This window comes from Oncorhynchus clarkii, chromosome 12 (genome assembly GCF_045791955.1).
Source record: "Oncorhynchus clarkii lewisi isolate Uvic-CL-2024 chromosome 12, UVic_Ocla_1.0, whole genome shotgun sequence".
In the NCBI taxonomy this organism is placed as follows: Eukaryota; Metazoa; Chordata; class Actinopteri; order Salmoniformes; family Salmonidae; genus Oncorhynchus; species Oncorhynchus clarkii.
The window spans coordinates 55,260,438-55,378,360 of NC_092158.1; the positions used below are offsets into that span (position 1 = coordinate 55,260,438).

The window sequence follows — 117,923 nt, forward strand, 5'->3', positions numbered from 1 at the left end:
AAATATAGTCTAAATAGACAGACTGCAATTTTAGCCAAACCTGTCTTATCTTTGGTTTCCTCAGCGCTTAAGACCATTGCGGTTAATTCTGCTCAGTGTCAGCTTTTTTTTTCTCCATAGAGAGCTAATATGAGAATGTACAAATTAACAAAGAAATAGTAAGTGTAAAACTAATTTTCATATTATCAATGTTTTTTTTTTATTGTTGTACAGCTGAAGAGGAAAGGACAACTCATTGCGCAACTTCCTCACCATACTTTTATGAAACATGTAAAAGTATCCGTTAATTAACCACTACTCACCCAGCACAAAGAAACAAACGTCATAACTGCTGCCCCAACTATCGACTGCATGCACTGTAAAGCAGAGCATGGTCCACATGGGCAGCCACAATGTATCTCCCTTCTAGTTTGGCTTCTAAGCTGACACCCTGTAGATTACTTAACCAAAGAATGCAAGTCATTTATTACACACACACACACATATTTTAAGAGATTCCCCATTTTTTATTATGTTGACAGAGGCAGAGAGCGGGAGCGGATGTTAATGATGATAATGATATACAGTAGCAGTCAAACGCTTTAGAACACCTACTCATTCCAGGGTTTTTCTTTATTTGTACTATTTTCTACATTGTAGAATAATAGTGAAGACATCAAAACTATGAAATAACACATACGGAATCATGTAGTAAGCAAAAAAGTGTTAAACAAATCAAAATATATTTTAAATAAGTAGCCACCCTTTGCCTTGATGACTGCTTTGCACACGCTTGGCATTCTCTCAACCAGCTTCATGAGGTAGTCACCTGGAATAGTATTTCAATTAACAGGTGTGCCTTGTTAAAAGTTAAGTTGTGGAATTTCTTTCCTTCTTAATGCATTTGAGCCAATCAGTTGTGTTGTGACATGGTAGGGGTGGTATACAGAAGATATTTGGTAAAAGACCAATTCCATATTATGGCAAGAACAGCTCAAATAAGCAAAGAGAAATGACAGACCATCATTACTTTAAGACATGACGGTCAGTCAATACAGAACATTTCAAGAATTTCAAAAGTTTCTTCAAGTGCAGTCGCAAAAACCATCAAGTGCTTTGATGAAACTGGCTCTCATGAAGACCCAGAGTTGCCTCTGCTGAAGAGGATAAGTTCATTAAAGTTACCAGCCTCAGAAATTGCAGCCCAAATAAATGCTTCACAGAGTTCAAGTTACAGACACATTTCAACATCAGCTGTTCAGAGGAGACTGCGTGAATCATGCCTTCATGGTCAAATTGCTGCAAAGAAAATACTACTAAAGGATACCAAAATGAAGAAGGCCAAGAAACATGAGCAATGGTCATTAGACCGGTGGAAATCTGTCATTTCGTCTGATGAGTCCAAATTAGATTTTTTTTGTTCCAACCTCTGTGTCTTCGTGAGACGCAGAGTAGGTGAACGGTTGATCTCCGCATGTGTAGTTCCCACCGTGAAGCATGGAGGTGGAGGTGTTATGGTGTGGGGGTGCTTTGCTGGTGACACTGTAAGTTATTTATTTAGAATTCAAGGCACACTTAACCAGCATGGCTACCACACCATTCTGCAGCGATACATCATCCCATCTGATTTGCACTTAGTGGGGCTATCATTTGTTTTTCAACAGAGCAATGACCCAACACACCTCCAGGCTGTGTAAGGGCTATATGACCAAGAAGGAGAGTGATAGAGTGCTGCATCAGATGTCCTGACCTCCACAATCACCCGAACTCAACCCAATTGAGATGGTTTGGGATGAGTTGGACCACAGAGTGAAGGAAAAGCAGCCAAGAAGTGCTCAGCATTTGTAGGAACTCCTTCAAAACTGTTGGAAAAGCATTCCAGGTGAAGCTGGTTGAGAGAATGCCAAGAGTGTGCAAAGCTGTCAAGGCAAAGGGTGGCTACTTTGAAGAATCTAAAATATATAATATATTTAGATTTGTTTAACACTTTTTTGGTTACTACATGATTCCATATGTGTTATTTCATAGTTTGTTTTTAATAAAGAAAAACCCTTGAATGAGTAGGTGTGTCAAAACTTTTGACTGGTACTGTACATGAGCAACAGACAGATTCTTTCTGAATAGAAAAACAAACAGTTATATTAGTAATGATGGGAACGGGATCTTCCTGCTAATCAGTAGGGGAAACCCAGTCATGAGAGCCTAGTAGATGGATCCCCACCAGGGTGTTTGTGGTGGTGTCAAGCTGCTAATGATGGTGATGACTATTCCTCTCTGAGGAGAGAGTTAATCACCTTATCATATGCTTCGTTGGATTCGATCATTCTCTGTGACAGACAAGATTCTTTGTGTTATGTACACTGGGTGTACCACAGTTATAAGTGGATGCAGTTCCCTATGGCGTAATGTTTCAAACAATGATATAGGAGCCTTTCGGAGAATAAATCGTTGCTCGTTGCATGGTCATTGTTTGTAGAATGTCATTATTCAATACTGCACTCCAATAAATGACACATCTGCCACACACTACACACCTTTAATGACTCAGGAGAGATGCACCCCTGCCACTCTAATGCCTCCAGCAGACAGCCTGCTTGTATAACATCATCAGTAGCTGGCCATATGCTGTGTTTTCAGAGGAGTCCCACGAGGGAGCCGGTCCATCTCCCTTATTGTTAAATTCTCCTGAGAGTGCAGTCTTTTGAGCTTAAAAACAGGTTTGTTGGAACAAAATAAACTAAATTGCGTCCACAACAGGACCACAACAACATTTAGTCATTTAAAAAAAAGGGTTCTTCAAAGAATGCCTTTTTTAATGGATCCTCGAAGAACCTTTTGGGGTACATTTTTTAACTACACCCCCTCCCCTATTATTATTATTGTTAATAATAATACACTTAACAATAAAAACAATAACAACAATAGCACAATGTTTTAGTTGTCAGTGTTTCTTATGATTTTAGTGGTAAAGCAGAATTATAAAATCCAAATATGAGGTAAACTCCCAGCAGAGACCCAAGTCCAATGGGTATATCCTCTGGTATGTTGATGTTAAATGTGTTGATGTTCTCTGTATCCATAGCCAGAATGATTTTGCAGTGCATGGTGATCAAACAGGTTTCCTGTTATATTCATCAGAGGTGTAGGGAGGGTGAAGTCTGTGAATCCCCCAAAATAGTAATTATACAGATGATTAACAAAACATTCCTACGACAGTATTCATACCTTGGTTTCTGTGGTAAAATGTGACTGAAAAAAATGGTATACCTTGTCCATAATGTAGAGGCCTATGGGATATTTATTGAAGAGGTAAGGGAGGAGGATGGTAAATGTGATCTGCATATTAATACCAATACCAATAGACATATCTTTGTATGCCTCCTCGTCTGTATACCTGCAGACACAAAAGTGAGCAGTTCAGTCGCTACACGCTATACAGCTAGACTTCAACATATTCTTATAGCCTACAGTACATATTCTTACATCTGTGTTGATTGATATCCATTGAATTGTGTCCATTTTCTGTTTAGAAAGATTTGCACAAATATGAAAAGATAGTTTTCTGATGACACCATCTATAAATTTAGATCTTAAATTTAGGAGATCTTTACATATTTCAGTTAAGTGCCTGCACCTGCTGTCCTTTCAAATTCATATCCAAATGTTTCAGTTTGGCAGTTAGATTCCTGCAAGAACCCCCACCAACTAAGGTGGTTCCTCGATGAACCCCACCTCCTATGGGGTTCATGGAAGTCCCTTTTGGGGTCAATTTTCAGTGCCAAGATCCTTAAGGTTCTTTGAAGAACTTTGAGAGTGTACCTTAACCTTATCTGGCAAAGACTACATCAAAACTCAACAGGACAGACAACGTCTTCTCTGTTTCCCCACTCTCTCCACCGGATCTGCGTCGCACCAAACGGCGAGCGTCACAGACACCGGGAATCTTCACTTAACTGATCTTCCTAAACATTTAAGGCCACCTCCGTTATCACTCCTTTCAACGGTGCCCTGCTCCGGAGAGGAAAGCAAGTCCCATTTATTGTCCCTAATCGAGTGATTCGGAGTGCCCGCTCCCTTTGGGCTGAAGAAACACAATAAATCATCACTCCTAGTTACTTTCACCAACTCAGTAGTCCCCAACCTCTCCTCTACCCAACCTACCACCACATATGGATCAGCAAAAATGCAAGGATCCACTCTCTCCACAAATCTTACTCCCACTGGACCAGAATCATCCTTTACATCCACGAACCGAGGCCGACCTCAGCGGTCCTTACTGCAGGAACTTCATCGACACTCTCGTCAGATTACATCTGAGAGCTACTGGAACACGTATCCCTGTTTTTGCACTTGACGCCAAACTTCCTCGCCACCCTGCTTCCCTCTACACTCAACTTTTTCTCAACAGTTATCACTGCACCTGCCACCACTAATTTATCCTCACTTTCGTCACTCTCAATGTCCTCAAGTTCCTCCAAAGGTTCTGTGAAATCATTCCACATTCCCTTATATCCATTTCCACTGTTCTCTCTTCCTTTTTAACTTGTCCATCATCTTCTCCTTCACCAGACCTTTCAGAAGGCCTGTGTAATCTCCTTCACCAGATCTTTCAGAAGGCCTGTGTAATCTCCTTCACCAGACCTTTCAGAAGGCCTGTGTAATCTCCTTCACCAGACCTTTCAGAAGGCCTGTGTAATCTCCTTCACCAGGCCTTTCAGAAGGCCTGTGTAATCTCCTTCACCAGACCTTTCAGAAGGCCTGTGTAATCTCCTTCACCAGACCTTTCAGAAGGCCTGTGTAATCTCCTTCACCAGACCTTTCAGAAGGCCTGTGTAATCTCCTTCACCAGGCCTTTCAGAAGGCCTGTGTAATCTCCTTCACCAGACCTTTCAGAAGGCCTGTGTAATCTCCTTCACCAGGCCTTTCAGAAGACCTGTGTAATCTCCTTCACCAGACCTTTCAGAAGGCCTGTGTAATCTCCTTCACCAGACCTTTCAGAAGGCCTGTGTAATCTCCTTCACCAGGCCTTTCAGAAGGCCTGTGTAATCTCCTTCACCAGACCTTTCAGAAGGCCTGTGTAATCTCCTTCACCAGACCTTTCAGAAGGCCTGTGTAATCCCCTTCACCAGACCTTTCAGAAGGCCTGTGTAATCTCCTTCATCAGACCTTTCAGAAGGCCTGTGTAATCTCCTTCACCAGACCTTTCAGAAGGCCTGTGTAATCCCCTTCACCAGACCTTTCAGAAGGCCTGTGTAATCTCCTTCACCAGACCTTTCAGAAGGCCTGTGTAATCTCCTTCACCAGACCTTTCAGAAGGCCTGTGTAATCCCCCACTCCATGTTTCTTCATAATATGCTCCACTGTCTTCCTTATTTCTTTTTCTGCCATCTTCTCCAATCGCTCCCATTCTCCAAAAACTTCTCCCTGTGCAACCCACTATCACCCTTTGTGCACTACCGACATCTTAATCTAGGTCGGTGGTTCCCAATCGCTTTGGGTTATTGTACCACCAACTGATTTTTTTCTCTGTCCTGAGTACCCCTGAAGTACCACCTTGTGGATTTTATCAGTAGGCCTATGGTCTCATGAGTCTTCTCAAGTACCCCATGTGGATAGGCCAAGTACCCCCAGGGCTCCTAGTACCCCTGGTTGGGAACCACTAGTCCAGGTCTTAATTGTAAGGGAAAAAAACTACAACCCGCAGACACTCGGCCCTTCTTGGAATGAGTTTGACACCCCTGAGTTAAGTGAACTGAATGACTGTTATATGGCCTTGGCAGTCCTGATGCTCTGTGACCCAGTTCATTAGCCTACAGACTGGAGATGTCACCAGAGTTATCCAGGGATTCCCAAGAGCACAGACCCAGACACTTCAAGTGCCCTAATGACCCACATAGCGTGGCTTTTACATGGAGAATATGCTTGAAGTAAAAGCAACACAGGCAAATTATTCTATAAACCCATCATCAACAGTATCATTAAATGTCGGCTCGTCTCAATAAGGAGTGATAACTGATATGGTTATGATAAATAGTCTAAATTTATTTATCAGACGCACGTAGGCTATATTCTCTCTTCAAAATGGGCTTTGAAACTTTCCTGCGGATACCAATAGAGACACTCACAGGCATAACAGTCAATTCTCGAGCGACCAACAGAGGCAGCATGCGGCTATCGACAGACAGAGCAGGTGCTCCCCAGCCTCCCCTGAAATAACCCTGATGCTTCGGTCCTCCTCCCTCCGACAACACCCTCCCTCCCTCGCATCCGACTCCAGCAAAAAAATAACATATTCTCGTGTCCTGCTGGCGACTAGGGGAAGAACAATGTTTTACGAGAGTAGCATCGCGCGTGGAGACCTCTCTTCTCTTCCTGCTACTATAGCCCCGAAGGAAGGATTCCCGTTGATCTAAACCGAGTAAAAGTGATGCCGAAGACTATGGGCTCTGTCTCCAGCGCTCGGTTTCTTTCCGCTCTGTCAGTGCAGTGTGTGTAGACGATGTGGACTTGATAGTGATGCGCAGCCAACAACAACAAAAAATATGAAATGCTTCTCCCGGTACCTTCCTTACCTCTTCAGACCCTCAAGCACCATCCTCTCCTCCAGCTGTCACACGGAAGGTAGGCTACGGACTTGTGATGTTATTGCGCGCGCGCCTATGTGTGTGTGTGTGTGTGCGTGCGCGCGTGTCTGTGTGTGGGCACTGGGCAGCCAGCAGCAGGCTAGGTCCGGTCGGGAGACATCTCTTTATAGAGAGAGAGAGAGGAGTCTGGAGATTGAATGGGACGGAGCAGAACAGCGGACTGGCTTGTCTCACTCATATCACCCTGCTCTCCTTCCGTTTCTCAGGCGAAACAGACAGTCAGGTTTGAACATTTCAGACCATGTCGGGAGGACCACTCTGGAGTTGGCTCAACTTGGCTGGGTTTCCTTTGTAGGCCCTGTTTGCATAATTCATGACTGCACCTGTCGATGTAAATTGTAGGAACTTTCAAGACAGGACGTACAACCGTGTCCCTCAGCCGAAGCTGAATAGAGTAGACTACTCTGGTGGCAACACCAGATGCTGTTCAAAAAGAAACGAGAGAAATGTGTCAGCCTTTCTGTCAGTCCAACCACGGTGGTCAATTGTTTATATTTATTTTACCAGGTAAATTGACTGAGAACACGTTCTCATTTACAGCAACGACCTGGGGAATAGTTAAGGAGGACAAATGAGCAAATTGGAAGCTGGGGATGATTAGGTGGACATGATGGTATGAGGGGTATATTGGGAATTTAGCCAGGACACCGGGGTTAACACCCCTACTCTTACGATAAGTGCCATGGGATCTTTTAGTGACCACAAAGACTCAAGACCCGTTTAACATCCCATCTTAAAGATAGCACTCTACACAGGGCAATGTGCCCAATCACTGTCCTGTGACATTGGGATCTTTTTTTAGACCAGAGGAAAGAGTGCCTCTTACTGGCCCTCCAACACCACTTCCAGCAGCATATGGTCTCCCATCCAGGGACTGACCCTGCTTAGCTTCAGTGATAAGCCAGCAGTGGGATGCAGGGTGGTATGCTGCTGGCCAAGGACATGTCATCTGACCATGACAACCAAAACAACGTTATGTAAGGCGTCATAAGAGCCCATTAGGTTAAGTTTATGATGAACTTAATCTATTATTATTAAGTTGTTATTATTAAGTTATTACATTTATTGACATATAACATATAAACAATAACATCCCACTGGGCACAAAATGGCTGAACTCATCAACTCAAACTGTTGTTTTGAGTGCAATTTCACAGGATTATGTCATCATTGTAACCAACTTTCATCATAGACAAACCTTGTATAAGATACAGTATGTTGAATTTGTACCTTTTGAAACGGCATTGGATCTTCAGGTTTAACAAACAATAGGCTGGGCAGCACTTCCTACTGGAGAGTTGATCTACACCTATTTATTTATTAGGTCTCTTGTCCAGGGTTTTGACCAAGCCCTGCTTCACTTTTACATTTGTCACTGAATACCACACATGTGCTATCGTGAGAATTATTATTAAGAGATGTCTTAATAACTAAATATATTCACTGTTGTAGCGAAGTCATTCCAAAGGGGAGGTTTAACGATGCAAATGAAATGTAACCATACTTTATAAGTCATCAATTATATCATCAATTGTGTTGTTTAGGCCTACATAGCGTTTGCAAAGTCATCCCAGGGTTCAGCAAAACATAGAGAGTACATAAAGGCCTAGGACTTCAAGCTTTGGTTGATTTCAAATGTAATCTTCAAGTTAATCATTAACACTGTATGTTGGATTCACGTCTCCATCTCAACCAAAAATCTCAGTTAAAGAATAGGACTAAATCAAAGTAAACATTATTTAAAATTTGATGAGATTAGATTTAGTCCTATTCTTGAACCTTTTGGTTGAGATGGAGACGTGAATCCAACATATCAACTATGAATTTGTAGACAAACTGGATATTGAATTGTGTTTGGTTGTCAATGCAACATTTTAAGGAGATCTTCTGCTTGGATAGTTCCATCTGTGCCACTGACTTAGGCAGGCTTTAATTCCAGCGCCAATATTGCAAATAGCTTATTGAAGGGGTGCCTCAGAATGGCAGATGTGCTGTGGTTGGTAACCATGGCTGGGGGCTGGAGGTAGACTAGTAGTCTTGCTGTTGTTGTTGATCAATTGAGGGGATCTTTTCATGTGACAAAGAAATGTGCTCAGACTCATTATAAACCAGCTCACCACATGTATATCAGGCACCCTACAGGACTATGGGCCATTTGCATTTAATCATTCACCAAATCCTTCAGAATAAGCCTTGTTCAAAGGCTATCAACAAAGGCTGTCCTGGAAGTATTCTCAATTTTAATTTCAGAAAGGAGTTTGTTGTGATTTCCATGGGCATATTGTGTAATGGTGTGGGTCTGGCCTGCCTCTCCCAGGGGGCTGACGTGATCACATCTAGCTTTTGTGGAACCAGGTGGTGATATCAGTTGTGTAACCCCCCCCCCCCCCCTTAGAGAGGAGTGCAGCTGGGTCATTTTGCCCATTTCAGCCTGGCTGGGAGGGAGGGAGAAGTGCAGCCCTTGAGAATTACAAGCAACACACACGCACGCACACACACACACACACACACACACACACACACACACACACACACACACACACACACACACACACACACACACACACACACACACACACACACACACACACACACACACATAGATACACACACACAGAGACACAAATACACACAGACACAATGTACCCCCAGGTCTCCATCAGCAGGCAATGAGAAAAGGAGATCACTCTTGCTAAGCTCCAGTTTGCCACATCACACTGTAACTGGACCCTATAGCTTTGAGGGAGGGAAGATTTCTCTTGTGGCCATCACAGCGCATCTGGGGGACGGGGGTAATGGACACATATACCCCTCTAGGGTCGGTCATCAATAGGGCCTGAATTACTGCCAAGGTGGGAGGAATGATCTCTCTCGCTCTCTCTCTCTCTCTCTCTGTCTCTCTCTGTTGCTAGGATTGATGTGGTCTGATAAAGGGGGATGGGGTGAATATTTCAGGACCTTTGTCAATTCAGATTGCCTCAGCAGGGTGCCATCTCTCATCCTTGTTTCTAAACCCCATCTGTAGGCCTCCTCTCCCTCTCTGCCTCTCTCTCCCTCACCACCTCTCTTTCCCCCTCTGCCTTTCTGTCTCTCTTTGCCTCATCTCCCTCTATTGACCTCTACCAGTCCCTCTGTTGTCAGCCTGTGTGTTGCGGCCTTCTCCTATGAGCCACGATGAGCCACTCTTCAACCTCTGGCTGTTGGGTGACGGTGATATTGGCAGCCCCTCTGCCCCCTGGGTCCAACGGCCCAGTCCCCTCAGTTGGACATACTGTAATAGAGTGGTGAACGCCACGTAGGAGAGCTCTGCGTCACAGATTGATCTTTCGATTGGGATTTGGCCGAAGGAGACAGGGACAGGGAGGGCTGGTGCCTGGTGTTGACTGTCCCACCGAGATGAGCTGTGTGGGGCAGCATGAGGAGAGACTGCGTGTACATCCCGTATTCCCTAAATAATGCACTATTTTTGAGCAGGGCCCATATGGACTCACCCAGTAGAGGACAAACTGAGCTGTCAGGAGGGATTTGATACACAGTATACGGATGTATGATCGTAAATATGGTTGATACACAGTATAGTGTATGTATGATCGTATATATGGTTGATACACAGTATACTGTGTGTATGATCGTAAATATGGTTGATACACAGGATGTATAGTGTGCTCTACTGTGTACTGTACTGAATTCTACTCCACTCTATTCTAGTCTACAGTACTTTACATGACTGTACTGAATTCTACTCCACTCTATTCTAGTCTGCAGTACATTACATGACTGTACTGAACTATACTTTTCTTTACTGAACTACAGTGCCTTGCGAAAGTATTCGGCCCCCTTGAACTTTGCGACCTTTTGCCACATTTCAGGCTTCAAACATAAAGATATAAAACTGTATTTTTTTGTGAAGAATCAACAACAAGTGGGACACAATCATGAAGTGGAATGACATTTATTGGATATTTCAAACTTTTTTAACAAATCAAAAACTGAAAAATTGGGAGTGCAAAATTATTCAGCCCCTTTACTTTCAGTGCAGCAAACTCTCTCCAGAAGTTCAGTGAGGATCTCTGAATGATCCAATGTTGACCTAAATGACTAATGATGATAAATACAATCCACCTGTGTGTAATCAAGTCTCCGTATAAATGCACCTGCACTGTGATAGTCTCAGAGGTCCGTTAAAAGCGCAGAGAGCATCATGAAGAACAAGGAACACACCAGGCAGGTCCGAGATACTGTTGTGAAGAAGTTTAAAGCCGGATTTGGATACAAAAAGATTTCCCAAGCTTTAAACATCCCAAGGAGCACTGTGCAATCGATAATATTGAAATGGAAGGAGTATCAGACCACTGCAAATCTACCAAGACCTGGCCGTCCCTCTAAACTTTCAGCTCATACAAGGAGAAGACTGATCAGAGATGCAGCCAAGAGGCCCATGATCACTCTGGATGAACTGCAGAGATCTACAGCTGAGGTGGGAGACTCTGTCCATAGGACAACAATCAGTCGTATATTGCACAAATCTGGCCTTTGTGGAAGAGTGGCAAGAAGAAAGCCATTTCTTAAAGATATCCATAAAAAGTGTCGTTTAAAGTTTGCCACAAGCCACCTGGGAGACACACCAAACATGTGGAAGAAGGTGCTCTGGTCAGATGAAACCAAAATTGAACTTTTTGGCAACAATGCAAAACGTTATGTTTGGCGTAAAAGCAACACAGCTGAACACACCATCCCCACTGTCAAACATGGTGGTGGCAGCATCATGGTTTGGGCCTGCTTTTCTTCAGCAGGGACAGGGAAGATGGTTAAAATTGATGGGAAGATGGATGGAGCCAAATACAGGAAGAAAACCTGATGGAGTCTGGAAGAAAACCTGATGGAGTCTGCAAAAGACCTGAGACTGGGACGGAGATTTGTCTTCCAACAAGACAATGATCCAAAACATAAAGCAAAATCTACAATGGAATGGTTCAAAAATAAACATATCCAGGTGTTAGAATGGCCAAGTCAAAGTCCAGACATTAATCCAATCGAGAATCTGTGGAAAGAACTGAAAACTGCTGTTCACAAATGCTCTCCATCCAACCTCACTGAGCACGAGCTGTTTTGCAAGGAGGAATGGGAAAACATTTCAGTCTCTCGATGTGCAAAACTGATAGAGACATACCCCAAGCGACTTACAGCTGTAATCGCAGCAAAAGGTGGCGCTACAAAGTATTAACTTAAGGGGGCTGAATAATTTTGCACGCCCAATTTTTCAGTTTTTGATTTGTTAAAAAAGTTTGAAATATCCAATAAATGTTGTTCCACTTCATGATTGTGTCCCACTTGTTGTTGATTCTTCACAAAAAAATACAGTTTTATATCTTTATGTTTGAAGCCTGAAATGTGGCAAAAGGTCGCAAAGTTCTAGGGGGCCGAATACTTTCGCAAGGCACTGTATACTTCACTTTTCTTTAATATTCTGTACTGTACTTTACTGTGCTCTAAATGACTGTAATGTACTATACTGTACTGAACTATACTCTACTTTATTTACTGTACTATGCTGGACGTCCTGTGTCGGTCTGTGCTCAGTTGGTGAGGATGTTGGTTACAGTAAATGAAAAGAGAGGGGCTTATGGGTAGGTGTCACTAAGAGCTGTGAGAGGTGGCATTAATGAGAGAGACAGAGAGTTACAACATTTGAAATGTCTTTATTCTTGTGGAACTTGTGTGAGTGTAATATTTACTGTTAACTTTTTATTGTTTTATTTATTTGTTTATCCATTTCACTTGATTTGGCATTGTTGCCATTTTAATGCAAGTTTGCTCTAATTATCCACATTTTGGCATGGGGTGGAGAGAAGGTTTTGCAAAACTAATTTCATGCAATTCTACTCATTTTGGCATGGTGCAGAGAGGAAAATAAACTTTTTTACAGCTAATTTTCTGCAATTAAAAAAAAAACATCATAGGGGGAGGGACATTTTTGCATTAATATGATATCTGAACGAGACTAAGTAACAAAATCAATGGGGGCCCCCCGGCTGGTAATTTGACCATGATAACAAGTTTAGATAGCTGACCGCTAAACTAACTTAGTAATCAATGTTAGCTGACATGGGCTGATTGACTGACTATTACTGTAGCGGTATTCGTCGTCGGAAGAAAAGGAATCATCGGACCAAAGAGCAGTGTGGTAAGTGTTCATACTTTTATTTCAACTGAACACTAAATAACAAATATCACAAAGAGATTGAACGGAAACCGAAACAGTCCTGTACGGTGCAGAAACACAAAACAGAAAATAACTACCCACAAAAACCCTGTGGGAGAAAGCTACCTATGTATGGTTCCCAAGCAGAGACAACGATAGACAGCTGTCCCTGATTGAGAACCATACCCGGCCAAAACAAAGAAATACAAAAACATAGAAAAAGGAACATAGAATGCCCACCCAAATCACACCCTGACCAAACCAAAATAGAGACATAAAAAGCTCTAAGGTCAGGGCGTGACAATTACTGACTGACATAACAAGACAAAAACTGCTGATGCACAACCACATTTTTAAATGTCACCTTCTGCTATCCTACTGTCCTAACAGTAAAATGATAACCCAACTGCTAATATAGGCAGTAGCATTCATTTTAGTAGTAATAATAGTAGCATGTTTAGTCTAAATCAAATCAAATTTATTTACAGTGGGACAAAAAAGTATTTAGTCAGCCACCAATTGTGCAAGTTCCCACTTAAAAATATGTACTTTTCATCATTGGTACACTTCAACTATGACAGACAAAATGAGATTTTTTTTTCTCCAGAAAATCACATTGTAGGATTTTTAATGAATTTATTTGCAAATTATGGTGGAAAATAAGTATTTGGTCAATAACAAAAGTTTATCTCAATACTTTGTTATATACCCTTTGTTGGCAATGACAGAGGTCAAATGTTTTCCGTAAGTATTCACAAGGTTTTCACACACTGTTGCTGGTATTTTGGCCCATTCCTCCATGCAGATCTCCTCTAGAGCAGTGATGTTTTGGGGCTGTTGCTGGGCAACACAGACTTTCAACTCCCTCCAAAGATTTTCTATGGGGTTGAGATCTGGAGACTGGCTGGGCCACTCCAGGACTTTGAAATGCTTCTTACGAAGCCACTCCTTCGTTGCCCGGGCGGTGTGTTTGGGATCATTGTCATGCTGAAAGACTCAGCCACGATTCATCTTCAATGCCCTTGCTGATGGAAGGAGGTTTTCACTCAAAATCTCACGATAGATGGCCCCATTCATTCTTTCCTTTACACAGATCAGTCGTCCTGGTCCCGTTGCAGAAAAACAGCCCCAAAGCATGATGTTTCCACCCCCAAGCTTCACAGTAGGTATGGTGTTCTTTGGATGCAACTCAGCATTCTTTGTCCTCCAAACACGACGAGTTGAGTTTTTACCAAAAAGTTATATTTTGGTTTCATCTGACCATATGACATTCTCCCAATCTTCTTCTGGATCATCCAAATGCTCTCCAGCACTTCAGACGGGCCTGGACATGTAATGGCTTAAGCAGGGGGACACGTCTGGCACTGCAGGATTTGAGTCCCTGGCGGCGTAGTGTGTTACTGATGGTAGGCTTTGTTACTTTGGTCCAGGCTCTCTGCAGGTCATTCACTAGGTCTCCCCGTGTGGTTCTGGGATTTTTGCTCACCGTTCTTGTGATCATTTTGACCACACGTGGTGAGATCTTGCATCAGTGGTCTTGTATGTCTTCCATTTCCTAATAATTGCTCCCACAGTTGATTTCTTCAAACCAAGCTGCTTACCTATTGCAGATTCAGTCTTCCCAGCCTGGTGCAGGTCTACAATTTTGTTTCTGGTGTCCTTTGACAGCTCTTTGGTCTTGGCTATAGTGGAGTTTGGAGTGTGACTGTTTGAGGTTGTGGACAGGTGTCTTTTATACTGATAACAAGTTCAAACAGGTGCCATTAATACAGGTAATGGGTGGAGGACAGAGGAGCCTCTTAAAGAAGAAGTTACAGGTCTGTGAGAGCCAGAAATCTTGCTTGTTTGTAGGTGACCAAATACTTATTTTCCACCATAATTTGCAAATAAATTCATTAAAAATCCTACAATGTGATTTTCTGGTTTTTGTCCCCCTCATTTTGTCTGTCATAGTTGAAGTGTACCTATGATGAAAATTACAGGCCTCTCTCATCTTTTTTAAGTGGGAGAATTTGCACAATTGGTGGCTGACTAAATACTTTTTTGCCTCACTGTATATAGCCCTTCTTACATCAGCTGATATCTCAAAGTGCTGTACAGAAACCCAGCCTAAAACCCCAAACAGCAAGCAATGCAGATGTAGAAGCACGGTGGCTAGGGAAAACTCCCTAGAGAGGCCAAAACCTAGGAAGAAACCTAGAGAGGAACCAGGCTATGAAGGGTGGCCAGTCCTCTTCTGACTGTGCTGGTTGGAGATTATAACAGAACATGGCCAACATGTTCAAATGTTCATAAATGACCAGCATGGTCAAATAATAATAATCACAGTAGTTGTCGAGGGTGCAACAAGTCAGCACCTCAGGAGTAAATGTCAGTTGGCTTTTCATATCCGATCATTAAGAGTATCTCTACCGCTCCTGCTGTCTCTAGAGAGTTGAAAACAGCAGGTAGGACAGGTAGCACGTCCGGTGAACAGGTCAGGGTTCCATAAACGCAGGCAGAACAACTGAAACTGGAGCAGCAGTACGGCCAGGTGGACAGGGGACAGCAAGTAGTCATCATGCCAGGTAGTCCTGAGATATGGTCCTAAGGCTCAGGTCCTCCGAGAGAGAGAAAGAAAGAGAGAATTAGAGAGATCATACTTAAATTCACACAGGACACCGGATAAGACAGGAGAAGTACTCCAGATATAACAGACTGACCCTAGCCCCCCGACACATAAACTACTGCAGCATAAATATTGGAGGCTGAGACAGGAGGGGTCGGAGACACTGTGGCCCCATCCGATGATACCCCCGGACAGGGCCAAACAGGCAGGATATAACTCCACCCACTTTGCCAAAGCAAAGCCCCCACACCACTAGAGGGATATCTTCAACCACCAACTTACCATCCTGAGACAAGGCTGAGTATAGCACACAAAGATCTCCGCCATGGCACAACCCAAGGGTGGGGCGCCAACCCAGACAGGAAGATCACGTCAGTGACTCAACTCACTCAAGTGATGCACCCCTCCTAGGGACGGCATGGAAGAGCATCAGTAAGCCAGTGACTCAGCCCCTGTAATAGAGTTAGAGGCAGAGAATCCCAGTGGAGAGAGGGGAACCGGCCAGGCAGAGACAGCAAGGGCGGTTCGTTGCTCCAGAGCCTTTCCGTTCACCTTCACACTCCTGGGCCAGATAGGTAGGTGCAAGCCCTTGTAATGCTTTGTAGGTTAGCAGTAAAACCTTGAAATCAGCCCTTGCCTTAACAGGAAGCCAGTGTAGGGAGGCTAGCACTGGAGTAATATGATAAAATGTTTTGGTTCTAGTCAGGATTCTAGCAGCCGTATTTAGCACTAACTGAAGTTTATTTAGTGCTTTATCCGGGTAGCCAGAAAGTAGAGCATTACAGTAGTCTAACCTAGAAGTAACAAAAGCATGGATACATTTTTCTGCATCATTTTTGAACAGAAAGTTTCTGATTTTTACAATGTTACGTAGATGGAAAAAAGCTGTCCTTGAAACAGTCTAGATATGTTCGTCAAAAGAGAGATCAGGGTCCAGAGCAACGCCGAGGTCCTTCACAGTTTTATTTGAGACGACTGTACAACCATCAAGATTAATTGTCAGATTCAACAGAAGATCTCTTTGTTTCTTGGGACCTAGAACAAGCATTTCTGTTTAGTCCGAGTTTAAAAGTAGAAAGTTTGCAGCCATCCACTTCCTTATGTCTGAAACACAGGCTCCAGCGAGGGCAATTTTGGGGCTTCACCATGTTTCATTGAAATGTACAGCTGTGTGTCATCCGCATAGCAGTGAAAGTTAACATTATGTTTTCGAATGACATCCCCAAGAGGTAAAATATATAGTAAAAACAATAGTCCTAAAACGGAACCTTGAGAAACACTGAAATTTACAGTTGATTTGTCAGAGGACAAACCATTCACAGAGACAAACTGATATATTTCCGACAGATTAGATCTAAACCAGGCCAGAATTTGTCCGTGTAGACCAATTTGGGTTTCCAATCTCTCCAAAAGAATGTGGTGATCGATGGTATCAAAAGCAGCACTAAGGTCTAGGAGCACGAGGACAGATGCAGAGCCTCGGTCTGACGCCTTTAATTGGTAATTTACCATCTTCACAAGTGAAGTCTCAGTGCTATGATGGGGTCTAAAACCAGACTGAAGCATTTCGTATACATTGTTTGTCTTCAGGAAGGCAGTGAGTTGCTGCGCGACAGCTTATTCTAACCTTTTTGAGAGGAATGGAAGATTTTATATAGGCCGATATTTTTTAATATTTTCTGGGTCAAGGTTTGGCTTTTTCAAGAGAGGCTTTATTACTGCCACTTTTAGTGAGTTTGGTACACATCCGGTGGATATAGAGCCGTTTATTATGTTCAACATAGGAGGGCCAAGCACAGGAAGCAGCTCTTTCAGTAGTTTAGTTGGAATATATTCCAGTATGCAGCTTGAAGGTTTAGAGGCCATGATTAATTTAATCATTGTGTCAAGAGATATAGTACTAAAACACTTGAGTGTCTCTCTTGATCCTAGGTCCTGGCAGAGTTGTGCAGACTCAGGACAACTGCGCTTTGGAGGAATACGCAGATTTGAAGAGGAGTCCGTAATTTGCTTTCTAATGATCATGATCTTTTCCTCAAAGAAGTTAATGAATTTATTACTGCTGAAGTGAAAGTCATCCTCTCTTGGGGAATGCTGCTTTTTAGTTAGCTTTGCGACAGTATCAAAAATAAATTTCGGATTGTTCTTATTTTCCTCAATTAAGTTGGAAAAATAGGATGATCGAGCAGCAGTAAGGGCTCTTCGATACTTCACGGTACTGTCTTTCCAAGCTAGTCGGAAGACTTCCAGTTTGGTGTGGCGCCATTTCCGAACCAATTTTATGGAAGCTTGCTTCAGAGCTCGGGTATTTTCCATTTACCAGGGAGCTAGTTTCTTATGACAAATGTTTTTAGTTTTTAGGAGTGCAACTGCGTGGTTAACTGATTTTTGTCCTCTGACTTCTTTGAGTAGACAAAGGGAGTCTGGAAGGGCATCAAGGAATCTGGGTTGTCTGAGAATTTATTGCATGACTTTTGATGCTCCTTGGTTGGGGTCTGAGCAGATTATTTGTTGCGATTGCAAACGTAATAAAATGGTGGTCCGATAGTCCAGGATTATGAGGAAAAACATTAAGATCCACAACATTTATTCCATGGGACAAAACTAGGTCTAGAGTACGACTGGGACAGTGAGTAGGTCCAGAGACATGCTGGACAAAACCCACTGAGTCGAGGATGGCTCCGAAAGCCTTTTGGAGTGAGTCTGTGGACTTTTCCATGTGAATATTAAAATCACCAAAAATTAGAATATTATCTGCTATGACTACAATGTCCGAGAAGAATTCAGGGAACACAGTGAGGAGCGCTGTATATGGCCCAGGAGGCCTGTAAACAGTAGCTATAAAAAGTGATTGAGTAGGCTGCATAGATTTCATGACTAGAAGCTCAAAAGATGTAAATTGAAATTTGCTATCGTAAATGTTAGCAACACCTCCCACTTTACGGGAATATGGTCACTAGTGAGGCCTCATTTAACACAGTAAATTCATCAGGCTTAAGCCATATTTCAGTCAGGCCAATCACATCAAGATTATGATCAGTGATTAGTTCATTGACTATAACTGCCTTTGAAGTGAGGGATCTAATATTTTGAGATGTGAGGTATCACGATCTCTTTCAATAATGGCAGGAATGGAGGAGGTCTTTATTCTAGTGAGATTGCTAAGGCGAACACCGCCATGTTTAGCTTTGCCCAACCTAGGTCGAGGCACAGACACAGTCTCAATGGGGATAGCTGAGCTGACTACACTGACTGTGCTAGTGGCAGACTCCACTAAGCTGGCAGGCTGGCTAACAGCCTGCTGCCTGGCCTGCACCCTATTTCATTGTGGAGCTAGAGGAGTTAGAGCCCTGTCTATGTTGGTAGATAAGATGAGAGCACCCCTCCAGCTAGGATGGAGTCTGTCACTCCTCAGCAGGCCAGGCTTGGTCTTGTTTGTGGGTGAGTCCCAGAAAGAGGGCCAATTATCTACAAATTCTATCTGTTGGGAGGGGCCGAAAACAGTTTTCAACCAGCGATTGAGTTGTGAGACTCAGTTGTGAGACCCTAACTGGGAGGAGGCCAGAGACAATTACTCGATACCGACACATGTTTCTAGCTGATTTACATGCTGAAGCTATGTTGCGCTTGGTGACCTCTGACTGTTTCATCCTAACATCGTTGGTGCCGACGTGGATAACAATATCTCAATACTCTCTACACTCGCCAGTCTAATATTGTCCATATTATTTATTATATTTTTCTATTCACTGTTTTACTATCCACTGTTGCCATTCTATTGCTGTTATTTATATTATATATTTATTTTTATGATTGACTTTTTATCACTTTTATTTATTATTTTATTACAATGTATATTGTAAACATTGTACTTTGGCAATCTTTAAGCAATGTTTTTCAGGCCAATGAAACAATTTGATTTTGAATTTGAAGAGGTAGAAGTAGAGACAGCACCCTACAATCACACTACACTGTGGAAGAAGAAGAGACAGACACATTACGCTGTGGAAGAAGAAGAGACAGACACACTACGGAGTGGAAGAAGAGGAGACAGACACACTACACTGTGGAAGGAGAAGAGACAGACACATTACGCTGTGGAAGAAGAAGACACAGACACACTACACTGTTGAGGAAGCAGAAGAGACAGACACACTACGGAGTGGAAGAAGAAGAAAAGACAGACACACTACACTGTGGAAGAAGAAGAGACAGACACTACACTGTGGAGGAAGAAGAAGAGACAGACACTACGGAGTGGAAGAAGAAGAAGAGACAGACACACTACGGAGTGGAAGAAGAAGAAGAGACAGACACACTACACTGTGGAAGGAGAAGAAGAGACAGACACACTACACTGTGGAAGAAGAAGAGACAGACACACTACACGGTGGAAGAAGAAGAGACAGACACACTACACTGTGGAGGAAGAAGAAGAGACAGACACACTACACTGTGGAAGAAGAAGAGACAGACACACTACACTGTGGAGGAAGAAGAAGAGACAGACACACTACACTGTGGAAGAAGAAGAGACAGACACACTACACTGTGGAGGAAGAAGAAGAGACAGACACACTACACTGTGGAAGAAGAAGAGACAGACGCACTATACTGTGGAAGAAGAAGAGACATACACACTATACTGTGGGAGAAGAAGAGACAGACACACTGCGCTGTGGAAGAAGAAGAGACAGACAGGGGGAAACTGCTGTGGAAGCAAACTGTGTAACCACACCATGGTCGATAGCTTTACAAGAAGTGAGCGTTGGCTTAATGCAGGCTTGTTTACCCTTGCTTTTTTTGTCTCAGCTCCATCCATCTCTCTCGTTGGCAGCCTGTCTGTTCCAGGTTCAAGCTCTTGTCATTTTTTGGTTGAATTTAATTTATTTTTCTACTTCCCATAATGTATTTAGCCTTGAGTGTTTCAGTTATTCTGGTGGAGTGAGTGATAGTCCATATCAGAGTTTTCGAAAATCATTACAATACGTTCTGTTCCACAGATGATGAGCATGAGAAATGTTAGTCGGCATAGCTAGATATGATCAGAGAAAAGTTTAATTGGTTCTCTGTTTTCTATGATAATGTCACGCCCTGACCAAAGAGAGCCTTTTTATTCTCTATTTTGGTTAGGTGTGACTAGGGTGGGTAATCTAGGTTGTTTTATTTCTATGTTGGCCTGGTATGGTTCCCAATCAGAGGCAGCTGTTTAGCGTTGTCTCTGATTGGGGATCATATTTAGATCATATTTAGGCAGCCATTTTTGTGGGATCTTGTTTTTGTGTTGTTGCCTGTGAGCACTCCAGAACGTCCTGTTTTGTTTATTCTTTTATGGTTTTTTTCTGCGTTTCATTAAATAAACATGTGGAACCCATATCACGCTGCGCTTTGGTCCGAAGGTTCTTACGACGATCGTGACAGAAGATCCCACCACAACAGCAGCGTGCAGCGTGCTCAGGATGCCACCTGAGTCAGCTCTCCGTACTCGCCTTGAAGTGTGTGTCACCAGTCCGGTACCACCTGTGCCAACTCCACACACCAGGTCTCCAGTGCGCCTCCACAGCCCAGTACGTCCTGTACCAGCTCCACACACTAGGCTTCCAGTGCGTCTCCCCAGTCCGGTACGTCCTGTGTCTCCTCCTCGCACTTGAACTGAAGTGTGTGTTCCCAGTCCGGTACATCCTGTGCCTGCTTCTCGCACTCGCTCTGAAGTGCGTGTCACCAGTCCGGTGCCACCTGTGCCGGCTCCACGCACCAGGCTTCCGGCAACGGTTCACAGGCCAGAGCTTCCGGCGACGGTCCCCAGTCCAGAGCTTCCGGCGACGGTCCCCAGTCCAGAGCTTCCGGCAACGGTCCCCCGTCCAGAGCGTCCAGCGACGGTTCCAAGTCCGGAGCATCCGGCGACAGTTCATAGTCCGGAACCTCCTGCGATGGTCCACAGTCCGGAACCTCCTGAGAATGTCCACAGTTCGGAACCTCCAGTGAGGGCCAACGGTCCGGAGCTTCCAGGCAAGGCGTCCAGTCCAGCTCCAAGGCCGGAGCCTTCCTCTGCGTCGGGGTCCAGTCCGGGCACGGCGTCCAGTCCTGCTCCAAGGCCGGAGACTTCCTCTGCACCGATGTCCAGTCCAGGCACGGCGTCCAGTCCTGCTCTATGGCCGGAGCCTTCTTCTGCGCCGGTGCCCAGTCCAGGCACAGCGTCCAGTCCAACTCCAAGGCCAGAGCCTTCCTCTGCGCCGATGTCCAGTCCAGGCACGGCGTCCAGTCCTGCTCCAAGACCGGAGCCTTCCTCTGTGCCGATGTCCAGTCCAGGCACGGTGTCCAGTCCTGCTCCAAGGCCGGAGCCTTCCTCTGCTTCGGGGCCCAGTCCAGGCACGGCGTCCAGTCCAGCTCCAAGGCCGGAGCCGTCCTCTGCACCGAAGTCCAGGTCAGGTCCGGTGTCCAGTCACGCTCCATGGCAGGAGCCTTCCTCTGCGCCGGTGCCCAGTCCAGGTACAGCGTTCAACCCAGCTTCATGGCCGGGGCCCTCCTCTGAGCCGAGGCCCAGTTCGGGCACGGCGTTCTACCCGGCTCCATGGCCGGACCCGTGGTCTGGGCGGGGGCAAAGTCCTGCACCAGAGCCGCCACCGATGCTGGCGGATCCGTGAGCGGAGTGGGTACTTCGCCCCGCACCAGAGCCGCCACCGACGCTAGATGCCCACCCGGACCCTCCCCTATAGAGTCAGGTTTTGCGGCCAGAGTCCGGGGGGGGGGGGGGGGGGGGGGGGGGGGGGGTAAATCTGACCATAGAGAGCCTTTTTATTCGCTATTTTGGTTAAGTCGGGGTGTGACTAGGGTGGGTAATCTAGGTTGTTTTATTTCTATTATTTCTATGTTGGCCTGGTATGGTTCGTGACAGATAAGTCATAATCAGACTGTTTTGCCAGTGTAGTCCCACACGGTAGTCATACATTCTGAACCCTTGTTAGTCTATGAAAATGTCTATGTGTATGAAAATGGAGTATGAGTATTTCATCTGTTTTCTTTTAAGTCTGAGAAATAAAAGTAGTTAGTTTCACGGATACAGAAGCACCCCGATCCAATGATTACACTGCCCAAGTTTCTGAAATAACAACAGACATTTGACAAGGTCAGATATATAGATTTTAGGAAACATAATTGCGGAAGGTTATTAGCATATGTGATGTAACCAGACTTGTTTTGTGTCTGTGAAAAACATTAATATCAATCAGTTGTGTATGTGGTTTGAATATTTACACCAAAGCTTCAGCCAACTTAATCATGTGAGCCTCTCTCAACTTCTCATGTCACCTGAGCCCCAGCCCACCACTGATCTAGTTCAGCAGGCCATGCGGGCAAGTATGGATAGCTGCAGCCCAAAATGGCAATCAGAGTATGGGTGAGTGGGTGTGTATAAAGAAGTGGGTGTATGGAAAGAGAATCAGCTAATTGGGCAGATTTGTTGCCACTCAAAACCATTTTGCGTGGCTGATTGGGCTTCACGACGAGTTGATAAGCCGGTGGTAATGACTAGTTCAGTTGAGCTGTATGGAGATGCTTACCGACCTGAGGTGCTTCCCACTGGGCAGCTGTATCATGGTGTCGTAATATAGCAGCCTACACAGGAAATGACTAATATTGATTGTCACCTTGATACAGTACATACATACAGTCAATGGGGGAGATCATGAACGGCAGCAACAACAACACAGTGTCCTTGGCTCCCGTTTTCCAAGCACTACTGTCCCTCAACGGCATGGGAAGTAGCTGCCTAGTCGCCAATATCAGGGTCACAGTAAGCACATGCATACAACACATACAAGCAACAGTACAGCCGTCATTAGTACTTTTAATAAAAAAATAAAGTTTTATAACTGAAAATGTACAATTGCTTGTGTAAAAATAACAGTGAAATACGACTTAGACTCATCCTCTTACAGAAGTCCAAAGTCTTGCGGTATGGTATAGTTGCGTGGGAAGAATTGCAGCTCAATCAAAACCGTCTAGCCTATAGCAGAGCGCTTTCAACACACCCACTCCTTTCCACACGCCGACTACTTTCCCTTCGACAAATCCACTCCTTTCCACACGCCCTCTACTTTCCTTTCTCCACACCCACTACTTTCCCTTCGACACATCCACTCCTTTCCACACGCCCACTACCTTCCCTTCGACACATCCACTCCTTTCCACACGCCCACTACTTTCCCTTCGACACATCCACTCCTTTCCACACGCCCACTACCTTCCCTTCGACACATCCACTCCTTTCCACACGCCCACTACTTTCCCTTCGACACATCCACTCCTTTCCACACGCCCACTACTTTCCCTTCGACACATCCACTCCTTTCCACACGCCCGCTACTTTCCCTTCGACACATCCACTCCTTTCCACACGCCCGCTACTTTCCTTTCTCCACACCCACTACTTTCCCTTCGACACATCCACTCCTTTCCACACGCCCACTACTTTCCCTTCGACACATCCACTCCTTTCCACACGCCCGCTACTTTCCCTTCGACACATCCACTCCTTTCCACACGCCCGCTACTTTCCTTTCTCCACACCCACTACTTTCCTTTCAACACACCCACTCCTTTCCACACACCCACTACTTTCCTTTTTTCCCACACGCCCACTACTTTCCTTTCGACACACCCACTCAACACGCCCATAGTCCGGTCGCCATATTGGGCTGAAGCTAATCACTTCTCCATGCGTGCAGGAACACTATTCACTGACACCAATACTCTATGGTAGTAGCCTTATATGTAATCTACAGTGCCTTCAGAAAGTATTCACACCACTTGATTTTTTCCTAATTTTGTTGTGTTACAAAGTGGGATTAAAATGGATTTAATTGTAATTTTTTGGCAATGATCTACACAAAATGCTCTGTAATGTCAAAGTGGAAGAAAAATTCTGAGTCTAAGAGCTTTGCACACCTGGATTGTACAATATTTGCCCATTATTCTTGGAAAGATTATTCAGGCTCTGTCAAGTTAGTTGTTGATCATTGCTAAACAGACATTTTTAAATCTTGCCATAGTTTGTCAAGCCGATTTAAGTCAAAACTGTAATTAGGCCAATCAGGAACATTCAATGTCGTCTTGGTAAGCAACTCCATTGTATATTTGTATTTTTAGGTAATTGTCCTGCTGAAAGGTGAATTTGTCTCCTGGCGTCTGTTGGAAAGCAGACTGAACAAAGTTTTTCTCTAGAATATTGTCTATACCATATATTTTTATCCTAAAAACTCCCTAGTCCTTGCTGATGACAAGCATACCCATACTATGATGCAGCCACCACCATGCTTGAAAATTTGAAGAATGGTACTCAGTGATGTGTTGTGTTGGATTTGCCCCAATTATAACACTTTGTATTCAGGAAAATATATTTTTTCCCATATTTAATGCAGTTTTCCTTTAGTGCATTATTGCAAACAGGATGCATGTTTTGGAATATTTGTATTCTGAACAGGCTACCTTCTTTCCACTCTGTCAATTAGGTTAGTATTGTGGAGTAACTACAATGTTATTGATCCATCCTCAGTTATCTCCCATCACAGCGATTAAACTCTGTAACTGTATTAAAATCATCATTGGCCTGGCTCATTGGTGAAATCCCTGAACGGCTTCCTTCCTCTCCAGCAACTGAGTTAGGAAGGGCTCCTGTATCTTTATAGTGACCGGGTGTACAGATACACCATCCAAAGTCTAATTCATAACTTCGCCAAGCTCAAAGGGATATTCAATGTCTGCTTTTTTCTTTACCCATCTACCAATAGGTGCCCTTCTTTGTGAACCATTGGAAAACCTCCCTGGTCTTTTTAGTTGAATCTGTGCTTGAAATTCACTACTCGACTGAGGACAGTACAATTATCTGTATGTGTGGGGTACAGAGATAGGGTAGTAATTAAAAATGTACATTAAACATTGTAATTGCACACAGAGTGAGTCCATGCAACTTATTATTTAAATTGCTAAGCACATTTTTACTCCTGAACTTATTTAGGCTTGCCATAACAAAAGGGTTGAATACTTATTGAGTCAAGACATTTCAGCGTTAAAAACATAATTCCGTTTTTACATTATGTGGTATTGTGTGTAGATCAGTGACAATTTAATTAATTTTAAATTCAGGCTGTAACACAACAACATTTGGAAATAGTCAAGGGGTATGAATACTTTCTGAAGGCACTGTATGTGCAGAAGCAGCTGTGTGTGGACTTGGTAAATAAGAACACAGTCACAGCAGAAGGGCGCTGGAGTTCAGATCCCTGAGGAGATGCTAAACATCAGGAGAAAAGTATTTCATTATATTTGTTTCAATATATATACAGTGCATTCGGAAAGTATTCATACCCCTGGACATTTTCCACATTTTGTTACGTTACCTTCGCCCAAGTCTGAGGTCCTGAGCAGTCTGGAGCAGCTTTTCATCAAGGAGCTCTCTGGACTTTGCTCCATTCATCTTTACCTCGATCCAGACTAGTCTCACTGTCCCTGCTGCTGAAGAACATCCCCCCAGCATGATGCTGGCACTGCCATGCTTCACCGTAGGGATGGTGCCAGGTTTCCTCCAGACGTGACACTTGGCATTCAGGCCAAAGAGTTTCATCAGACCAGAAAAACTTGTTTCTCATGGTCTGAGAGTCCTTTAGGTGCCTTTTGGCCAACTCCAAGCCGGGTGTCATGTGCCTTTTACTGAGGAGTGGCTTCCGTCTGGCCACTGCCATAAAGGCCTGATTGTTGGAGTGCTGCAGAGATGATTGTCCCAAGGTTCTCTAATCTCCACAGAGGAACTCTGAAGCTCTGTCAGAGTGTCCATTTGGGTTCTTGGTCACCTCCATGACCAAGGTCCTTCTCCCCCGATTGAAGTTTGGAACCACCAAGACTCTTCCTAGAGCTGGCAGCTTAGCCAAACTTCTTCCATGTAAGAATGATGGTGGCCACTGTGTTCTTGGGGACATTCAATGCTGCAGACATTTTTTGGTACCCCTCCCCAGTTCTGTGCCTCGACACAATTCTGTCTCTGAGCTTTACGGACAATTCCTTCGACCTCATGGCTTGGTTTTTGCTCTGACATTCTCTGTCAATTGTGTGACCTTATATTGACAGGTGTATGCCTTTCCAAATCATGTCCAATCAATTGAATTTACCACAGGTGGACTCGAATCAAGTTGTAGAAACATCTCAAGTGTTGGGTTCTAAATATCAGAGTAAGAAAGGATGATCAATGGAAACAGGACACACCTGAGCTCAATTTCGAGTCCCATAAGCAAAGGGTCTGAATACTTATGTAAATAATAACGTTTTTAAAATTGTATTACATTTGCAAAATGCTATGCTAGGTATTGTGTGTAGATAGATAAGAAAAATCAATAATTTAATCAATTTTAGAGTAAGGCTGTAACGTAACAAAATGTGGAAAATGGGAATGGGTCTGAATACACTGAATGCACTGTATATTTCAAATCAAATCAAATTGTATTTGTCACATGCGTCGAATACAGCAGTGAAATGCTTACAAGCCCTTCACCAACAATGCAGTTTTCAGAAAAATACAGAAAAAAATAAATAAAAGTAACAAATAATTAAACAGCAGCAGTAAAATAACAATAGCGAGGCTATATGCAGGGAGTACCGGTACAGAGTCAATGTGCAGGGGCACCGGTTAGTCAAGGTAATTGAGGTTATATGTACAGGTAGGTAGAGGTATTAAAGTGACTATGCATAGATAATAACAGAGAGTATGAGCAGCTAAAAGAGGGCGGGCGGGGGGGGGGGGGGGGGGGGGCAATGCAAATAGTCTGGTTAGCCATTTGATTAGATGTTCAGGAGTCTTATGACTTGGTGGTAGAAGCTGTTTAGAAGCCTCTTGGACTTGGTGCTCCCGTAACGCTTGCCGTGTGGAAGCAGAGAGAACAGTCTATGACTAGGGTGGCTGGAGTCTTTGACAATTTTTAGTGCCTTCCTCTGACACCGCTTGGTATAGAGGTCCTGGATGGCAGGAAGCTTGGCCCCAGTGATGTACTGGGCCGTACGCACTACCCCTGTAGTGCTTTGCGGTCGGAGGCCAAGCAGTTGCCATACCAGGCAGTGATGCCTCTCGTTGGTGCAGCTGTAGAACCTTTTGAGGATCTGAGGACCCATGCCAAATATTTTCAGTCTCCTGAGGGCGAATAGGTTTTGTCGTGACCTCTTCAGTACTGTCTTGGTGTGCTTGGATGATAGTTTGTTGGTGATGTGGACACCAAGGAACTTGAAATTCTCAACCTGCTCCACTACAGCCCCGTCGATGAGAATGTGGGCATGCTCTGTCCTCCTGAGGGAGAGGTTGTTGTCCTGGCACCAGACGGCCAGGTCCTGACCTCCTCCCTATAGGCTGTCTCATTGCTGTCGGTGATCAGGCCTACCACTGATGTGTCATCGGCAAACTTAATGATGGTGTTGGATTCGTGGCTGGCCGTGCAGTCATGAGTGAACAGGGAGTACAGGAGGGGACTGAGCACGCACCCCTGAGAGGTCCCCGTGTTGAGGATCAGCGTGTTGTTACCTATCCTTACCACCTGGTGGCAGCCCTACAGGAAGTCCAGGATTCAGTTGCAGAGGGAGGTGTTTAGTCCCTCTGCAACTTAGCTTAGTGATGAGCTTTGAGGGCACTATGGTGTTGAACGCTGAGCTGTAGTCAATGAATAGCATTCTCACATAGGTGTTCCTTTTGTCCAGGTGGGAAAGGGCAGTGTGGAGTGCAATAGAGATTGCATCATCTGTGGATCTGTTGGGGCGGTATGCAAATTGGAGTGGGTCTAGGGTTTCTGGGGATAATGGTGTTGATGTGAGCCATGACCAGCTTTTCAAAGCACTTCATGGCTACAGACGTGAGTGCTACGGGTCGATAGTCATTTAGGCAGGTTACCTTAGTGTTCTTGAGCACAGGGTCTATGGTGGTCTGCTTGAAACATGTTGGTATTACAGACTCAGACAGGGAGAAGTTGAAAATGTCAGTGTATACACTTGCCAGTTGGTCAGCGATTGCTGCGATTGTACACGTCCTCAGAATCTGTCTGGGCCTTGTGAATGTTGACCTGTTTAAAGTTCTTACTCATATCGGCTGCGGAGAGCGTGATCACCCAGTCGCCGGGAACAGCTGATGCTCTCATGCATGTTTCAGTGTTACTTGCCTCGTAATGAGCATAGAAGTAATTTAGCTCATCTGGTAGGCTCGTGTTACTGGGCAGCTCTCGGCCGTGCTTCCTTTTATAGTCTGTAATAGATTGCAAGCCCTGCAACATCCGACGAGCATCGGAGTCGGTGTAGTATGATTTGATCTTAGTCCTGTATTGATGCTTTGCCTGTTTGATGGTTCGTCGGAGGGCATAACGGGATTTCTTATAAGCTTCCGGTTTAGAGTCCCGCTCCTTGAAAGCCGCAGCTCTACCCTTTAGCTCAGTGTGGATGTTGCCTGTAATCCATGGTTTCTGGTTGGGGTATGTACATACAGTCATTGTGGGGCTACGTCATCAATGCACTTACTGAAGGCAGTGACTGATGTGGTGTACTCCTCAATGCCATTGGAAGAATCCCAGAACATGTTCTAGTCTGTGATAGCAAAACAGTCCTGTAGTTTAGCATCTGCTTCATCTGACCACTTTTTTATTGATCGAGTCACTGGTGCTTCCTGCTTTAATTTGTGCTTGTAAGCAGGAATCAGGAGTCAGATTTGCCAAATGGAGGGCGAGGGAGAGCTTTGTACGTGTCTCTGTATGTAGAGTAAAGGTGGTCTTGAGTTTTTTCCCCTCTGGTTGCACATTTAACATGCTGGTAGAAATTAGGTAATGGATGGGTAATGTAAAACATGGAGGCAATTTAAGCTGCTCTCGATAATGGAGAGAGTGCCAAGCAATCAGGCATTGATATGAGCTGCTGTAAGAAGAGCAGGGTTTCAAATGAACACACAGTTCACAGTTCAACCTATGGGCCTTGTTTTTATAGTGGTGTGTTAATATAACTAAGTGGTTTTGTATTGTGGCCAATTTTAGCTGAGTAACCCTGCGAACATACACTTTATGCATTGTCCCTTACGAGGGGGAGGAGGGGGAGAGAGAGGGGAAACAGATAAGTGCAGTGATAAAATACAACAAAATGATTTTGATTGTGATTCCTCTCTACGAACTAATAGTCCATGGCCTCACAGTTAAGTTGATTGAAAACATTACCCCGCTGTTGATTGCAATGGCTTGCACTCTAGGCTTAGAAAGAAAGGGGGGGTTTTCTAGACTGGTGCTTGAAGCATATCCGTCTCTAACAAATGAGCCTTCCATAGGGCCTCTGGGAAATGTCTACACATTTGACAGAAAACAGCGTCCCTTGTCGATCTGCATTCCTTGTAATACAACTGTCCATACCTTGAGAAACATAGCGATTGTCTATTGATCTCTTTAGTGGGGAACAATTGCATTTGTGGTTGTGTGGGTGGTTCGTCAACTGCAGACAATTCCGCAGGTAGACTCGTGATGGCATGCTCACCGTGACTAGGCGGCCGGCCGATGGTGAGCTAGTTGGGCTGTGGAAGTGAAATCGGTAGCCATGCTAATCCCCTCATGGGCTGACAACAACTCTGACAGATTGAGCTCGGGTCGATGGAGGTAGTGGAGCTGGTGTTGTCTTTATCCTCCATCCGTGGCTGTTTAAAAAGTGAACTTTTCCATAACTTGTGACTAGTTCGCATGAGCAAAGAATTGCAGAGGGTCAAAACGAATTGTGCACTGTTAGCTACCTAGTAGGTACGTGTGTGTGTGTGTGTGGGGAGGGGGGGGGGGGGGTACCATACAATTGTGATATAACCAATTAGATCTAACCATTTAAAAAAACAATTATCCTATTTAAAAATATATATATTTTAAGCCAGCCTGATTAGGTGGGCCAGTGTTCAATCTGGCAGGACCTCTGCCCAGCCTGGCCCTGCCAAAGCTTCGCCTCTGGCATAGCCACATTTAGATTAGCTCCCACCACCATGCTTGCCTGGCAGCGTTTGATCCTGTTTGGGCCTTCATGTGTGTTTCTGCTCTGATGAAAGGGAAACACAGCCCAGTCTTTCCCAGGCTTTCTGCGGCACCTCCTGGTGCTCAGCATCACACAGATAGCTGACGGAAGGAAGCTTGCACTCTGATCATCTGACAGAGAAAGGGAGAGGAGGACTCGGCGAAAAGATGATTCACAGAAAAACGGGTTTCCTTCCCCTCTCTGCATCGCTTCCCACCCACAGAGTTTTTTTGTTGTGGTTGCTGAGCGACTTATCAAAAAGCTGTTGGAATTGAGGAAGAAGATGTTTTGAATCCTGCTTGAAAGTAACAAATGTCATTCGTCAGCATTTGTCAACAGATGATAAGAGTGTAATTGGAAGTAAGTGTGCCCTCGTGTACAGCACAGCCAAGTTTTTAGTTTCAGGAAGGCTTTTAAAAAAGTGCTTTGTGTCTCTGACACCAAATGCTGTAATGATTATACGCAGTGTTTCTGCTTGTGTCATGAAGAAGATATCATTTGGCTCCCGCCCAATTATGCAGCCTTCAATTAAATTCATATTCAGCCAGTGAGCAGAACCAGCTTGACTTTCCCCTGCGTAGATCATGTGCTGCTCCTAGCTGTGTGCTGTGCTGCAGACCGGGTTCACTTCTGCAGTAGCTACACTATATGGTGGACAGTGGTGGAGCCTCCCATACACTCCGAAGGGAGGGGCCCTTTGCTCACAGACCTATTTTAGCCTTCTTTCCTCTGCAAAGGCTTTCTAAAGTGATGACAATAGACCAGGGCAAGGCTCAGAAAAGCAGAACTATTGTGAGATATCCGTATTATTAATAAGTATATAGATTGACATACGTTTATTGCATAGCAGATGCAGACGCTTTATGTAATTTAGGTTGACTTTTGGAACCATTCATTCAGTGATTGGTTGTTTTGGCAAATGGCACACTTTCACCAAAAATAAGCGCCTGTTTTACATGTTCTAATCAAGGAGACTGCATGTAGACCTATTTTCTGTAAATCTCTCCTGTCCCCTCACTGTACCTTGCACACTGAAGAAAGCCCATTTCACTACTAAAGCTATCCTTGCAAGAGGTAGTTAAGTGGGTAGGCTATTCAGCACAGAGGACATTTATCTCCAGTGTAGGAGCGGGGATAAGAGAGCTTCTCTAACCTTTCTTGCTTGGGTGAAGACCCCAGTGGGTGAAAGCAGCCATGTAATTTGCAGGGTGAATGGGCTGAGTGACAGAACAAACAAATGGGTCTGGGAGAGGAGGAGGAGACCCAGTGCTGTAACTTTAGTTTCAGTCTCTCTCTCCCTCTCTCTCTTTCTCTCTCTCGCTCTAATTCCTCTTTTTCTGTCTGATTTATTGTGTAATCACCAGGGTGCTTCAGCTCCACAGTCACCGTGGCATGCACCAGGGAGGTCACAGCAACCTCCTCCCTCGGGTTCATGGCAGCTCCATTTATCCTGGGGGAGGAGAGGAGCTGGGCTGAAAGAGGAGAGGAGGAGAGCTGTGGCAGGAGAGAGGAGAGAAATCGGGCTGAGGATGAGTACAGGAACATGGAGAGGAGAGAGGAGAGATGTCCCATGGGGCTGAACTGGAGGAAGTTGTTAGGGATATGTGTTGAATCACCAACTTTGTCCCAGTATCCTATCTAGCCTGCTATTTAGTATGTGTGGCCAATACATAATTTAGTAGTGTGCAAATTTAGCCTAGATATTGGGTTACATTGTTCAGCTATATAACCCTTGACCTTCTGGCCAGTGGCCATCAGTAAAAAATTGGTCAGTGGCACTAACTCCTTGTACCTGTCCCTCTCAAAGTGGGAGAGCATCAGTGTTTTCTCTGATATTCCATATTTAGAGCCTCTTCATAGGCTCCTCGTAAAGAGAAGTTGCCCATGTGACGCAATCAGTCCCAATGGACTCAGCTAGAGGCTGGGTGACGGGCCCCTGACTCCCTTCCCTCACTTTTGTGTCGACTGCTCATTAGTCTTATCAGATAGGCACAATCCCAGTATTTTTCCTGCTCCATGTTAGAAAGCAAAACAGAGGCTGGGATTTCCTCGCTGGTTCCCATGAGATCCTAATTTCTTAATCGCCTCAGTCAGTTTTTATTTGTCATTGTGGACGTTCAAAAGCAGATTTTGTCGCTGGTCTTGTAATTGAGTCGTGGCTCTGCTGAACCCTTAAACCCCTGATCAGACTGAGATACTAAACATTTGGAGTGTTTTTCAATGTTTTTCTATTCTATTTAGCATATTCTTGACTTCCCTGCTGTGGAGGGATGGGCTGGGATTATCCCTGCATGGCTGGGCAGGAGGCAGGATGGAGGGATGTGGGGGTGTAGCCTGTGGGCTGTGGAAGGTCAGGCTGCTGTGGGCATCTAGGACAGGAGGACCAGACTGAGCAGCAGAGGCTTCTCTTCTCCACACGTCATCAATTTGGGATGAACTCTGAGCTTTCTAGAAAACCACAACACTCTCCATTCACAAACAAGCAATACTAGGATTTCGGTATTCTCACATGTCTCACAGCTCAGCTGATCAGGTTAACCTGGTCGGTAAATGTAAGCCTTGAGGGATGTTGGATGGTTTGATTTGTTGCATGTAGGAGATGCTACCAAGACTCAATGGAAAATAACCGTAACAGTGACCTCACTTATTAAGATTACATGTATTGTACTTCTCCTAGCCTGAAATGTTCAAATAAATTCCACCCGTTGTCTCACAATGTCAGTCTAGATATTGGTAGAACATGCTTAGTCAGGTGTGCATTGAGGAATGTTTGAAGCAGGCGAGGAGTGAAGAGGAGACTTTGGGGCCGGTACGCTCTGTTACATATAATGCCTGCCTGTAGAGAGAGAGAGAGAGACACAACTGCATGTGAGCTCTCGCATCTTTCAACATGTTTTTTTACAAAAAGATAGATTTGGAGTTAGATCAACTTGGATTTTTCAGGCAGGGACATATATAGGATGCTACCCTCCACAGCATAACCTTCACTCCAGATCAAAACTCCAAATATACAACCTGATTTTGGACAAAATTACCTGGAAGGATTACTACTACCAAGGATTCAGAGACCATCCACTGGCATTTTCTACAAGAAACCTGCCTCCTGAAATAAAAGCTTCTCCCAAGTGGGTGTGACACCTACTCCCGTTGCCTGCTGCACTGTTGCTTGGGTTCTACGTGGCGATCTGTTTACTGTCTGCCCTGGCTTGTCTCCCCTTGTCTGGTACAGGTACCCCCACCACACTCCCACCTCTCTCCCGAGCTTTTGCTCGCCTGCAGCACACAGGCATTTTTGGGGCGAGTGACTGAATTTACAATGGCAGCTCCAATCCAGATGTGTTGGTCATTACTGAGACGTGGTTAAGGAACAGTGTTTTGAATACTGATGTTAACGTTTCTGGTTATAACAGTTTTCGGCAAGACAGATCTTCCAAAGATGGGGGAGCGGCAATCTTTACCAAGGATCACCTTCAGTGCTCGGTTGTCTCGTCCAAGTCTGTCTCCAAACAATTTGATTTGTCGGTTTTAGCTCTTCGTTGACTGTTGCTGGGTGTTATCATCCTCAATCAGCATCGGCTTGTACCCTAGCTCCCCTAAGCTCTCGCCTGGCCCCTTACACTAAGTCTGAATTTTTCCTGCTAGGTGGCCTAAACTGGGACATGCTTAATCCGCCTGACCAAGTCCCAAAACAATGGGATTCCCAAAATGAGAATTAAGTGCATCCAGGCTATCCGGAAGGCCAAACTTAGTTACTTTAAGGAGCAGTTCGCTCTCTGTGGGTCTAAACCCAAGAAGTTCTGGAAAACGGTTAAAGACCTGGAGAATAAAACCTCCTCCTCACAGTTGCCCATGTCCCTTATAGTTGATGATGTGGTTGTTACTGACAATAAACACATGGCTGAGCTCTTTAATCATCACTTCATTAAGTCAGGATTCCTATTTGACTCAGCCATGCCTCCTTGCCCGTCCAACATTTCCTCATCTTATAATGCAACTAGCCCCGATGCTCCACCCTCTTTTTCCCCTGCCCCGCTACAAAGTTTCTCCCTACAGGCGGTCACTGAGTCTAAAGTGCTAAAGGAGCTCCTTAAACTTGACCCCCAAAAAACATCTAGGTCAGATGGTTTAGAACCTTCCTTCTTTAAGGTTGCTGCCCCTATCATCGCCAAGCATATCTCTGACATTTCTAACTTGTCTCTCCTCTCTGGGGAGCTTCCCATTGCTATGAAGGCAGCCACGGTTCATCCTTTATTTAAAGGTGGTGATCAAGCTGATCCTAACTGTTATAGGCCTATTTCTATGTTGCCCTGTTTATCAAAAGTGTGAAATCAACTGACTGGCTTTCTTGATGTCTATAGTATCCTCTCTGGTATGCAATCTGGTTTCCGCTCAGGTTATGGATGTGTCACTGCAACATTAAAGGACCTAAATTAGGTCAACATTACCCTTGATTCTAAGCAATGTTGTGCTGCTATTTTTATTGACTTGGCCAAAGCATTTGATACGGTATACCATTCAATTCTTGTGGGCCGGCTAAGGAGTATTGTTGTCTCTGAGGAGTCCTTGGGCTGGTTTGATAACTACCTCTCTCAAAGAGTCCAGTGTATAAGGTCAGAACATCTGCTATCTCAGTCACTGCCTGTCACCAAGGGTGTACCCCAAGGCTCAATCCTAGGCCCCATGCTCTTCTCAATTTACATCAACAACATAGCTCAGGCAGTAGGAAGCTCTCTCATCATCCATTTATATGCAGATGATACAGATTTATACTCAGCTGAACTCTCCCCGGATTTTGTGTTAAACGCTCTACAACAAAGCTTTCTTAGTGTCCAACAAGCTTTTTCTGCCCTTAACCTTGTTCTGAACACCTCCAAAACAAAGGTCCTATGGTTTGGTAAGAAGAATGCGCCTCTCCCCGCAGGTGTGATCTTACAAGTACTTGGGAGTATGGCTGTCCTTCTCTCAGCACATATCAAAGATACAGGCTAAAGTTTAATCTAGACTTGGTTTCCTCTATCCCAATCGCTCCTCTTTCACCCCAGCTGCCAAACTAACCCTGAATCAGATGACCATCCTACCCATGCTAGATTACGGAGATGTAATTTATAGATTGGCAGGTGAGAGTGCTCTCCAGCGGCTAGATGTTCTTTACCATTCGGCCATCAGATTTGCCACCAATGCTCCTTATAGGACACATCACTGCACTCTATACTCTTCTGTAAACTGGTCATCTCTGTATACCTGTCGTAAGACCCACTGGTTGATGCTTATTTATAAAACTCTCTTAGGCCTCACACCCCCTCTCACATATCTGAGATATATACTGCAGCCGTCATCCTCCACATACAACACTCGTTTTGCCAGTCACATTCTGTTAAAGGTCCCCAACACACATCTCTGGGTTGCTCGTCTTTTCAGTTCGCTGCAGCTTGCGACTGGAACGAGCTGCAATAAACAAACAAACTGGACAGTTTTATCTCAATCTCTTCATTCAAAGACTCAATCATGGACACTCTTACTGACAGTTGTGGCTGCTTTGCATGATGTATTGTTGTCACTACCTTCTTGCCCTTTGTGCTGTTGTCTGTGCCAAATAATGTTTGTACCCTGTTTTGTGCTGCTGCCATGTTGTGTTGCTACCATGTTGTTGTCATGTTGTGTTGCTGCCATACTATGTTGTTGTCTTAGGTCTCTCTTTATGTAGTGTTGTGTTGTCTCTCTTGTCGTGATGTGTGTTTTGTCCTATATTTTTATTTAATTTATTTGTATTTTTAATCCCAAACCCCGTCCCTGCAGGAGGCCTTTTTCCTTTTGATCGGCCATCATTGTAAATAAGAATTTGTTCTTAACTGACTTGCCTAGTTAAATAAAGGTTAAATAAAAAAGAAATAACAAATAAATACCCCACGGGGCCCACAGCTAAAGATCTGTCTGTCTGTCTAGAAGGCCCCATGAGCCCTTGCTTCTCTCCATAGAACCAGCCGCGTGTCGCTGTGTTGTCGTGGTGATGCCAAATGACTGCAGTCATTTCCTCTCACCCCAGCACTTTTTGGGAAACTTTTCTGCTCGTCTGCAGTTGCCTAAACAGCCAGGCTCTCTGTCTTTTTTATTGTAAAGTTGTGAGACTCGGGACTCATGAGACAGGGGTGAAGATGGCAATGCAGCTATTGAGCAATGAATAATAGCCTATGTGTCACGTGTGCTCCCTCTCCGGCCTCTAGGTCACCAGGATGCTTGTTATGGCACACACTTGTCCCCATCTTTTAAGCGCACCTGCTCATCATCAGTCTCACCTGGACTCCATCACTTCCCTGATTACCTTTCCTATATATGTCACTCCCTTCTGTGCGTTGTTTGTGTTTCTTGTTTTGCTTTATGTTGCATTTATTTATTAAAACACTCACTGTCACTGGAATTTCATAATTCCTATAATTATACATTTAATTAAATCACTCAGTCTATTTTATATTAATTTGTAAGATTCCTATTTGCATAGAATAGACAGAGACCAGTCTTATCAAAATTAGATAATAGTATTTATTCTTGGAGCGCGCTGCCATGAAACCACGAACAACAGTTTATATACAAAATATGGGTCATAGGTTATAAAACATAGTTTCTCCCAACAGTTCCCTTCTCTCTCTCACTCCAGTCACACAGTTAAATCGAGATTAAACTTCTGAAGTCTTCATCCATCACCATTCAGCAGACAGTTCCAGCTAATGGAAAACGTAAGAAAACACACACTGACTTATCTAAACATCCCAGAGCTAAGCTGAGTCGGTTCAACCATAGGTTAACGACCCTTTTTGCTTACTTAAAAACCCACAATTCCAGTCCCCTCCAACCTGGCTGGAATGGTATTTATTTAATTTAATTACCCCCTGTTTCATGCTCCACAATCCCATTCTTATGAATTAATATTGTTTAATCAGATATAATAAAACAGAGTATAAGTTTCATTAGTTATAGTTCTATTTAAAATGTAGATATTGTTTAGTCATTATTCATAATATTCCTAACACTCACTCCCTGAACTTGCTTCCTGACTCTCAGCGCACATCATTACAGAATAACGCCTCAACTAAGGGAAGCATCAGGGAGTTTTTATTTATTAAAAAAAAATTGTCAGGTGGAATGACGTCAGCCAGATTGCCAGGCTCTCCTGCCTACGCCGGCTCGTCAGGCTCTCATGCCTCAGCCGGATCGTCAGGCTCCCCTGCCTCAGCCACCGGCTCGTCAGGCTCTCATGCCTCAGCTGGATCGCCAGGCTCCCCTGCCTCAGCCAGTTTGTCAGGTTCCCATGCCCCTGCCGGCGACAGATTCCCGCGCATCAGCAGGGGTGACCGGTCCGCTCCTGATCCCCGGGAACGTCCCTTTGGTTGGCGTCCTGCGGCTGAAGCCAAACGTGCCGTGGAGGGGGTACCGTCACATAAGCTCTCTCTTCGGTGCTCTAGGTCGCCATGCTCCCGCGTCTCAGCCAAACTGACAGGTTTCCTGCGCCTCAGCAGAAGTGACCGGTCCGCTCCTGATCCCCGGGATCGTCATTTGTTAGCGTCTGCGGCTGAAGCCGCGAGTCGGGGAGGGGGTACTGTCACGTGTGCTCCCTCTCCAGCCTCTAGGTCACCAGGCTGCTCGTTATGGCACACCTCAAATTAAATCAAATACAATTTGATTGGTCACATACACATGGTTAGCAGATGTTAATGCGAGTGTAGCGAAATGCTTGTGCTTCCAGTTCCGACTGTGCAGTAAAATCTAACAAGTAATCTAACAAATTCACAACAACTACCTTACACACACAAATACACACAAATGTAAAGAGATGAATAAGAATATGTACATATAAATATATGGATGAGTGATGGCGTGTGGCATAGGCAAGATGCAGTAGATGGTGTAGAATACAGTATATACATATGAGATGAGTAATGTAGGATATGTAAACATTACTAAAGTGGCGTTATTTAAAGTGACTAGTGATACCTCTATGTAAACATTATTAAAGTGACGTTATTTAAAGTGACTAGTGATACCTTTATTAACTTCTTATGGTATTGGGGACGCTTGCGTCCCACTTGGCCAAAAGCCAGGGAAATGCAGCGCGGCAAATTCAAATAAAATGATATAAAAATCTAACTTTCATTAAATCACACATGTAAGATACTAAATTAAAGCTACACTCGTTGTGAATCCAGCCAACATGTCAGATTTTTAAAAGGCTTTTCGGCGAAAGCATACAAAGCTATTATTTGATGATAGCACAACAGTAAACAAAGAGGGTAGCATATTTCAACCCTGCAGGCGCTACACAAAACGCAGAAATAAAATATAAAACATGGTTTACCTTTGACGAGCTTCTTTTGTTGGCACTCCAATATGTCCCATAAACATCACAATTGATCCTTTTGTTCGATTAATTCCGTCCATATATATCCAAAAATATATATCCAGAAAAAAACAGCTTCCAAATTGTGCAACGTCACTACAAAATATTTCAAAAGTTGCCTGTAAACTTTGCCAAAACATTTCAAACTACTTTTGTAATACAACTTTAGGTATTTTTAAAATAATCGATCAAATTGAAGACGGGTCTATCTGTGTTCAATACAGGAAGACAACAAACCAAGCTACTTTTCAAGTCTTGCACAACTCTCAACAGTGTTATGCAGTTTCTAGACAGAATTACTTCTTCATTGCACAAAGGAATAACCTCAACCAAATTCCAAAGACTGGTGACATCCAGTGGAAGCAGTAGGAACTGAAAACAAGTTCCTAAGAAATATCGTTTCCAATGAGAACCCACTGAATAGACAGAGACCCCCAAAAAAATATTCTGAACGGTTAGTCCTCGGGGTTTGCCTGCTACATAAGTTCTGTTATTCTCACAGACATGATTCAAACAGTTTTAGAAACTTCTGAGTGTTTTCTATCCAAATCTACTAATAATATGCATATCTTATATTCTTGGCATGAGTAGCAGGAAGTTGAAATTGGGCACGCTATTTATCCAAAAGTGAAAATGCTGCCCCCTATACCTTAAGAAGTTAAGTCTGTTTATTTAAGTGGCCAGAGATTTGAGTCTGTATGTTGGCAGCAGCCTCTCTATGTTAGTGATGGTTGTTTAACAGTCTGATGGCCTTGAGATAGAAGCTGTTTTTCAGCCCAGCTTTGATGCTCCCTCTGCTGTTTCCTGAAGTCCACGATCATCTCCTTTGTTTTGTTGATGTTGAGTGAGAGGTTATTTTCCTGACACCACACTCCGAGGGCCCATCGTTGTTGGTAACCAGGCCTACCACTGTAGTGTTGTCTGCAAACTTGATGATTGAGACGGAAGCGTGCATGGCCACGCAGTCATGGGTGAACAGGTAGTACAGGAGAGGGCTGAGAATGCACCCTTGTCCCCCAGTATTGAGCATCAGCTGGGTAGAGATGTTGTTTCCTACTACCTGGGGGCGGCCAGTCAGAAAGTCCAGGACCCAATTCCATAGGGCGGGGTCGAGACCCAGGGTCTCGAGCTTAATGACGCTTTTGGAGGGTACTATGGTGTTAAATGCTGAGCTGTAGTCAATGAACAGCATTCTTACATAGGTATTCCTCTTGTCCAGATGGGACAGGGCAGTGTGCAGTGTGGTGGAGATTGCATCATCAGTGGACCTATTGGGGCGGTAAGCAAATTGGAGTGGGTCTATGGTATCAGCTAGGGTGGAGGTGATATGGTCCTTGATTAGTCTCTCAAAGCACTTCATGATTGACAGAAGTGAGTGCAATGGGGCGATAGTCATTTAGTTCAGTTACCTTAGCCTTCTTGGGAACAGGAACAATGCTGGCCATCTTGAAGCATATGGGGACAACAGACTGGAATAGAGATTGGTTGAATATGTCCGTAAACACACCAGCCAACTGGTCTGCGCATTCTCTGAGGACTCGGCTAGGGATGCCGTCTGGGCCAGCAGCCTTGTGAGGGTTAACACGTTTAAATGTTTTACTCACGTTGGCCACGGAGAAGGAGAGCCCACAGGCTTTGGTAAGCAGGCCGTGTCAGTGGCACTGTATTGTCCTCAAAGCAAGCAAAGAAGTTGTTTAATTTGTCTTGGAGCAAGACGTCGGTGTCCGCGACTGGGCTGGTTTTCTTTTTGTAATCCGTGATTGACTGTAGACCCTGCCACATACGTCTCGTGTTTGAGCCGTTGAATTGTGACTCTAGTTTGTCTCTATACTGACGCTTTGCTTGTTTGATTGCCTTGCGGAGGGAATAGCTGCCCTGTTTGTTTTCGTTCGTGTTTCCGGTCACCTTGCCATGATTAAAAGCGGTGGTTCACGCTTTCAGTTTCGCGAATGCTGCCATCAATCCACGGTTTCTGGTTAGGGAAGATTTGAATGGTCACAGAGGGTACGATATCTCCGATGCACTGCTAATTAACTCGCTCACTGAGTCAGCGTATGCATCAATGTTATTGTCTGAGGCTATCCGTAACATATCCCAGGCCACGTGATCGAACCAATCTTGAAGCATGGAATCCAATTGGTTAGACCAGCATTGTATTGACCTGAGCACGGGTGTTTCCTGTTTTAGTTTCTGTCAATAGGCTGGGAGCAACAAAATGGAGTCATGGTCAGATTTGCTGAAGACAGGGCAGGGGAGAACTTTTTATGCATCGTGGAAGTTCAAGTAGCAATGATCCAGGAAGCTACCAGCTCTTGTCACGCATTCGATATGCTGATAGAATTGAGGAAGTATGGTTCTTAGGTTAGCTTTGTTAAAATGTTTTGTTTTATGTATGTTTCAACTTTCTTTTGTTTTATCCAGAATGGACTCAAGATAGCATATTTGGTTCCTTGGAAGTTGTGGGAACGTACGTTTTTGGTTTTCCATTGGTTCTGGGAATGAAGCCATATGTTTCCTGACCGGTAAAATGTAAAGTTTTTTAAACGTTCTGAGAACGGAAGAGAACATTTCACCTGTTCTGGAAACGTACATTTTTATACTCAACAAAAATATAAATGCAAAATGTAAAGTGTTGGTCCCATGTCTCATTAGCTGAAATAAAAGATCCCAGAAATGTTCCATACGCACAAAAAGCTTATTTCTCTAATATGTTGTGCAGAAATGTGTTTACATACCTGTTAGTGAGCATTTCTCATTTGCCAAGATATGCCACACCTGTCAGGTGGGTGGATTATCAAGAAACTGATTAAACAGCATGGTAATTACACAGGTGCACCTTTGCTGGGGACAATAAAAGGCCACTCTAAAATGTGCAGTTTTGTCACACAACACAATGCCATAGATGTCTCAAGTTTTGAGGGAGCGTGCAATTGCCATGTTGGCTGTAGGGATGTCCACCAGAGCTGTTGCCAGAGAATAGAATGTTATTTTCTCTACCATAAGCCGCCTCCAACATCGTTTTAGAGATTTTGGCAGTATATACAACCGGCCTCACAACCTCAGATCACGTGTAACCACGCCAGCCCAAGACCTCCACATCCGGCTTCTTCACCTGCGGGATCGTCTGAGACCATCCACCCAGACAGCTGAGGAGTATTTCTGTCTGTAATAAAGCACTTTTGTGGAGAAAAAGCTTTTCTGATTGGCTAGGCCTGGCTCCCAAGTGGGTGGGCCTATGCCCTCCAGGCCAACCCATGGCTGCGCCCCTGCCTAGTCATGTGAAATCCATAGATTAGGGTCTAATGAATTTATTTCAGTTGACTGATTTTCTTATATGAGTTGTAACTCAGTAAAATTGTTGTAATTGTTGCATGTTGCTTTTTTATTTTTGTTCAGTATAGGTTGCAGGGAGGTTCTGAGAACATTTTACTATGGTTCCCTGAAAGTTTTCCTGGGAGGTTTTATTAACGGTCTGAAAACGGAAATGATAGGTTATTTGACAGTAATTAAATATCATTCTGAGAACGTCTTTCAATAAAACGTTTAATAACACTGCTAGCTTAGTTTTGGTTAACTGTTTTGAACTCCTGGCACAGGTAGGACACATGGAATTTCCTTTCCTTAGGCATTAATCGTGCAAACACATACATTTTTTTTATGTGGCACAGCATCAGTGAGATTCAAACCTGTAATATTTTCTTATCTATCCATGGAATTAGTCCTCTGCGCCACCAGGATGGAGCTAGCATGCCATGTTTTTTTAACTCATCAAAGTTGTACATTTTAGTCTATTCAAACATACCCCATTTCAAAGAAAACAAGCACTCATTAAGATCAGGTCTGGCCAGTTAGTGGGCGCGGCCAACACACCTGAACACACTTAACAAGATAGGGGATATAGAGAGTTTTGTTGATGCTGACGACGGAACGTATACAGTATGTTTTTAAATAACATTCTTAGAACGTTCTCTGAACATTGCCAAAGTTTTCTTGTCGTTTTTATGGAACCTTTCTTTAAACAATTTGAGAACGTTACTTTAAATAGAACCATGAGGAAACCTTTAGGAAATGTTATGCTGAAGTACTGAAATTCCCACAGAAGAATGTTGTTTCTTAACATTCTCAGAACAATGTGAGAACATGACTTTAAATAGAACCATGGTGAAACCTATAAAAAACGAAGTACTGAAATTCTCACAGAAGATTGTTGTTTCTTAACGTTCTCTGAACTATTTGACAACATTTCCAATGTCAAACCAGTTGGAGAACGTTCCTAGAACATTACCAACATTTACATTAAATGTAACCATGTTTGAACTATTAGGAAATGTTCTTTTAAAGCAATGACATACCAACAAAATAATGTATTTTTCTCAAGTTCTGTAAATGTGCTGAGAATGTTCCAAAGCCAAGCATCTAATCTGCACCATTGCCAGAAAGTTGTGGGTAAGGTTGTATGCAAAATAACCATAGAACAACCACACTCTAACCTAGCTCTAAGAAACATATGGTTCTAAGAACGTTGTGTGCTAGCTGGGGGTCTTTTGATGCTGCTGTTACTTGCTTAAAAATATGTTCTTCACTTTGATTAATTGTGTTGTTGTGGCGTCTGTTTTACAGATTTCTTTGATATCACACTTGAAAGTTCCTTTCTTACACTAAGGCAACTACCCATGTGCCGTACCTCTGGAAGTGCCTTCTTCTCGGTTGCATAGGGCTCGGATACAGCAATCTGTATCTGTCATCATCCATAAAGCAGAGTAATTCAAAATAAGAGAGAGAAAAATACAGTGCTGGTCTGTGTGTTTCTGCCTTCCTGGCTGTACTCAATGGCTCTTCACTTGAGAGTTATTTCATTGGTAGTGTATTTACTTGTTGTTGTGTTCTCTCTCTCCTGCTGAGTAGGTGGTCATATTATCGGCAAACAGGAACGTTGGCCGAGCCTGTGCAGCCTGGTCCCTCCATGGGGGGTTGACTTTGTTTTGTGAACCACACCAGCATTGTGTGTTACTGCTCTAACCCCCTCTCATTTGCTCCCCCCCCCCCCCCCCCCCCCCTGCCTGCTATCGATGGTCTGACTCATGCCTCTGTCTGAACACGAGGCGAGCAACCTGACTGACCTGCTTTATCCAGCAGCACGTGGCTGGCCACACTCACTGACACCTCATCTATTCCGGCCCATTTCCACATGAAGCTCCCCAGTCCCCTCTCCCATGCTGCTCCATCCACACCCACCCACAGCCCACTGCCTGTACTGAGCTCATAACCTGGGCCACTCATCCATGCTAAAGAGGGATTTATACCCAGGGAAGGCCAGACATGGCGGGCAGGCAACATCATGTCAGACCTGGCCTGTTGTGGCCTGTGGTGGATCTGGACCATAAACCTCCAAGATTCCAGGAGGGTTAGAATGTGAGTCATTGTTGTTGATGTTAAATTGTGAAAGTGCATTTGGAAAGTGGTTGAAACACACTGTGTCGGGATGTTATGATGTGAATCGCTGAGTTTTCGATCATTGAGCGGCCCTAATCCTCTCCAGGATAAGAGCTGAGAGATTCAGCTGACAAGTGGCGGGTAATGGCCATGTTAGAGAGACGACCGGTTGGGAATGCGCATCATGTGATTCTCTCATACAGTTGTTCAACAAGGAAGTTGTTCTACACATTTGATCTCAATGTTCCTCCTCCTTGTTTTTCCTCATAGTTCTCTTTTTCTCATCCTCTTGTATCTCTCCTCCACATAGACGGCGGAGAGAAACGTTACATTTTTTAAAGTTCATTTCCTGCTGTTCTACACATTTTGCTATGGAGCGGAGAGAAGATGGTGCAATTTTAGAACTTATTTCCTGCAATTCTACCAATTTTGCTATGGGGTGGAGAGATTTTTTTCCCTTTGTTTTGATACTAATTTCCTTCAATTCTACACTTTGCCATGACTTATGTCATCTTAATAATGTCTGGGTGAAAATGACGAACAAAATCAGGCCCCTGGGCACAGTATTTGGCCATGATTACTACAAGTTTAGATAACTGGCTAGACTAACTAACCAATCTAAATATTGTTAGCTGACATGGCTAATTGAGTGACTATCAGTTACAAAACAAGAGTAAAACTGCTGATAAACAACCACATTTCCTAACGTGCACCTTGTGTATTCTACTATTCTATACTGAACAGAAATTTAAATGCAATTGCAAATGTAAAGTGTTGGCCCATTTTTCATGATCTAAAATACAGTGGGGCAAAAAAAGTATTTAGTCAGCCACCAATTGTGCAAGTTCTCCCACTTAAAAAGATGAGAGGCCTGTAATTTTCATCATAGGTACACTTCAACTATGACAGACAAAAGGAGAAAAAAATCCAGAAAATCACATTGTAGGATTTTTTATGAATTTATTTGCAAATGATGATGGAAAATAAGGTATTGGTCACCTACAAACAAGCAAGATTTCTGGCTCTCACAGACCTGTAACTTCTTCTTTAAGAGGCTCCTCTGTCCTCCACTCGTTACCTGTATTAATGGCACCTGTTTGAACTTGTTATCAGTATGAAATACACCTGTCCACAACCTCAAACAGTCACACTCCAAACTCCACTATGGCCAAGACCAAAGAGCTGTCAAAGGACACCAGAAACAAAATTGTAGACCTGCACCAGGCTGGGAAGACTGAATCTACAATAGGTAAGCAACTTGGTTTGAAGAAATCAACTGTGGGAGCAATTATCAGGAAATGGAAGACATACAAGACCACTGATAATCTCCCTCAATCTGGGGCTCCACGCAAGATCTCACCCCGTGGGGTCAAAATGATCACAAGAACAGTGAGCAAAAATCCCAGAACCACACGGGGGGGACCTAGTGAATGACCTGCAGAGAGCTGGGACCAAAGTAACAAAGCCTACCATCAGTTTTTCTGCAAAGGGACCAGGACGACTGATCCGTGTATAGGAAAGAATGAATGGGGCCATGTATCGTGAGATTTTGAGTGAAAACCTCCTTCCATCAGCAAGGGCATTGAAGATGAAACGTGGCTGGGTCTTTCAGCATGACAATGATCCCAAACACACCGCCCGCCGGGCAACGAAGGAGTGGCTTCGTAAGAAGCATTTCAAGGTCCTGGAGTGGCCTAGCCATTCTCCAGATCTCAACCCCATAGAAAGTCTTTGGAGGGAGTTGAAAGTCTGTGTTGCCCAGCAACAGCCCCAAAACATCACTGCTCTAGAGGAGATCTGCATGGAGGAATGGGCCAAAATACCAGCAACAGTGTGTGAAAACCTTGTGAAGACTTACAGAAAACATTTGACCTCTGTCATTGCCAACAAAGGGTATATAACAAAATATTGAGATAAACTTTTGTTCTTGACCAAATATTTATTTTCCACCATAATTTGCAAATAAATTCATAAAAAATCCTACAATGTGATTTTCTGGATTTTTTTCTTCTCATTTTTTCTGTCATAGTTGAAGTGTACCTATGATGAAAATTACAGGCCTCTCTCATCTTTTTAAGTGGGAGAACATGCACAATTGGTGGCTGACTAAATACTTTTTTGCACCACTGTAAAATAAATGTTTCATATGCACAAACAGCTTATTTCTTTCAAATATTGTGCACTGCAGGAATGTCCACCAGAGCTGTTGCCAGATAATAGAATGTTAATTTCTCTACCATAAGCCGCCTCCAATGTCGTTTTAGAGAATTTGGCAGTATATCCAACCTGCCTCACAACCGCAGACCACGTGTAACCACGCCAACCCAGGACCTCCATATCCGGCTTCTTCACCTGCGGGATCGTCTGAGACCACCCACCTGGATAGTGCTGTCTGTAATAAAGCCCTTTTATGGGGAGAAAGTTATTCTGATTGGCTGGGCCTGGCTCGCAAGTGGGTGGGCCTATTCCCTCCCAGGCCCACCCATGGCTGCACCCCTGCCCAGTCATGTGAAATCCATAGATTAGGACTTTCAGTTGACTGATTTCCTTATATGAACTATAAGTCAGTAACATTGTTTAAATTGTTCCATGTTGCGTTTATATTTTTTTTCAGTATAATGCTCAACAGTAAGTTTATACCTTGATTGAGTTCTCCAAAATATATATATTATAACTTTTTTGGGATGGGGGGCCACCAACCGCTTATGTTGCTTATGCCTGGAGCCAACCCCGAGTGTCCGACCCAGTCCATTTTCTGCTGATTTCCCTTGACACAGCACTTTTTCCTGATTTATCTGTGTCTTTGAGCCCTGTGGAAGTCTCTCTCTCTCTCTCTCTCTCTCTCTCTCTCTCTCTCTCTCTCTCTCTCTCTCTCTCTCTCTCTCTCTCTCTCGCACTCTCTCTCTCTCTCTCTCTCTCTCTCTCTCTCTCTCTCTCTCTCTCTCTCTCTCTCTCTCTCTCTCTCGCTCTCTCTCTCTCTCTCTCTCGCTCTCTCTCTCTCTCTCTCTCTCTCTCTCTCTCTCTCTCTCTCTCTCTCTCTCTCTCTCTCTCTCTCTCTCTCTCTCTCTCTCTGAGACCACAGCCCTGCCTGCCTGCTTGGCTACCACTCTCTCTCTGTTGTCAAATCAGCCTGTCAGGCCAGCCCTCTTGATGTGAACATCCTCAGTCCCAGTCATTTCCCCTCATTCTCTTTCCCTTTATGGAGGCTACTATTTCTGCTGTGAGATTTGCAATTGTGGTAAAAGTCTGTCTGTGACACATTAAACACCAATGTCTGCTGGACTGTGGGTATGCATGACACTTTGATTTAAAAGCACCCTCCTTAGGGATATGTCCTTGTTATTATTATGCAACCTTTTGTAAAATAACATACTATTGCTTTCACCTGTGCACACGTATTTGACACATTCGCTTTTTTTGTAGTTAATACCCTGTTACCCAAGTATATATCTTGTAGACAATCTATGGAATTAATTTAAACAAAGCAAATGTTACTTTTGGTTATTGAATCATTAATATGATGTCTGAGTGCTCATTTCCTTACTGGTTAGCGCTGAGCTTCGTTCCTATGTTACTAGTGTAATAGCGCAGACTGTCCACTTGATGGTGCTGTAGGGTAAGACTTGGCTCCACTATGTTACTGCAGCCTCAGACACAGGTCCTTTCGAACATATGTGTTTGACAACAAAAGACGGTGTTAAAGGATAAGCCATGATTTCTTGCTTGACGTCCTCCCACCTGCCCATATCCTGGAAGAGATGATTCTGACTTATGTGTGTGTATATATGTATGTGTGCGGTGCTTGCTTGCATTTTTGCGTGTGTATTTCGCAGGAGCGCGTGCTATGTGTGTGTGTGTGTGTGTGTGTGTGTGTGTGTGTGTGTGTGTGTGTGCGTGCGTGCGTGCTTTCCAGCCTGCATGCGTGTGTATTTGGTAGGGCGTTTGCGTTAATAAATATGGCTCTGTTTGGAACCTCAGTAATGATCATTCACTGTGTATACAATGAGTCTAGCCCACAGAATGGCATCCAATCGGCTGTATTGAACGAGAATGAAAGGCTGTTCATGCTGTAAAATTAGCCGAGGGACGGACCAACCAGTTAAGCTCAAGGCTTTGGATGCAATTTAAACCTGACACTGAAGGGCACTACGGTCATTGGTGTGGCGTTGAGCTGTGAAAAGGTCCTAGAGAGCTAATCAAGAAATATCCTTGTTTGCTCGATCCATGAGCCTGTTGTTGCATATCATACGTGGCTGTACCTTATTGAAAATGCGTAGACGCTCATACAGTATAAAGCATCTCCCAATGACAGTAGAGTAGAGCACCTTTGTTTGTTTGATGAGGGGCCGTGCGTGGCCTCTCGTGTTGCACTGACACAGTTGTCATGGTGACTGGGTGATCACAGTGGCGCAGGCAGAGTCAGCTGGGGGCGGGACACCCCCAGCCACGGTCCCGTCTGCCTGATCCCCAGAATGCCCTTAGCCCCCGCCAGAGGAACATCCGTCTGTTTCTCCTGTGGGCGGTGGTGGGGAGGAAACAACAGGTCTCCATTTAGAGTGTGTGGCTACTGCCGTGAGCTGGCCATATGGTGCCGCTATTAAGCTCCCTCTGCAGAGAGCTGAACCAGGCCTGCAGGCAGACAGGCCGACACCAACTCATTCACAACACTTACTGGAGAGAGTAGGAGCAGCTAGGAGGGGACTGTCTATTGTTCCTTTTTTTTACTGTTGCTATAGCTACTCGCTCTCCTCTCTCCTCTCTGTCTTTCTCTGTCTCTGCTCTCTGTCTGTCTCTGTGTCTGTCTGTCTCTGCTCTCTGTCTGTCTCTGTGTCTGTCTGTCTCTGTGTCTCTCTCTGTCTCTCCTCTGTGTCTCTCTCTGTCTCTGCTCTCTCTGTCTCTGTGTCTGTCTGTCTCTCCTCTCTGTCTGTCTCTGTGTCTCTCTCTGTCTCTCCTCTCTGTCTGTCTCTGTGTCTCTCTCTGTCTCTTCTCTGTCTGTCTCTGTGTCTCTCTCTGTCTCTTCTCTGTCTGTCTCTGTGTCTCTCTCTGTCTCTCCTCTCTAACTGTATATGTGTCTCTCTCTGTCTCTCCTCTATGTCTGTCTCTCTCTCTCTCTGTCTCTGTGTCTGTCTGTCTCTGTGTCTCTGTGTCTCTCCTCTCTGTCTGTCTCTGTGTCTCTCTCTGTCTCTCCTCTCTGTCTGTCTCTGTGTCTCTCTCTGTCTCTCTCTGTCTCTCTCTCTCTGTCTCTCCTCTCTAACTGTCTGTCTCTGTGTCTCTCTCTGTCTCTTCTCTGTCTGTCTCTGTGTCTGTCTGTCTCTGTCTCTTGTCTCTCCTCTCTGTCTGTCTCTGTGTCTCTCTCTGTCTCTCCTCTCTGTCTGTCTCTGTGTCTCTCTCTGTCTGTATCTGTGTCTCTCTCTGTCTCTCCTCTATGTATGTCTCTCTCTCTCTCTGTCTCTGTGTCTGTCTGTCTCTGTGTCTCTGTGTCTCTCCTCTGTCTGTCTCTGTGTCTCTCTCGGTCTCTCCTCTCTGTCTGTGTCGGTCTCTGTGTCTCTCTCTGTTTCTCTTTCTCTCTATCTCTCTCTTTGTCTCTCCTCTTTGTTTGTCTCTGTGTCTCTCTCTGTCTGTCTCTGTGTCTCTCTCTGTCTGTCTCTGTGTCTCTGTCTGTCTCTGTGTGTGTCACCCTCCCTCTCAACAGTGGGGATATAACCACTATATTGTAGATGTAGATCCTAATTTGATCCAACACTCTCCATGATTTAACTCACTTCAAAGCTTTAAAACATCTCAAGTAAGTTCCTGTCCTTATGCTTGAGTTCCCAGGGACTCCGCGATGAGAACATTTCCCAGCGTGCTCTACCAGTCAGCACAGTACCACCACCGTTCCCCTCTGGAAGCTTTAGTCAGGATCCTGATTGAATATTTGGACAGCTTAGCCTAGCCTAGTGCTCTGTAGAATCGTCGAGTCAAAGGGAATTACAGAATAGGAAAGATGAAATCCTGTTCTGTTTAGGCTCAGACATGATGTGCACATGTTCTATTTGTGGAGGTTCAGTGTTCTGTGCTGCAGTTGGAGAGGGGCCGAAGTGTCTGCTGGGTGTCTAGGGAGCTGCCTGTGTCTGTCTGGCACGAAGCATTTACTAACTCGTCCTCCTGGATTCCCCCCCCCCCCGAGTCCTGTTCACAGGTGATGGACATCACTGCCACAGGTTCACTACCACTGTCATAGATGTGGTGTGATTTTGAGACACCGCCCTGGACAGTAAAAGAACCGGGGGAGTTTTTTTCCGTTGGCTATGGCACACAGCTGATGGAGGGAGGTTTTCATTCGAGATCAAATGCCGTGCATCAAGTCCTCCTGGGCCTTTTGATAGACGAGCGTCTGACGCTATCTGGTCTACTGCCAGTCCTTGCAACACGCGTGTGTTCTTTCACAGAGAGGGTGTAATTTAGTCAGAGATTGATCAACAACAACAACAAAAAACGGTTGAAACAAAAGGTTAAGTCATGCAGTTCAATTGTCTCGGTTCATCTGCTGGTGTCCTCACTTGCCTTCATTTCCTGTCCTGGTCGTCTATAAATAGACCAAATAGGGGAAGCATGAACCTGCTTATTTTGTGTTGGAGTCAATCTGTCACAAGCCTTAATGTAATTTGGATCGATTACCTAGTATTTTGCCTACTAGGTACCGCAAGTCATTGCGAATGTAACCGGGGAGGAAGCGGTGGAGGGGTTTAATGAGGCGTTGAGGCGACATGACCAGAACGGCCGCTGTTTATGAGCTGAAGCGCATTTCAGCTTCATTGACGAAATAGAGCCGGAGATCTTTACCTGAAATGTATTGCTGCCTTTAAGTAATCTTTCCCCGGGTTTTTTTTTAAACTGCCTTGCTTTTCTCATTTTTTTTTGCGCAACAGGAAGTGTGTGTCACTTTCCTATAAATTCATTAAGGTGACACAGAGACCTTTGAGTTCGGGGGAGGGTTTTCTAAAGGATTAGGCTTTGGCTATTGATTTCTGGGCTCACATTGAATAAGAAATGAAGAGAACAAAGGGTAGGACTGGACTGGTCACGCTGGGCCGAAGTGACAGCTGTCAATAAGTCAGATGTATTGACGATGAATGTCGCGTCTGGCGTGTCACGCCACCCAGTGAGCGATTTCCGAGATTAGAGAGCGCATGAGGACCGTGGGACAGGTCACTCTGTCATCATCTGATCTGGATGGATCACAGATACAGTACATGTCCTCTGTCACATGAACAGTATACAGGACTAGGCTATAGGGAAAAGACCAATCAGATGTACTTCCTCTGTCACATGAACAGTACACAGAACTAGGCTGTAGGGAAAAGACCAATCAGATGTACTTCCTCTGTCACATGAACAGTACACAGGACTAGGCTGTAGGGAAAAGCCATGTCCTTTTAGCCGTGCATCAGAAATGTGTGCTGGTATTATGACTTGGTATGGTCATAAATAATGTCTGAATTATTTGACATTTTATCTTCTTGATTTAGTGTCCAACATGTAGGCCTACACAGTGTCACGGTCGTCTCAGGTGGAAACAGTAGACCAAAGCGCAGCGTGGTGAGCGTACATACGTCTTTATTATAAGATGTCGCCAACAAAACAATAAACATCAAAAGGAAACCGTGAAGCCAACGTAGTGCTCACAGGCAAATATACATGGACAACAACCCACAAATACAGATGGGAAAAAGGCTACCTAAGTATGGTTCTCAATCAGAGACAACGATAGACAGCTGCCTCTGATTGAGAACCACACCCGGGACATAGAATGCCCACCCAAATCACACCCTGATGAAACCAAAATAGAGACATATAAAGCTCTCTACGGTCAGGGCGTGACACACAGAACTGTGTTTCACAGCGATATCAAACCAATGCCATGTTATTTTATGGATTTTATGGTTTTATTGATCCCAGCCCAGGACTAAAATAAGTGAGAGGACTAGGTTTAAAATAAGAGAGAGAGACAGAGAGAGATAGAGAGAGAGAGAGAGAGAGAGAGAGAGAGAGTGAGAGAGAGAGAGAGGAGAGAGAGTGAGCGAGAGAGAGAGAGAGAGAAAGAGAGAGATATAGAGATAGAGCTAGAGAGCGAGAGAGAGATAGAGAGAGGAGAGATAGAGAGAGAGAGAGAGAGAGAGAGAGAGAGAGAGAGAGAGAGAGAGAGAGAGAGAGAGAGAGAGAGAGAGAGAGAGTGAGTGAAGAGGTAGAGAGGAGAGAGAGAGAGAGAGAGAGAGAGAGTGAGTGAGAGAGAGAGAAGAGATAGAGAGGAGAGAGAGAGAGAGAGTGTGAGAGAGAGAGAGAGAGAGAGAGAGAGAGAGAGAGAGTGAGTGAGAGAGTGAGTGAGAGAGAGAGAAGAGATAGAGAGGAGAGAGAGAGAGAGAGAGAGAGAGAGAGAGAGAGAGTGAGTGAGAGAGAGAGAAGAGATAGAGAGGAGAGAGAGAGAGAGAGTGTGAGAGAGAGAGAGAGAGAGAGAGAGAAGATAAAGGTCAGGCTGGGGGAGAGCGGATTAAAAGCAGCCTGTAGGAGGATAATCTAATAGTCCTTCTTAAAACATGATGACTACTGCATCTCTTTCTCTATCTCTCTCTCTCTCTCTCTCTCAGTCCATCTCATTCTGGCTGTTTCTCACTAAATCCATTTTCCATCCTGTGAGTGTGTGACCTATATTTTTGTTCACCGTGCATCTCCTCCACCCTCTCTCACCCTCTCCTTCCTGTCTTCTATTTTACTCTACCTTGCAGCTCCAAACCCCGTGCCTAAAATAGACGAGTTGGCTCTCTTCCAAACAGCAGTTTGTGGAGCATATCGAGGTGTCTGAGTCGACAGGGGCTTGACAGAACTTATTTTCAAAATAATTCCCCTCTCGTAGCTAATTCATTCTCCATAAGGCAACCTCTAAAACCTCACTACCTGAGGAGAAAACATCACCAATCAAACCCACAAAATCATGGCCTCAGGAATTCAGGAGGGCAGTTTTGACAGTTCTGCAGTCGGTGAGGTCTTGTTGCAACACATTTTTCTATACAGTACAGTGACTCTGTAAACTGATTTCAGGTCAGTAAGTTCAGATCCAGAGCTGGCCTATCAGGAGTGGTTATTTCATTTGGAGTTGGCAGGGTGCTTTCCATCACAGGACTTGCAGGTTCTCCAGCTGCAGGCGAACGTGTCCCTCTGCACCTCTTCACCGTGGCAGCTGGCCAGATCGGCGTATGGCTCAATCCTATTTGCTATGAATTCAATTAGGCCACCCAGAGTCTACCACTTTGTGCTCTGCATTTGTAATCACGGATGTGTGTTGTTTAAGAAGAGGAGCTCTCCTTTCTTTTCTCGTCTGCTCCATTAGTGCTTGTATATGGCTAGTCTGGATCGCGAGTCTCGCTGTGTTTTATGTAGTGATCGCTCTACTCGCCGTGCTTTGTGTCCCTCTATAGGGACTGTGAGGTCATTAAGACATGCGCAACGTTTTCTGTTCCCATAGATGCACAGGGCTCCAGTGCGTAAGGGCAGGATGGATGGCTAGTAACCATAGCACTGCACAACTAGGCCCGTGGAGCTGTGGCGCTAGCTACCTCTCCTGGGTGAACAGAGCACACTGACCGAGGTGGCGGCGCTGGGCTTGATGTGGTTGGAGGAGGGTTATGGGGTGACGGAGTGAGAGAGGGGGGATGGGAGAGAGGGAACACAGCACATCAGGGGAGTATTCCCCCATAAGCCACTGCAGCAGCAGCCAGGAGCCAGGTGGGCACAGGGGGCAGGTTGAACGTCAGAGACAATTTGGAGGCAGACCCTGGCCATGCTCTCCGTGGAGGACAGCCCTGCGTGTTCCAATCAGGCTCCTTCCCCAGGTCATGCAATTACCACGGCATCCACAAGAGCGATTGTGTGTTATAATTAGGTAATTATTGTCTGTGTGTTTTCGATGAGTGGCGCTGTGGTTCTCACAGCTTAGAAGCAGGTGTCCTATTATGAGAGGAGGGATGCTAATACAAGTGTTGTGCTGGAATACTCTGCAATATGCACTCCCAATGACCGATGTAATGATTATTCGGAGATCACACTTCTGTGTGTGTGCACAGTGCGCGCAAACACGAACACGCTCACAACAGCTCAGCCGCGAAGTGGTAGGCCAGAGAAGCCCTCAGAACGGGACCACCGATTGCTGAAGCGCGTAGCATGTAAAAATTGCCTGTATCGGTTGCAACACTCACTGCCGAGTTCCAAACTGCATCTGGAAGCAAGGTCAGCACAATAACTGCTTGTCAGGAGCTTCATGAAATGGGTTTCCATGGCCGAGCAGCCGCACACAAGCCTAAGATCACCATACGCAATGCTAAGCGTCGGCTGGAGTGGTGTAGAAGCTCGCCGCCATTGGACTCTGGAGCAGTGGAAACGCGTTCTCTGGAGAGATGAATCAGGCTTCACCGACTGGCAGTCCGACGGATGAATAAGGAGAACACTACCTGCCCCAATGCATAGTGTCAACTGTAAAGTTTGGTGGAGGAGGAATAATGGTGTGGGGCTGTTTTAGATCCAGGGAAGAGAAATCTTAACGCTACAGCATACAATGACATTCTAGACGATTCTGTGCTTCCAACTTTGTGGCAACAGTTTGGGGAAGGCCCTGTCCTGTTCCAGCATGACATTGCCCCCGTGCACAAGCGAGGTCCATACAGAAATAGTTTGTCGAGATCGGTGTGGAAGAACTTGACTGGCCTGCACAGAGCCGTAACCTCAATCGAACACCTTTGGGATGAATTGGAATGCCGACTGCGAGCCAAGCCTAATCTTCCAACATCAGTGCCCGACCTCACTAATGCTCTTGTCGCTGAGTGGAAGCAAGTCCCCGCAGCTATGTTCCAACAACTAGTGGAAAGCCTTCACAGAAGAGCGGAGGCTCTTATAGCAGCAAAGTAGGGACCAACTCCATATTAATGCCCATGATTTTGGAATGTGATGTTCGATGAGCAGGTGTCCACATACTTTTGGTCGTGTAATGTATGTTTCTCTCAACCATCACCACCATAATACAGAGGCTTTGGATTGGAAATGGGTTTGGTCGGTGGTATATTTTACAGTGAACAGGCCAGTAGAGAGAGGTTTCAGTCAACAGACTGCTGCTGTGGTTGTGTGTCCTGGACGCAGAAGCTTTAATTAAAGCAGTCAGATTATTGATCTCAGTCTTGGCTTCCTCAAGGCTATTTCCACCCCCTACAGTATCATTGCAGAATAAAATGGTATTTCTGCAAGCCCCTTAGAACCCCTTGTGTGTGTGTGTGTGTGTGTGTGTGTGTGTGTGTGTGTGTGTGTGTGTGTGTGTGTGTGTGTGTGTGTGTGTGTGTGTGTGTGTGTGTGTGTGTGTGTGTGTGTGTGCCTGTCTGCATACAGAATAATAATACATCTAAGCCCTCCTCCTTCCCAAGGACAGCAATGAGCTCTGCCTGTTAATGTCATCCATCAGAAGGCCTCTCTAATGCAGTCTCCCAGTCTCCCAGTAATAGAGCACATCCCAGTGTGGTGATTCTGGAGAAAATCAATGCCTTTTTAATTCCCTCTTCCTGTTGCTTATACCCCTCAGGCCCAAATAGAATTATCATAACAGTTTGTTCAAACCCCATGACGGCAAAGACAGATTCTATACCATTTAGAGTGAATGTGAACCCAGATTATTCAGGGGTTGGTGAGGACTATCTCCTTATTAAAAGGATTAGGGGTTGAGGGGAATGGTTTGTCATGGTACGGAGAACCATGACAATGGAGACAATTGGATTGGGGTATAGTCAACTGGTCATAAATGGGGTGGATGGAACTTATTTTCATGGCATGCATCAGTAACCTTCATCATTTGGGGATGTAGATAATGGCTGTGATTTTATCCAGACCTAGCTGAAGGGCAGTGGGCTGTTAAAACATGATCCTACAGCACAGATTATTTAACATGTAGGGGCAGGATGGGTAGGGGGAGGTCTCTGACAGCCACAGCCACCAACACCACCATGCCCAAACCCAACTAGGGGAAATTACAGTGTCGGCCCGTCCTTGGACACTGTGCTATCTAACCTCCAAACGAGCTTCAATGCCATACAACACTCCTTCCGTGGCCTCCAACTGCTCTTAAACGCTAGTAAAACCAAATGCATGCTTTTCAACCGTTCGCTGCCTGCACCCGCATGCCTGACTAACATCACCACCCTGGATGGTTCCGACCTTGAATATGTGGACATCTATAAGTACCTAGGTGTCTGGCTAGACTGTAAACTCTCCTTCCAGACTCATATCAAACATCTCCAATCGAAAATCAAATCTAGAGTCGGCTTTCTATTCCGCAACAAAGCCTCCTTCACTCACGCCGCCAAATTTACCCTAGTAAAACTGACTATCCTACCGATCCTCGACTTCGGCGATGTCATCTACAAAATTGCTTCCAACACTCTACTCAGCAAACTGGATGCAGTTTATCACAGTGCCATCCGTTTTGTCACTAAAGCACCTTATACCACCCACCACTGCGACCTGTATGCTCTAGTCGGCTGGCCCTCGCTACATATTCGTCGCCAGACCCACTGGCTCCAGGTCATCTACAAGTCCATGCTAGGTAAAGCTCCGCCTTATCTCAGTTCACTGGTCACGATGGCAACACCCACCCGTAACACGCGCTCCAGCAGGTGTATCTCACTGATCATCCCTAAAGCCAACACCTCATTTGGCCACCTTTCGTTCCAGTTCTCTGCTGCCTGTGACTGGAACGAATTGCAAAAATCGCTGAAGTTGGAGACTTTTATCTCCCACACCAACTTCAAACATCTGCTATCTGAGCAGCTAACCGTCGCTGCAGCTGTACATAGTCTATCGGTAAATAGCCCACCCATTTTTACCTACCTCATCCCCATACTGTTTTTATTTATTTTATTTTCTGCTCTTTTGCACACCACCTGTACATGACCATCTGATCATTTATCACTCCAGTGTTAATCTGCAAAATTGTAATTATTCGCCTACCTCCTCATGCCTTTTGCACACAATGTATATAGACTCTCCTTTTTTCTACTGTATTATTGACTTGTTAATTGTTTACTCCATGTGTAACTCTGTGCAGTCTGTTCACACTGCTATGCTTTATCTTGGCCAGGGCGCAGTTGCAAATGAGAACTTGTTCTCAACTAGCCTACCTGGTTAAATAAAGGTGAAATAAAAAAATAAAAAAAACAAGCAGACAGGCAGGCACACACACACACACACACTTTTTGGGGTAACAATTATCAGAAAGGATTTGAAGGGCATCGATATATTGTATGTTTGTTGATCAACAAAAATCTAATATGTGATGCTGACGCAGGTCGACAGAGGCAAGCTGTCGGGGCGGAGCCAGTAACGCAATGCGCGAATGGGCAGTGGCAACAGCAGGCTGGCAGTGAAGCACCCGGTGAGGTTTGGCGGCAGAGCGACACGTCGAGGCGAAACGGGGTGATCCAAGAGGAAACCGACGCTGCGATGCAAGCAGACTGGAGCAAAATAAGAACCAGCTCACACACCCTGCTCTGATTTCTGGACTGTTGTATTGCGCTTCTGACAGTGGAGACGTAATGCGCAGCTATTTTCTTGCTGTCAGTTTTATAGTTCGTTTTCTGCCACTTTAATCTGAGCCTATTATTGGCAGACAACCGACGACTCAACGGTCGTCTCGAAAGGGACAGGCTTTTTCCTCCTATGATATTGTATCGAACGGTTATTTATTCGTTCAGGAGCAAACGTTGAGGTTTCTGCCTCTTTTCCACATTCTTATTTCTGGAAAGGGTCTAATCATGACGAAAAGCGCGCAGCTTGCGCCGACCCTGTGCTGAAGCGATGTTTCAGGACCATGGATACTTGTTTCTCTGTTTCTGGTTTACAAAATAAGTGTCACAAATGGATGAAGAAATCGACACCCGCAAAATAAACAACAGCTTCCTCCGGGACCACAACTATGCAACTGAAGGTATTGTAATGAAAGGATGCAAGGAGTGTAGCTCGAATCTCCCACCTTCTACCTTCTGACCAGTAGCTCACTGTGCCATCAACTGTTCTACAAAAGCATGCTCTATGGTACCTCATGGACCTAAGTACGTAACTTTAGCGCCTATTGACGATAGTATATTATCAATGGGGGAGTTTTTTTAAGAGCCAAGACACGGTACGGTTTTGGAAACATAGGCCTTTTGGAAACGTAGCCCTAAATCGTTCATATAAGCGATACATCATTTAATAAAAAACAAAGGTTAAATTACTACATGTTTATAGGGTTGGGGTTCCCATAAGACCATATTTCCATGTTACAGAGCTTATTTATGGCAAACACATAGGAAGGAGGTGTACCTGTGGTAATTATTTATCTGCGTCCCGGAACACCTGTCTTCAAACTGAAAACGGACGGCACTAACATGTTGTCACATAAAACAAATACTGCCAGCTGCTACTGTGTTAACATCGGTTAAAACAGTACACATTTAGCGTTTGTGAAATCATTTTGATGTGATTTGAAAGTCGGGGGATTTATGTTTCTCGAACCGTACTGCAATTGAGATTCAATTCACGTTTAGATGGAGTATTTGGCTGTGTTGGCTGCCAGAGCCAATTCGCCTCGAAACAGAACATGTAAGGTCCTTGGGGGGGTTCTCCCGCTCTGCTGACGATTATTTTCATGCAGGAGTAATAAAGGCCTAGTGCACTAATTTGGTAAACTATTTTTTTTTAATGTATATAAATAATTGTATTTATTTATTGTGATTAGTGCATCAGCACGACTACTTCCCGCGGCAATGCTGAGTTGTCATAGCTATGAGTCTGTACAGTCTCTTTCTCAGAAAAAAAGTGTTAAGCTATGTAGAATGAATTGTTGTTTGGCATTAGCCTATAGCGTTGCATTATATATTGAGAAGGTCAGATATTGGAGAATACACAATGCAGTCACGGATGTCTGTGTATTCCGAATGAATCACTGAAGCTACGCACATCCCGATGCATGAGAAACGGGTCAGAGGAGACTCGGTGGGAGAATCTAAATCCCATTCTCCTCGTGTCCTCTATCTTCTCTCTCCTCGCCTCCTTCTCAAAACCCATTGGATGAGAAAGCCAGAGGACCCTCCCCTTTGACCTTCTCCAATGTGTTTAGGGAAGGGAGCGAGGAGAGAGAATGCGAGGAGGACGCAATTGAGATTATCCCGGGGAGTTCACACAGGGAAATAGGTTTATCCCTCTGGCCAAGTACACTGAACAAAAATATAAACGCAACATGTAAAGTGTTGGTCCCATGTTTCATGAGCTGAAATAAAAAATCCCAGAAATGTTCAATATGCACAGAAAACATTTTTCTTTCAAATTTAGTGTACAAATTTGTTTACATCCCTGTTAGTGAGAATTTCTCCTTAGCCAAGATAATCCATCCACCTGGCAGGTGTGACATATCAAGAAGCTACTTAAACAGCATGATCATTACACACAGGGGGAGTATATCTGTCTGTAATAAAGTCATTTTGTGGGGGAAAACCCATTCTGATTGGCTGTGCCTGGCTCCCCAGTGGGTGGGCCTATGCCCTCCAAGGCCCACCCATGGCTGCACCCCTGCCCAGTCGTGTGAATTCTTTAGATTAGAGCCTAATGAATTTATTTAAATTTACTGATTTCCTGATATGAACTGTAACTCAGTAAAATCTTTGAAATTGTTGCATGTTGCGTTAATAATTTTGTTCAGTATACAACAAGAGATCACAAACAGCATTATGTTGACCATTTCATATCAACCACACGAGTAGCCTAAATATTTATTGATAACGACACAGTAATTCATTTAGAGAGACATTATGGCTACTTATTTTCATTTTTAATTGGCTATCGTAATTGTTTCAAATAAAAAAAGGTCATTCAAAATCCTATAAGTTGGTTGTAAATGTAAAGGACACGCACTCTTATAGACAATTCATCCTGCTTTCCCTATGGCTGGTTATGCTGTATTGTTTAGGGTCTGTGCTGTAGCCTATAGCAGTGGAATAAAGCATTGGGGTTGCTGGTGTCAGAGTAGTGCAGGTACAGTGCCTTGCGAAAGTATTCGGCCCCCTTGAACTTTGCGACCTTTTGCCACATTTCAGGCTTCAAACATAAAGATATAAAACTGTATTTTTTTGTGAAGAATCAACAACAAGTGGGACACAATCATGAAGTGAAACAACATTTATTGGATATTTCAAATTTTTTAACAAATCAAAAACTGAAAAATTGGGCGTGCAAAATTATTCAGCCCCCTTAAGTTAATACTTTGTAGCGCCACCTTTTGCTGCGATTACAGCTGTAAGTCGCTTGGGGTATGTCTCTATCAGTTTTGCACATCGAGAGACTGAAATGTTTTCCCATTCCTCCTTGCAAAACAGCTTGAGCTCAGGGAGGTTGGATGGAGAGCATTTGTGAACAGCAGTTTTCAGTTCTTTCCACAGATTCTCGATTGGATTCATGTCTGGACTTTGACTTGGCCATTCTAACACCTGGATATGTTTCTTTTTGAACCATTCCATTGTAGATTTTGCTTTATGTTTTGGATCATTGTCTTGTTGGAAGACAAATCTCCGTCCCAGTCTCAGGTCTTTTGCAGACTCCATCAGGTTTTCTTCCAGAATGGTCCTGTATTTGGCTCCATCCATCTTCCCATCAATTTGAACCATCTTCCCTGTCCCTGCTGAAGAAAAGCAGGCCCAAACCATGATGCTGCCACCACCATGTTTGACAGTGGGGATGGTGTGTTCAATGTGATGAGCTGTGTTGCTTTTACGCCAAACATATCGTTTTGCATTGTTGCCAAAAAGTTCAATTTTGGTTTCATCTGACCAGAGCACCTTCTTCCACATGTTTGGTGTGTCTCCCAGGTAGCTTGTGGCAAACTTTAAACGACACTTTTTATGGATATCTTTAAGAAATGGCTTTCTTCTTGCCACTCTTCCATAAAGGCCAGATTTGTGCAATATACGACAGATTGTTGTCTAATGGACAGAGTCTCCCACCTCAGCTGTAGATCTCTGCAGTTCATCCAGAGTGATCATGGGCGTCTTGGCTGCATCTCTGATCAGTCTTCTCCTTGTATGAGCTGAAAGTTTAGAGGGACGGCCAGGTCTTGGTAGATTTGCAGTGGTCTGATACTCCTTCCATTTCAATATTATCGCTTGCACAGTGCTCCTTGGGATGTTTAAAGCTTGGGAAATCGTTTTGTATCCAAATCCGGCTTTAAACTTCTTCACAACAGTATCTCGGACCTGCCTGGTGTGTTCCTTGTTCTTCATGATGCTCTCTGCGCTTTTGATGGACCTCTGAGACTATCACAGTGCAGGTGCATTTATACAGAGACTTGATTACACACAGGTGGATTGTATTTATCATCATTAGTCATTTAGGTCAACATTGGATCATTCAGAGATCCTCACTGAACTTCTGGAGAGAGTTTGCTGCACTGAAAGTAAAGGGGCTGAATAATTTTGCACGCACAATTTTTCAGTTTTTGATTTGTTAAAAAAGTTTGAAATATCCAATAAATGTCGTTCCACTTCATGATTGTGTCCCACTTGTTGTTGATTCTTCACAAAAAAATACAGTTTTATATCTTTATGTTTGAAGCCTGAAATGTGGCAAAAGGTCGCAAAGTTCAAGGGGGCCGAATACTTTCGCAAGGCACTGTAATCAGATTGTTTGCTGTTCAGAATTCAAGTTTAGTTCTCTATGCATTTTGCCTGTTTAAATGGCAATACTGAAATGTGCAATATAGCAACACTAAGCAAAGGCACAAACAGGATTCTATGCTTTTCAATGTTGATTTCCATATGACTTTGATTCATTGATTCAGGGCTATATCAAGAGTTAGGCAACAGTAAGCAGAGCAATCATGATGAGCCCAGCCCAGCCCCCTCTGTTATCTAAAGCTAAATAAACTCAGCAAAAAAAGAAACGTCCTCTCACTGTCAACTGCATTTATTTTCAGCAAACTTAACATGTGTAAAAATGTGTATGAACATAAGATTCAACAACTGAGACATAAACTGAACAAGTTCCACAGACATGTGACTAACATAAATTGAATAATGTGTCCCTGAACAGGGGGGGGGGGGGTAAAAATCAAAAGTAACAGTCAGTATCTGGTGTGGCCATCAGCTGCATTAAGTACTGCAGTGCATCTCCTCCTCATGGACTGCACCAGATGTGCCAGTTATTGCTGTGAGATGTTACCCCACTCTTCCACCAAGGCACCTGCAAGTTCCCAAACATTTCTGGGGGGAATGGCCCTAGCCCTCACCCTCCGATCCAACAGGTCCCAGACGTGCTCAATGGGATTGAGATCCGGGCTCTTCGCTGGCCATGGCAGAACATTGACATTCCTGTCTTGCTGGAAATCACGCACAGAACGAGCAGTATGGCTGGTGGCATTGTCATACTGGAGGGTCATGTCAGGATGAGCCTGCAGGAAGGGTACCACATGAGGGAGGAGGATGTCTTCCCTGTAATGCACAGCGTTGAGATTGCCTGCAATGACAACAAGCTCAGTCTGATGATGCTGTGACACACCGCCCCAGACCAAGATGGACCCTCCAAATCGATCCCGGTCCAGAGTACAGGACTCGGTGTAACGCTCATTCCCTTGACGATAACTACGAATCTGACCATCATCCCTGGTGAGACAAAACCCTGACTCGTCAGTGAAGAGCACTTTTTGCCAGTCCTGTCTGGTCCAGCGACGGTGGGTTTGTGCCCATAGGCAACGTTGTTGCCGGTGATGTCTGGTGAGGACCTACCTTTACAACAGACCTACAAGCCCTCAGTCCAGCCTCTCTCAGCCTATTGTGGACAGTCTGAGCACTGATGGAGGGATTGTGCGTTCCTGGTGTAACTCGGGCAGTTGTTGTTGCCATCCTGTACCTGTCCCGCAGGTGTGTTGTTCGGATGTACCGATCCTGTGCAGGTGTTGTTACACGTGGTCTGCCACTGCAAGGACGATCAGCTGTCCGTCCTGTCTCTGTGTAGCGCTGTCTTAGGCGTCTCACAGTACGGACATTGCAATTTATTGCCCTGGCCACATCTGCAGTCCTCATGCTTCCTTGCAGCATGCCTAAGGAAAATTCATGCAGATGAGCAGGGACCCTGGGCATCTTTCTTTTGGTGTTTTTCAAAGTCCGTAGAAAGGCCTCTTTAGTGTCCTAAGTTTTCATAACTGTGACCTTAATTGCCTACCGTCTGTAAGCTGTTAGTGTATTAACGACCGTTCCACAGGTGCATGTTCATTAATAGTTTATGGTTCATGGGAAACAGTGTTTAAACCCTTTATAATGAAGATCTGCTAAGGGATTTGGATTTTTACGAATGATCTTTTAAAGACAGGGTCCTGAAAAAGGGGGCGTTTATGTTTTTGCTGAGTTTATGCGCGGATGGATCAGGGGCTGGGCAGTGAGAGGAGAGAGAGAGCTGAAATAACCATATAGGATTAAGCTGAACCACCAGATAGGCAGATGACATTGGCGTCAGACAAATGCAACACATAAGACAAGCTTAACTCAACATTTTCTCTCCCATTCTCTCATGTGAAAGCCAGGCAGGACCAAAACATTTTCTCTCTCTTTAATCTGCTTCACCTCTAAGCGGCCAGACTACTGCTCTTTCCAGGAGGGCTTAACCAGTGCCATTCTTTATACTGAAAGTGTTGTTGCATTGTCTCAGAGGGAAGCGTACCCTGCTCGTTTCACTATATGGGTAACTGTAAGATCTATACTGTAGGGTTCTGCAGTCTTCCTAGTGCTGCATGTCCTGGAGGGAACGGAAGGCTTTCACAGAAACGTACGTGTTACAGGCTCTGAGGTGTACAGCTCACTCGTTTCTCCTCGATGTATGAAGGTACTGAGGTGAAGACAGGAGCCTCGGGTGAAAGTGAGCAGCAGGAGTAAAATAATATATATTTTTATTCAGGTTCATCTGAATTCTTAAAAAAAAAATATCAGTCAAGAAATGCTAGATATTCGTTTTCAATAATGGGTTTCACCCAATATGTTGTTCATATTCATATTAGCTTACCCTGCTTCACATGAATCTATTTTCAATTTATTTGCGATTCCTAAAAAAATATGTAAAGTCAATTGACAAATGGTGAAGTGATTTTCCTCATATTATTGTCTCTTATTACTCCTCACAATCTAATTGGGAATAATGAGTAAATCATACAATTTCTGAGGCAAAACAATGTAGACAAATTACGTTCTCCCCTCCCCCACATCTCCTCCATAAAAGCATATTACTACTATCGCCGTTTCTATCACCTTCTCAAGGGCATGAGGGCTGGAGGGGGGCTGATGGCTGCCAATAACCCCCCTCCTCCATCACTAAGAGCCCAGGTTAAGCCTGTTTCCGAGTGAATGACCCTGCCTCACCCACTGACCTACAAACTACCAAACCCTTGCCCCCCAACCCCCTCCACCTACTCACCAGGAGCTTATCTCCCCCCCCCCAAATCCACACCCCTGTGTGCTTTCTCCCCAAGGACCACAGAGTGTAAATAATTCAGGTACCGTCCTCTCTCATCCATCAGAAGAATATTTACAACCCCCCCCCCTCCATCCTCCCAGTCTGCTGTCTGTGGCTGTGTCTATTATAAGGTCGGCCTGCATTTGTATGGGAGGGAAAGGAGAGGATCTCAAGGCCACCAGACTGCTGTCTCCATCTTACCATTACTACTAAAACACATGGCATACATAGCCTCTTTACCTCTATAAAGACTGCTCATGTCATCTCAGTCTATGATGAAGTAGATGACATGAAATAGGTGTATGGGGTAAATTTCACACCTTAAGTATTGTTTTCAAAAATCAAAAAATTCGTAAACATGACAAATAAAGTTCAAAATGTAAAAGTTATATTTTTGAGGAAAAGTTCAATAATGGATGTTGAGATATAAAAATAAACAAATTGCAAGCAAATAATTTTAAAGCGAGAGCAAATGATTTGAAAACTAATGCAAAATTAGTTTTCAGTTCAAATTTTCCAACAACCAACTGTTAAATCTATTTCGCCTATGCTCTTGCCCGGCAGTTCACAGGCAGCTGATGAGGGGAGGACAACTCATAATAATGGCTGGAATGGAGTGAATGGAATGATATAAAAAATATGGAAACTATGTGTTTGATACCATTCCATTCATTCCATTCCAGGTGGTGTACATTCAATTCCAGGTCTCTTTTCCATCAGTAAGTGGTGTACACACGAGTCCCTGGCCTAAATACAATGATGTAGCTAGCTAGCTAACTGGAGACATTCGTCATGGGTCTAAAATCACAATGGCCTATTCGGACGTGACATCACTTGGTTTAGTAAAAACATACGGGCAAACCTTTCACTACGGCTGGCAGTGGTTAGCTACAGGCATGCGGAGTCTGGCGATTCATTCTATTTGGCTAGCTAGTCAAACAACTAAGCAAGCCAACTAATCTAACATACTTAAAAACTGTACGTGTCAATAATTATTGGATAGCCACTGATGTGTTTACATTAGCTATTGTAATTTGTACCACCATTACGTTGCGAGACGTATTTGTCACATGCGTGTTCCATTAGAAGCATATCTATATAATACTTTTCATGACAAACCATGTAACTAGATAGGTAAACATATTAATTAATAGATAGGGATTTAAATAGAAAATTGGACTATTTTGGCATTAGTTTTCAAATAATTTGTTACTGCTTTAAAATTCAAGTTTGCGCTCGATTTAAAATTATTTGCTTGCAAGATTTTTGGTTTGCTATTGATATCGATTTTTACATTCATAGTTTCACTTTTTTTTTTTAAACATTCTTCACTATTTTTCACGTTTTAAGATTTATTTTATTTTGAATTCAATACTTAAGGTGTGAAATTTACCCCATGTAGATGACTGTCATCTACACTGTCTGTTCTGTCTGGGAGGTTGTCCAGAGTTATGGGAGATGTGGATAGCTGCAGACAACTGTGCATTTTTAAGTGAAAAGCTTTGAATCACAACAGCAATGCTATTTATCCCCAGATGTTTCAGATGTACTGTTTCCTTAGAAATGTAATGTTTTCCTTAGAAACAGTACTGTTTCCTTAGATGTACTGTTTCCTTAGAAATGTAATGTTTTCCTTAGAAACAGTACTGTTTCCTAAGATGTACTGTTTCCTTAGCATATAATTGACTTAGACTTTATTTTTTTAACTTTTTGGAGTACACTATCCACTGTCCAAGTTAGAGCAGGGAATATGTCGATAGGAATCAGGAAGAACTCATAGAAATGTCCAGGGGTAAGCTGTTCTGCTCATGATGGTCCGATGCTACTTGTTTGACATTCAGATTAATATTTGATGACTCATACATTTTTAACATGTATTTTAATGCACGTTGTGTTTACCTCTGCCTGTTACTACTGTTAACATCCTCCACTAGAAGAAAAGACTAAACGTAAACTGTGCACTTTAACCTATTTTATGATACCGTGAGAGGCGCATCGTGTATCTTCCTTTCACCATTTTAGTCCCCAATCCCCTCACTTCTGCTTTGCTCTTTGGGGTCTAGGCTGGGTTACTGTAAAGCACTTTGTGACAACTGCTGATGTAAAAAAAAGGCATTATAAAATCTAGAAAAGAGGAAAACCCTCTCATTGTGTTATTTTGATTGATGACATGAGAGTGAGACCAGAGCAGTAATTAGAACAGGGCGTTAGAGCAGAGCTAACGTAACGTCCATGGACCTCTATCTATGTTGTCTCTCGGAGAGGGAACACTACAGTACCACTGGGATCTCTTTTCCGTCAGCAAACCTTTGGGAGAGAGGATCTTCCTTCTGTGAGATGGGGCTTGAATTTGATGCCGTGGATTAGTCCTAAATGAATGCACACACTGGGTGATGTGTGAGTGAGGCGGTGTCACGCGGTGATTGTGCCCTCTCTAATCAGATCTCAGCCTCTTAGAGGGCTCATCCTCTCCCCTCCCAATCGGCTCCCTCCCTGCACACTGACAGGGACAGAGATTTATGGACCTCCCAATTCTCACAAAATGGATACGGACGGGAGGTGGAAGAGGGAGGAAGACGGGCTACTGTTACAGGGACAAGCATGTACAGTGCATTCAGAAAGGATTCAAAAACCTTTTTTCTCATTGATCTACACCCAATACCCCTTAATGACAAAGTGAAAACAGGCTTTTAGACATTTTTGCAAATGTATTAAAAATAAAACACAGAAATACGTTATTTACATAAGTATTCAGACCTTTGCTATGAGACTCGAAATTAAGCTCAGGTGCCTCCTGCTTCCATTGATCATCATTGAGATGTTTCTACAACTTGATTGGAGGCCACCTGTGGTAAATTCAATTGATTGGACATGATTTAGACACACTATATAAGGTCCCACAGTTGACCGTGCATGTCAGAGCAAAAACCAAGCTAAGAGGTCGAAGGAATTGTACGTAAAGCTCAAAGACACGATTCTGTTGAGGCAAATATCTGGGGAAGTGTTCCAAAAAATGTCTGCAGCATTTAAGGCCTCCAAGAACACAGTGGCCTCCATCATTCATAAATGGAAGAAGTTTGGAACCACCAAGACTCTTCCTAGAGCTGGCCGCCCGGGCTAAACTGAGAAATCGGGGGAGAAGGGCCCTGGTCAGGGAGGTGGCAAAAAACCTGATGGTCACTCTGACAGAGCTCCAGAGTTCCTCTGTTGAGATGGGGGAACCTTCCAGAAGGACATCTCTGCAGCACTCCACCAATTAGGCCTTTATGGTAGAGTGGCCAGACAGAAGCCACTCCTCAGTAAAAGGCACACGACAGCCTGCTTGGAGTTTGCCAAAAGGCACCTAAAGGACTCTCAGACCATGAGAAACAAGATTCTCTAGTCTGATGAAACGAAGATTGAACTCTTTGGCCTGAATGCCAAGCGTCACGTCTTAAGGTATCCTGGCACCATCCCTATGGTGAAGCATAGTGGTGGCAACATCATGCTGTGGGGATGTTTTTCAGCGGCAGGAACTGGGAGACAAGTCCGGATCGAGGGAAAGATGAATGGAGTAAAGTAAAGAGAGATCCTTGATGAAAACCTGCTCCAGAGCACTCAGGACCTCAGACTGGGGCAAAGATTCACCTTTCCACGGGACAACAACCCTAAGCAAACAGCCAAGACAATGCAGGAGTAGCTTCAGGACAAGTCTCTGAATGTCCTTGTGGCCCAGCCAGAGCCCGGACTTGAACCCGATCGAACATCTCTGGAGAGACCTGAAAATAGCTGTGCAACCAGTAGATGACATGAAATAGGTGTATGGGGTAAATTTCACACCTTAAGTATTGAACCAGACAGAGCTTGAGAGGATCTGCAGAGAAGAATGGGAAAAACTCCCCAAATACAGGTGTGCCAAGCGTGTAACGTCCTACCCAAGTTATTTGAGGCTGTAATCGCTGCCAAAGGTGCTTTAACAAAGTAATGAGTTAAAGGGTCTGAATACTTATGTAAATGTGATATTTCAGTTTTGTATTTTTAATACATTTGCAAGAAATTCTTAACCTGTTTTTGCTTTGTCATTATGGGGTATTGTGTGTAGATTGATGAAGGTTAAAAAAAACAATTTAATATATTTTAGAATAAGGCTGCAACATAACAGAATGTGGAAAAAAGTGAAGGGGTCTGAATACTTTCCGAATGCACTGCAGCTGTGAGCATATTGCTGGCCTTTCGGAAATGGCATAATGGTAAAAAGGCTAACGACGCTGGAAACCTTTATCACAGCCCCATCAATCACCACCTGAAACAAACCCTGTGACTCTTATTAATGTATATTATGCCGTGAATTAGTTTGACATTATTATACAGGTTGATCGCGTTACTAAGCCAAATAAAGTCTCCGGTCAGACATGTCTCACTCAGTTAGGACAAGGCCACGCAAAAGGTACGCCAGACTAAGGATAAAGTTCTAACTGAAATTGCCCTTCACACACAACTACTCAAGTTGAGAGGGCTCTGTTTATGCCCTGTCAACGGATCCTTCAAACTACCCTCGGGAGGTACATTATCTCCCCGAGTGGACGCTTCACAAGCAATGTAGATGCACCAAAACCGGGAAAAGGAGAACGTTCCCAAAGTCAATCCATCCTAGAGTCCCTTTATATAATCTGACTTTGGTTTACTTTCTTTGGGTGCGCGGTTTATGATGAGCAAATACATCTGGGTTTCAGGACCTGCACGTATCAGTACCGACTGATACAACTCCGTTTGAAAAAGTCGTCAACATCTAGGATGTACAGTGGGTTCTGTATAACTCACGAGGAACATTATGCAGTGCCGCTGGGACAATCCTCTTGGGTCTATGGCCCGGCCTCGGGCCAAGTCAGGCACCTCATCTCCCAGTCAGTGTTAGCAGCATCCAGGTAGAGTTATAATGAGACAGGTCTCACATCTATCTCTCTCTTCACTCTGGAGGCAGAGGAAGTAACAGTACAGGACTGTTGTGATGGATGCTGTAGTCCTGGGAGACGCACCTTCAGCCTCCACACTACTCAAATGAGCCCGCTGCCTTATGGATGGGCTGGGATTTCGAAGGAAGCAGAGAGAAGGAGAAAGAGATGGAGGGCGGAGGGTTAGGTGGATAAATAAAGCTCAGAGAACGGCTGAGGGAGCTGGCTGACCTAGAATTGTGAGCAATTCTTGTTTGTTGTTGCTTCACACCAGTACACTACCACCGCTAAAGTAACTGCAGTAAATGAGAAGTCGTATGGATTGTTTGTATATTAGGCTCAAATGGCTTTGAGTTGAGCCGTGTGTGGCGTTTCCCAGGGTTACAATTCCGGATGCTGATGTTTTTCATACCTGGGTTTGATTAGACCCGGATGAGTTCGAATGATGCTCTGAACAGCTCTACGTTTTGGAGCAGAACCAGGAGTTTTGACTCCCCATCCCGGTAACATATGCTTCTGTGAGCTTGCCTTTGTGTGCCTGTGAGCTCCCCAATCCCACTGGAATCCCTTTGTGTGTGCAAGAGGGAGTGCGAATTAGCATAATGGTGATGCTAATGTAAGGGTGTGTCTCTGTGGAGGTATGTGCATTAAACCACATGGGTGAGCAGTGAGCACCCATATGGGTTTTGGGCGTCCGTTCAGTAAAGCAGTTCATTTTCAACTCGCCTCCTATCAGTCCAGTTGCACCCCTCACCTCTCGAATCTAAAGGCTGAAGCACTGGGCTCAAATTGTGACCTCATTGGTTCCTGCCGTTGTCTACTCTGGCCCCTAAACTGCCCCTGTACCTATGGCAAGAATGGGTATTTTACTTACTGCTACAGTAGGACTCCTGGTACCTCCGCGATTTTAGTCGTATTTTGGGGCTGTCTCAAAAAGATCAGGTCTAACCTTCCAGCAAACAACATTCCACTCATTCTGTAAATCTCTTTTGTTTGCCTGCAGCTTGTTTGTCTTGTATGCTGGTTCTATTAAAATACACATCTGTTTTAGCCATGCGGTCTGCAATCGATAGGCTATTGTTTTCCTGCGGCTGCTGTTGCCCTTATCATGGCCCTGCTCTCCAATTATCAAGAGGCTCCTTGTGTAAACAATGGTAAGGAAGCCAGGACAAACATACACAGCGAACACCGAACATCCACCTTCTGTTTGTGCTGTGTTTTTCTAGTGAAAGGTTCTAGAATGTCTCTACTAACCCTCCACACCCCTAGTCGGCCCTGGGTGGAATCTCAAGGTTAGCCTCTGAGGGCTGGGGAGTCCTACAGGATGTAGGAACTAGGGAGGTGGTAGAGGCCATTGTTTTGGACTGTGGTAGCGGTGGGCTGAGGTAATGGTAGATGCCGCTGAGTTCCTTCGCTAGTCTCTCTGCCTGGCTCTGGCTCTCTCCTGTTGACCCTGCAGTGACAACACCACTGAACAATAGTCAGGAGTCTGTTGACATGCCTGTTGTTTGTCCAGAGGAAGGAGATCAGCTCTCCAGTACCCAGCGAGGCCTCATGACCAGGTCCCAGAGAACATGTGATATAAGACCGGCTAAACAATGCTATGTTGTTCCTCTGCATCAGGATATCGGCCCACCACCCTCCAGCAACTGTGTACTAGAGTTTAGGTGGCATGATCTCTAATTGTGACACGAAGACAGTGCAATGCATTAGGTGTGTGGCATCTTGGTGATACAATGGAAATCTTAGCTGCTGTATGTAATACATATTGCTGAGTATTTCAAGATGTATGAGCTCAGAATGAATCAAGATTCCGTGAAAGATACTTTAACATCCAAGCTGCTCACAAAGCAAATGGTATTAAGAGAGACGTTGATGTCATCCCTTCTGTTCTCCCCTTTAAGGGTTAATGAAGAAGTGACGGAGAGACTACACATACATGCCTTTACAGGCTGCTGAGTCCCTTCATGTCTGTCCATTGTCTGTCTTATCTGTGAGGGAAGAGGAGTGTGTGCCTGCAGCGCTGCTCTCTTTTCCTCTGCCCTGGGAGGATTAGGCTACTATTCATCTGTGATGAGAACCAGCAACTCCCCCCCCCCTCCTCAAAATGTTTTTCTTCCTGTAAACATAGCTTCTAAGATGGCTCGTATAGGGTGATTTTTTTCTGTGCTCCAAAAAGAAGCTTGTGATTGTGATTTGAGAACAGGGCTGTGGAGTTGTGATTGTGATTCGAGAACAGGGCTGTGGAGTTGTGACTGTGATTCGAGAACAGGGCTGTGGAGTTGTGATTGTGATTCGAGAACAGGGCTGTGGAGTTGTGACTGTGATTCGAGAACAGGGCTGTGGAGTTGTGACTGTGATTCGAGAACAGGGCTGTGGAGTTGTGATTGTGATACGAGAACAGTGCTGTGGAGTTGTGATTGTGATTCGAGAACAGGGCTGTGGAGTTGTGACTGTGATTTGAGAACAGGGCTGTGGAGTTGTGACTGTGATTCGGGAACAGGGCTGTGGAGTTGTGACTGTGATTCGGGAACGGGGCTGTGGAGTTGTGACTGTGATTCGAGAACAGGGCTGTGGAGTTGTGACTGTGATTCGAGAACAGGGCTGTGGAGTTGTGACTGTGATTCGAGAACAGGGCTGTGGACTGTTGTGACTGTGATTCGAGAACAGGGCTGTGGAGTTGTGACTGTGATTCGAGAACAGGGCTGTGGAGTTGTGACTGTGATTCGAGAACAGGGCTGTGGAGTTGTGACTGTGATTCGAGAACAGGGCTGTGGAGTTGTGACTGTGATTCGAGAACAGGGCTGTGGAGTTGTGACTGTGATTCGAGAACAGGGCTGTGGAGTTGTGACTGTGATTCGAGAACAGGGCTGTGGAGTTGTGACTGTGATTCGAGAACAGGGCTGTGGAGTTGTGACTGTGATTCGAGAACAGGGCTGTGGAGTTGTGACTGTGATTCGAGAACAGGGCTGTGGAGTTGTGACTGTGATTCGAGAACAGGGCTGTGGAGTTGTGAGAGGTAAACGGAGGATCTTTGAATTTGAAGTAGTAGAGTGCAATTGCATTGGGAAACAGATGATTGAAAATTATTTTCTTTCTATTTTTGCAACTGGAAGTGGTATGACCAGGCATTGACATAGAAAGGTGTTGCACAGTACCCACATCATATTTTGCAATGACATAATTGTTGACATGAACAAATGTGGCCATGACTATTTGCACTAATGGGCAAAACATTAACATAATGATACAGTGGAATTGAATGCTATTGTTCCATCCCCGAGCCCTCCCCTCCAAATGGAATCTATCAGGCCCACATTTACAGTGTGTGTGTGCATGCATGCCTGCGTGTGCGTGTCTGTCTGTCTGTGTAAGAAGGGGAGACTGTTCAGTACCCGTCTCTACTGATTACCTCTCTGGCAGCGAGGCTGGATCTCCCCCTCAGACCCCCTGACCCTGAGTTAATCTAACAACAGCGTGGCAGAACAGAACAGGGGGATGGGGTGGAGGAGAGGAGGGGTGGAGGAGAGTGGAAGGGGAACGAAGGGGGAACCAGGGATCCTGTTAGAGGGACTGCGACCCTCTCTTGTGCGCTCATTAAATGCAGATTGCTGATGCCTCTTTTTCTAGTTCCAACTCCCCTTACCCCCCCCCCTCTCTCCCCCTGCCCTGCAGCACTTTACCGCAGCCCCTCTGAGTCGCTCCCTGTACAGAAACACTTCCCACATACACAACGCTTCTCTCCCCCACTCCAGCACCGTCAGCAGTGTACAGTAGGCTGCCTGCCTACCTGTCTGCCTGCCTGCCTACCTGTCTGCCTGCCTGTCCTCCAAATGGCATGACGGGCCGGCCACAGCCCCAGTGGACAACAACTGATACAGCGATCTGTTTATCTCTCAACCAGGCTGGCGGGATGCTAATAGGTTGGGACCTGCTTGAATTGGGACCAATTTGAGCCTGATCACTGTAGGGATTGGCAACCCTGGTCCTGGAGTGCCACGGGTACATCATGTTTTTGATTTAACCCACCTAGAAGACCAGGTGTGTTGAATTTGGGAAAACACTGAACTGATCAATTAGCTCAGTTGGCCAAGTGCCTAGTAGTTAGAACCTGCAGCACTCCAGGAAAGGGTTGCCTGCCACTGCTGTATACCTCCAGGAAGCCTTCGTGCTCCAGACTCTGGCTTCCTAGAGGTATTACGAAGTCATACTGAGGCTAGGCTATTTATAACCTCTATATTCTCCCTCGGTTCCATAGTATGGGTTAAATGTAACATGCACACATGTAAACACACACAAACCCAAACCTCTTGGGGTGCCTCCTATGGTACACAGAAAGAATGTACCAGACCAAAGCCAGGCTACGGGTAAGGCTCCGAGTATATACCACATTGCCAAAGGAAAATCAGCCACTGAATGCATGGCTGGAGTGGAGGTTTGTGAAAACAGAACAGGAGTCCTCTGCGTTGAATGCATGCTGATCTATAGGATTTCAATAGAGCAGTATACCAAGGTAGAGAGTCTTGTCAATGTCAGTTTGGCTGCCAGTGTCAGTGGACTGCCGACTGGTTGTCTGCTGCTGACGTAGGTTTCGATTAAAATTCCCTGCCTGGCCTGGATCAGCTTTAAAACATACTGACACTTTAATCACCACACCAATTTCATCGCCACATTTTCCATGGATTTTTTTTTTTCAAATCAATACTTTTAAAGGCCCAGTGCAGTCAAAAAACAGATTTGCCTGTGTTTTATATTTCCATACTATGAGGTTGGAATAATACTGTGAAATGTTGAAGTGTATGATAATGCCCATTTAGTGTAAGGGCTATTTGAAAAGACCGCCTGAAATTTCTGCCTGTTTTGGTGGGATGGAGTTTTGTCCTGCCTGGTGACATCACATAAATTAGTTGATAGACCAATAAGAGTTCCAAACATCTCTGCCAATAACAGCTAGTTTTCAGTTTCCCCCTCCCCACTCAGACCACTCCCATACAGTCTTAGAAAAATGATTGCTTGAGAAATTGCAAAGAATTTTTCTTTTTGACCATTTTAATTGAAAACAATTACAGTAAGGTACTTAATTGTTACCCGGAAATGATTTGATATTAAGATGAAAAATGCCGCACTGGACGTTTAAACACGTGTTATTGCCAGGTGATGAAATGGTCCAGAGTGGAATCGTTTCCTCGGTCAGTGGATTCTATGAAATGAGATGCCAGACTGCAGGCAGTGCTGTTGTTGATGACTGGTCCTAGTATCAGGTCTGCCCCCTGAGTCTCTGACTCGACCCTATTGATCTCTCTCTCTCTCCAGCCTCTGTGCCTGTCTCAGGAACTGTCTCACAACACAAACACGCATGCACACATGCGCGCGCGCACGCACGCACAAACATAGACGCACACACACAAAAACACACACAAAACACACCTCATAAAAGCAGTCTAAGCAAAATGGTGCCTATCCCATTCTGCTCATTGTATATGGTTGAGTGGTTATTACAGCTACATGAATAGGTCTGGGTTTTATGGGTGTGAAAGGCTCACACTGAGACAGACTAGCTTCTGACCCATTAACACAGACGAGAAATCAGCTTTTAGGCTCAGCCCTTTAGGCACACTGATATTTGTTAACCTTCTACATGATACGGCTCAGTTGACCATCTCCGTTTAGACGGGACACTAAATGTTCGTCTGTTACTCCAGTATGGTGTTCTAGCAGCCACGAATGTAAGGATTGACATTGTAAAAACCGAGACGGGGGCAAACATTTCGGCCAACTAATCGGTGTACTCTCGCGCTATTAGTTCGTTCCGCAGCCGATTGTGCGTGTTTCCTGGACATAATCATTCCTGACCGTATTAGATCACCCGTCGTTGGAGTTTGGAGATTCAGTCAATATGAACGAGGAAAGGGAAGAGGAACACAAAGAGACCTTGGCATGGCCAAACAAATCGTTGAATTAAACGTTGTGGTACATTTGGCTGGATTCTCCCTATTACATCAGTACCTAGTCAGCAGTTCGGCTCTGCCGGCCAAGTGTACCCAGGGCACTGCGTGGCACGGTACCACTCACCTTCTCATTTCACTTCCCATGCTAATGCTCCCGGACTCCCAACAGCAGTCAAAGCCGGTGGCAGAGCCAATGATGCACCGATGGTGTCGGCTAGGCTAGGCTAGGCTAGGCTAGGCTAGGTGGACAAGAACTGCTGAATTAACGTCCCTTCAGCCCGGCATGGCTGGATGCTGCTAGCGTATACAGTGTTGTAGATTATATGGAGACACTTATTACGCTGTCGCTCTCTCCGTGGAGCCTCTTCCCTCTGTTAACGTCCCATTCCGACCCATTCCTCAGCACTGTTAGTAGCCCATGTCGTTGGGTTATAGTGGTGCAGCTCCTCAGACAGACACCGAGTGTACGCAACATTAAGAACACCGGCTCTTTCTATGACATAGACTGACCAGGTGAAAGCCATGAAAGCCATGCTCCCTTATTGATGCCACTCGTTAAAGCCACTTCAATCAAGTGTAGCTGAAGGGAGACGACTTAAACGACTTAAAGAAGGATTTTTAAGCCTTGAGACAATTGAGACATGGATTGGGCAACTCCACATCAGGAAGGTGTTCCTAATGATTGGTTTGCTCAGTTTATTATATTAAGGGCGCATTTACATGTCCAATTATAAATAAACTAGAGAATGTTTTCTGTTGTCTCCACCGACCTCCTTGACAGATAATTAGCGCTTTTCACTTTGGTGTAGTGGATGTAGTAGAGAGAGGGTAGCTACCAGCTAACCGAATTGCATATGAAATCAAAGGCACATCACTTTTAATGGGGTACTGTGCTGCAATAAAGCAAAGTAGGGCCTGCAGCCCTGCTACACTCACATGCTCCAGATACATATCTTAACTCGTTGACGTTGAACGTTTCAACCCAAACGAATCCAGGAAGCTTACGGGTTGGTCCAAACACGGATGCTGTACTGATGGGAACCATGACTGGCATGGGCAGGCTGGTATCAGCAGCTGTCATAGCAGTGACATTCTGCCAGAGGCACTGAGGGATCCCTGTGATCTGTCTTACAGCCGTCTTGGAGACACTTGTGTTCACTCCGCGGCTCTTCCTGTGCCAGACAGCTCTATCGCAACACACACACACGCACACACACATACACACACACACACACACACACACACACACACACACACACACACACACACACACACACACACGCAAAACACAAAACACACACAAAACACACACACACACACAGAACACACACACACACACACAAAACACACACACAGTTCTCTCTAACCTGTGGCATATGTCAGCAATAAAACGTGTATTACAGAAGTAGAGGGTCCCAGATGCTCCTGTAATGGAGACAAATGTTCATGTGTGGGGCAATTTAGACCAGGTGTGTGTGTGTGTGTGTGCATAGATGGTGCTGGGATGGCAGCTTATATGAAGGGGCTGCCTGCTGCAGAGATTACATGTGAGCTCATTATCATAGACCAGATGTCTCTCTCTCTCTCTCTCTCTCTCTCCATCTCTCTCTCCCTCGCTGTCTCTCTCCTATGAAATTGCTCTAACTGTTGATTCTGATCCAATGCTGTGCAGTCAACTGGTGATCTCCATCTTCTTTTGAGCAGATGGCAGAGGTTGAGAGAAAGGAACGAGAGCGAGGGCACAGAGCATCATGATCCCGCAGTTAGAAACAAGTGCCTTGGTTGCACGTTCCATTTCCAGCCAGGGAGTGATACTGCCTTCTTGCTCGTGGCTCCGGCCCAAGTTAACGCTGCTTACGAACGAAATGGACAGAATCAAGAATCAAAGAGGCATGCAGTCTTGATTACAGTTGTTGCAATGCAATGATAAACACGAGTGGTCTGACTGTAATAGCTGATAGCCACTGATGTGTTTACATTGGCTATTGTAATTTGTATCACCGTTACGTTGCGAGACGTATTTGTCACATGCGTGTTCCATTAGCTCATGGCTGTTGTAGTGGCTGTTAGTGTAACGGGGGAACTGGCTCCACCAAGCATGTCCAGCCTACTGCTGGAGGTTATTTATGTGACTCTGCAGAGTGCTGTAGAGCCAGAGGCCCTCTCCTCGCCTCCCCTCTCCTCTCTTATCATTTGCTGTGGTTGAAACAGAGAGTTACAGCTACAGTACCTGCCTCAGCAAAAACACCCTCTATTCACACACAGCAATCCCCCCCGTCAGCATCCGCAACCAATACCCGGGGGGAAGAAACTGTCTGCTCAGGCGCTGGCAGCCAACAAAAGAGAGACAGAGCAATGGGGAGTCAGTCAGAGACCTGCTAATTCTGCTATCAGACCGTATATCACGGGTGTGACAAAAAAATATATATTTTCTGCTCTAATTACGTTGGTAACCAGTTTATAATAGCAATAAGGCACCTCGGGGGTTTGTGGTGTATGGCCAACATACCGCAACTATGGGCTGTATCCAGGAACTCCGCGTTGGGTCGTGCATAAGAACAGCCCTTAACCGTGGTATATTGGCCTTGTACCACACCGCCTCGTGCCTTATCGCTTAAGTATAAAAGGAGAAGAAAGCAGGAGTTCACCTAGCCCTGTGACTCTGGATGTGGCTGTGGCTGCAATGTGGCCCCAGCCCCAGCCCTGGCCCCAGCCCTTGCCCCAGCCCCGGCCCCGGCCCCAGCCCTTGCCCCAGCCCCGGCCCCAGCCCTTGCCCCGGCCCCAGCCCTTGCCCCAGCCCCAGCCCTTGCCCCAGCCCCAGCCCCTGCCCCAGCCCTTGCCCCAGCCCTTGCCCCAGCCCCAGCCCTTGCCCCAGCCCTTGCCCCAGCCCCAGCCCTTGCCCCAGCCCCGGCCCCAGCCCTTTCCCCAGCCCTTGCCCCAGCCCTTTCCCCAGCCCTTGCCCCAGCCCTTGCCCCAGCCCCAGCCCCGGCCCCAGCCCTTGCCCCAGCCCCAGCCCTGCTACTTCAGCCTGTGCAGCTCCAGCTTCAGTCAACCCCACCAGTGATGTATGGCTCCAGAGCTGCCTCGGGACCGCAACAAAGACAGCTGGCCAATCTGCATTGCAGCAAAGGTCCCTCATACACTGATGTGCAGTGCACACTCTCATAGAGACTGGGGGCGATTGTGCCTAAACGCACACGTAGGTACATACTGGCCGGTACACACAGATGCAGTACACTGCAACATATTGGAGGTAAAAAAGCATTGCCATTCAGCTGTTCTTCTGCTCAATCACATCCTGCACATTTTCCAGATCTACAGCGTCATCAGAAACCCAAAGCAATGCAGTGTAAAGACTCACATTTCATCTGCTGCTGGAACAAGACGTATTCACTGGAAGCTCACACCTTGACTTTGACTAGGAAGCAGTGCAGTGCTCAGAATCCCAGTGGACATGAGAATATCATTTGGAGATCAATTAAGAATGAATGGTCTTGTTTAACGCTCCTCTTTCAACATTGTTATCATTTCACTATGATCTGCAATTTTCTGCTGGAGCGAACCAGCCTGCGTCAGCATCATTTGATTGAGCAGCATTTTGAATGCATTTTTCAACCTCCACCTCAAAGAAAAGTATTGGAAGTCTACCCCCCAAGTGAAATATAGCATTCAATGGGCAGTTGTCTTTAATGTCAGTTGCGTTGCATTTCACAAATTATACAAATGTATAATGTGACAACAAAAAACAACACATTTCATTCTTCCACGCAAAACAGATTTTCCCTAGGCCCATGGTTTCATAAGCTTAGTACCTCTGTGCCATGGTGCTGAACTGGGGTTGGGGGCACTGAGCTGGGGTTGAGGGAGTGCCTGTTATTGACTGGGCTGCAGTAAGCTGCCTGGGCCAAGCCAAACAGCCCCTGGCCACTCTCCCCGATTTATTTATGAAAATAAATATTCCAGCAGCCCCGGGGGCCACATTCATTATTCCTAAAGAAAATCCTCAGCTCATTCTGGCCCCGGTACAGTGTAAGGGGAGGCGGGGAGGGGGGGGGGGGGGGGGGGGGGGGGGTTTGTGTGATTTAGATAGTCAAGCCGCAGTTTTTATTGTCTGCATTAGCATAGGATCCGTCCATTTTGTGACAAAAGAGCATTTGCATGGGCATGAGGGTGGAGTGATAGGTTTCGGGGCATATTCTAATGACCACCTGCCTCTGGCCTTTCACACAACAACACCAGGAGGTGGCTGCATGAAATCTCTGATGATATTTTAAGATCAGCCTTTGGATCTGAATTTTATTGAAATCGTTGGAGGATGTAGATTAAATTATGTGGCCTAGTTATGGTCTCGAATTGCTGATCTTCAAATGGAATTGGGCTGGGAATGAACACATGCCCTGAGCCAACCTCTATACACACCTAATGAGAGGCACTGAGCAGAACGGACAGAAACGGCACACTGCAGGAGCCCTCTGTTAATGGCCGTGAAGGGTGTGTGTGCGTGCGGGGAAATGACCAAACTGGCCTCAGGTCCTACTTTGAAAGCAGACCCTGTCATGTGATGATGTCATGCTCTGAGGGAGCTGCTGGTGTTCATGGTGAGATGACAGAGCAGTGTGTGATCCAGCCAATCAGAGAGACACAGTGTGTGCCAGTCGTCACCTCAGGACCAGGCCTCCTCAGATATCTGTCTCTCTTTCTCTCTCTCTCTCTCTCTCTCTCTCTCTCTCTCTCTCTCTCTCTCTCTCTCTCTCTCTCTCTCTCTCTCTCTCTCTCTAGCTTCTGTGATCTGGTCATGGACTTGGGGAAACGCTTTAGGTACAGGTACGATCTGCTCTCCTGCAGATGACTCCGTGTTTCCTGATGAGCCAGTGCCACATAAACCATTCTGACCATGTCAGTGAGGCTCGGTATGTTATGATGTATTAGTTTGTTGTTATCGGAGGGGGGTACGATTTTGAACAGTGAGCAGATTGCTGCAAATAGATTTTTCAGAGGGACTTATGGCTGTGTGTGGACGCCAGGGGCACAACATAGGATTATCAGACCTGTCTAAGCCACTTAGTGCTGTGGGTCAACTCAGCCTACAGCATGTAGGGAAGGAAGGATGGGAAACTCCCCAATGACCCCAATGCCCTAGACCCTTCCATTCGGAAACATTCCAGCGGACTTCTAAGAACAGCTGGTTAAGTGGATTTACCACCGTGTTTCACTTGGAAAAGACCAATGTGTCAAGGCTGCAATTTAGATTTTGTTTATTTTAATACATGTATGTTGTTGACACTATGATTACTTTGCCCGTACGTTGAGGTGCTCCGTTTAGGGTGACTATTTGCATTGTTGCATTTCTTTGAATCTAGACTTTAAGGTGAGACCAGTGCAGTGAGTTTATAGTGTGTTTGTTTCACAGGAAATGGGGGCCATTCCTGATCGGTGCAGTTTATCCTGAAGTCAATCCTTTAGACACGTAATTCAGCTGCACAGACTCAGCCTGCTAATCTCTGGCCCCACGCAGGTGTTGTTTAGCAATGCATTAAAGCCAGCAAGCTGCTGCGTCTCTGTCTCTGTCTCTGTCTCTCTCTCCCTCTCTCTCTCTCTGTCCCTCTCTCTCTCTCTCTCCGTCCCTCTCTCTCTCTCTCTCTCTCTCTCTCTCTCTCTCTCTCTCTCACTCTGCCTCTGTTTCTCTCTATCTCTGCCTCTCTCTCTCACTCTGTCTCTCTCTCTGCCTCTGTGTCTCTCTCTCTCTCTGCCTCTGTCTCTCTCTCTCTCTCTCTCTGTCTCTCTCTCTCTGTCTCTCTCTGTCTCTCTCTCTCTCTCTCTCTCTCTCTCACTCTGCCTCTGTCTCTCTCTCTCTCTGTCTCTCTCTCTCTGTCTCTCTCTGTCTCTCTCTCTCTCTCTCTCTCTCTCTCACTCTGCCTCTGTCTCTCTCTCTCTCTGTCTCTCTCTCTCTCTCTCTCTATCTCTCTCTCTCTCTCTCTCTCTCTCTCTGATACTACCTGGAACCCCGCTTATACAACTGTTTCTGGGCAGAGCTACAGCAGTTGGTGGGTCCATCCCAACCTTGTAACACAAGAACTCCACAGCATGTAGTCTGCCTGAGCTCTGGTACTGGACAGTGTAGGGTTAGGACCTGTCTGGAGTCTGCTCTCTGTCTATGTTACTTACTGTTCTCTGAGAGCTTGTGAACTACTCACTAGCCTGTCTGGTTCTTGACTAAAGCTGATTGTACGGTCAGTGTTTATTTGTTTCCTCGTTATACAAGCATAGGCACATAGATATGTTCCCTGCTTACTCTTGTACACAGCACATAGGCCTACATTAGCATCGTTTTGGAGTACAAGCAAACAATGCAATCTCTGAGAAAGGGAACCATGCAAAATGTGTTATACAGTGGCCGGAGGTGTCAGGCACATTATTTACTGATGCTGCTTAGTCCTGGTTGGTAATACCTTTGTCACAGAGAGACACAGTGCCTCTGTGCCCTCCAGCACATTGAGATGAAACATTGACTACTGGTTTTAATAATACATTTAAAAAAAACTCATCCTTCTCCGGTGTCGGCCCTGCTGCCCTCTGCACCTCAATTTCAGTGTCCCACGTCTGAATCGACCGCTATCTGCATCCTCTCTATTCTAATTTTAGCCTTTCGTCTGGGGCTGTTATGTGGGTTGGAGGTAGACTCAGGGATCCAATCTCCATTGCAATCAGCACTAGGCTGCAGGAGCGAGGGCGCCCCACCATGGCACTTCCGATACTCATTCCACGGCTCGGGTTTAATATTATAGGTGAGCGTGTGGGTGTCCAGATGTGTAGATGTGCGTGAAATGTATTGATGGGGAGCAGTGATAAACTCAGCTCTTGTCCCCTTCCACAGTGTCGCTCTGACATTATTACACAAGATGGATTTGTGTTATCAGGGCGGCTGGGCTCTCATGCAGCACCTCGACCCCTGACCCCCAGCGTTTGAAAGCCCGACTGGCTTTGTGATTTATTCTCTCTCTCTCTCTGACTCGACGGCCAGCATCATCTAGCCTGCGTTATAGAGAGAATCGAAAATCCTGAGCCTTTCAGAACAGACAGGTCTTTGTGCTGAGTTGATTCATCAGAGTGCCACATAGTCAGGTGTTCGAACCTGGCCAGTGATCCAAGCATCACTGAGATGTCCAGGTGAAGGCCTGTTCAGAACAGGACTCCTCACTCCTCTCAGTCCAGTCGCTCATCAACACCGTTTTGTCTGTTTTCTCCGCTATTTCTGAGACATGTTTCCCAACTAAATATCAACACGGAGCGTCGGCCTTTGGAGAATTCTGATATCATTCATGTTTGATACAGGCGACCAGATTTTAGTCTGGAAGGTTCCGTGCCGTTGTCTGTACGCAGTATGCAGACGACCTGTCTGGTGCTTTCTTATTGTGCTAGTGTGTGTGTTTTTGTCCTCTGTCTGTCCGGGTATGATCAGAGAACAAAGCAGCAGAGCCCCTCTCTGTTCAGAGCAGCTACAGTAATGAGCTCTCCCTTTCTGAACACACACGCCCTTCTAATGGGTTAATCATGGAAAAATGGAATCCGCCTTTGAAGTCACACTCTGTCTGACAAGATATCACCCATCAATTCGCACCGGTGCCGAGTCCGATTGACTGATGCACGCACGCACGCACACACACACACACACACACACACACACACACACACACGCACACACACGTACACACACACACGCACGCACACACACACACACACACACACACACACACACACACACACACACACACACACACACACACACACGCACACACACGTACACACACACACGCGCGCACATGCACATACACACACACACACACACACACACACACACACACACACACACACACACACACACACACACACACACACACACACACACACACATGGAGCAAGATAAATGTATTCTGATCTTCTGTTTGAACAGACAGTGAATGTGAAACATGCTCACAACAATACGTGTAAGGAGCATACACACCACACCATGCATACTGATTGAAAACCAATTTCGAATTTGATTTCACATCTATTGTTCTGATTTTACTTCACAGGACAAACAGTGGGTGTATGTTGTGTTTGGCTATATACCCTGTCCACTACAAAGAAGCAAGATGGAGCTTGGTTGTTATTAAAAAAAGATAACACTTCACCCTCTGGCGCATTCATTGCCTCTGAATCTTTCATCTTTGTTGGTGGAATTCTCCCACCACGTTCTCGTCTGATGATAAGGAAAGAAAACGTTGGGAAAAGGAGTCTGAAAATTGGATACTCCTAGGGCCTAATTAGGTCAGCATGTTTCCCATCTCGGAGAGATGATTTGGAATTCTGTTTCCATGTGGATTGTGAATATGATTTAGATGTAATTATTCCTGCCCCTGTATGTACCCCCCCCCCTCCCCTCCGCCGGCTCTGCTCTGCTCTGCTTTGTGTTCTCCAATACGCCTCTTCATCATGGCGCCTGATCAATGCATTGAGCATGGTGCTCTGTTCTGACGCACTAGGTGTGTGTGTATGGCAGTGTGGTGTCTGGGTTCGTGTGTGTGCTTGTTTTTATCTTTATGTGTAGGACTGTGTGTTCTAACACCACTGAGGTAATACATCTGTGACCAAGTAGGTCATACACTCTCACTGCCACCTCCTCTTATAAATTAGACTGGAGAAATGTCTTCTATGTTATCTGTGCTAAAAGCATGGTGTGTGTCTCTCTTGTGTGCGTGTGTTTGTATTCTTGCATGTGTTTGAAAGCGTGCATGTTTTTTTGAACATTTCCTTGCAGTACCTGTTGTAGGTACAATCTGATACACTCATATTCTGTTCCATTGAAGCAAGGGAGTAATGATGCTGAGAGACCAACCACTAAGTGTCCATACAGACATAGAGAGGAGCTGGGGATGAAGAGCCAGGACCAAATGTCTCAGGACAGGCTGAAAGAACCCCCTTTAGCTCGGGACACAATAGTTCCCCTATGTAATGGCTGCAGGGCTGCAACACAGTTTGGGCCCATGTCTTTCTGTCTGTCTGCCAAGTGTTACCATTGTTAGCTTAGGACCATGACATGAGCCATGAGTTCTCCTGGTTACTGGACAAACACATCAGCCTTGTGTGTGTGTGTGTGTGTGTGTGTGTGTGTGTGTGTGTGTGTGTGTGTGTGTGTGTGTGTTCCCCTATAGTGCCTACTAAATGGCACCTATTCCCTATATCTATACTGCAATAGGGCTCATATCAAGTCAAATCGAATTTTATTTGTCACATGCGCCAAATACAACAAGTGTAAACCTTACCGTGAAATGCTTACTTTACAAGCCCTTCACCAACAATGCGGTTTTAAGAAAATAGAGTTAATAAAATATTTACTAACTAAACTAAAGTAAAAACTACAAATTTAAGTAACACAATAAAATAACAATAACGATGCTATATACAGGGGGTACCGGTACCGATGTGCGGGTTACAGGTTAGTCGAGGTAATTTGTACATGGAGGTAGGGGTAAATTGACTATGCATAGATAATAAACAGTGAGTAGCAGCAGTGTAAAAACAAGGGGGGATGTCAATGCAAATAGTCCGGGTGGCCATTTGATTCATTGTTCAGCAGTCTTATGGATTGGGAGTAGAAGCTGTTAAGGAGCCTTTTGGACCTAGACTTTTGGACCTAGACACCGCCTAGTATAAAGGCCCTGGATGTCAGGAAGCTTGGCCCCAGTGATTTACTGGGCTGTGTTCACTACCCTCTGTAGTGCCTTACGGTCAGATGCCGAGCAGTTGCCATACCAGGCGGTGATGCAACTGGTCAGGATGCTCTCGATGGTGCAACTGTATAACATGGGGACCTATGCCAAATCTCAGTCTCTTCTTGGTCTGTTTAGATCATGATCGTTTTTTGGTGATGTGGACACCAAGGAACTTGAAGCTATCGCCCCGCTCCATTACAGCCCCGTCAATGTGAATGGGGGCACTCATTTTCCTGTAGTCCACAATCATCTCATTTGTCTTGCTCACGTTGAGGGAGAGGTTGTTGTCCTAGTACCACACTGTCGGGCTATGACCTCCTCCCAATAGGCTGTCTCATTGTTGTCGGTGATCAGCCCTAACACTGTTGTGTCGTCAGCAAACTGAATGATGGTGTTGGAGTCGTGCTTGGCCACGCAGTAGTGGGTGATCGGGGAGTACAGGAGGGGACTAAGCACACACGCCTGAGGGGACCCCGTGTTGAGGATAAGCGTGGCAGTTGTGTTGTTGCCTACCCTTACCACCTGGGGGCAGCCCGTCAGAAAGTCCAGGATCCAGTTGCAGAGGGAAGTGTTTAGTCCCAGGGTCCTTAGCTTAATGATGAGCTTTGATTTACATTTTTTAAATGATTTTAATGATGAGCTTTTTTTCAACACTATGGTGTTGAACACAGAGCTGTAGTCAATGAACAGCATTCTCACAGGTGTTCCTTTTTTCCAGGTAGAAAAGGGCAGAGTGGAGTGCGATTGAGATTGAGATACCAACGTGAGTACTACGTGGCGGTAGTCATTTAGGCAGATTACCTTCGCTTTCTTGGACACAGGGACTATGGTGGTCTGCTTGAAATATGTAGATATTACAGACTCGGTCAGAGAGAGGTTGAAAATGTCAGTGAAGACATTTGCCAGTTGGTCCACGCATGCCCTGAGTACATGTCCTGGTAATCCATCTGGCCCTGCGGCCTTGTGAATGTTCACATTGGCTACGGAGAGCGTCATCACACAGTCTTCCGGAACAGCTGGTGCTCTCATGCATGTTTCAGTGTTGCTTGCCTCGAAACGAGTATAAAATATATTTAGCTCATCTGGTAGGCTCGTGTCACTGGGCAGCTCACGGCTGGGTTGCTCTTTCTAGTCCGTATTAGTTTGCAAGCCCTGCCACATCCGACGAGCGTCAGAGCCGGTGTAGTAGGATTCAGTCTTAGTCCTGTATTGACGCTTTGCCTGTTTGATGGTTCGTCTGAGGGCATAACGGGATTTCTTATAAGCATCCGGATTAGTGTCCCACTCCTTGAAAGCAGCTGCTCTAGCCTTTAGCTTGGTGCGGATGTTGCCTGTAATCCATGGCTTCTGGTTGGGATATGTACGTACAGTCACTGTGGGGACAACGTTGTCGATGCACTTATTGATGAAGCCGGTGACTGAGGTGGTATACTCCTCAATGCCATTGGATGAATCCCGGAACATATTCCAGTCTGTGCTAGCAGAACAGTCCTGTAGTGTAGCATCTGCATCATCTGACCACTTCCGTATTGAGCGAGTCACTGGTACTTCCTGCTTTAATTTTTGCTTGTAAGCAGGAATCAGGAGGATAGAATTATGGTCAGATTTGCCAAATGGATGGCGAGGGAGAGCTTTGCACGTGTCTCTGTGTGTGGAGTAAAGGTGGTCTAGAGTTTTTTTTCTCCTCTGGTTGCACATGTGACATACTGGTAGAAATGAGGTATAACGGATTTAAGTTTGCCTGCATTAAAGTCCCCGGTCACTAGGAGCAGTATTTTCTTGTTTGCTTATGGCCTTATACAGCTCGTTGAGTGCGGTCTTAGTGCTAGCGTTTAATTGTGGTGGTAAATAGACGGCTACAAAAAATATAGATTAAAACTCTTGGTAGATAGTGTGGTCTACGGTCTATCATGAGGTACTCTACCTCAGTGGAGCAATACCTCGAGACTACCTTAGTATTAGACATTGTGCACCAGCTGTTATTGACAAATAGACACACACCCCTATCCCTCGTCTTACAGGACGTAGCTGTTCTATCCTGCCGATGTACAGAACACCCAGCCAACTGTATATTACTTGTGTTGTTGTTCAGTCACGACTCTGTGAAAAATAAGATATTACAGTTTTTAATGTCCCGTTGGTAGGATAGTCTCTAATGGAGCTCATGCAGTGATTGCATGCAAAATATCCCAATTGGTTAGAAGCCCTTAAAACGGCAGCCATTCCCTCTGGCGCCATTCTTTCTTTTTAATGAAGGGAATAGGGTGCCATTTGGGATGCAGAGTTATAGTGTGATGAAGAGAGATGTACATTACAGTATGTGGCCAACCTGTCAGCAGTATGGATGTCCTTAACATCAGGGACAGGACAGGATGGAGACAGACAGGATGTATAGAGACCGATTAGAAAGAGACAGACAGGACACAGACAGACAAGAGACAGACAGGACAGAGACAGACAAGATAGAGACAGACAGGTCTAGCCAGGACAGGAGAGCCACTGACCGCTTACGTGTGGATAAACACTTTGTTCTCTCCTGTCTCATTAAGCCTATTGGATCCAACACAATTCACAAATGAGGCCCCTTATGTAACACACAAATAGGAACGTTAACAAGGTCGTTCAGCTGTCAATCTGTTGTCTCATCAAGCTATCTGATGATCATCTATAACACACCAAATCTAATTTTGGATTTCGAACATAGCTGACAGCAAATCAATCCATACTGCAGTATTTTCTATATGTATGTACTATATATATGTGGAAGGGGGGGGGGGGTTTAGTGTATATGATTATGAAGCAGTAGTGAAGATGCAGTGTGCTGTTGCCAGTTCAAAGCCTAAGAACAAAGTCCTCCCAGGCTATGCTCCTCATACAGCCCCTGCTAGTCTAGGAGGGGGTCGTCATGGAAACCTCCTAAAATTCCCCCAACACACACAGACAACATGGAGGTGCACTAGGGTAAAAATATAACAACCCAGTCTTCTTTCTTTTTCACTCCCCCTCTTTTCTCTCTCTCTCTCTCTTTCACTCTCCCTCCCTTATGGAGCGATTTCAGTGCCAACAGAAATCATCATCATTTTTAATTTGTATTAGGATATTTGAATGTAATATTGTTTTATGTTTAATTCACAAATTTGAATCATTGAATTCATAAATTGAACTTGTATTTCAGGATTTGAAACTAAATTGAATGAATATTGCATTACGATTTAAAATAAAATGTCAATTGAATTCAAATTCAATATTTGTATATTCAGCTTAAATATGGTAGATATTGCATTCATAGTCTGTGTATCAAGTTTACAAACCATCCATTCAAGTTAATCAAAGTTTAATATATTTAATTTCTCAGATGCATTCAGATTCGGTCCTTTAAATTCAGATTCAAAACCGGAGACCACGTCCTGGTACTTTGCCAGCCAGGAAAGGTAGAGGAGAACAGATATAATCAAACTCTCTCAGTGGTCAACAGAAGCTTCTGCTGCTTTCTGAAGCCAATGTGGCATGTTGAATTTATTTCCCTACTATGGATTTGGCTTTAGTGTTTGAACCACTTTAGCGATAAGCTATTATGACCCCATTCCCAAAAGCTAAGATTCTCTGGAGCATTCATTTGCTTTCTGCTCCAATGTGTGATGATCACAGGCTCCATTAGGAGTGTCACAAAAACAGCAATTTGGCCACTAATATAGATGTCTCCTAGCCAACTTTTCAGAATAGCCCTGTCATAGCCCTTCTAAGGATAGCCTTTCCACCCCCTATTTTATCTTGCTCTTGTGACTGACTGGGTTCGAACCAGGTCTCCTGAATGCCACAAGGCTGTTAGACCTCTTAGATTAGCACATAGGCATTAGTTCAGGAAGCTAACACAAGTCTTCAAGTCTCCAATAAGGTTCATCCAACCACCTCGGTTACATTTCACCCCCCCCCGTTGGACCTCATACTTGGAGATCACGGCACCAATATAACAGACTGGGTTCGAAATCAAGCCTACTGCACAACAACCCTTTCTGTGGCAAACAGAAGCAGAAGAATCTGTGCACCTACTTTAATACACCCATCCAAGTCACAGGACCAATGTCTAGGAAACAGGCTAACACAGTCTTAACCCAGTCAGTCACATGTTAACCTCATAATGACTACCCTTGCCGGAGACATGAGACCAGGGGCCGACTGGGACCAGAAATCGGCCCTGGCATTTCTAACACACCAGCCCATTCTTATTTCCAGGCCCCTTCGCCGGCTCATTCTTTTCCTCCAGGCCCCCACAATGACCCATTATTTCCCTTGAGGCCCCCACTATTATAATTTTGTGCAAAATAAAAACAAGTTTGACCGTCCCACTGGGCTAAAAATGGACCAGCCCATCTGGCATTTGCCCGAAATTCCAGATGGCCAGTCTGCCCCTGCCTGATGTCAAACTAGCACATCTTCAGGTCTCAGGGTAGGTTCTCATCACATAAGCATTGATCACCTAAACTTGCTGGATCTTGAAGACTTGTACTCGCTAAGCAGGCAGCGTGGCGTCCTTTACAATGGTGAAACTGGACTCGAATCTACAGTTGCACTGGTACAATCGCTGGGGTTGCTGTGGAGTGAACTAAAGGGGTGAATGTCGCAGATGGGGATCTTTGAAACTCACTCATCAGCAATGTTCCCTTTTTTAGGCACTGAGCAAATGTCTGGTCTGCTGAGCGCAAACTTGAACGTTGTGAAAATAATGTGCATCTTCTGGCACGCGTTGACTGTGAACTCTGAGGCTATACACGCTTTAAGGAACAGTTTTAACAGTGGACAAGTAGGCTACGGTGGCTATTTGATCATAATGTAGGCCAACCAGAGTGGCCTACCATCAAAATCAATGGAGAAAATGCATCCCATAACATTTTAAAATGGAAACAGCTGTTTTATCATTCAGCCTACAGTACCAACTAATGTGTGGTGTTCAATGTAGTCCTACATTCTGTGAGACTTTTGGGAAAAAATATGCAGGGCTTGACATTAATTTGTTTATCCACTTGTCCTTCAGACAAGGATGTGACTTAAAATGTGTTGTTTGTGCAAGAAACCACTTTACGAAATTAAGTTAATTATTATTCCCATACCATTATTACAGAGAATCAGACAAATTATGCTACCTTCTGCATATTGGCTACTTAGCTTATTCAAGCCTGTCTCAAAAATACAACACTGCCCCTTTAAGACGGAAAAAATTATCATTACCTGACTCGCTTTTCAATGATGGCTAGAAATGAACACGTTTTGTACTCTTGTAGGATGCAACTATTCCCCCATTGCTGACTAGAAATGAGCTATAACTGGGCTAATAACTCACTTACTAGCAAAGAACATTAACAAATGTGCACACGTGGCTTAATGCAGCTCTCGCTTTGATCTCAAAGCAAGCGCATCTACCATAGCCACGGGAAGTAATGGTGCTGAGGGTGCTGGAGCACCCCCTGAAAAATCTGAATAAATATATATATATATAAATATATATAAATATATATATATAATATATAAGTAGTGCACTGGGGTTTTAATAGTCCTGTATTAGCCGGACCGATATAGCCGCGTCTGCAATGCGGGCAAAAACTCCCCACCCCCCTGTTGACCAAACATCTATATTAGTGGCTAGTATTGGCAATTCCCACAGTAAAGGGAAACGTTGATAGTGTTAACTAAAGGGGAAAACTAGAAGTTGAGTGAAGTTCAATCTCGTGCTTCTCTGTGCTGGCTGATATTTATTTTGTGCGGCAGTCCCGGGGGAGCTGCGTGCCAGCGCATAGCTTACAGGGAACATTGCTCATCAGCCTGAAGTGTCGCTCCTTGCGCAATTGAAGAAGGCCTTTTTTTCAATAGAGGGGTGGGTTGGAATGAGGGCAGTCCATTGTGGGCAGTCAGGAGGGCAGTCCATTGTGGGCAGTCAGGAGGGCAGTCCAGTGTGTTTGCGAGGCAGAGGTCCTGAGTTTGAGTCTCGGTACAAGCTGAATCAGAGGGAAGCGGTACTCCTTAATCAAGCAGTGTGTCGTCCTTTACATGAACTTCCTGAACTTATCCCTATAGGCTTTAGCTAAGTGGACTAACACAGTCTTGTGACATGCAGCAGACCTGGCTCAAACACAGTCAGTCACAAGAGCAAGATTAAATTGGGGGTGGAAAGGCTATCCTTAGAAGTCCTTTACAATGGTTTTTGTTTACCACAGTGAGCTTTGGATTCTATGACAAGGCATTTCAACTACAGTTGAATTTGGAAGTTTACATACACTTAGGTTGGAGTCATTAAAATTCGTTTTTTCAGCCACTCCACAAATTTCTTGTTAACAGACTTTAGTTTTGGCAAGTCGGTTAGGACATCTACCTTGTGCATGACACAAGTAATTTTTCCAACAATTGTTTACAGACAGATTATTTCACATCACACTGTATCACAAAAATTCCAGAAAATGATGTTGTGGCTTTAGAAGTTTCTGATAGGCTAATGACATCATTTGAGTCAATTAGAGGTGTACCTGGGGATGTATTTCAAGGCCTACTTTCAAACTCAGTGTCTCTTTGCTTGACATCATGGGAAAATCTAAAGAAATCAGCCAAGACCCCAGAAAAAAAATTGTAGACCTCCACAAGTCTGGTTCATCCTTGAGAGCAATTTCCAAACACCTGAAGGTACCACGTTCATCTGTACAAACAATAGTATGCAAGTATAAACACCATGGGACCACACAGATGTCATACTGCTCAGGAAGGAGACGCGTTCTGTCTCCTAGAGATGAACATACTTTGGTGCGAAAAGTACAAATCAATCCCAGAACAACAGCAAAGGAACTTGTGATGATGCTGGAGGCCATAAAAAAACCAGACTACGGTTTGCAACTGCACATGGGGACAAAGATCGTACTTTTTGGAGAAATGTCCTCTGGTCTGATGAAACAAAATTAGAACTGTTTGCCCATAATGGCTTGCAAGCTGAAGAGCACCATCCCAACTGTGAAGCACGGGGGTGGCAGCATCATGTTATGGCGATTTGGCTGCAGGAGTGACTGGTGCACTTCACAAAATAGATGGCATCATGAGGGAGGAAAATGATGTGGATATATTGAAGCAACATCTCAAGACATCAGTCAGGAAGTTAAAGCTTGGTCGCAAATGGGTCTTCCAATTGGACAATGACCCCAAGCATACTTCCAAAGTTGTGGCAAAATAGCTTAAGGACAACAAAGTCAAGGTATTGGCGTGGCCATCAATAACCCCTGACCTCAATCCTATAGAACATTTGTGGGCAGAACTGAAAAAGTGTTTGCGAGCAAGGAGGCCTACAAACCTGACTCAGTTACACCAGCTCTGTCAGGAGGAATGGGCCAAAATTCACCCAACTTATTGTGGGAGCTTGTGGAAGGCTACCCGAAACGTTTGACCCAAGTTAAACAATTTAAAGGCAATGCTGGCAAATACTATTTTAGTGTATGTAAACTTCTGACCCACTTGGAATGTGATGAATGAAATAAAAGCAGAAATAAATAATTATCTCTAACATTTCACATTCTTAAAATAATGTGGTGATCCTAACTGACCTAAAACAGGGAATTTTTACTAGGATGAAATGTCAGGAATTGTGAAAAACTGAGTTTAAATGTATTTGGCTAAGGTGTATGTAAACGTCTGACTTCAACTGCATATTCTTATGTGGGGCACATTTTGTGACACTCCCTTCTAACGCAGCCTGTGATCATCATAGAGTGAATCACCCACGTCCAGGCTCCAGAGGGTCTTAGCTTTCAGGAATGGGCTCATAGTAGCTCATAGCCAAAACGGTTCAAATGTCAGGGCCAAATGAATTGTTTTCAGAAACCGCCAGAAGTTTCTGTTTACCACAGTGGGCTTTGGATTCTATCAGTTCTCTTCCACCTTTCCTGGCTGGCAAAGTACCAGGATGTTGTCTCTGGTTTTGAATCTGAATTTAGAGAACTGAATTGGAAAACTGAATCTGAATGCGTCTGAGAAGTTGAATATATGAAACTTTGATAAACTTCAAATTATAGTTTGTTAACTTGATGCACAGACAATTAATGCAATATCTATCATATTGAAAATTAATATATAAATATTGAGCTTGAATATTCAATTAAATGGAAATTAAATGTTAAAGCTGACTATAATATTCATTCAATTCAGTTTCAAATCAGGAAATACAAGTTAAGTTTACAAGTTTAGCATTACAAAATCAAAAAGATTAAATTAAAATTCAAAATGATGGAATTCAAATAAAATGTATGTTGACACTGAAATCGCTCCATACTCCCTTCCCTGTTTCTCTCACTCTCTCTCTCTCTCTCCCTTCCCTGTTTCTCTCACTCTCTCTCTCTCTCTCTCTCCCTTCCCTGTTTCTCTCACTCTCTCTCCCTTCCCTGTTTCTCTCACTCTCTCTCTCTCTCTCTCCCTTCCCTGTTTCTCTCTCTCTCTCTCTTCCCTGTTTCTCTCACTCTCTCTCTCTCTCTCTCTCCCTTCCCTGTTTCTCTCTCTCTCTCTCCCTTCCCTGTTTCTCTCACTCTCTCTTTCTCTCTCTCTCTCTCTCTCTCTCTCTCTCCCTTCCCTGTTTCTCTCTCTCTCTTCCCTGTTTCTCTCTCTCTCCCTTCCCTGTTTCTCTCTCTCTCTCTCTCTCTCTCTCTCTTCCTTCCCTGTTTCTCTCTCTCTCTCTCCCTTCCCTGTTTCTCTCTCTCTCTCTCCCTTCCCTGTTTCTCTCTCTCTCTCTCGCTCTCTCTCTCTCTCTCTCTCTCTCTCTCTCTCTCTCTCTCTCTCTCTCTCTTTTTAATCACACAAAAAAACACATCTATATCTTTTCCTTTCATTCCATCTCGTTCTCGTTCTATCCCTCTCTATTTCTGACATGCTTCTCCTGGGAACAAAATATAATTATTTAAAAGCCCGGTCTTGTTTGTTTGCTTGGTTTAATGTTAATTATTCAAATCCGGACCGAGCGTTGTCGGTAAAAGCACTCTGTTCGCGAGTGTGTGGGAGTGTGTATGTGTGTGAGGGACTCATCTCTTCAGGTCTGAAGAGAGTTTCGAACAATACAAATATACCTGCGAATGAGAGAGCGAGCCACAGCCCACCTGGCAGAGTATGTACCCGTATCTCTGAGAGGATTGCATAGCAACAGTGTACCCAGGCACAGCCTCTAAAACAGATGCATCTGCTAGAGGAAGACCAGGGAAGATGTGTCAAAGGTAGGAATCAATCGACCACAATCTGCTTGAGGGGAAAACTCATGATCGACTCCTTTGTTTTTCAGATGAAAACAAACTATTTCCATTCTAGGCATGCCAGTTGAATTCTCTTAACCTCACACTGCTAGAACCAGCTCGAGATATATATTCTACTTGATACATCTCAGTTCTGGATGTCCTGACCTGAATCAATGTTTGGTGCGTTCAGTCGACAGGTCATGTGAGGTAGCCAGGTGTGTCATGTCATTTTTGTTGTGTGTGACGTGGGCGGAAGGGAACCTACAGGGTTAGATAAGGAGACAGAGACGGAGAGGATACTTGCCCGCCTTGGATAGACTGTGTGTTTGGGCTGAGGATAGTTATGCATAATAGACACGCAGATCCTCCATTTAGAAGCAAATCCCCTCCGCTGGCAGGGCAGGGCAGAGCTTACTGCTGCAGCATACATAAACACCCAGCAGCACATAGACAGCAATACAGGCTCTTTGTCTTCTTCGAGGTTTCCAAATTGTACGGTCGAGTCAAGAGCGGGGCGTGGAGTACGAGACACTTGAGAGGCTGTTAATGCGTACAGTGAGCTGTATTGGGGCTGTGGTGGCACTGATACGGCAGGCTGTTTACACAGACAGGCAGAGGGGAGAGCATTTGTTCCCTAAGTTCCATGGTGGTGTCGCAGTTCTTCAACGCTCCCTAGTGAGGGGTTCCTTTAATTAAACATCCCCGATTGCCCTACTTTCCTCTGTGGCTGTGTGGGTTAAGATAGTCCTCATCACACCGCAAGACAGCCAACAATGGCAGCTTCCTTTGCCATTTCTCTAAGCCCCTAGAATGCAGACGGGTTATCTGGATTTGCGCACCACCTACAGTGATGCTGCTAAATGAGACGTTTGTGTCGTACACACACGTTTGTCTGTTTGTGTTGTCCTCGGTGTAGTTTGTGTATGTTTCTCAAGAGATGCAACCACAGTAATTCTGTACCATCGTCAACGGTTGGATGCCTGGCCACCCTGTTGGGGTCTGTAAAGACAGACATTGCTCTTCCATCTCTATATATGAACATGAGTGTGAGCATCTATCTACCATCTTTAATATTGTAGGAGGAGGGTGTGGGGTGGCTCTTTTGTAATGCAATTTCACTGTCAACCACATGAATGGAGTGTTCCGAGTGTGCGACGGGTGGACCAGAAATGTCATTTGTATCTGATCTGATGTGATTGAGTTGTGGAGACATATTGCGGAGGCTCCCCTGCCACAGAGAGAAGCAGCAGGCTGTAATTCTCCAGGTCCACCATACCGTGTTATTGTAGAGATCTGGCGTGTGTGTCAGGGAGATGTGTGAGAGGGTTTTGCATATGAATAGGGTGGTGACAGACAGTGTGGGGGGCAAGGGGCAGGGGGGGTGCTACTGATGGAGCTAGCCTAGCGAGGGGGCTGTAGCATTGTGAGTGGCCCAGGCTGTTGTTGTTGTAGTGGTGGCCCAGGCCTTTCATCAGCCCTGAGATGAGCTAGTGGCACACATAATTGATCCGATCCATGGACACGCTATCTGAGCAGGCCTTTCTGCCTCGGAGAGAGCAGGCCTTCAAAGACTTGAGGAGCTCATCAACTGCAAGGGGCGTGAAAATAGACCACTTGAATGCATTGAAGAATCAGGGTTACGTTTTTTTAACTCTGCCTCTTGACCCGCCTACACCAGACAGTATATACAAAAGTATGTGGACACCCCTTCTAATTAGTGGATTCGGCAATTTCAGCCACACCCATTGCTGACAGGTGTATAAAATCAAGCACACAGCCATGCAATTTCCATAGACAAACATTGTCAGTAGATTGGCCTTACTGAAGAAATCAGTGACTTTCAACGTGGCACCGTCATAGGATGCCACGTTTCCAACATATCAGTTTGTAAAAATGTCTGCCCTGCTAGAGCTGCTGGTCAACTCTGTGGTGTTATTGTGAAGTGGAAATGTCTAGAAGCTACAATGGCTCAGCTGCGAAGTGGTAGGCCTCACAAGCTTACAGAACGGGACCGCTGAAGCTCATAGCACGTACAAATCGTCTGTCCTCGGATGCAACACTCACTACCAAGTTCCAAACTGCCTCTGGAAGCAAGGTCAGCACAAGAACTGTTCGTCGGGAGATTCATGAAATGGGTTTCCATGGCCGAGCAGCCGAACACAAGCCCAAGATCACCATGAGCAATTTCAAGCGTCTTCTTGGGTGGTGCAAAGCTCGACATTGGACTCTAGAGCAGTGTAAACGTGTTCTCTGAAGTGATGAATCATGCTTCACCATCTGGCAGTCCAACAGACAAATCTGGGCTGTTTTTCATGGTTCAGGCCAGGCCCCTTAGTTACAGTGAAGGGAAATCTTAACGCTACAGCTTACAATTACATTCTAGACAATTATGTGCTTCCAAATTTGTAGCAATAGTTTGCGGAATCCTGTTTCAGCATGACAATGCCCCGTGCACAAAGCGAGGTCCATACAGAAATAGTTTGTTGAGATCAGTGTGGAAAAACTTGACTAGCCTGCACAGAGCGCTGACCCCAATCAAACACCTTTGGGATGAATTGGAAAGCCGACTGCAAGCCAGGCCTAATCGCCCAACATCAGTGCCCAACCATATACTTATGGTGAAGGTGGTGCATTTCAAGCCATTCACCAATTTAATTTCACATAGCTGGGTCTTGAAAATAGATTTTACGGTTGTCAGTGAGGTGAAGGAAACAGAACGTGACTCATTCAGGCATACAGTGGGTGGGCAATGTACTGTATCACTGTATTAAGTATCTCAGTGAGGTAACGTTTCTCTGTGTGTCTTATCTTCCAGCTGACATCATATCCACGGTTGAGTTCAACCCAACTGGAGAGCTGCTGGCAACGGGGGACAAGGGAGGGAGAGTAGTGGTGTTCCAGAGGGAACAGGAGGTAAGACCGGCACGGACCCCCATTCTCATCATGTCTCTCACATCCTGGCACTCTGTTTTACTATGTCACTAACCATTTGCCATCTAGCTCATAAACCTGCATCTAATGAATCCATATTTTGAACCTTGAATGAAATAACATCACATCGACACATGCATTACCATTCATAAACGTCCCTTTTTCAGGACCCTGTCTCTCAAAGATAATTCGTAGCAACCCAAATAACTTCACAGATCTTCATTGTAAAGGGTTTAAACACTGTTTCCCGTGCTTGTTCAATGAACCATAAACAATTAATGAACATGCACCTGTGGAACGGTCGTTAAGACACTAACAGCTTACAGACGGTAGGCAATTAAGGTCACAGCTATGAAAATTCAGGACACTACAGAGGCCTTTCTGCTGACTCTGAAAAACACCAAAATAAAGATGCCCAGTGTCCCTGCTCATCTGTGTGAATGTGCCTTAGGCATGCTGCAAGGAGGCATGAGGACTGCAGATGTGGCCAGGGCAATAAATTGCAATGTCCGTACTGTGAGACGCCTAAGACAGCACTACAGTGAGACAGGACGGACAGCTGATCATCCTCACAGTGGGAGACCACGTGTAACAACACCTGCACAGGATCGGTACATCCGAACATCACACCTACGGAACAGGTACAGGATGGTAACAACAACTGTTCGAGTTCCACCAGGAACGCACAATCCCTCCATCAGTGCTCAGACTGTTCGCAATATGCTGAGAGAGGCTGGACTGAGGGCCTGTCGTAGGCCTATTGTAAGGCAGGTCCTCACCAGACATCACCGGCAACAATGTCACCTATGGGCTCAAACCCACCGTCACTGGACCAGACAGGACTAGCAAAAAGTGCTCTTCACTGACGAGTCGCGGCTTTGTCTCACCAGGGATGATGGTCGGATTTGCGTTTATAGTCAAAGGAATGAGCGTTACACCGAGGCCTGTACTCTGGAGCGGGATTGATTTGGAGGTGGAGGGTCCGTCATGGTCTGAGGCGGTGTGTCACAGCATCATCGGACTGAGCTTGTTGTCATTGCAGGCAATCTCAACGCTGTGCTACCCTTCCTGCAGGCTCATCCTGACATGACCCTCCAGCATGACAATGCCACCAGCCATACTGCTCGTTCTGTGCGTGATTTCCTGCAAGACAGGAAGGTCGGTGTTCTGCCATGGCCAGCGAAGAGCCCGGATCTCAATCCCATTGAGTACGTCTGGGACCTGTTGGATCGGAGGGTGAGGGCTAGGGCCATTCCCCCCAGAAATGTCCGGGATCTTGCAGGTGCCTTGGTGGAAGAGTGGGGTAACATCTCACAGCAAGAACTGGCAAATCTGGTGCAGTCCATGAGAAGGAGATGCACTGCAGTACTTAATGCAGCTGGTGGCCACATCAGATACTGGCTGTTGCTTTTGATTTTGACCCCCCCTTTGTTCAGGGACACACTATTCCATTTCTGTTAGTCCCGTGTGGAGTCTGTGGAACTTGTTCAGTTTGTGTCTCAGTTGTTGAATCTTGTTATGTTCAAATATTTACACATGTTAAGTTTGCTCAAAGTAAACGCAGTTGACAGTGAGAGGGCGTTTTTTTGTTGTTGCTCAGTTTAAATGTTGGTTGGATCTGGAAGAAACAGTGCCAGCGTGTTACAGTAAAGGCTCGCACACATCGCACCGAATGTTGATCTAGCGTTCGTCTGCCGATCGTTCCGCGCACTGTGTTTTAGGGACCACCCACTGTTGACATCTGACTGTCTTCACCCGATTCTACATGTAAAACTGGTGTACACTCGGTTCGCAAATGATGGCTGACACTCTGTTCAGAGATGCCAAGTACTCTCGGCGAACAAACGCTATTGGTGTGTCTGAGCTCTTACATTTGCTGGGTTACTGTGTAGTAGTAGTTGTAGTAGTTGTAGCAGCAGTAGTAATAGCAGTAGTACTAGTAGTGGAAGTGTTAAGGGTCTGTGAATGTTTATTCAGTGGTTGTAGGAAGTATTATGGAAAGATTATGGGCCACTCGGGGAGGCCTACCGTCTCCTTTGGAAGCTGGATGAAAGGACTAGACAGCGTCTGAACCTTCTGTCTGGCTGTGAGAAAATATGAACGTCAGGGACTGCATGAGTCCCCCCCCCCTTCCTCCTTTCTCCGCGTCTTTTCACCTTCCAGCTGATTTCAAGGCGCTCCATAGTATCCGCTAATCCTCACACCAGAGGCGCTTTCCCCCCCTCCCCTCTTGCTTCCCCCTGTCTTCACCCCCGCAGAGGGCAAATCTGTTTCCATTAATACCCATCCCTCTTGTTTGGTCATCTGATTTGGCTCTATTGATTCTGAAGCTTCCTGAGGTGAAACCTGACCTGCCATGTTGGCTGAGCTGAGGCTGCTGGGCTGTTATTGAGCGATCTCGCTGGCCCTTACTACAGATCCTGACAGCCTTACAATAGATTTAACCCACTTTTGCCTGATTTCTCATAGTTCTACTCAACAAAAATACCTTATGGAGGCACAAGGTCTGTACTATGTCAGCAGTTATGTCAACCCGTATAATGCCGGAGAGGGATTTTGGTGACTGCTCAACATACTAGAGTCCCCATGTTTTGTTTGTTCCTGGGTAGTTCCTGGGTAGTGTGCGAATGTATGCTTGATCTAGAAAGCAGAAACCAGGCCAGCGACACATCTGCTGCTGTGAAAATCTTGGGTTGCTGTTTCCTTACATTTTGTCTATTCAATGCAAAAAGGAAGATCCCCACTCTCAAATTGTGTTCAATGTACCCCTCTGTATCCTCATCCCGCAATATCATTATCTTCATTTCATTGTCAAGCTTCAAACACTGGATTATTATTTTTTTTGCATGTCTGAATAGCTGAATAATCCCAGAACATCTGCATATTCTTCCACAAACTCCAACGTTGTCCTTGTTGTTTCAGAGTAAGAACCAGCCCCACAGGAGAGGGGAGTACAATGTTTACAGCACCTTCCAGAGCCACGAGCCTGAGTTTGACTACCTGAAGAGCCTGGAGATCGAGGAGAAGATCAACAAGATCCGCTGGCTGCCTCAACAGAACGCTGCCTACTTCCTCCTCTCCACCAATGGTAAGCCGCACAGCCAGCTTTAGGGAAATCGCCATGTTTTACCGCTCACTTGTCGATGTTGGTATTTGCTAATGGTTCCATTACCTCCGTTACGTCATCTGTTGCATAATACAGCCTATTGATTTTAGCCAAGCAGCTGCATTATGGAAAAGTCTTCATGTTAAAGTGCCGCAAGAGGCAGGAAGTGGCTCTTCTCAAGTTACATATTCACATATTCATCAGTCACTCCATTGACCTTTACAATACTGCAGTGCCCCTCCTTTTCACCTTTCACTAAATGTATTAGACAGGGAACTTGCATCAGCAGACAGACTCGTATGAGGGCAGAGCGCTATCTTTGGACACCAGTGGAACAAGCTAGGCTGGCAACAGGAGGCTTTAATCAGGTTAATTGGAGGCTATTGATCTCAGCTGATATATCTGCTATCTATTTATGCCATGCCAACCCTCCGCAGTGGCAAGCTTCCAATACTGTAGCAGCACAGCAGATCGAGCCGCACACCACTGAGTCGCCCTCCTCCCCTCCTCAGCGCAGCTAGCTATCTCCCCGAGCCAGATCAGCACAGTGCACCTTTCGTTTAGCCTATCCCTCGTCTGTTGTTACTCATCCCTCTCTCCCCTCCTCCTCTCCTCCCTGCAGATAAAACAGTGAAGCTGTGGAAGATCAGTGAGCGGGACAAGAGACCGGAGGGCTACAACCTGAAGGACGAGGAAGGGAGGATCCGAGACCCAGCCACCATCACCGCCCTGCGGGTAAGATGCCAACCCATGCCCCACCCCCGGTGTCACCACAGCCTCCGGGCATCTCTGTGCCCACCCGCCCAGTGCTACACACAGAGGTTGAACACTGATGTCATCCTTCCTCTGGCAACCTGTGTCATTATCGCTCCCCATGGCAGTCTAAGCCTCTATCTCTCCCCTAGTGCCACTGAGGGATTAAAGAAACTCGCCTGGTTTCATATCTTGCCAAATGCACATGTCTGTCAGTGTGAGGGTGTGGAAGGGGTGTTTCTGGCTCTTAAGAGGGGGGGTAGGGGTGGGGTAAGTGGGGGACATCAAGCGCCAATGCTGCTGACTGACCAAACATTAGCCAGGTCCAGTAGTGACCCATCTGTCTCCACCATCCTGTACCCAGGGGTCAGCATGGGGTCAAATATCACCCCCATCTCCATGGATACACAGACAGCAGGCTGGGACATGTCTGAATCAACTCTATTGGTCGCTGTCAGGTGGTAAAGCAATGATAGTAGATTATAGCTGGTGTAAACAGAGGTCTTACGATGGCTAGACGTTTGTTGTCTTTTCCTTTATAAACATAAAATGCCTATTTTCATCATCGTTGTGTTCCATGAAAGAACCCCCCCCCCCCCCCCCCCCCCAGAACAAACATTGGAATTGAATCCTCTCTTTTTCTCCTCCACTCTCATTAAAAAAAGGAAAATGTAACAGACATGTTTTCCTTCGTTCAAGAGCTCACACGCCGCACTCCTCAGTAAATATCATATTAATTTAGGAGAGAAGTGAGCGGTGCAGAAACTGTATCAATATTTCGACCCCTGACTCGTGCCAATCATCCCTCTCTCCTCATGCTCTCATTTTCCACTCTGGGCCCAAATTGACCCTTACGCAACACAGCCTTTGGAAATCAATAGAAATCACATTACGGTTGAGAGATGGAATTGTGAAACATCATTGAATGGGATTAAGTTAGTGGGAGGGAGCGACAGTGTTGCAGGCTGTGCTTGACTTGGGCAGGATCTCACCGGAGCTGAGTACCGGCAACTTCAATTTTCTAATGCTTGACCTCCTGTTCCTCTTATAGAATATTAGCTCAAAAGTATTGTGGAGCTTCGGCACCTAAATGTAAGCAGTACTGGCACCCAAAATGAGTACCGGCACCTATTTCATTCTATGTCAAGCACTGGTTCCAGGACTGGCACAGACTATCCATTATATTGATCAGATACTCTAGTGGCCAACAATGAACATTAAAAAAAAAATGGAAGGCAGTCAGGAGTAGGCAAGATCAGGTGGGATAATTTGAGCCAATGAGAAGGCAGATACGTGTGTACAGACACAACAGGCACAATGTTTTCCACTAGTTACCACAGCCACAGCCAAAAAAAGTCATGAAAACAGAACATTTCTTTTTGTTGGTATTAATTTAAGGTTAGGTTTAAAATCACATTTTAAGAAGAGAAATTGTAGAAATAGTTGGGGTGTATGACTTTGGCTGTGGTAACTAGTGACGACCAGGCACAACTCCGATAAATAGTGTATTTTCTCAAAGTTGCCGGGATGTCACTTGTCCTACTTATATCAGTACACTCGTAACAACCGAATCATTACGAAACTTCTATTAGATCAAGTAAGCCACATGTAGCAAATATGCCAGTCAATTATGTGTTAACCAAATTTCACACTTCCTCATTGACCTCCATACGAAAACTCCTCGCTTGGTGAGCGAAGAAAATGTCTGTCAGTCACTCTGAGAGAAAACACGATGTCACCCATCAGAGAGGAGGCGGGCTGTACTGTCAGTCTGTCCCAGTGCCCTGCACCTTACTAACTGACTACACTTAACCCTATGTGGGACCAGTACAGGATCAATGTTATTGAAAATGTCCACTGCTCACTAGCATACCACTGTGTATGCATGCTCTTTGGGTTGAAGGTGGATTTCCCATGCCTCTCCTATCCTGTCTGAACATATCACCCGCTTGGCTTGATTCATGTCCAGGTCTTTCTATTGAGTAATAACTGTGGACCGAAGCAGCTCCTCCCAGCGCTGCCTCATCTGAGAAACAGACGTTGATGTATGAGTTAATGACCTCAGCAGTCTCTGCAGCATGCTCCTCCTCCACCTCTCGCTGTGTGATGGTGTGACCGTGCCGGGGCGCTGAGAGACACTCATCATGCTAGCAGACTCATATCTGATAATCATTGGCTGTGCTGCGCTGTGTCTGTGTGGCGTTGACAGATGGTTTGTGTTCACTGTCAGACAGATACCCAATAATGGTCAGCCAAGGAGGCGCCCAAGAGTGAATGCACATTAGTGAGCATGTCCCACTCCCCCTCTCTGTCACTAGTTATCACTAGCTCTCTCTCTCTCTCTCTCTCTCTCTCTCTCTCTCTCTGTCACTAGTTATCACTATCTCTCTCTCTCTCTCTCTCTCTCTCTGTCAAAAGTTATCACTATCTCTCATTACTCCTCTCTTTCTCGTCCTCTCTCTCTCTGTCACTAGTTATCACTCTCTCTCTCTCTCTCTCTCTCTCTCTCTCTCTGTCACTAGTTATCACTCTCTCTCTCTCTCTCTCTCTCTCTCTCTCTGTCACTAGTTATCACTATCACTCATTACTCATCTCTTTCTCTTCCTCTCTGCCACTAGTTATCACTCTCTCTCTTTCTCTCTCTCTCTCTCTCTCTCTCTGTCACTAGTTATCACTATCACTCATTACTCATCTCTTTCTCTTCCTCTCTGTCACTAGTTATCACTATCACTCATTACTCATCTCTTTCTCTTCCTCTCTGCCACTAGTTATCACTCTCTCTCTCTTTCTCTCTCTCTCTCTCTCTCTCTCTGTCACTAGTTATCACTATCACTCATTACTCATCTCTTTCTCTTCCTCTCTGTCACTAGTTATCACTATCACTCATTACTCATCTCTTTCTCTTCCTCTCTGTCACTAGTTATCACTATCACTCATTACTCATCTCTTTCTCTTCCTCTCTGTCACTAGTTATCACTATCACTCATTACTCATCTCTTTCTCTTCCTCTCTGTCACTAGTTATCACTATCTCTCTCTCTCTGTCACTAGTTATCACTTATTACTCCTCCCTTTCTCTTCCTCTCGCTCTCTCTGTCACTAGTTATCACTATCTCTCTCTCTCTCTCGCTGTCACTAGTTATCTCTCTGTCTCTCTCTCTCTCTCTCTGTCACTAGTTATCACTCTCTCTCTCTCTCTCTGTCATTAGTTATCTCTCTCTCTCTCTGTCACTAGTTCTCTCTCTCTCTGTAACTAGTTATCACTATCACTCATTAATCCTCTCTTTCTCTTCCTCTCTGTCAAATTGTCAGTACTCCGTCTCCCTCCAGGATTCTTCATATTCCTTTTCCCCTCTAGTTCTTTCCATTGTCTCTCTCCCCCTCCCTCTAATGTGTAAATGCATCTTTCCCTGTTGTCTCTCCCGTGCCGCGCCTATAGACCAGTGGTAGTACAGATTATTGTATGGGACAATATACAAATGCTTTTGAGAAAGATAACAACAAAACAAAATAACAATTTTATCGAGTAAATGTTTCTTTATTTTATTATTATTTTGAATAAGACGTGAAAATGCAATGAATTCAAGGTTATTTGTTGATGTAAAAAACATCTAAATGGACCAATTTTAAGGTTGTGCTATTAGATTTTGGGGTGAGGTCATGAGAAATTCTGGCTGAAAAAAATGGACCCCTCCCTGAAAAAGTTGAATACTATAGAACATTAGAGACTGGGGGATTATGGCTGAGAGCAGTAGAAATCCAATCCCAAGTGTGAATTGTCTGTGTGTGGGTGGGTGGGTGTGAGTGGTGTGTGTCTGTGGGGAGAGCGGCTGGAGGGGCATTTATCACTTTGCACAGACAGGAGAGGTTGTGTGTGGGTGTGTGAGGGGGAGTGCTAGTGAAGGTGGGGGGGGGGTCCCTGGCGAGGAGCTGCAGGCTACAGCTGCTCCTCCTGTATGGCCGTTAAGCAGCTCTGTGAGGGGTTATCGTTTACCAGTGCTTTTATTGCTCTTCCAAACAGAGCCAGAGGAACCACAGACAGACAGAGGGAGGGGGCAGTCTCTGTCAATAACACACACTACAACTGACAGCTCCACACAAATGAAGGAGTCGTCTGGGCTAGTGCTGGACCAATATACCGTACAAACCTTCGTTTGGGATCGTGATATCTAAAACCGATTTCTTTGTTTTGGCAAATATGATGGTAGAAATACCCGCATGCCTATATCATCAATTGGAACTTGTAAACAGCCACAAGGTTTCCTATCTCCTGCAGTCATTGTCAATCATGAAACCCTAATGCTCCTCTATAAGAGTCCTCCTCACATCCAGAGATAATGATCATGATGCATCAGCACAAGCCTCCTGCTGATTCCACTGAGTTGGCAATGCATTAGTCTAAATTGCGAGGCGCGTACGAGACAAAATCTGGAACATTTGTCGAGAAAGGGGCCCATAAAGTGTGCGAGTGTGGCAGACAAGCCCTTGCACAGTGGGGGTCTGGGTCTCTCTAGGGGCCCCCTGTTGTGTGGCTAGTATCTAGGGGCCCGGGCTGAGATTTGTCATCATTAAGGGACCCTACTCCCTGTGAGAACATGGGGTTCCCCATTATGGGCTGGCTAGAGGAGCTCTCAGTTCAGTCTCACACTGTCAGAGTGGTGCATGAACAGCCCATACTTGAAATACTGCACTCACTGAATAACTGACTGTTGAATACACAGGTGATTTGATGTTTATAAACACATATTTTTCTTATTCTCTTTCTCTCCCTCCCCTCGATCACTCCCTCCCTCTCCACTTTTTTTTCCCCCTCCATCGTGCCCTCCCCGCCACCCTCCTTCCCTCCATCGTGCCCTCCCCGCCATCCTCCTTCCCTCCATCGTGCCCTCCCTGCCACCCTCCTTCCCAGGTGCCAGTGCTGCAGCCCATGGACCTGATGGTGGAGGCGACGCCCAGGCGGGTGTTCTCCAACGCCCACACGTACCACATCAACTCCATCTCCGTCAGCAACGATTACGAGACCTACATGTCCACAGACGACCTGAGAATCAATCTGTGGAACCTGGAGATCACCAACCAGAGCTTCAGTATCCTTCTCCCGGCAAACATACTGTGTAGATGGCTAGACTGACCGCTGAGGAACTCAAATTAAGAGATTGTCTCACTTTGGAAGATGTTTTCATGTTTTTGTTGTTGGATTAGCTCATTCATGATGATGTATGCATCACAGTCAGGATGTTAAGCTGGAAGACAGAACATATATACTATTTATATATACTATTAATTCTGAATTGCATTATTTCTCAGTTTCATGGGGAATAAAAAAGGTATTCAGTTTAAAGCAGTTTAAAGCTCTTGTATGCAATAGAATTTGGGCCATTCCACCGAATCGGTGCCATTTGCATGTTGTAACTTCTCAAAATTGAACTTAATTCTTTATCTTTTTTCAGCACTGTATCTAATAACAGACTTGTTTAACTATTCAAAATGTGTAGTGGTCAATCTAAGGCAATTTTTTACCAGGTTTCTAAATGGAAGATGGTTGCATTTCTCTCAGTCCGGTTACCAAAACGGTTTAAATATCAATTAAGTCATGCCAACTAGTTTCTTTGTTTTTCCCTCAATAAAGTGGGTATTTTAAAGAAACGATTGGTTACATGTTGAAAAAAATATATATATGTAGCTAAAAAGTCATATGCGGGCGAAATCTCTTTTTTTTAAAGACAAAGCCATTTTTTATTTTTAAATGCGACCCCAATCTCAATTTTATCACAAATCTATCATGTGTTTTATCAAACAATTGTTTAAATGATGGACCAAGCATAACTGAAAACTAAGTGGTTTATCTTAATTTTTTTAATAAAAAACAATTAAGTAACAGGAATGAGCGCTGAGTAACAGGAATGAGCGCTGAGTAACAGGAATGAGCGCTGAGTAACAGGAATGAGCGCTGAGTAACAGGAATGAGCGCTGAGTAACAGGAATGAGCGCTGAGTAACAGGAATGAGCGCTGAGTAACAGGAATGAGCGCTGAGTAACAGGAATGAGCGCTGAGTAACAGGAATGAGCGCTGAGTAACAGGAATGAGTGCTTGTATGTGTGAGAATAACTGGATGTCACAGAACTTCCTTCAATTAAACAAAGATAAAACCGGTCATTATATTTGGCCAAAAAGATCTGAGACTAAATAGCAACATAAAGCAGTAACAATTGTGTGTTTTTTTGCATGAGTGCGTGTGCGTGTATGTGAGCGTGTGCTTGTGTGTGTGTATGCGGGGTGGGGTGGGCGGTAGAGAGAGAGAGAGAGAGAGAGAGAGGTGTGAGTATCCCTCCTCCCCCTGCAGCATGTGTGTCTGGCTCCTGCCTCTGCACAGCATGGGTTCTCCATCTTCCTCTACAAAAGGCAAGAAAGACAAGAAATACAAAAAGCTGAGAATATTAAGCAGATCCTCAGATCTCTACATTGACTACCAGTATCTAATATTAACTTGAAAGTACTATTTTCGGAAAATATAAAACACAACATTCACTTGCAAACACGACATACAATTGTATTTCATATAGAATTGCAGTAAATGAATGAACAAAAACTTGCCTTTTCTAAGAAACAGTCTCTAGTTTGGCCCAGACTTCGTTGTCAATTTCCATGTAACGACCTGTGACTTGCTTCGCTGGTGGGATGGTACACAGGATGTCTTGAAAGGGGTACCAAAGGATGTCTTCGCGTGCTGGCCAGCAAAACCCGTTGGCCCCAGTCCTTTTCATACAACAAACCTTGACGTGTGTGTGTGTGTTGTTTGTGTCTGTGATGATGCCAGTTGACCGTCGTACTTCAGCACACACCATTTGCCGACAAAACCTCAGGACTTTGCCACTGATATTCTGTGTTCGTGGGAGCCTTCTGTCAATTTGAACGTGAAATGCTTTGCATTAAAGCACTCGCAGCTCAGAGAATGTCTTGCTGTGCACAAGCAGCTGACATCCCTGTAGGTCAGCTCTCCGTGGAATTGGTTTACTGCCTGATGCATCTTCACCGTAGCTGGAACTGGGCTAACTGGAGGTGTAGTGAGGTGCTTCATGGCTTCTATCCTGGACTTGATCCGGTAGCAAAGTCTCCCTCCACTTTTTGCGACGTCTGCGCTTTTTCCCCTCTTACTAAATGTTATTGACTGTTTTCTTCCTGCCTGATGCTATGTCCTCCCTGTATTTCTGCTGTTCCTTCTTTTAAGTATCTCTCTCTCTCTCCTTTCTGGGTCGGCATCGCGTCGAGTGCGATAGCTTTTCGAGCGCGATAGCGTTTCTGCAGCATCTAATCGATTGGCTCCCTGTAAGTAATGTGTTCACATTGTAAAACTGAAAACACCTTCAGTAATTCCAACTGTGAAACTTCAAATGAAGAGAATAGTATTATAATTAATCAATGTATATACCAGATACACATTTAAAATGGCTATGTCATTCAAACTTCTCACTCCTGTGACTCTTATTCAGTCCTGTTACCCTTCATATGAGTAACAGGACTGAAAGTAACAGGACTGAGTTTTTAGCATAGCATTTGCAAACACATGAAATGTAGCCACAATTGGCATCAATGCTAATAGCATGAGAACACTTAGCACCTTCAAGTGGTTTACCAAAACTATCTTAAAAAAAAAAAAGCAATACCTAAATTATTTCTTGGATGTTAACAGGACTGTACTTTGAGATTAACATTCTCAGTCTTACTTACAATATGATAAAACATAAGAGTGAGAGAACTTACTTTTGGACTTCCCATGGCCTTCAGGAGACTCAAATGATGCTACTTCCTGTTGATCATGTGACTTGTGGAATGTCCCACATTTTTAGAGAGGGGAATGTGTCAGGCTAACAGGACTGAGTGAAAACCTGGGAACACGACTAAAATGTGTTTTAACTTAACATATTATGATTTTCCAATGAAAATTCAAATGTTATGTCTAAATTGGAAATAGAGTCACACAATAATACAAAAAATAAGATTTCTGAAGGATTCTATTCATTATTTTTCATGGTGAAGTGTAGTGTTAGAGAGTGGGAACGGGCTAAAATCAAATTTTTTCAGTGTTCTAGGTAGTTTGTATCAAGGCTTCACATGATGTGTTTTCAAATTGCAATTAGGACAAAGTGCAGGACACTTTGCTTGATAATATAATGTATTATACTTATACTTTTCATGCATATTCATGCATGTAATGTCCTGGGGACGAAAAAGGCACCGATTTGGTGGAATGGCCCATTTAGTGTGTCCTATCAAATTCGTACTGAGAGAATGTGAGTTGGCATAATGTAGCTAGACCAGTCAGGTTTGGTATCATCTTGGTTATGAAACACTGGGATAAAACAGAGAACCAGGCTTAAGTTAAGAATGAATTTTGACAATTTACATTTTCTCCCAATTACACTGCTACCTATGAAAGGATATACAGTGCATCCTGAAAGTATTCAGACCTCTTGACTTTTTCCACATTTTGTTACGTTACAGCCTTATTCTGAAATTGATTAAATTGTTTTTTCCCCCCCTCATCAATCTACACACAATACCCCATAATGAGAAAGCAAAAACGTGTTTTTTGAAATGTTTGCAAATTTAAACTGAAATATCACATTTACATAAGTATTCATACCCTTTACTCAGTACTTTGTTGAAGCACCTTTGACGGTACAAGCTTGGCACACCTGTATTTGGTGAGTTTCTTCCATTCTTCTCTGCAGACCCTCTCAAGCTCTGTCAGGTTGGATGGGGAACGTCGCTGCATCTCTTCAGAGATGTTTGATCGGGTTCAAGTCTGGGCTCTGGCTGGGCCACTCAAGGACATTCAGAGACTTGTCCTGAAGCCACTTCTGCGTTGTCTTGGCTGTGTGTTTAGGGTCGTTGTCCTGTTGAAAGGTGAACCTTTGCCCTGGTCTGAGGTCCTGAGCGCTCTGGAGCAGGTTTTCAACAAGAATCTCTCTGTACTTTGCTCCATTCATCTTTCCCTCGATCCTGACTAGTCTCCCAATCCATGCCGCTGAAAAACATCCCCACAGCATGATGCTGCCGACCCCATGCTTCACCGTAGGGATGGTACGAGGTTTCCTCCAGATGTGACGCTTAGCATTCAGGCCAAAGAGTTCAATCTTGGTTTCATCAGACCAGATAATCTTATTTTTCATGGTCTGAGAGTCCTTTAGGTGACTTTTGGCAAACTCCAAGTGGGTCCGTCTGGCCAATCTACCATAAAGGCCTGATTGGTGGAGAACTGCAGAGATGGTTCTTCTTCTGGAAGGTTCTCCCATCTCCACAGAGGGACTCTAGAGCTCTGTCAGATTTACCATTGGGTTCTTGGTCACCTCCCTGACCAAGGTCCTTCTCCCCCGATTGCTTAGTTTGTCGGGCGGCCAGCTTTAGGAAGAGTCTTGATGGTTCCAAACTTCTTCCATTTAAGAATGATGGAGGCCACTGTGTTCTTGGGGACCTTCAATTCTGCAGAATGTTTTGGGTACCCTTCCCCAGATCTGTGCTCGACACAATCCTGTCTTGGAGTTCTACAGACAATTCCTTTGACCTCATGGCTTGTTTTTTTCCCCTGACATGCACTGTAAACTGTGTGACCTTATATAGACCAGGTTTGGCCAGGGTAGACCCTCACTGTAAATAAGAATTTGTTCTAAACTGACTTGCCTAGTTAAATAAAGGTAAAACAATACAAACAAACAAATAGACAGGTGTGTGCCATTCCAAATCTGGTAAAAAACCATTGATTTTACCACAGATGGACTCCAATCAAGTTTTAGAAACATCTCAAGGATGATTCATGTTAACAGGATGCACCTGAGCTCAATTTTCAGTCTCATAGCAAAGGGTCTGAATACTTGTGTAAATAAGGTATTTCTGTCTTTTAGTTTTAATACATTTCCAAAAATGTCTAAAAACCTGTTTTTGCTTTGTCATTATGAGGTATTGTGTGTAGATTGATGAGGAAAACAATGAATTTAATCAATTTTAGAATAAGGCTGTAACGTAACAAAATTTGGAAAATGTCAAGGGGTCTGAATACTTTCCGAATGCACTGTAGATCTATATGGCTCATCGTATGAAACTGCTGATGCCAGTGTGCCAAATCCCCCTTTATCAGATCGTCCTCGTAACAGAATGCCCATGGACTTCCACTGTTCCTTTAAATGGAAGGCAATTTGAGCTAACAGCTTGGATGATATTTACACTGGGTAGATAGCAATTAGCAAGCTGCTGGTATCTCTGTCTATATCCCCCCTGGGTCTTCATATGTCTGCCTCTCTGTCACTCTGGCCATTACCCTTTATCCGGTGCCTGTCTCTGTCCAGCAGTCATCTGCATCCCATCCCAGGTGTGTGTCAGAGAGAATCCAATGAGGTCATCTTTAAACAGGCGCACATCCCCATTGATCAACAATGATTTCCACTTTGAGGTTCTCTGCAGATCACAGATGAGATGCCTTATGGACAGCAGAATGGATGGCTGAGCTTTGGGGCCCTGGGCACGTATTGAGCTTCTTATTTACTGAGCCTCTTTACTGGATCAATCACAGTGCTACTGGCTAGTCAACCTCTCTCCTCAGCTCTCATCTCCTGTCTCTCTCTCTCTCTCTGTGATGGATCTGCTGTCATTTCCCTCCGGGTCAGCGCTGGTTTCTGCTGTTCCTTGACATTTTTAAAGTCTTATTTTTTTTGACCTCATGCTGTTATATCTTTTCCTTTTTTTTGTGTGTGCTTACTCTGGCAACCTCTAATGGGTTGCTATGGGTTTCCCCTTTCCTTCTCTTGAAAGTCTCAAACTGTAAGCTATGAATTGCGTCAGTGCTCCTCTATGTGGTTGAGTTCCTTTACCTCCCCCACCTCAGACATTGTGGACATCAAGCCGGCGAACATGGAGGAGCTGACAGAGGTGATCACAGCGGCGGAGTTCCATCCCAACCAGTGTAACACCTTCATCTACAGCAGCAGCAAGGGCTCCATCCGCCTGTGTGACATGAGGGCCTCAGCACTGTGTGACAACCACTCTAAATGTAAGACTGCCTCTGCCTCTGCCGCACCCCAAACCACTCATATGCTGTACATTGTCAGCGGGCTCCATGATAAGGGCCAGCAGTTTATCCCGACCACACGAGTTGACTAGGAAAAGCTATTGGGCCGAGTTGTCCCGGGCAGTCAGGTCACATGATCAGGGAAAACTGCTAGCCTTAAGCATAGGCACCGGGGCTGTTGTACGCTCTGAAGCCCCTAAACCTCTATAACAGTCGATCTACTCCTTTCTAATAGCTACTGTGTCACTAATTGTTAGTCATTTGCTGCACAGTGATAAATGAGTATTTGTATGATGGGACCCTGGCACAGTTGTTGGTAAATTAATTTATTGCATGCTATGTTTTGTTGAACTGAGCTAAGCTGCAGGTGGACATGTCTTTGTGAGATATTATTGGGAAATAAGGTGGAAATGGAGGTAAACAGAGAAGCACTATGATGTCAAGGGGGATTTTATAGATTTTTTTTCCCCCCTCCAGTTGTTTTTGGCATTTTTCCCATGTACTAAGTTCTTTGTAAATGGTGGACTAAAAAGTCCACAGGATACAGTGTGTATTCCTGCATGGCTCTGAGTTGATCCAAACACACAGTGGTATTGATGTTTCAAGGTCAGTCAAGGCTCTGTCCCTGAGCCCCAAATCATCCGTTTTCACCGGGCTGAACATATTGACAGATCATAGAGAGACAGGAGGTTATGCAGTGAGAACAGCCATATTATAATATATATTATTGGCACATACATCTTACATGTAATATGTTAAATAAGCCCACAGTATTTGTGTGTTCAATTATTGACCGTTAAGCATTTGCATTTCAAATCAATTGTCATCCTGTTTGAGAGGCCCCCGTGGATAAAGATCGACTCATAAATAGGAAAGATAGATGATACATTCCCAGAAGTAAATAATCAAGTATTAATGACGCGTTTGCATTGCAAAATACGACCATGTTAATGACTTGTTTTACTGAGAAATAAATGTCGTCCAACATGAGAAATGGTTTTCTATTTAGCCAATATTTATCAGTGAGATGAATTGTTTCTCTTCCTTTTCCCTTTGCATATTTAGCGGTTGTTTAGAAGAGCCAGCTGATGGCCTAAAGTAGCTGGTGCAGTGTGAAAGTGATTAATCAATCAACTGAAGCTGTAAGCCAGAGAGTGGCTCCTCCAGGTGCTTTCTGTCCAGATGTTAACACCGCTCGTTCCTCTGTCTGTTCCCCCTGCAGTCTTCGAGGAGCCGGAGGACCCCAGTAACCGCTCCTTCTTCTCTGAGATCATCTCCTCCATCTCAGATGTCAAGTTCAGCCACAGCGGGCGCTACCTGATGACACGGGACTACCTCACGGTCAAAGTGTGGGACCTCAACATGGAGAGCAAACCTCTGGAGACATACCAGGTAGAGTATACCCCTCGTACACTTTTTTTGTTGTTGAACGTGTCAAGCTTGTTATGGAGACCTTGATACACTGTAGACCATACGTCGCTCTGACCGTGTCTGCACATCGCTGGGTACAACAAAGAAATATGCAAAGGGAAAACACCAGAGCCATATATTTACCGAAAACATATGGTTCTGGAAAATAGATCTCCATTTATTTCCCCCTCTTCCAGGTGCACGACTACCTGAGGAGTAAGCTGTGCTCCCTGTATGAGAACGACTGCATCTTCGACAAGTTTGAATGTGTCTGGAACGGGTCTGACAGGTCAGTGACCGCCGCTGTATTAGGATCGGTGTGACTGGAGGTCTTCATCCTTTACATCAGTGTATCAGTAGATACGGTTGGATGAATGGGATTGATGTGTTGCGGCATCCTCACCCCCCCCCCCCCCCCCCTCTCTCTCTCCCCGTAGTGTGATCATGACCGGCTCCTACAACAACTTCTTCCGCATGTTCGACCGCAACACCAAGCGTGACGTGACCCTGGAGGCGTCGAGGGAGAACAGCAAGCCCCGGGCCATCCTGAAGCCCAGGAAGGTGTGTGTGGGAGGCAAGAGACGCAAGGACGAGATCAGTGTGGACAGCCTAGACTTCAGCAAGAAGATCCTGCACACCGCCTGGCACCCCTCTGAGAACATCATCGCCGTGGCCGCCACCAACAACCTGTACATATTCCAGGACAAGGTCAACTAAGGTTGGATGGACGAAGAGCAGAGCAGCACAGACCAGCATAGCGCGCCCTGGCTGGCTGGCTGGCTGACTGACCGCGCTCACCTGGGGACTGGGAGAGGGCCGCAAGGCTGGGAATCTCTGGCCGCACTGCAACTTGTGAAGAAGAGACACTGACAGCTTTGCAGCTTCCTCTCTCTCTCTCTCTCTCTCTCTCTCTCGGAGACTTGCCGCCATGTTGTTGTAAATCCAGGGTTGCCCACGGTTGCACCCAGAACATTGAGAACGATGGCTGTCAACGCCTGTTTATTTTGTTTTTCTCCATTTTACAATTTTCTCCCTCAAAGTTGTTGCTGTAGTTTTGATGGATATGCACAGAAATGCAGGGATGATACTTTTATGTGTATGTTCCTAAGTAGAAACAGGAGTGCTTTGCATTGGGGAGATGGAGATGAACTGAGAGACTGGCTCCAACTAACTCACCCTTTGCATCCCTGAGATGATGACATGCTTAGATGCTACTGAGATGGTGTGAGCTTGACACCCTTTGACCTCTTCTCCTGCCCCCTCTGTATCTCTTAATTTATTTATTTATCATTTCTCTTCATGAAGGTTTCAAAACATACCTGCAGAGGAACGGATGATGTTACTGGGTAGAATTGATTTAAAACAATGTAGCAAGCTTTTTTCTTCCAATTTTTAAAAAATACATTTACAAAAATACAATATGTATAATAAAAAAAATGAGTAACCTAAATAGTCCTGACTTTTTATTATGGGCTCAGTGATCCCGGGAACAGAGCTGGGAAAATGAATCCAAAACGTTAGTCTCTTTAGCCCCGTTTATACTTGGTGCTGTGTCCTGATCCTGTCCACATTCTGATTGGGCAGACAATTAGTGTAGACCAGTGGTTCCCAAACTTTTTATAGTCCCTTACCCCTTCAAACATTCAATCTCCAGCTGCGTACCCCCTCTAGCACCAGGGTCAGCGCACTCTCAAATGTTGTTTTTTGCCATCATTGTAAAAGCCTGCCACACACACACACACAAAATATGACATATTTATTAAACAAAAGAATGTGTGAGTTTTTGTCACAACCCGGCTTGTGGAATGTGACAAAGAGTTCTTATAGGACCAGGGCACAAATAATATAATAATCAGTAATTTTGCTCTTTATTTAGCCATCTTACATAAATTGTATTTGTTCATCGAACATTGTGAATAAATCACCACAGGTTAATGAGAAGGGTGTGCTTGAAAGGATACACATACCTCTGCAATGTTGGGTTGTATTGGAGAGTCTGTCTAAAATACTTTTCCACACACAGTCTGTGCCTGTATTTAGTTTTCTTGCTAGTGAGGGCCGAGAATCCACTCTCACATAGGTACGTGGTTGCAAAGGGCATCATAGTCTTAACGCGATTTGCCAAGACGGGATACTCTGAGCGCAGCCCAATCCAGAAATCTGGCAGTGGCTTCTGATTAAATTCAGAAATTTTCACAGAACCGCTTGTTGCAATTTCGATGAGGCTCTCTCTCTTGTTCAGATATGTTAAGTGGACTGGAGGCAGGGCATGAAAGGGATAACGAATCCAGTCGTTTGTCATCCGTTTCAGAAAAGTACCTGCGTAATTGCGCACCCAACTCACCCAGGTGCTTCGCTATATCACGTTTAACATTGTAAGCTTGAGTTCATTTGCACACAAAAAAAAACATACAATGATGGAAAGACCTGTGTGTTGTCCTTGTTAACGCAGACAGAGAAGAGCTCCAACTTCTTAATCATAGCCTCAATTCCATCCATTACATGGTCGCTGCCCAGATCATTGCATAGTGCAGAAAATACAAAGAGTTCAGGGGCTTTGCTTTAAGTGAACCATTTTCACTGTAGTGTCCAAAACGTCTTTCAAGCGGTCAGACATTCCTTTGGCAGCAAGAGCCTCTCGGTGGATGCTGCAGTGTACCCAAATGGCGTCGGGAGCAACTGCTTGCACGCCCGTTACCACTCCACTATGTCTGTCGAGGACTTTAAAATGATACTCTCCTGTTGTCCTGGTTTCCAGAAGAGGATGTCTTCCTTAATTGACCACCATGGACATATGCCAGGCCCGCCAAGACTGTTGACTCACATAGAATTCACTGGCTTGTATGCAAAGCAGTAATTGTTTCAAAACATCTACCTGGTCATTGATGCGCCGTGAAAAAGTGATTTTTGATGAAGGCATTGTCTGTATAGTTTTTTGGGCCTTTTCCCCCAGCATTGTCCCAGCCTTATCCACGGCAGCAGGAATAATTAAGTCCTCCACAATAGTATGGGGCTTGCCTGTCCTTGCCACTCGGTAGCTCACCATATAAGACGCTTCTAGCCCCTTCTTATTAATGGTATCTATTGCTGTTATACATGTCTTAATTCTCACTCCAAAAACCTCCCGTGGATTATTTTTCAAAGTTGCTGATGGTTTAATTTTATTTTTTGGCAGTGAAACGAGGCTACTCAGGCAAGAGAAGAAAAAAAAAAAAATGTATAGCCCCATTGGATAATATAAATGGACTGTTTGAAAATGTGAAGATCGTTGAAAAAAAAAAGTGAATCACGTACCTCACGACGGCATTGCGCGTATACCCCAGTTTGGGAATACCTGGTGTAGACAATTAAAATAACTGACCTATCCGCCTCCTCTGGAGGTAGTTGTGGATGAATTGATTGGTTCGATGAAATCAGTGGGCAGAGTAACAGGGGAGTCAAAAAAATCATTTTAGGGAGGTAAACAGTTTGACCCACACAGTTGCCAGTTCAAATCCCAGTGACTTTTGGTTTTCCAACCTTACCCAACATGAACTAATCACATTTATTTGGTCAATTAACCCAACTTTGAACAGCTGTATGTGTCAAAACAAGACTGGTGCTGTGGACTAGGCACTGGGAAAGGAACCCAATTTCGCCAATCCTCTTTCTCAAAAAAGGTATATTTTAGCAGAATGCACATTTTTACTTTGTTAAGACACATGCCTCGAGTCAATGGAGTCGTGTCAAGGGGGACGATTTAAATGGTTTACGATATCTAGATACATTACAACACATCCTCGACTACCTCTGAAGGTGGTCAGGAGGACCTGGGCCCAGTTTCCCCAAAAGCATTTTAAGGCCAATTTCATCGTTACAACCTTCATGGGAGCACCCAGGCTGTATCACATCTAAGCCGCGATTGGGCGTCCCATAGGGTGGCGCACAATTGGCCCAGAGTC

General features: G+C 44.8%; 1 protein-coding gene across 2 annotated transcripts; it reads left to right on the forward strand.

The window, feature by feature from the left end:
* The first annotated feature begins 6,137 nt into the window (after window positions 1-6,137).
* LOC139420823 (serine/threonine-protein phosphatase 2A 55 kDa regulatory subunit B beta isoform) lies at window positions 6,138-115,432 on the forward strand. Of its 2 annotated transcripts, none has more exons than XM_071171140.1 (9): window positions 6,138-6,600; window positions 97,536-97,633; window positions 100,574-100,739; window positions 101,380-101,492; window positions 106,419-106,596; window positions 112,390-112,554; window positions 113,795-113,964; window positions 114,180-114,271; window positions 114,420-115,432. In XM_071171140.1, exons 1-9 carry the CDS (start codon window positions 6,522-6,524, stop codon window positions 114,697-114,699), a joined length of 1,341 nt encoding a protein of 446 aa, XP_071027241.1. In that variant the 5' UTR covers window positions 6,138-6,521; the 3' UTR covers window positions 114,700-115,432. The 2 variants fall into 2 exon arrangements, with proteins under 2 accessions (XP_071027241.1, XP_071027242.1); XM_071171141.1 differs by lacking the exon at window positions 6,138-6,600 and adding an exon at window positions 57,735-58,299.
* Window positions 115,433-117,923: the final 2,491 nt, after the last annotated feature.

Excerpts from the sequence above, each read along its gene's own strand:
- LOC139420823 (XM_071171140.1), top strand. The coding sequence starts at position 6,522 with ATGAAATGCTTCTCCCGGTACCTTCCTTACCTCTTCAGACCCTCAAGC. Across the intron at positions 101,493-106,418 it reads CCACCATCACCGCCCTGCGG|GTGCCAGTGCTGCAGCCCAT; the intron begins GTAAGATGCCAA and ends CCTCCTTCCCAG. Across the intron at positions 113,965-114,179 it reads AACCTCTGGAGACATACCAG|GTGCACGACTACCTGAGGAG; the intron begins GTAGAGTATACC and ends CCCCTCTTCCAG.